The sequence below is a fragment of the Prionailurus viverrinus genome, chromosome B2, assembly GCF_022837055.1.
Source record: "Prionailurus viverrinus isolate Anna chromosome B2, UM_Priviv_1.0, whole genome shotgun sequence".
Lineage (NCBI taxonomy): Eukaryota > Metazoa > Chordata > Mammalia > Carnivora > Felidae > Prionailurus > Prionailurus viverrinus.
Window position 1 is genome coordinate 144,372,195 of NC_062565.1, and position 139,751 is coordinate 144,511,945.

Here is a 139,751-nt window from a genome sequence, read left to right on the forward strand (position 1 = left end):
TTTGTAGACCCTGTACTTAGTACAACGTGGAGGGCATTTAATCAATGTTTCATGGATTCAAAATAATACAAAGAAACAAAGCCCAGAAAATTGTTCAGTATTATGTTCAAAGAGATAGATACAGTGAAATGGCATTTTAAAAATAGTACTGATAAAAAATTATGATACAAATATAATTATTTATTTTTTAAAACTTTTTTAAAGAGTGCCAAGTGGAGGGGCACCTGGCTGGCTCAGTCAGTACAGACTCTTGATCTTGAGGTCGTGAGTTGGAGCCCCATGTTGGGTGTGGAGCCTACTTTTAAAAAAATAAATATTTTTTTTAAAAAGAGTGCCAATAGAGTTCTTTGTGGTCTGCAAAGAAACTGAACACTAAACATCATTAGCTTTATGATTAAAAAATGTAAATGTTAACTGAACCTGAAAGATCAGATATATTGGGTTGGTATATTGCATCACTACTCAAAGAAAAATTTTGTAAGAAAGTCACTGTAAAATCCACTAGCTTAAAAAGAGAAAACTGGTGTAGACAGCTTTGTTTCACTCCCATATCTGTGAAACCACAAATCTCTATGATTGACAAAGAATAGCCTAAATAAATAATGTTGCTAAAGCTAATCGCTAATGAGTAATAGGAGATAACTGGGTAAGGAAGAGTGTGAAGAGGAAGGCACACAGAATGGACCAAGCAAAAGTACTGACACATGGAAGGATTTGACATGCTCAGGGTCAGGGTCAGACCATTTCTGAGCTCAGAAGAGCATCCATGAATCACTGCCAACTTCTTTAACCACTGATTCTGCCCACCACCAAGCTCCCTGGATTTCTTCTGTGCCTATGATAAAGGCCAGACTTACTGCAAATGCTTTTTTCTTTTTTCCATTTCCTCTTTTTTCTCCTATTATTATTTTATTAGGTCGTTCCTAAATCAAAGCAGTAGGAATATAGGTTATGGGCTACCCAGTGAGCTGATGGGAAAGAAATGGCCAATTTACTTCATACCAGTCTAACTTAACAGTGTGTGGTATTTAAAACAGTAAAATGTAAGTAACTTTCATCACACTCTGCTAATTATTTTGAAATTGTAGCCGAAGGGGTGCCTGGGTGGCTCAGTTGGTTGAGCGTCTGACTTCAGCTCAGGTCATGATCTCACGGTTCATGAGTTCAAGCCCCGCGACAGGCTCTGTGCTGACAGTTCAGAACCTGGAGCCTGCTTCAGATTGTGTGTCTCCTTCCTTGCCCCTCTCCCACTCGCACTCTCTCTCAAAAATAAACATTAAAAAAACTAAAACAAAAAGAAATTGTAGCTTAAAGTTGAGTGGATATAGATACTGAGGACTGTGCTAGACCTCACTCAGGGGCTCAATAAATATTTACTGCTTATAGTTTCATAAAGTTTTGGAGGGAATAATTTTGCTAGTGCCATTAGATTTGCTACCACTAGTCTTTTTCCTGTATTTTCTGTAAATTGGAAGTTGTCCCACTATTACAGATTCTAAATTTGTTCATTTGGTTCAGATGGTGACCACCAGATGACTCCACTATACAAGTGTATTCTCTTTATCATTAGGTGAATAATCTGAGGAAAAATATTTTGGTGCCAAATGTATGCTCCCAGTTCCCAGCAATGTGTCATCAAATGGTTTTAGAGCCCATTGACTATTCTTGCCTGAATTAATTATTTCTTTAGGATTTTCATAATAGTCATTTGCTAGTGATATTATTTATTCTACACTTATTTACTAGCACCCTATTATAAAGAATTTTTCCTCATTAATCAGGAGTGAACCATAATTCTTTTAAAAGAAAAGAGATGGGGCGCCTGGGTGGCTCAGTCGGTTGAGCGTCCGACTTCGGCTCAGGTCACGATCTCGCGGTCCGTGAGTTCGAGCCCCGTGTCAGGCTCTGGGCTGATGGCTCAGAGCCTGGAGCCTGCTTCCGATTCTGTGTCTCCCTCTCTCTCTCTGCCCCTCCCCCATTCATGCTCTGTCTCTCTCTGTCTCAAAAATAAATAAATGTTAAAAAAATTTTTTTTATTCTTTTTTTTTAATTTTTTTTAAAGAAAAGAGAGAGAGAAATACTATTTTCCCTTTAATAAGTAATTTTCAGAGTAACTTGACATAATAATCATTTCCAATGATGAAAAATAGTCCTCCACCCCCTCTCTCATCAAGTATAGCTGCAGTCATAGATTTTTACCTATTGAGTATTTACAATTAATTGTTGCCATTTTCTTTTTGATGGTAAAGTTACCCCAAATGTGGCCTGTGGGAGATCCTTCAAGCTGGCTCCTGTGTCTTTTTAAAATTTATTTTTGAAACCTGGATATACAAACGGACATGGCCAGACCATATATAAAAATAGAATTGTGACCCACAGCTGGCAGCAACCTGCCCAGGAAATCAACCTCCTTATCTGCAACAATGAGCAAGGAAGCCAGCTTCCTGTAAGGCGAACTTGGAGGAAGCCAGATTACTATCCCAAGTAGTAATTCAAGCAGCTAAACAACACCTTCTATAACAATCAGCTCAAAATGGCCAGGGCTTGATTAAAAACTCACAGCTTCCCTAATTTTTGTCCCACTTCCAACTTAGAATTAACCAGAGAAGGGGTGTCTGGGTGGCTCAGTTGGTTAAGTGTCCGACTTCGGCTCAGGTCACAATCTCACCATTTGTGAGTTTGAGCCCCACGTCAGGCTCTGTGCTGACAGCTCAGAGCCTGGAGCCCGCCTTGGATTCTGTCTCTGTCTCTCTGCCCCTCCCCTACTCTCTCTCTGCCTCTCCCTCAAACATAAAACATAAGAAAAAAACTTTTTAAGAATCAATCAGAGAAAGTCAACTATGCACCCCAGCCAATCACATAGGATGCCCTGCTTCTGCTTCAGCTTCTCCATGCCAACAGCCCCCAACAGGGCCACCTGAAGCCATTCCATTTTTTCCACTGTGAAGCCTTCCCGCTCCTCTGCCTGCCTTTCAGTGTCTGCCAAGTGCAGTGCAAGTGATGGGGCGGGGCAGGGCGGGGCAGGGGGAGGGCGCCTGGGTGGCTCAGACCGTTGAGCATCTGGCTTTGGCTCAGGTCAGGATCTCACAGTTAGTGAGCCTGCATCGTACTCTGTGCTGACAGCTCGGAGTCTGGAGCCCGCTTTGGATTCTGTGTGTGTGTGTGTGTGTGTGTGTGTGTGTGTGTGTGCGCGCGCGCGCCCCCTCCCCTGCTCATACTCTGTCTCTCCCAAAAATAAATAAACATTAAGAAAAATTACTAGGAAAAATGCAAGTAACAGTGCCTCTCTTATAGCAAGCTCTGAATAAATAGCCTCTGCTTTTCTCACTTGGCTGGTCTTCATTTATTTCCATGCTTTAATGAGGTATAACAGACATACATATGAGGGTTAACTTACATGAAGTGTATGTATGTAACAAATATGTATACTTTATATGAGGTAAAAGTGACATTAAGTGTACCCATTTTAGTGCTGCAGTTGATGAATGTTGACACACATATGCAGGCACACACACATATACACATGCACCTGGGTAAGCACTTTGTGATGTACAATATTTTCATAACCCCCCAAAGTCCCCATTCTCCTTTCCAGTCAATTTATGCTCCTTCCCTCTCCTAGCCAAGCATGGATTTGACCTCTATCACTGTAGATTAGTTTTGCCTATTCTCCTAAGTTCTGGTGACAGATCTTCATTAGCCTAAGCACTTCCTTTGCATTCAGGCACCAAGTGTCTAATTCATCCTGTACTTTCTTTGCTCCAGAACTGGAATGGGCCAGTTCTCCAAAGAGCTTTGTATCTATTTAGAGAGAAATGGAATTTAGAAACTACCATGCAGGGGGCAAGAGTGCTCATTGTTACAGAAGGTGACTAACCATCCCTTTGCCTCTGATGGTGCCAGTTTTGACACTGAAAATCCACATTCTGGGAAATCCCTGGGGACAGTTTGTCCCCCTACTGCTTCTAGGCCATTTTGGTGCACAGAACTAGGAAATTTATTTTTAAAACAATGTGCTCAAAGTGATATTTCCAATTTAAATTATAGGGTTTTTTTTCTGAATTTTCTTGATCTTATAGTTGTACCTCATTTTCTCTTGAAGTTCTATACATTACTACTTGTCTCACCCTACAATATGTATAGTTTCAAAACCACAGCAACAGTATTACAATTATAAACCACTGAGAGAAGCTTAAGATTTCTTTGCCGTTCTTTTTCATTCTTAGACCATCTCCCACCACAGATATTGTCGGAGTACTATGTTCAAAAGCCCTGAGGGAATAATTCATTTCTCTGGGTAACAATAGTTATGTTACCAACTTGATTTAAAGTTAACTTTGTTTCAATTTGTTTTCAACTTTGGGTTTACCGTCTTTCCTTTTTTACTTACTTTTTGGCTATATAAAACTTTTTTAAGTGTGCAGTTTTTTTTTTTAAGTTTATTTATTTTGAGAGAGAGAGAAACGGCACATGCAAGCAGGGGAGGGGCAGAGAGAGGAGAAAGAATCCCAAGCAGGCTCCACACTGTCAGTGCAGAGCCCAACACGGGGCTCCATCTCAGGAACCAAGAGACCATGACCTCAGCTGAAATCAAGAGTTGGATTATACCTAACCCACTGAGCCACCCAGGCGCCTCATCTATATAAAACTTTAAAAATTCAAAACCAGGGGCGCCTGGGTGGCTCAGTCAGTTGATCATCCGACTTGGGATCGGGCCATAATCTCACACTTCATGGGTTCGAGCCCCGCATCAGGCTCTGTGCTGACAGCTCAGAGCCTGGAGCCTGTTTCGAATTCTGTGTCTCCTTCTCCCCCTGCCCCTCCCCTGCTCACTCTCTGTCTCAAAAATAAATAAACATTAAAAAGTTTTTTTTTTTTTTTAATTCAAAACCTCTGTAGGTAACCGTTTTTGTTTCTTGGATACCCTTCCAAATTTCCAAACAAGCTCATTCCAAAGCAACTCATTCTTTTTTTATGGCTGCATTGTATTCCACTGTATGGTTGTATCTTGTCCAAACAGTTCCCCATTAATGGACATCTGGGTTATTTCCAAACTCTTGTTATGACAAATGATGCTGCAACAAATCATCTTGCCTACATGTTGTTTCTATTTGTGGAGGTGTATTCTCAGAATAAGGTTAGGGTTAGAAGCAGAATTGCAAGATGTAAGAATTGATGCAATATAATTTTGGTACTCCATAGGGCTTCAATGATTTTCCCGTTGCCACCAAAAAATTTATGACCACTGTTTCTCCAGAGCCTTGTGATTTCAACGTGCGTTTCCATTGTGAGGACAAACAGCCTTGTATGTTTAAGGACCACTGATAGATATTCTTTGCTGTGAATTGTCTGTTCAAGTTCTTGCCCAAAAATTCTCTTCGGATTGTGGTCTTGTTCAGTCTTTAAGATTTCCTGTGAGTTGCAAATATTTTCTCTATACTGATCTGGGAATATGCCATGATCCCTTTGACCATCTGGAGTACACTTTAATCTTATCCTTATAAATCCCCTCATTTAAGGACACCTCCTTTGGGGATAAACAGTTCTGGTAAAGCCGGATAAGAGGCAGATCAATCAAAAGAATTTCTGACCCCTTGTAGGACGCGAAAGAGATTGTTTCACGTTTAGCAGGTAACACTGTCGTTCTTATGCAATGGTCCGGGTGACAAAGTCTTGCGTAAGGGAGTATGTTCAAATTACAAAACTTATCTGGTTCGTTAGAAACTCACAGGGTTCGCCTTCCCTTAGTTTCTGACTTTGCTAGGTGCCCCTAGAGCTGCTGACACCGGCACAACCCCCATCTCCTAGACAATAGCTCCTCGGTTTCGCCACGAGATGTCAAGGTGGAGACGGACCAAGAGGCCAGGAGGCTGCGCTTCACGACAGAAGACAGAACGCTGGTTTCCGAGGCCTCAAACATCACGGCTTAGTCAAGCCTAAACCGACCCACCCACGGCCTAGTTCCCGAGGTAGCACCTGGCCCGCCAGCGCGCGGAAGCATCACCGATGGACGCTACACCATACAGCAACCAATCACGCGCCGCCTGGCCCAGATTCCTCCGCCAGAGGCGGCGCTGCAGCCGCAGGTGGCCGGCCAGCGCGTTCGCCCCGCGCCGCCAATCGCGACCCCCGCCGCCCTTCCCGTGATGCCCCGCGGCTGACCTCCGACCTCGCCTCCCACCCCTCCCTGCGGCCCTCTTCTCCCCCGGCCCCTGCTGAATTTGCCGCGTTCCGGAGGCTGTGGGGCGTGCCACCGAGGCGCAGCACCCCCCCGTAGCGCCTGGGCGGGTGCCGTCCCTTCGTCCTTCCTCCCCGTGGCGGGGCCTGGTGACGGGCCGGGGGCTGCGGCCGCGTCCGGGAGGCGACTCGGTGAGTGAGCCGGCCGCTGACAGGACCGCGCGGCGATGAGGGCGGGCTACGGCTGCGGCGCTTTAGGGCCGGGCGGTGGGCGGCGCGGGGCGGGGCGGGGCGGGGCGGGGCGGCGGGAGGAGCGGGAAGGGGGTGGGGCGTCGGGGCCTCGCGTCCTCCCTCAGCGCCATTTTGTGGCAGCGAGACCCGCAAATAAAGGGGAGCGCCGGGGCTGCGGCGGGAGGAGGAGCGCGGGGGCCGGCGGTAGCGCGGTCTGACCGCCTGGGCGGTGAGCGGGCAGCGCGGCCTTGGCCTATGTGACTGGGCGGCGCCGGCGCGGCCTCCGTCTGGAGAGGTAGGTGCGGGCCGCCGGCGGGAGCGGCCGCGAGGACCTCCGGGTCCCGAGGGCTGAGGCGCGGCCGACCCGGGTAAGGGGTGGGCAGAGCCCGGAGGGCGACTCGGGGCTCCCGGGCCCGCCGGCCTCCCGTTAGCTGCGCTTTCTTCTCGCCTGCGGGGACACTTCCGCCGCCCCGAGGCCATTTTGCCTTCGGCCTCCGTCCCGGGGGCGAGGCAGGCGCTCCCGCGGGCCGGCGATACCGGGAGGCCGCCCCCTCGGTGTGCGTCGTGTCCCCGCCTCGGTGTCGCCCCCTCCCACCTCTCCGCGGGATCCCGAGGGTTGGCGGCACTAACGAGTCCATTAAGGGAAGGAAAGCCGTGGACCAAATTTCACGTCGCGCAGTAGGTTATTGCTGCAAGCTGCGTCCTCCTGTAGACTTCCATTTTTGAATGATTGCATGCATTCTGAGTAAAGAAAAAATTCTTTATTGAATTCGAGGTTTTCGTGAAATTTCGGGGTCTCACCTTGGGTCTTTCCAAGGCTGCTGTTTACTCCTGTCGTTCAGTAGCATCTGATGAGGCTAGTCGGCGAAAGAAATTGCAGTCCACCAGGTGGCATGTGATAAAGGATGAAGTTAAATTTGAAGGGTTTGGGTGCGTGCCTTTCGGGAGTTCTTTTAGAGCTTACCTTGTCTTAAACAGGTAGCTATAGCCAGGTAATCAGGATTCTCCTTTCTCACTGGCGGACCTTAAGCAACCTACCTAAATTTCTAAGCCCCAAAGGACGAAAGTAATAATAAAAATGTGTCCCCGGCACTGTTGATGTTTTACTTAGCTTATGTAATTTATAGAACTTAGTAGTATCTAGTTTTCCTGATTCAATTTTGAGTCCTACTTGCTCAAAATATTTTTTGTGTTAGAAATGAGTTGGTATATGCGATACAGAAAATCTGTGGCAGCTCTACGATGTGGAGACGAGAGCTGTAATAATTTGTACAGTACGTTACAGCTTTCAAAGTCCTTTGTGTTCTTGTATGTACGTATGTACTTGTATGTATATAGTATAGAATCCCCTAGAAAATAACCTTTACCTGATATGGTCTTAGCATTTTCATATAACTGTATGTTACCTCGCTCTTGAAAGAAGATTTTGCCGCTAATCAGCAAAACAATAACCAGATAATATTTAGTTTTATGCTTGTTTTTTAAATTATGGTTTTTTTTTTTTTACCTGTTTTCTGATACTCAGATTATCAGAAAAACTTTTCAGTATTCCCATAATAGTATATTCCATTGGGTATTAAGCTGGTCCATCAGATTAGAACTCCGAGCTATAAATATTCACCGGTCTTGACAATGTAGTTGTTGCATTTTGGTTTAATTGTTTTTAATGCATATTAAACTTTTAATGTTGATATTTTGTTTAAAAAATCATTTGTGTAGCATTTTTATGGCACTTGGATGTTGAGATTTCCAACACTATGTGAGGCAGGCAGAATTGGTATCCTTTTTTTGCTGATTTGGAGACTGCAGCCCAGAGTTAAGTGACTTGCTCAAGATCCATGACTGATAAGAATCAGGAAAAGGTGGTTTTCCAGTTCCTAATTAGTACCCTTTTTACCTACCACAGACCCAGTGTTGTATGCTGTCAGATTATTAGTTTCTTGAGTTTAGTTATGATTAGGTTCAGTGAGGTACATGCTTTCTTAAATTGTGTTGGCTGGTGTTCGCCTAAGAGAGAACAGAGTTGCATAACTTCGGGTCATAATGCTAAGAGCCAGGGAAGTACTGGGATCTGGGATGCTAGGCACCTAGCCAACCAAAACTGAACTCTCCATCATTAAATGTTTCTCATTGTTAAGGCATTAAGAGTACATGGTGGTTCTGAGATCTGAGTTTAAGAGGTTATCCCTGAATTAATCCATAGGAATAACTGAAACCTTTACATAATTAAAAAAAATTTTTTTAATGTTTTTATTTATTTTTGAAGGAGAGAGACAGAGCATGAGCGGGGGAGGAGCAGAGAGAGAGGGAGACACAGAACTCGAAGCAGGCCCCAGGCTCTAAGGTGTCGGCACTGAGCAGATGTGGGGCTTGAACTCACGAACTGTAAGATCATGACCTGATCTGACGCTCAACCGACTGAGGCGCCCCTATTTTGCTTTTTTTATATTCTTAGATTAGTTAAGCTTAATAATTATTGACGATGGGAGAGTGGGAGAATAATCCATCTTATTCTGAGATGGTGTGGCATTTGGGGTCCTAACCCCCAATTTATTAATAGCTGTTTTGACCAGAGCTAATCACCAGATGACTCAATCATTTTCATCATCTAGAAGATGGGGACTAACTTTGATTTTGGAAAGTTTTGATTATTAAGCATGTGACTCATAGCACTTAATATTATATTCATTTCCGCCCCCCCACCCCCCCCAAGATTCTGAATTTAAATCTAGATATTTATTCATTTATTCATTTTTATTCATTTTTATTTATTCATTTTTAATATTCATTTTTAATCTAGTTATTTTTATGATATTTATTCATTTTTAATCTAGTCATTCATTTTTCTGATACAAAAGTAGATGGTTCTAAGAACCTGGAATAAACATTGTCTTTATGAATCTAGAATTGATTTTAGATGGCTATTGTGCTTGTCAGTTGAAATTTAAAAGTTGCCTAAGGCAATAATTTTCTTAGTACATTCATGTAATATGAAAGACAAATTTGAGAACCAAGTTCTATTTTGACTAAATAGTTAAATATTGATGCTTTTAAATTTAAATATGTTCCAATTTGCCTTTTCCCTTTTTTTTTTTTTTTTTTTTTTGCTTTTGACTCTTGTGGCGTATTATGGATTCTCAAGGAAAGAGTGACATTTCAACAGCTACAAATCAGGGAGGGATTTCTTTCAAAATGCTTATACTTTGAATTCCCAAGCCACATACATATCCTATAACGTGTGGAATGACCTGTGACTCTGAGAATAGACATGAAATGCAAACCTTTATACAAAAACTACATTTATTTCTGATGTATGTCACAAATTTACATATTTGTTTTATAAAGAGAATACAGATACTCGTTAAGCTGTGTGTAATGAAAATTTGCCCACCATCAAACTTTTTAGAAAGAAAGAGAACATAAACCAATGTTAAAAATTTTAACAGCTTGCTGTTTAGAATTCTAAAGATTGGAGATCACCAAGCATTCTGCAGTGGGGCTTAGAAACAAAGACGGGAGTATGTCTTGATAGTTATCCTCAACCTGTGAATTTTCCTTTCAGTTTCTTCAAGAAGTAGCGACTGAAAGTTTTTATTTTTTTGATGGGGAGAAGGAAACTAATAATTGTTTATTTTGTGCCGGTCACCATGCTAAAGATTAGTGTTTATCTTTAGAAGTAGCTGAATAGTTTTGAGCCTTGGTGGTGGTAATCCTTTTTGGGTTGGGCAAAATGGGCTCAGAAGTTCTGTTTTTTTTTTTATTTTCAAAGTTTGTCACTCTCTTAGATAAAAGCAGGGTTATTAGAATTTCATGTGTTTCCCAGTCCTTTAAATGCCCTTTAAAAACAGTTTAGCTTATTCATTGCTAATTAAGTGTTTAATTTTATTTTAATGGAATAATCTGAATACGTATTAAAAGAATGAACCAATCTGGGGGAAAATGTCATGTTATAGAAGCACTTACTAGTTTATAAACTGGAATTTATGTTTAATAACAGCCATAATGCTTAAATTTTACAACTAAAATTCTGAGTAGCTGTGGTGCCCATTTAGCAATACTGTGGATTACCTATCCACAGTGATAAATCTAGCAGTTTTGAAACTGTCACTCATAGCAGTGTTATCACAGTATCTGTTTTTTAGGTTCCATATTTATTCTCAAGATTTTTACTGTAGGTCATCTTGGTTTTTTGGGGGGGGGGGGCGGAAATTAGATTGGCTTATTTAGTTCACTTTTATGATTTCATTGGTAATTGAAGCAAATTCATCTGTTCATACTTCCATTCAGCATGTTTGCGTGTCTCCAGTGTACTGTGCCATCAGCAGTGAATAAAACAATTCTAATGGATCTTATTTTATAATTGGGAGAAACAGATAAGTATGCAAAATATCAGCTTATGATAAGAACTATGAAGAAACATAAAGCCTGATGTGAGGGGATAGTAGGGATCAGTGCACTATTTTGAGTGAGTTGGGTGCCTTTAGAAGGAGTAGTGACTTGCAGAGGCACATGTATACTAGTTAAAAATGGCTAGAAGTTCAGAGGGCCGGAATTGTCTCGTAGGTTTTTTTAAATGTTTATTTATTTTGAGAGAGAGAATCCCAATTGGAATCTGCTCTGTCAGCTTGGAACCCAACAAGGGGCTTGAACTCAAGAACCTTGAGATCATACCTGAGCCGGAAGCAAGAGTCAGACACCTAAGCAACTGACCCACCCAGGTGCCCTTCATCAGTTTTTAAAAGTTATTTAGTTTATTGACATTTACCTGTTATATTTAGCTCAAATGGGAAATTCTAAGGAAATGCCACGCTTGCTTTCTGGGTTCCAGTAGGTTGCAGTCTAGTAGAGTGAGTACACTTTGAACATACAAGTAGACCTCTGAGGACAAACATGGTGAAGGTTTGTTTCCCAGATGATTGGAATCACTGGTATCACGTTAGGAGAATCACTAAGCAGCTGTCTGTTACTTCCAGCAGAGAGTATACACTGGGCAACAAGAGGCCTAAAGTAAACAGGGACCCATTTAAAGGAAAAAAAGAAAAATATACAGATTTTATATTGTAGAAATAATGGTCATGTCTTCATAGGTTTTGGTCAGCGACTTGGTCAGCTTCTTAGTTCAGAAACAGATAACCTCAGATTTTTGCCTTCTGCCCCCAACGATAAAATTATTAAAGAAGGAAGAATTAAGCCAGCAATATATAATATCAACTTACGGGATTTTTTTTCTAAAATGTACTGATTTCTTTAACACTGATTTCTCTATCTAGTCTGAAAATGAGGTTTTAATGGCAGCATATGATTAGAATGTCTGAATTACACAGTTGGGATTGTATGTAACATAAAAAGTGATATTGGAAGATTATCACCTTTTGAGGACTCTCAAATAGTAAGAAGTCAAGTAGCTTTTAAAAATTCGGTTTTAGGGGCACCTGGGTGGCTCAGTTAGTTAAACATCCTACTCTTGATTTTGGCTCAGGTCAACATCTCACTGAGCTTGAGTACCACGTGTGTGTGTGGGTGCCCATGCTCTCTCAAAATAAATAAATAATTCAGTTTTAAATTATAAATTCTTTGGTTAATTTTTTTATTGAGGTGTAATTGATGTATCTTTAGCTTCAGATGTACAATATAATGGTTCGATATTGGTATATATTGTGAAATGCTCACTATAGTAAGCCTAGTTACCATCTGTTACCACAGTTAGAAAGTTTTTTTTCCTTGTGAAGACTTTCAAGATTTATTCTATTAGCAACTTTCAAACATGCAGTACAGTATTGCTAATTATAGTTACCATGCTGTGTGTTAGTTACATCATTGCAGCTTATTTTCCTTTGGCTGAATGTTTAATAGTTGGGATTTGTAATAAGTGTGGGTAAGTAAAATAAATATAAAGGAAGTTTAAAATATAAGGGGAAGATTCATGACAGTGCTGTTGGAAATAAAACTTAGGAATGAATTTAAATTTGCTTGTGTCCTTATTTGAACAATAGGAGGTATCAGAAAGTGTTTTCAATAAGCATAATAAAGTTACTGAGAGTAGTTCTTCTATATAACCTGTCTTTTGCAACTGGGTTCAGTAAATTTTGTATACGTTTATAAAAAGCTAACGACATAAATTCTGTGGCATAAAATTAAGTAGTTTGGAAATATTTTTATTAAGGTGTAGTATATAATGTATATAAATATTCATTGTACAGTGGTGAATTGTCACAATGATGACAGATTCTACTTTACTATAGCAACCTAATGCTGTAAAAGGAAAGACTTAGCAACTGGTACTACCCTTCCTATTCTTGCGGAAGATGTCTGGGATACTGCCTGAGGTCAGTATCTGAGTTCAGTACAAAGCTATTGCTTCCGTAAGGTTTCTCTTTCTCATAGGACAGTTGTCAGAATGCATTGAGAGTTACATTTCTGGTCAATCCTTTATGGGAACATCAAAAGGAATGATCAGTTTTTTTTACAAAGGAATTCTTAAAAAACCTAAAGACAGCAGTAACAAAAGATGTTAACAAAGGAGAAGATGGGTGTGGAGTAAACTGGAGCCCTGTGATATCTTTGTAACTTTTTTGTAAATCTAAAACTTAAAAAATAAAAGGTTTTTAGGGGCACCGGTTAACTCATGGTTTGTGAGTTCAAGTCCAGTGTCAGGCTCTGTGCTGGCAGCTCAGAGCCTGGAGCCTGCTTCAGATTCTGTGTCTCCCTCTCTCTCCACCCCTCCCCCGCTCAAGCACACGCTGTCTCTCTTTCTGTCTCTCAAAAATAAAGAAGCGTTAAAAAAAATATATATGAAATAAAAGGTTTTTAAATAAATAACCTAGTGATTAACTAAGTTCCCTAATTGGTTTAGAAGAGCCAGTATATTATGTTCCTACCTTAACTGGGAGAAAATCAATCGAACCTCTGCTCTCTGCCTCTTTTTCCTAGGATTCAAGATGACCAACGAGGAACCTCTTCCCAAAAAGGTGTGTTTTTTTCAGCAGTTTTTTAAGCACTTTGTGTTTGGGGGTGGGGGGTGGTTAATAGAATTAAAGGGACTGTCCTTATTTGCTTATTGTTCATTCTTTTGCCTTATAACACTAGTAGCATTGTGGGTGTATAATGTGTTAGACATAATCTTATAGGGAGTGTATTTTTAGAATATTTTGAGTTTTTAAAAGATTTTTATCTCCATGGTCTACTCTTAATCTTTGTTTTACAAGTAATTCCATCTACATGACTATAAGTGTCAAAAAAGATTCCTTCACAAGTTCTTATAAGTTGCTTATTTTTTTTTCCTACTTTTTAAATCCCTTTGGTTGTGTGGTAAAACCACTTCTGTGTTTTTCAAGAAAAGGTTACAGCTAGTTCTTAGATCCTTCGTTTTCTCTGAAGTTTGTTTTCTAGTCTTATTTTCTCCTTGTCCTATATCCCTAACTTAATTCAATTTAGTCAGTCACAGAATTACAAAATAACATTTTCCTAAAAGTAATTTATAATTCAAGTGGGAAAGCAGGGTATGTACATATTAAGCAGTGAGTATTTAAGTGAACACTTAAGGTGGTATTATGGGAATTCGTCTTTAGTTTTGAAGTTAAATTATTCATGAAATAAAGAATTGTAATGTGTTTTAATAATCAGAATTGTGTGCTTTTTGTTAGACTTTTAATGTATTTTGGTACAGTGATTTTCCCTTTTCCTTTTGATGATAGTACTATTATACTGGTTAGTGTTGCAATTTGAAGCAAGTTTCTTAAAAAGGAAATTAATGAAGCATTAATTTCATACTAAAGTAGGAGAGGTGTCTCACCTGTATAGTCTTCATTTGGTATAGAGAAAACACAATGTTTCTCAATTTACAAAGCAGTTTCAGCTAGTTGGAATATTGTGCTCATTTTTTTTTTTAACTTTTTATTTTGAAACAATTACTGATTCATAGGAAGTTGTAAAGAAATGTACAGGAAGGTTCTGTGTGCTCTTCACCCAGCCTCCTTCAGGATCTGAAGTTAATTTTAACTTACCTGAAGTTAATTTTGCATAACTATCAGAATCTTGTATAACAATATGAAAACCAGGAACTTGGCATTGGCACAATCCACAGAGCTTGTGTGTGGGTGTGGGTGTGGGTGTGGGTGTGTGTGTAGCTCTGTGCAGTTTCTTCGTGGGTAATTAAGTGTAACCATCACCACAACGAAAATAGTCAACCGAACCATTGCTAATAAGCCTCCATTTTGCCACTCCTCCATAGCCCCATCCATCCTTTCCCTCTCCATCCCAAAGCCCTGGCAACCACTAATCGGTTCTCTATTTTAGTAATTCTGCTGTTTCACAAATGTTACACCAAAGAAATTATGCAGTATGTGTGTCTTTTGGGACTTTTTTTTCCCACTCAGTAAAATTTTCTGGAGGTTTGTCCCAAGTTGATCCATAGAGTGTTTCTTTCTTAACGGTAAATACAGTATTCCAAGGGTTTGGATATATTGTAATTTGACCTGTTGAAGGAAGTTTGGGGGCTATTACAAATAAAGTTGTGAACATTCATATACAAATTTCCGTATGAAAATAAATTTATTTCTCACCAGCAATGTATGACACCCAGTATTTGTTGTTACTACTGTTCTTTAAAGCCATTCTAATCAATGTGTAGTGATAGCTCATTGGAGTTGTAATTTTCATTTCCTTAAGAATGATGCTTATATTAAAGATAAGTAGTTCACTTTTGAAAAACTTCTTTTCAATAAAATAAGATTTAAAAAAACATAATATATATTGAGCCATTTAAGTCTCAGGCTCTGGAAATGCTTCATCTCAGTACAGAGCTCCTTTTAGGAGGGGTGCTGTGTGATTTTAGTAATAAGGGTAATGCTAATAACAGAAATGAGGGATTAAAATGTTACGATCCTGTTTAAATAAAAAAAATGTGAAGAATATAAGAACTAGTCGTATTCAGTATTTAAAAGTTTTAGGAATTGGGTTTCTGGGTGGCTAAGTTGGTTAAGCGTCCAACTCTTGATGTCGACTCAGGTCCTGATCTCATGGTTCCTGAAATGGAGCCCCGTGTTGGGCTCTGCGCTCACAGCATGGAGCCTGCTTGGGATTCCTTCTCTTCCTCTTTCTACCCTTCCCCTTCTAAGGCATGTGTGCGTGCGCGTTTTCTCTCTCTCTCTCTCTCTCTCTCTCTCTCTCTCTCTCTCAAATAAAAATAAACTTTGGAAAAAAAAGTTTTAGGAAGAGCAGTCAGTTCATGTTTTAAATCTCTTTATATAGGTTCGACTGAGTGAAACAGACTTCAAAGTTATGGCACGAGATGAGTTAATTCTAAGGTAAAAAAAATTTTTTTAACCAAAAATATAAAGCACTTTCTATAGAACATACTGTGATTCTATCCTGTAATTATCTTCAAGTTAGACTTCTTTTTAACGTTAATGCATCCTCAAATCACTTAATGTACTGTTGAACATAATATGGTCTGTTCATTGTGTAAACATTGAAGGAAGTATAACACTTCATAGAACTAAAGTACTAGCTTGGGTAGCTTCTAGACTAATAGGTAACTTGAGGTTTTCTTGAGGGAAGATACTCAGAATTTTAACTGAAAGCATTTGTACTCCATGTGTATAACTTGGCTATGGGGAATAACCCTGCTTTCAGAAGGCTTTTAGTTTAACAGGTATATGGACTTGTTTTGATGTTATTTTTTTCCTTTTCTGTTCAACATGTGAAAAAGTTGTAGTCCTGAAGGATGACAAGTCTAGTTATGGAAGACATATATCATTTGCTGATAGGCAAAGTTACTCTTTCTCAGAACTGACTTTGGTCAGCTCATTTAACTATATCCATTTTCTCATCCGCAGGTTAAAGGAGTTGAATTAAATTATTTTTAAAGTTTACTTTAAGCTCTGAATTTCCATGGTTATTCTGTAAATGTCTTTGGAAAGCAGATTGTCAAGAACAGCATTAAGGGTGTTTTTTTTAATGTAAAATATGATCAACACTGGTTTTGTGTTGTGTAACTTAAATGTGTTCTTTTCGCATTTTATTACTTTGGTAAGTTTTTTACATGATAGTTTTTAGAACACAGATTTTTCAGGGCACCTTTGCCAAGGTCATTGAACTTTTTTCTCTAGAACTTTCCAAGTGATTTTTACTTGAATAAGTAAATTTAATTGGCTGGAAGTAGGGGAGAGAAAAAAGGTGTTTTATAAGATGGGCAGGCACAGATGACATGTTCCATTGTTAACTAGAATCTGATAATTTCCCACCTCCTTCAGCTACTCTATTGTAGACAAGCTTTTTATCTTCTTCGTGCAGAGGACAGTTTTTCCATTGCATACATTTATTTTCCTGCACATGAAATTTAAATCCATAGTATTCTAAAACACTCTTATCCTCCTGCTGAGGTAGTCCCTTGTTTATGATAATACTGCCATTCACATGTTGATACTCTCTCTGTATATTTGGTTGGTGTGTGCAGTCTTGATTCATCTGTAGGGGGAGAAATCAGTACTATGATCTTAATAAAACTCACGGTAGCAATTTTTTATATTAAGTTACCTTTAAGGTTTTAAGTCATGTGCAGTTTATATTCTTGAGGTCAGTTTAACTTCTCTTTCTTCAGGGAATTCTCACATATGACTTTTAAGTGAGTTTTTGTCCTCATTAATTCTCCTGGTGATTTTAAATCAAGTTCTGCTTATTTAACTGTTCTGTGTTTTTTCTGTCATCTTGATAAGGATGTTTTTGGCTGAGCTTTTATATTTTTCTGTTCCTCTAAAATAGTTGTTAATGTGGCTTCCACAAAAGATGTTTATTCATCTCCAAACATTGAGTGAAACTGCTGTTTGTGTCCTAGGTTGTAGAGCCCGTAAAAATAAGCATGCCTTTGACTGAACAGTAGTATGAACAGTAAAAGGTGAATTTGCTTGGTATCCTGGAATTTTTTTTGTTCATTGTGTTGTAATGTTAATATCTCGTAGCAAAGTTTTCAGAAGTTTTTGAGGTTTTGTAGAAAGATTTTCTAAAATCAAGGGTACAGTTGACCCTTGAACAACACAGGTTTGAACGGTGTGGGTCCATTTACGTGTAGATTTTATACAGTACAATACTTGAAATGTATTTTGTTTTCTTAATATTACCTTTTTCTAGGAAAATTTTCTGGCTTTATTATAAGAATATAGTATATAATACATACACAAAATACGTGTTATTCAAGTGTGTATGTTACTGGTGTAAGGTTTCTTGTCAACAGTAGGCTATTAGTAGTTAAGCTTTTTGGAAAGTCCAGAGTTATACATGGATTTTTGAGCATGCAGGATTTCTCCTCCCTAAACTCCACCCCACATGGGTCAGAGGTCAACTAAATTTTGAATAGCTGTAACTGAAGAGCAGCTTGAAAACATAGCTCTTCAGAAGAGCAGAATAGTAGACATTTGGGGCAGGTTACTTTTTGTTGCGTAAGCATAAGTCTGGGGACCTTGTTTATCAGCAATAATAGCCAAGCTAACATAGCTTGTATTTTGAAGGTAGAGGAATATAGCAAGGAAGAAAGGTTTCCTCATACTCTCATAGCGTATGGCATTTATGCAGATTGTTTCTGCCAATTAGATACGCTTTAAAGAATAGTTCTGAGAGAGAGTATATTCTCTCCCCCCTTTTTTACGGGCAAAAATAAACGGAGTCACGTGATATTTTCAGAAAAGAGCTAAGATAACCTTGAGTCCCTTATAAGTGGGCACATTTCTTAGGTGCCATTTGTTTGAGGTGGACAGCATATCTGAAAGCGAGTTGTTTACTCCGCTTCCTTAATCCAGGCATGTGCTGAGCATCAGTGACAGCGTCCTGTAAGGCCCATGAACTGACCTGGAGGAGCACACTTAGTATATTCTCAGAGAACACTTTGTTCTGTGTTTCCTTTTGCCTAGTTCCTATAAGTTGAGAAGGAATAATGAAGTGACTAACTTTATTATTGGTTAAAAATCATGTAGTGAAATTCTTGGCATTACTTAAATTTATAAGTTTATAAATTTATAAATTTGGTAAAAGCAATATCAATGTAACAACTAATACGTGAATTTATTTTTGTGCTAGATGGAAACAGTATGAAGCATACGTCCAAGCTTTGGAGGGCAAATACACAGATCTTAATTGTAAGTTTTTAAGTTTCCTGAAGATTACATGAATATCTCCTTTTAGATTTTTGTTAAGGAGAATTTTTGTTGCAGGATAATTGGTTTTACTAAGCAACTGTAATTTTTGTTTAATGTTTATTTTTGTGAGAGAGACAGCACGAGTCGGGGAGGAGCAGAGAGAGAGGGAGACACAGAATCTGAAGCAGGCTCTGGGCTCTGAGCTGTCAGAGCTCTCAACCTAGAGCCCGATGTGGGGCTTGAACTCAGGAGCATTGAGATCATGACCTGAGCCAAAGTTGGACACTTAACTGACTGAGCCACCCAGGCGCCCCAGCAATTGTAATTTTTATTCAAGCATTTCGTTCCAGAAGTCTGTCCAAGCATTCACTGTATTGCTGCTGCAAAATAGGTGAATGAGCCGTGATCTCTTTTCTTTAATTCCCTTCGTGTGCAGTTCTTGGGAAAGACCGACATCTAATAATCATATGATAGCGAGACTGTTTTAGTAGAATTACATAAAAGCGTCTGAGAGCATAGATGGGGAAACTCAACAACTACTTGAACTTTCCTTGATGTGTCCCTCATTGCTTCCACAGAAGAATTGGAAGTGAAACATGAGTTATTAGTCTTAGAAAGGAAGTACATAGAAGCATACACAATAAACTTGTAAGAGCTTCAAGTGTAACAATAGATATATTTACAGATTTTTCAAAACCTGCTGAAAAATAATACCAACAGAGTTTATTAGTTTCAAGCCATTTTAGTTTTTGTCACTTGCAACTGAGTTAAGAATAACATACTATTTGTGAACATAAAAAACGATACAGGGGCACCTGGGGGCCTCTATCGGTTAAGCGTCCAAGTTTTGATTTCGGCTCAGGTTGTGATCTCCTGGTTTGTGAGATCTGTGCTGTGAGCATGGAGCCCACTTGGGATTCTCCCTCTCTCTGCTCCTTCTCTGTTCCTACATGTACTCTCAGTCTCCCCCCCCCCCCCCCTTCTTTCTCACACAACACACACACACACGGTAAATAAACTTTTTTTAAAAGGGTCAATATAATATAGGGACACCTGGGTGGCTCATTCGGTTGAGTGTCCCAACACAGCCTGCTTGGGATTCTGTTTCCCTCTCTGTCCCTGCCCTGCTTGTGTGTGTGTGTGTGTGTGTGTGTGTGTGTGTGTGTGTGTGTGCGCGCGCGCGCGCTTGCGCTTTTGCTCGCTCATTCGCTCGCTCAAAAATTGAAAAGGGCGGAGGGGGACAATATAGTTTTTCAAGTCCAGAAAGCTTAATAACCTGAAGTTTCAGTTACTATATGACTACATTATAATCCACACACATTAGCATTATGAGAGCTTAAAGTAATAATCGTGCAGTTTTTGGCATATTTACATTGAATAGGTTAAAAACAATAGAGTCAGGACTTTGTCAGTGTGTTACAGTATAGACGGATGCAAATAATGAAGCTTCCCATGTTCTGGGAGATGGATTGGACAAGAATAATGTAATCCCATGTAGGATGAGGTGGCTGTGGGCCACTCTAACACCACTGCCTCCTGAAAGAGCACTCGTGATCAAGAGCACATTAGGATAGAAACTAAAGACTAGATGAATTTATTTGCCTTTGTTTTTTTTATTCTTGACAGAGGCAGTCGGAACTTTATTTGGGTAGGTCAGGTTGATCTTGAAATTATACGTCCTAATGTTTGGGGTTTTTTTTTTCTTCTAATCATCAGCTAATGACGTAACTGGGTTAAGAGAGTCTGAAGAAAAACTAAAGCAACAACAGCAAGAGTCTGCCCGCAGGGAAAACATCCTAGTAATGCGACTGGCTACCAAGGAGCAAGAGATGCAAGAGTGTACTGTGAGTATTTCAAGTGGTTGAAGTCTTTTGGCGAAATTGGGTTTTAGTCTGCGTTATGACATGTATCCGTAGTTAGCGAATTTTATATACTTGCTCGTAAGTATAAACGCACATTTTGTTGAGATAGATCAGCTTCATGCTATAAATATGCAAATTGTAAAATCTTGGGCGATCACCCTGTTGTTGAGTTTGAAGTTTTTTTCAGTGGCCAGGAAGTTCAAAGTTTTCAGTTATTTTCCATGATACAATAATCAGCATATTGATTCAGATGTTTTTTAGTAGGTTGGTATCTGAGAGTATAAGGAGCATTTGCTCCTTTCTAAGCAAGCTGTTTCTCCTCTGCTCTCTTTACCTCTCTGTGCATAAAAAAAACTTCTTCCTGGTATCAGCAACCTCTGCCATGTCTGCTTTTTATTGTTAATAGCTTTCATTTGTACACAGATCTGAAATCCATTGACATGTTTGATCATTTAGGTCTGGTTGGATTTAGGTTCGATTTTACGCTGTCTTCAGTAGTCTCAGTTATTCCTTTTTATTTAGTGTTTGTATATATGTTATGTAAAATAGAGGTAGCTCTATCCATGTTGTTACTAATTTTAAAAATCTGAAATTTCTTAAAATTTTATGTATTTAAAGTAATCTATCTTTACACCTGATGTGGGGCGCAAACTCATGACCCTGAGATCAAGTTGCATGTTCTTCCAACTGCCAGACAGGCAGCCTGAAAATCTGAAATTTTCTTGAATTCTTTTGTGTAATCTCCATTGGTCTGATACATTGTTTATTAAATCTAATGCAAAAGATAATATTCTGGTCACTGGAGACTCTGATCATAAATGGGACACAGTCCTATTCCTAGTTGTTTTCTCACTAATAAAATGTTTTTCAGGGTTCAGTCACAGTCCTTTTACTTCCTGTAAAGTTTGTTTTCTCAGTAATCACACACCTTCACTTTCTATATTCTCATCTCTTGACCACCCCCCACCTTTGGCTGTATTTTTTACCTGGACACTTGGTTTCAAGAAGTCTCACCAATAGCTTGAATATAATTTTCTTTTCTTTTTTTTTTTTTAAATTTTTTTTTTTTAACGTTTACTTATTTTTGAGACAGAGAGAGACAGAGCATGAATGGGGGAGGGCCAGAGAGAGGGAGACACAGAATCTGAAACAGGCTCCAGGCTCTGAGCTGTCAGCACAGAGCCCGACGCAGGGCTCGAACTCATGGACCGCGAGATCATGACCTGAGCTGAAGTCGGCCGCTTAACTGACTGAGCTACCCAGGCGCCCCAATGCTTGTTTATTTTTGAGAGAGACAGAGCAGAGCGCAAGTCAGCGGGGAGGAGCAGAGAGAGTGGGAGAGGGAGGCATAGAATCCAAAGCAGGCTGCAGGCTCTGAGCTGTCAGCACAGAGCCCAACGCGGGGCTCGAACCCACGAACCGTGAGATCATGACCTGAGCCAAAGTCAGGCGCTCAACTGACTGAGCCAGCCACCCAGGCGCCCCTAATTTTCTTTCTTTATAGGTAATACCCCAATCTCAAAACTCTTAAGTTCTTTTCTCCTTTTTTTGATACTAAGGATTCTAGATTCTACCTAGTTTTGGGTCAGTTTGCATGGCACTGTGCCAGATGCTTATACATGCAATGGAAGAATCTTACCTGCAAGATACAAACTGCTGGTAGAGTGTGATTGGAGGGTGCCAGTGCTAATATCCCCTAGCACCAGTGTGTCTTGAATTCTTTCTTGAGCCCTACTCTTGACATCCTAGTTCGTGTGCCTTTTTTTAACGACGGTTAGATGACACGAAATAGGTGGCAGTGCCTTAACCATATGTGTTGTCACGCCCGAGGGCCTCTTCCATCCTTGTCAAGTGAGTGCTCCTTTCGTACAACACCTAGGTCACATACTTCTTACTGCTTCCCTAGACAGTATGTACTGTTGACTCACTTCTATTGTTCTCCAGCTATGCTATGGCACAGACAGTTTTGGTAACATCATGCCTGATCAGAGCCTTTTGTGATGCTCATTTACCCTTTTGTCTTCTCATCCTAGGTTTTTAAGGTTATTTCAACTAGAATCTAACCATTTCCAGTCATACTTTTTTTTAATAGTTTTCCCCTTCACATGTCAGCTGAACCAGCTCGTTTTCAGTTAGTTACAGAGTAAGATTTTGCAGAAAGGGTGGTAGGAACAAAAACATAAGGAAAGGACAAGATTATCTATGGCAGATGAGGGCAGTTCACGTTGTAAACCTAAATAGTAACTATGTCCATCTCGGAGAGGCATGTTTTCTTAGGGATCACAGTGGGTGATATGTGCTGTATGACATGCTTTGTTCCTGTTCAATTATCTTAACAACTGGTCTTATGTTAAATAAGCAGCTGCACTTTTTTGTTTAAAATGAGTGACTTTAAGGAGCACCTGGGTGGCTCAGTTGGTTGAGCATACAACTTTGGCTCAGGTCATGATCTTGCAGTTCGGGAGATCGAGCCCAGCATAGGGCTCGAGCTGCTGCAGCGCAGAGCCCACTTTGGATCCTCTGTTTCCCCCCCACCCCTGTCCCTCTCCCACTCATGCTCGCTCTCTCTCAAAAATAAAATGTTTTTTAAAAAATGAGTAGCTTTTGGGGCGCCTGGGTGGCTCAGTCGGTTGGGCATCCAACTTCGGCTCAGGTCGTGATCTTATGGCTCGTGAGTTTGAGCCCCGTGTTGGGCTCTGTGCTGACAGCCTGGAGCCTGCTTCAGATTCTGTGTCTCCTTCTCTGCCCCTCCCCTGCTCGTGCTGTGTCTCTCTCTCTCCCTCTCTCTCACTCTCTCTCAAAAATAAACAAACATTGAAAAAAAATTTTTTTTAATGAGTAACTTTAAGAAATCTCCTTACGCTAAATAAAAAAATTACCTCTGTTTGCTCAGTGAAATAGTAAATATATTTCCAATCCACATAGCATATTTGTACTTTCTGCTAAATTTTGGTAGAAATTAGCAGCTTATAAATTGTTTACTTTAATCCTATTTTAAGTGTTAGTGTGCAGCAGGATCTTGAACCAAAACTACTTTGGGTGTGAAGAAAGTGATACATTTAATGCTAATAAACTGTATTTCATATTTTAGAAATGTAATGTTAGTGTGCTAGTAATAGTACAACTGGAGTCGAAATTGAAGGTTTCATATGTAAGTAGAAGGGTTCTGGTGTGGTGGAAAAAGCCCCAGACTGGGAGTCAGGAGGCTTGAGAACTAGATTCTAGTCTCCATTCTGGCACTGAACTGTGTATCCGTGGACATTTGCCTTATTTAATTTCAAAAATGAGCAGTTTGGATTTGGTCAGTCACCTTCCACCTATATAATTCTGTGATTCATATCTACTCAGAAGGAAAAAAATGAATATATACTTTATTTTCACTTGAGCTATTTATAAAGCTGTAATACCACCTCATATAAGCACGGTATATTTTTAAATTTGGAAATACAAATGTGTATTTTAAGTTATAATCTTGTACTTGGTATATTTTTAGGAGACCTATACATAGAATAATTTCCATAGATACAAATAAACTACTGTACTCTTAGATAATATTTTAAACTTGGCAGTTTTCTAGGGGTGTCAATATTTTTAGTAAATATAACTGATTTTTTGTATCCTTTGGTTGCGAAGTAAGATACAGCCTCTTTAAAGATTCCAAATATGGAAATGCAATTGTAGCCTTAATTCCTACATGGATAACCTTAAAAAGTTGTTTACAATTTATACTTTTTCTAGAGGATGTTAAGATTAAAGGAGGAAGGATTTAATAAATTGGTAAATTCTGTGAACAAAAGGGATTTTACGCCACCTTCTTGTGTATATTTTCTTTGATTTGGTAGTAATTGTTTCTTTTACTTTGTACAGACTCAAATCCAGTACCTCAAGCAAGTCCAGCAGCCTAGCGTTGCCCAACTGAGATCAACAATGGTAGACCCAGCGATCAACTTGTTTTTCCTAAAAATGAAAGGTGAACTGGAACAGACTAAAGACAAACTGGAACAAGCCCAAAATGAACTGAGTGCCTGGAAGTTTACGCCTGATAGGTAAACAAATCATACTCCCCAGTCAAGACTTCCCTGACAGTCCCACTGCGAGAAAGCTGTGGTGGGACAGCCAAGTACTCGTTTCCACACCAAGACTCAGACTTTTTGAGCCAAAAAAAGCCACATTCTTACACTATCCAGCTTGTAATGGTTAATGTAAAACTTACCAGATGAACCTTGTGTTTCAGCTTTTTTCTCTTCCCCCTCCCCTTGCTTCAGAGGCCTGATGGCGTCGGACTATTCCGAAGAAGTGGCCACCTCCGAAAAATTCCCCTTCTAGAACATGTAGACACTTGAGAAATGTTTCTGTTTGAAGAAAATAGAGGGAGAAACAGAAGTCTTAAGTCTGTGGCACACTGTGTCTTCAGACAGTTTGGAGGAATGAAAACCTAGAGATTTAAAATCATGAATTGAACATGTAAAATTCCAGTAAAATGTAAAAATGGAATATGCATCGCTCTTAACCTTGAGCATAGTGACTTAGAGACACTGTATATCAGTTTTGCCAATAAGACTGTGGACTTCGTGATTGTTGTTGAACTTCTGGGTCAAAACTCAAATGAGGTGAATTTTGCCTTTAAAGAGCTTCATTTGCTAAGGAACCAACTTAATAGTCATGAGAGAATCAAATAATAGATGTCAGTACAAGTAGTTCATAACCGTTTAGTTTGGGGCTCTATATTACTTGATTGAGCCTTAAATCAATGTGGGTTTAATCAATGGTTTGTTCTTTGAATTCTTGCTAATGCTGTAGATAATCTTATTGAGGACTGTACAAACATAAAGGTGTGGTATCAAACTTCAGGTTGAAACTGTTTGAAGCATTATGAACATTCATCTCACTACTAGATTGTATAAGGATATTGGCTGTGATGAGACTCACCGCGTTATTTTTTTCAGTAGTGAAATTAAATCCCCATTCCATTCAACAGGCACATGTTGAAAGAGTATTGTCGCTGGTGTTAATGGGGGAATGTGTTTCCTTCATTGTATTTGGGGCCTTTTGTATTGCACTCTTGATATTAAATTAAATGTGCCTTGAAGTAGTTGGGTTTTTTTTTCTTTTTTCTTTCTTTTTTTTTTTTTTAAGTTCAAGGAATACTATGATGATTTTGTTGTACTTTTAACATTTTGATTTTGGGGGGCTGTGGAGAGCAGATTGATTTTGGAAAAATTGTTGCCATGCTCTTCAAAGTGAAGGAAAAGGCTCTGTGTCACGTTTTTAAAGACCTACCTTTTTCCAGCTGGTATCATAAAAGACAAGGAGACTTGACACTTGGTACTTTTTGACACCTTGTCCCAGGGTATCGCAGTAGAAATTCATGTGGGACAGCTTCACAGGGTGCCTGCCAGAAGATTGGGGAAATACTGTATTGGAACTGTGGGCTGGCCTGAGTGAGACATTTTGTGAATTGAAAAAAAGGTATAGTGATCATTTCTAGCAAATTCATCTGATCATTTAGATAAATGAGGCATTATTTCTTCATGCTTCCATCCAATCCTGGAGGTGAATTTTTTTCGTCAGATCATTCTCTAAGTCACCAATGAGAATTTTCACTTGGTGATAATGGAGTCTAAGATGAGTGGAAGATAAATGTTCCAGATTGTCCCAACGCTTAAGTGCAGTTTTAACAAGGGTGACTTAAGTTCTCTTAACCATTCAAATCAATTGTAAGTATCTTATATGTTTGTGCTTTAGGGAACTGATTGTGGGGCAGAGGGTGGGTTGAAGAAGTGGTTTGTGTGATTTTACGGCAAGAAAATCCGCTTCTAAAATTCTCACTATTTGTGGGGTTGGAGGGTAAGTAAACAAAAATGTGCCGCATTAAGGCATTTGTATATATTTTATGCCATTTAAGATCACAGTAGAAATGGCCTACGTACTTTTAGTAGGTCAAGAAATAATTCATAAAATGTATTATTAACATGTACTCAAATTTTATTAGCTAGCATCCTTCTTTACTGCTTAGGTAAGAGTCATTGTGAGGTCTGTGGGGGTTTTTCTCTGTGGGGTTAAAAATATTTTTTTAATAAGATAATACATGCTCATGTATAAAATTGGAACAGCTTGAAGAAAGGTGGAGACAAAAAATGAGAGTCCCTTCTGGATGTGACCTTGCCATTCCCCATTGTGTTCTCCAGGAATAGTAACCACTGTTAAATTTCTTGGGTTATCATCAAGATCGTTTCTGTGCACATACAGTCATTTTATATACATTGATTTTAAACAAATGTGAACGTACATACACGATTGCAGCTTGGTGTCCCCCTCCCCCTAACACACACACACAGTTTATCCCTTGCACGTTTTTTTCATTCTTTTATTAGATTACTTCATTTTTAATGGGTACATAATATTTCCATTGTATTAATAAATCATAATTTATTTTAATCACCTGTAAGTGAATTTTTGTTCTGTAAAGAATAGGGTATAAATGGTACTATAAACATCATTAACTTGAAACAGTGCTTATTAATCAGTGCTGTGTCTGGAGTAATTCAAATAGAATGGGTTATGGCCCCCCCCCCCCCCATTTTCCTATTCTGTTTTAATTTTGAAAGAGAAAGATTCTCTAAATTATCTTCTTTGCTTTAGTTGAAATACTTCATACATGTAACAGTGCATATATTTTAGAGTATTTAAGAGAGGTATATTTCAGTTATTTTGACAGTTCTGTTTTGCATTTAATCATTTAGGCAATTGTGTGTACATGTCTCAGATACCCTGGCCCCCTTCCTTGTGATCATAAAGCAATGTATAGTGTCTGTTCTTTTTTATAAATCTTTCTCTCAAGACTGTTTCCTTTCATATTTTCTTTGGGATTATTTGATTTTTAGGAATGGGTTATGGGGCAGGGCGGGGGGTGTAATTAAAGAAAATTATTCCAAAGACAGTTATTGGTAATTGAACTCTTACCATTTTGGAGGATGTAATGAACACAATATAAATCTCACATGACATGGTAAAACGGTAAAGTGTTTGAAGACTTGTTTCAGTAATCACTAATTTTAGAAGTGATAGGATTATCTTAGAACAGGCATTTATTAAAAGGTATGACCATAAAGGAAGCATTTTTTCTATTAGAATTTGTGGTACTTTATACGAGGTTAATTCAGGTCACAAGTTAATGTATTGGTTTTACCAGTATTTTTTTTCTAATCTTTATTAAATTCACATAGGATTTTCAGGTTAGTTGGAAAACACTGAAGCTATAGACTTTGTAAGAAAACAAACTTGGGAGCGCGGGCAGGGCGTGGGAGGAGCGCGCTGCCTGACAGTGGTTGCCCGTCTTTTAACTCCTCACTGGATTTCTAAACTCTTGTTCAGTGGAAGCCAAAGTCGGAGGATACTGATGGGAAATGAGGGGGAGTCTGGAGCTACAGTAGCAACGAGCAAGAACACCAGCTAATAGAGTTACCATAGAGAGAATAAAACCCTTAGCAAGTGCTTTCACCTGAGGCTGCTCTGAGCAGCAGTAACCCAGGTTTCACTGTACCACAGAGAAAGTTAATTTACGAACTTTTGCTTAAATTACCCCTGAATTAGGGTAGAGTATATACAATGGATAGAAAACACTAGAACGCTGAGTCAAAGAATGAGAATCACTTACAAAATGCTCTCATAACTTTTTAAATATTTTGGGGACAGAACGAGGAGGGGTGCAGAGAGGGGAGGGGACAGAGGATCTGAAGTGGGCTCCTGTGCTAACAGCACAGAGCCCGATGAGGGGCTCAAAGTTCCGAACCATGAGGGCATGACCTGAGCTGAAACCGCAAGTCGGCCGCCTAACCAATTGAGCCACCCAGGCACTCCACAAAATGCTCTCATTTAGAAAGTCTGAAGGCTTATATAATAGGATATGATGCATTGTGAAGTAATGTATCAGGCAAGTGAAAGCCCCACTAAAGGAAGGAAAGGACAGGAAATGTCAGCAAAACTTTTTTTAACCCATTAAGTCTTTCTGAACTTAACGCCATCACAAGAATACCAGACCATCCCTGTGGAGCATGCGACTCTTGATCATGGGGTCATGAGTTCAAGCCTGCTTGGGTGTAGGTGTAGAGCCTACTTAGTTTAAAAAAAAAAAAAAAAAAGTTAAAAATATCAGACTGTCCTTATTCAAGTGTCAGGTAATATCACAATTATGTATTTAAATCAGATCCCTTTAGAGGTGATCATTTCTATTATTGAGGCTAAAGAAAAGCTGTAAAGTTTTATTGAAGACTGTTATTAAGGCGTTTGATTGCATTTTTGCAGTTGCTGTGTATGTGTGTGTAGTCTTTATGGAGTGTTGCACTGGGCCTTGGCAACTAATTTGTGGAAAGTTTGGTACCCCTAATTTGGCAGATATTTACATCAATGTTATTTGTGATAAGTAATCCCAATCTTAGTTTTCTGTTCTAAAGATAACCTATTAAACATGAATAAAATCTTAACCACATATCAATATTAAATTTTTTTAAATTTATGTTTACAGTCGAAGATAGCTCAGAAGTATATAATAAAGAAGTTAAATGAAGATTAGTGAATGGAAATAGTCTTAACGGGTTTTTTTTAAACGGCTCCTTAAAAACAGTTACTGAATATGCCTCACTTACTGCAGTAAACCGTCTTGTGAGAACAGCTTATTAAGAGGCATCCTCATCAAATGCTGTTTTAGCAAGAATAAATATACTCTGCTTATGATACTGCCTTTTACCTTTTCAAGAACTTTACTGTTCCAAGCTAAGTACCTTAGTGTTTTCTTAATACTGATACATCTGAGATGTGTGTTAATTAACTGGTTTGTTTCTATTACAAATGATAAATTGGGATGAAAATAGATACCAGAATTAATTATTAGTGTAATAGAAGATGTGGCCATTTGGGTACTTTTTGTTTAGGGTTTATTTTTGCTGCTGTATTGGCAAAATACTGAAATGCAGAAGATGGACGTGTTCCAGAAGAGAAGATGGTAATTATAGGGAGGCATCTGCTGTGACAGTTACATTCTGTACGTGTTACATCTATTGCTGTAATAATTGCAAGTAAACAAGGTTGTAGAAACTTGTCTTCATTTTGTGATGGATGGCTCTTTCCTTTGCAGCCAAACAGGCAAAAAGTTAATGGCGAAGTGTCGAATGCTTATCCAGGAGAATCAAGAACTTGGAAGGCAGCTGTCCCAGGGACGTATTGCACAACTTGAAGCAGAGTTGGCTTTACAGAAGAAATATAGTGAGGAGCTTAAAAGCAGTCAGGATGGTAAGGGGATTTTTGAAAAGTTTGGTTAAATTTGCACTGGCTTTAAAAAACTTGCCAGGCATGAATATTATAGATTAGATTCTGTATGTGCTAATCTCTGCCAGTAGTTCTATAAAATTACAAATGAAACATTTCTAGCTGGGGCACCTGGTTGGCTCTGTTGGTGAAGCATCCGACTCTTGGTTTCAGCTCAGGTCATGATCTCCAGGTTTGTGAGTTCAGGCCCCACATTGGGCTCCTTGCTGACAGGAAGGAGACTGCTTAGAGTTCTCTCTGCTCCTCCCCCGCTCACTTGTTCTCTCTCTAAATTTAAAAAAAAAAAAATTCTAGTTGAGTAGCAAAGCCATTTTAATTTTAGCGGTCCCCCTCCTCCTAATTGTTTATTGTGCAAATTTCGAGAAGTTTTTGGTTTTGGAGGGGTGGAATTTGGTGAAACATAAGGCTGTACGTAGACAAATTTAAAGTCAGTGTTTTTAAAAGGGGGTTATCTCCATTTAACCAATTTCTCTGTAAGTGTAAATCTTGGAGGTATTTGGCTATTTCCAGTGGTCTAAATATAAAGAATTGATTGTACCTGTTAACGTCCTGTTTAGTGAATAAGATGTAACTTTTTTTGGAAAAAGAAAGAATGAGCATGAGCTCTGGAGGGGCAGAGAGGAGAGAGAATGAATAAGAATCTTAAGTAGTCTCCACGCCCAACTTGAGCCTGATGTGGGACTCAGTCTGCTGACGATGAGATCATGACCTGAGCCGAAATCAAGAGCCAGACACTTAAGCGAGTCACCCGGGTGCTGCTAAACATGTAATGTAATACTTAAATTTGCTAAAGGTAAACTTAATTGAGTCTCTGTCTCCACCCGCCTCCCCCACACCTTTTTTTTTTTTTTTTTTTTTTTGGCAAGTGTAGCTGCATCTGTTCTGTTTCTCTTCTCTTTGAGGAAGGATGAATAGTACCTAAAATATCTCACCAATGAAAACTAAATTGAGAATTAGTATATTTGACAGTTAATCGTGAAGATCAGTAGTCAGTGTAGTATCTTTTAAAGTATCTTTTCATAGTGATAGTTGTTAGCTCTTACTGTTCGTAAACATAGAAAATAGATTTCAGTATAGTAGTGAAGGACTTTTTCCTCTCCCAAGGCTTTTTGGGATTTAATGGACATGTGTATTTTATCAGTTTTCAAGAGTTATTTTCTCTGATTTTTTTTGGATGTGGGATAGTCCTTTGTTATAGCATAGGCCTCTTTGGAGTGTTAGAGTAGAGGACCCACTGTTTCCTAGGGCTGAACCTGCTGTGGAGCTGAGACAGACACTGATTAGGAGGAATAAGGAGTAAGGGGACTGGCCATGTGGGCCCAGAGGTAAACCCATGTGGAGTGGATTTTGTGGGCTATAATGAGTTGTATATGGCTAGATGGCTTGGGTCAGTTGGAACTTGGTTGCTTTATAGATACTTTAAGCAAGTCTCCCCCACCCCTACTTCCACCCCAAACAAACTCATTCTTGAATGACTATTTTTAAATTCTAAGCAAAAGCTTGAAATAGTTTGTGAGTTTTAGACTTGTATTTGTTCACTTAAACATTTATTGACTGCCTAGCTTTGTGGCAGGCGCTAAGCAATATTTTAAAATCTGTTTTCAGAGATATTAAAGTAGGTTTGACTCTCCTTTGCACAGAACTGAATGACTTCATCATTCAACTTGACGAAGAAGTCGAGGGTATGCAGAGCACCATTCTAGTTCTTCAGCAACAGCTGAAAGAGACGCGTCAGCAGTTGGCTCAGTACCAACAACAGCAGTCTCAGGCTCCAGCCCCAAGTACCAGCAGGACTACACCTTCCGAGCCTGGAGGACAGGCGGAGGCCACAGGTAAAGACTGCAGCCGGCTGGCCAACGGACCAAGTAATGGCAGTTCCTCCCGGCAGAGGACGTCTGGGTCTGGATTTCACAGGGAGGGGGACACAGCCGAAGATGACTTTCCTTCTTCTCCAGGGAATGGGAATAAGGCCTCCAACAGCTCAGAGGAGAGAACTGGCAGAGGAGGTGGTAGTTACGTAAATCAACTCAGTGCGGGGTATGAAAGTGTAGACTCTCCCACGGGCAGTGAAAACTCTCTCACACACCACTCAAATGACACAGACTCCAATCCTGACCCTCAAGAGGAGAAAACAGTGAGTGGGAAAGGTAACCGAACTACGGGTTCCCGCCACGTTCAGAATGGCTTGGACTCAAGTGTAAATGTACAGGGTTCAGTTTTGTAATATTTTTTCCAACAAATTTTTATACAGTGTCATTTAATTTGGGAGAGGATACTGTCCGGAAAATTAACGCATACTTTTGTCACAATTTGCCTTTTTTTTGTGGGTGTGGTGTTTTTTTTCTTTTCCTCCCCGCCCCTCCCCCCCCCCCCTTTGCTTCAATACCTCTGCCACTTTGGAAATTGTAACAGTTAATTACCTTGAATGTTGCTAAAAGGACATTTTGTGTAGGGTCAAGTTATTTTTATATGAGTTAATGTGAAGTTGTAAATGGAAATCTTTCCCTAAAGTATAACACAATGATGTCTGTATAAATCTGTGTCTATCCTAGAACCTGTGCTGTGTACGGGCATTCTTCCTCATGCTGTTATTATACTTCTGCACCATTCAGACTTGTTAGAGTAGATGTGGGTTTATGACTGCCAAGTTTGCCCAGTACAGTAGTTTTTCACTAAAAGCTGGACTTGCTGATGGAGTCCTAGAGTAGTTTCAGTGTTAGATACAGTTTTTTCCACCTTACATCTGTGCATTTTCTCTTTAGGTGACTGAATGTTTAAGAAATTTGTGTGCATAGTTACTCAGTTTTTATGAACTGTTGTATCCTGTTAATGCATATTGCTCTGTGACTCCAGTATATCTTACCTGTACTGACCAAACCTAAATAAAGATTTTTATTGTAACCGCTTGCATTAGTTTTTTTTTTATTTGGGTGTGTGTTTTTAGCATTTATTTTTATTGAATTGCTGAAGTTCTACTCCTAATTCTTCAACATACCACAAAAGTGAAACTTCAGTTCATGCATTGATTTTGATTGTGCACTTAATTTTTAAAAAATGTATTCTTTGGGGTGCTTGGCTGACAGTTGCTGGAGCATGTGACTCCTAGATCTCAGGGTTGTGTGTTTGAGCCCCACACTGGGTATAGATTTTACTTAAATAAAATCTTTAAAAAAATAATATGCATTGTTTTGCAAGATAAACGTGGAATTTAGGACTGTAAATGTTTTTTTCTGACTTGTAAAAATAATTATTATAAAATATTCACATATACAGAAAAATTTTATAAAGAAGAAAATCAGTTCCTTAAGTGTGTGTTAGGTTTTAGTTGAGAAGTAGACTTTGTTGTTGTGAGATGATTTCAGGTCACTAGGGTATCTGTGTAGTAGTCAGTGATGTTTGTTTGAAAACACTGGTCACTGCTACTGATACTAATGATATGTCTACTGATATGCCAAAGTCTGTGTTATAGAATGGTTTTAGAAGCTATAGTTTTTTACATATATGTGGTTGAGAGGAAATGTGATTTCCGATGAAAGCAAGATACTGTTTTAGATATTTCTTGTAATACAATCAAGGAACCTCAGAAGTGGAATTAGGACACCCGAAACTGAGGTACAGCTTATTTGAATATAAGCCCTGGGTTTTTGCTCGCTCAACTGGCATACAGGTGTATCTTGTCTTCACTGGTGTATTTAAGATACTACACTTTGTGACTTTTGGTTAGCCTTTTGTGCGGTCTCAAATCCTACACAATTTTAAATACATTTACTTAGGATAATTTGACATTTTGGTGTATATTAAAATACTAGGGGCGCCTGGGTGGTTCACTCGGTTAAGCGTCCGACTTCAGGTCATGCTCTCACAGCTTGTGGGCTCGAGCCCCGCATTGGGCTCTCTGCTGACAGCTCAGAGTCTGGAGCTGCTTCGGATTCTGTGCCTGGCTGTCTCTCTCTCTGCCCCTCCCCAGTTCACGCTCTTTCTCTCAAAAATAAATGTAAAAAAAAAAAATTTTTTTTTTAATACTAAATATTCCCTGGATTCATGAAGTACTTTTGACTTCGGTTTTTCTTAGGTACTTTTTTAACCTTGCCATTTTAAAGAAAAATGGAATTTCCTTTGAGGTTCTGTAATCCTTGGTGTATAATAGGAAATAAACTTTTCAACTAGTGATAGAATTTTATAACTAAATTTAATATAGAACGGTTATATGTCATTACCAATTTTCAAATTTCTGATGCATCTGTGTTAGGCAGAGAGAACTTGGGATTTGCAAAGTCAGTATTTTTCATTTTGGGGATTGGATGCTGTATTTGCTGGTATGACTATGATAAGAGAGGTGATAAGTCTTAATCCAGTTCAGAGCATGGCCTGGCCTCTGGAGCTAATGGGTTTGAATCCTGGCTTTACCACTTACTACCTGCTTCAAGACTTGGGAAAACTGCATTCTCTTTCGGTGGCTCAATTTTTGCCTGTAAGTTAAATGAGCTAGGGGCACCTGGGTGGCTCAGTCAGTTAAGCGTCCCAACTTCGGCTCAGGTCATGATCTCACGGTTCGTGAGTTCGAGCCCTGCGTCGGGCTCTGGGCTGACAGCTCCGAGCCTGGAGCCCGCTTCAGATTCTGTGTCTCCCTCTGCCTCTCCACTGCTTGCACTCTGTCTCTCACAATGTCTCAAAAATAAATAAACATTAAAAAAAAATTTTTTTTTAAACGAGCTAATACACGTAAAGTGCTTACAGTGGTGCCAAGTACATGGTGCCTTCTCAGTAAATGTTAGTCCTAAGTTCTCGAAGTTCCAGTTCTGATGACAGACCGTTTCCCTTGATGAGGTTATTTCAAATATAAATTTGTATTTGGATAGTTCCCACTGAAAGAGAAAAGATCGTAGCTTACACTACATGTGTAAGGTCTTGGGTGTAAAGGTGAAAAGCTGCCTGTGTTTACTTCCTGTTAAAAGTGTATTCCTTCTCTTTAAGTGGGATAAGTGGGAGTACTGAAGTGTTTTTTAGACAACCTCCAGTAATGGAGAATCCGCCATTTGGCAAAAACTCGAGTACTGCCAAAGAAGGTTAATTGTAAGTGCAGTCAACTTGGATAAAGCTGAAGGTTAGTAAAGTTGTGATGTCTCTACTTTAGCATCACTGAAGAGAATTGTACTATGAAGATAGCAAAAAGTGCCTGAACGTTTTTTTGATACCTGTTGAGTACTTACATGCCAGAAACTGACAAGTAATTTTTTTAATCTGCATTTTTATCATCACCCCTATGAGAAGAGGCAACTGGTCATTTTACAGAACAAGAAATGGGGTTTGAAAGGGTTAAGTGGTCACCCAAGGATTGGTAGGTATCAGATCTGCCCCGTAGGGCGCTGTCATCAAAGCTTCCTGGGCAATACCCACCTCCAAAGCTAGGAGCAAAAGTTTGTCTGATTCCTAAAGCCTGGGCTTGGGGCTGTGTCATCCTGCTAGTCCTCTTGGGTGGGAGAAGGAGCTGTGCTTGAGCGGAGGGTGATGGTTCCCAAGCGGTCAGAGAGGCTGCTGTGTCAGGTATGTAGGAGCAGGCAACAACCACAGGACCCAGCAATGCACTGATGGTGAAAATACAAATTACAAAGATTTGTAGTATGTAGTTGAAGACACTGGCTGAAGTAAGAGGGTTTCATTAAGAATAGTCTTTTAGAAGTGGCTAATATGTCTTTTGAAGGTGATACCAGTTTGTGGACAAGAGGAACGAAAACATTTCGCAAAGGTCTGGCATTGTTGGAAGTGTACCAGTTGCCACCTGCTCACAGAAGTTTCCGTGGACACTGCTGCTGGGAGAACAGAAATGTCACAGCGCTTGGTACAGAGGGCTCACTTCCTTCTCTTGGCCTTGGCTGCAGTTGACAAAACTGACCACTCCAGTTTCTGGGACATTTCTGCAAACATCATGCGAAGGCATTCTTTCTCTCAGATACTCCTTATTTCTCATTCGTAGCAGTTTGTCCTCTAGACCAGTCTTTACCCCCCTGCTCTTCTCTGACGACACTTTCTTAGGAGTTCATTTATCCCTGTGGTCATAATGAACCCTTCTCACAATCCTGGATAACGTCATCACCTTTGGTCTGGAGCCACCATGGAGGAGTTGTGCCAAGAAAGAATTGAGTCACCCCTGTTGCAGAGTGCACGGCAAATGAGCTGTGGCCAATCTGCAGTGGTGGTTCACTGCCCCCCTCAGACCAACTGGGGAGCTTGCTACAGGGGAGGTTTGGGGGTTCTGCCCTCTAGCTTAAATCTGGCCTGCACTCCTGCACTCACTCCAAAGAGGGCTTTGTGAAACTTCACCAAGAATGGCTTCAAGGCCCCTTCAGGAGAAACTGGCTGAGGAGCGCTGCTGTAGCCGTGGCCCCTCGCTCACACGTGGAGATTATGGTGGCTACCCACCCATTCCTCACCAGCCCAGGTAGCGTATGATCCTTGATCTAGATGCAATTTTTAAAATGATTCTCTTGCTCTCCTTTTGCCTATTCATTATTCTTAGTTCCTATCCTGGTCCATGCAAAGCTCTGAGTAGAGCTTGATGCGCAACTATAATGAGGACTCCCCTGAAAACAGGTGCTGTGTGGCGCCTCAACAGAAGCAAGCAATTACCCTCTCAATTTTTGCTCTTAACTTGGTTCTTGATAGAGCCTTCAGGTGGGAAACAGCTGGATACATTCCTTGCATCCAGAAGAATATATTCATATTCATTCACATGTGTTAGGCACGGGACATAAAGAATCTATTCACTCATATAGAATGCCTGTAATGTGTTAGGACCTGTGCATAAAGCAATATAACAAGATGATCTGTAAAGCTTATGTAGTCTAGTACAGGCGACAGATGAAACTAGGAGTTTTAACATCTGGTAAGAAGATAAGTTGGGTAGATGATGTCAAGGGGCACCAAATGCTAGGAAAGACAGGAAAGGGTCCTGAAAGAAGTAATGTCTCCATGGAGTGCTCCTCCCCAGTAGGTGGGTTAACAAAAGATAGGTGCACTGCTAATTGAGATTTTCAATAGAGAAGAAACAATAAAGGCTGGAAGAGGTAGATATTATCATGAGTTTTGTTTAGATGTGTTAAATTTGATGGGCTTATATGAGATTTTAATGGAGAGGGCATCTGCTCAGGAGACAACTAGGTTAGAGAGAGAGATTTCACTATGGTCCGCTTATGGTAGTAACTGAAGCCACGGGAGTGACCGGCATGACCCAGAGTGCTAGTGCCAAGTCATAGCCTCAGGGGAATACATTAAGGGGCGGTCAAAGTAAGTCCACAAAGGAGACTGGGTAGCCAGAGATGTAAGAAGACACTGGGATAGAACAGAGTATGAAGCCAAGGGACAGGCTCCATGCATTTCTTGGACTCACATGTTTGAGGACAGGGAACACATTTCAGACGGGAGGATCTTAGATTTGCTGCTGAGTTCTTAGGGAGGACTGCTGATTCCATCATGATTCCAGACTAAGGATTTCTCCCGAAGGAAACGGTGTTATCCAAGCTTTTCCTACCCTACCTGTGGGGTCTGTGCTCCAGCTATTTTCTTCTCTGGTTCACTTGGCCCACTTACATACCTTTGCAAGGCCTTAAAGTAGATTCCCAGGATCTAATAAGTATTTCATCTACTTGAAAACTCTTCAGGATTCTCCAGGCTTGGCAGCAGTTTCCCTTCCACAACATTGTGACAAAGTCCTCTTGCCCCCTTGTTCTCAACAAGCTGCACTACTTCCCTAGAAACCCCTTTCCTTCCTGCCATATTTAGGTTGTTTCTCTTTGATTCCTCAAACTTCTAAAAAAAAAAAAAAAACCAACAAAACCTTCCTACTAGAAATTCAGCTTGGGTAAACTCAGCTTGGTTCAAAGAAACAATTAAGAAGTCATGTCCCTATAAATGTTCCACTTGAGGTGTTGACAGCTAGATGACCTTTCATGAAAATAGCGAAGCAAACGCTTTATAAACCATAAACGTAGCTACATAATGAAAGTAGTATGAAGAAATTAATAAGCAAAAGGCAGGAGGGAACGTTACAAAGAAATAACCATGAGGTTCCTTAATGGGTGATTACACAAAGGAACATTTTTAGAATTAGGTAAAGCCGAGAAACATAGATGACGCACGCTACGAGGAAATTGCTAACACATATAATGCCACGCTTGCCACAATAAAGCGGCCAGTCGAACACACTGTTGTCTGTGTCCATTTGTTATTTTCGCAGACGCCATCCTTCGGGAACCCCTACTGGGGCTGGACCCCCGGCACTCACACCCCGGCGATGGAGTTACAGGCTCCACCCACTGAGCCAACCAGGTGCTCCAGTTATTATTCAAATATTTGCTTGAGTCTCCATATTTGTGGCTGACTCTAATCTCTATGGGGTCTTACGGAACCTTTGAGGGTTTGCTAAAGCTTTTGGACAATATCATGCAAATTCATGAATACTTATTAGGTAGGTATTAAGTAGCTAGGGTGGATCCGGCGCTGCTCTGAGCGCTAGAGAGAAGACAAAGCAAGACCCCTCTCTGGGAGACTAGACTGCGGGGTGTGTCCAGGAGAAAACCGCCAGACTAGAGGCTGAAAAGTGACCAGAGGGGCCAGGTATTAAGGTTCCTAGATAGCTTTGAAAAATTCTGAGCTTTGCCCAGTCGGAGCTGGGAAGTGGCAAAGGGTTTGTGTTTCACAAGAGTGACCCAGCTTGCTACATGCACCCATTTTCGGATTCTGCCTGTCAACTGAAACGAAATCCTTTGGACGTGTGGGACATTAAGACACCCCTCACACAGACTTCCTCACGCATTCAGCGCCGGGGCTGATCTCCACCCCGCACGAGAGCACGGAGAAGGGTTTGCACGGAGAACCAAGTTAAACCCCCAGTGATAATTATTGGCGCCTAGTTCGGAGAGGAACGGTCGAAGCCACGAGAGCAAAAGCACACAACAGAATCGCCCGCAGGTCGGCAGCTGGCAGGATTCGCGCCCACATTCTCGCCACCGGGATTCGAGTCCTGAGCGAACGTGGGGTACTATTCTGTCACCCCCACTTTTCACTGACTCGCCAAACACGCCTCCCGCCCCCAAATCAAAGACGTCAAGACAAACTACAACACTGGGGTGTTCAGGTAAGGGTCCGAGGCGGTGGTGATGCGTGTCTGGCTCCAGGGCCCGCGCGGTCCCGCCCGCTGTCCGGGTCCCCAGCGGCCTAGCCCTCCCGCGCGCCAGCCGTCGCGCCTGCGCATTGGCGCCCGCGGACCGGTGGGCGGGTCTGCCTGCGGCTCCGCCCCCTGGAGCGGCCTGTCAGCGGCCGAGCAAGGCTTTGCCTCATTCGCCTGCAGCTCCGGGCCCTCAGCAGCACGAGAGGTTGTGGTGCGGCAGGATGAGTGCAGGTACCGACCCCGTGGTGATCGTCTCGGCGGCGCGGACCGTTATAGGTAAGTGGCCGGCGGCGGCTAAGCCGCGGGGACTCCGGGACCCCTGGGACACCCTGGACTTTGCACCTCGCCCTTCCCGGCCGACCACCCGGCAGCCCCGCCCCGTCCTCGCCAGGTGATGCCCACTCCTCTTCGCGTGCTCTGATTGGGTCCCCGGGTAGAACCACCGTGCCGCCTGACTCTCCCATTGGATGGCGAGGGTGGGCGCTCTCTCTCGAGCCCCCTGATTGGCCAGCTCCAGGAGGAGCCATGTCGGCCCTGTGGCCACAGGGGCGGGGTTGACGGGTGGTCAGAGCAGGGTCGCGGCGGTGAATGGAGGTTTAGTGAGAATTGCCGTCCCGCGCTTAGCGCTGTGGACATTTCAAAGCCCTGGGGCGCGTGGGACCGTCGACCCCCTTTTGTTAGGGAAGCGTGGGCCGCGCCCATCTGCCAGCGCTTGGGGAATGGATGCGCAGGCTTCCCGCGCGTCCGCGGCTTCCCGATGCTCTGGCAGCGTTCCGCGCGAGTCTCGCCTGGGTGAGAGTCACACACGCTCCGCTCTGTACCCTCACGAGCCGCGCTGGACGCCCTCCTCATCGCCCCCGCCTGCCCTTCTGCCCTAGGCTCCTTCAATGGTGCCTTGTCCACCGTCCCTGTCCACGACCTGGGCTCAACGGTCATCAAAGAAGTCCTGAAGAGGGCCGCTGTGGCTCCCGAAGAGGTGTCAGAGGTCATATTTGGACACGTTTTGACAGCAGGTAACTCCTCAGAGACCCCGGCTGAGGTCAGGTTTATTGGAAGCAACCCATCAACAACACATCCTCCCGTCCCCGCTCCCGAAGCTGAAGTTCTTCACTCCAGAGGTGTGCCCACGGCGTTCCCGCTGTGGGAATTCTTCCTGTCGGCCCTCTGGCAAGCCCCTTCCAGTTTAGCACTCCTAGACTTCCATCTGCGCGTCCGGATGAGCCTAGACTAGACCACCGTCCCCCACTGCCTTTTCATGCTGTAGACCCAGGGCCAGCCTCACGCATCCGAGAGTATGCACGGCCCTCCATAGTCCCCAGAAATGTACACATTCAGTACAAAAGCGTGAATTCCTCCTTTGTGTCTCGCACTGTGCTACCTGCTGGGGATAGGGCAGAGGTAAGGGCCTTGCGCCCCGCGCGCGGTAGGCTCCCTTCCAAGCTGGCCAGGTAGGCTGCACTTCCTGCTCCTCACGGGGGTGTCTCACTCCCTGGGAATAGGTGAGTCACCAGAGTGCTCCTGTCTCCCTTCTGGTTCCCACTGTCTACGGACTGGTGATCACTGGCCATTCCTACTTATTAATAACCAGATTCATGTTCACTCGGTAGCATAAATTCCAATTATCGCTAGCGGTAACTGGTAATGCTCCCTTACTTTTGTAAGCCAACTTTTGTCCTTTGTCCTTACCCTGTCTGAGACCTGGCCCTTTTTTTTTTTTTTTTTTTTTTTTTTTTTTTTGGTGTTTCTTACTTTATAGTTTTGTAGTTCCTCTTCCTAATTCTCCTTTCTCAAATTGTCCCTGCGGGCCTACCACTTTCCCTTGACTCTCCAAGGGCTTTAAAATAGGTGAGTAACACTCTCAGACTGGCAGCCTTCAGCCCACATCCTCCTTCCTTCCCGGACCCACGATTCAGACTTAATTCAGTTGCCATACGGTACTCCATGTTGGTTTCTCTGTTCTCTCTTCCACGCTTCTTTTCTATAGTATCTTTGCAAATTAAAATACAAAGAATAGCGATGTTTATCAAGGGCCTGCTGAGTGTTGGGCCTTTAAAGCACTGTGCTTACTGCTTTCATTGCTTTATTTAATCCCGTCAGTAAGTCTGTTGCATCGTATTGTCTCCATTTTCGAAATGAGTGAATGAGATTTTGAAAGGTCAAGTCACTTATCCACAGGCACAGTTGCAGATGGAGCTAGCATTAGAACCTTCATCTGTCCTACTTCTTAAGCCTAGACACCCTCCATAACCCTATAAAAATGTTTAGCTGATCACCTGCTGTGCACTGGGCACTATTTTTTTTCAGCTAGGGATAAGTAGTGTTCATATCAGATAGAAATCCTCATTCTCATGGAGCTCACGTTCTGCTAACTGCTAGACTATTAATTATGTTTAGCACTCATATCTTACCTTTTTTTTTTTTTTTTACATTTTTTAACGTTTTTATTCATTTTTGAGAGACAGAACGTGAGCGGGGAGGGGCAGAGAGAGGGAGACACAAGATCCAAAGCAGGCTGCAGGTTCTGAGCTGTCAGCACAGAGCATGACACAGGGCTCAAACTTACTGCGAGATCATGACCGGAGCCAAAGTTGGACACTTAACCGACTGAGCCACCCAGGCGCCCTGCACTCATTTCTTACCTTGAAGATGGAGGTTATGGATAAACACATAACATCTTTATGAAGGAATCATGTACTTAAATGCATTTGTAACTCACTGTAGCTTAAAAAGCAGGAGCTTCAAATAATATTTTCTTCTTTATTAACTAGTATGCTGAGTTCAATTTAGAGGTATTTTGATTCTGTCATTTGACCAATTTTTCCTATATATGTTTTTAGTTTCAAGGCTACCAGTCTAATCCCAGAGAAAGAGCATTGTGATGAATATAATCTCTAAATTTTTGTCCATGAGCTATTGGCGAGTTTTTTCCAATAAACTCACTGAGGAAAGGTGCTAGGTATGGGTCTATCTGAAATTTGCAATAGAGTGACCACTGTACAAACATTGATCCTTTGGTAATAGGCACTGGGTACTGAGAATATTTGAAACTTTCAACTCCATTCCCTTCCTTTTTTTTTTTTTTTTTAATGTTTATTTATTTTTGAGACAGAGAGAGATAGAACATGATCGGGGGAGGGTCAGAGAGAGAGGGAGACACAGAATCTGAAACAGGCCCCAGGTTCTGAGCTGTCAGCACAGAGCCCGACGCGGGGCTCGAACCCACGAACTGCGAGATCGTGACCTGAGCTGAAGTCGGACGCTTAGCCGACTGAGCCACCCAGGCGCCCCTCAACTCCATTCCCTTCTGTGCTACTTTATGTATGTGATGTATTTCTTTCGGTTCCCTGAAGGAACAGTTCCCACAGTTGAATTATGCAAGGGTATTTGTCAGTTCTGATTTTGCACATGTCTTGTTACATAACCAGTTAACCATGTGTGATGAATATCAAGCAAAGAAAGAAATACTTCTTATCAGAGGTTTTCCTCTTTAAGTAACCCTCTTACTGTGCCAGGTGTCTTGAAGCCATGATCATGGAAGCACATGGCCCTAGTTAGAAACATGGATGATGCCCAAGTTCTGCCCTGTGTTTATGAGGGAGTGTGTGCTGGGGCACCTGGGTGGCTCCCCAGTCGGTTAAGCATCCGACTCTTGATTTCGGCTCAGGTCATGATCTCATGGTTTGTGAGATCGAGCCCTGACTCCAGCTTTGTGCCGACAGTGCAGAGCCTGCTTGGGATTCATTCTCTCTCTCTCTCTCTCTCTCTCTCTCTCTCTCCCCCCTCCCTCCCCCTGCCCATCCCCCACTCACACTGTCTCTGTCTCTCTCAAATAAATGAACTTTTTTTTAAAAAATAAGGGAATGTGTGCTTATTCAGACCTGTTGAAAGAGCAAGAAGAATGTTTCCTTCTTAAGATATTAATCGTTTCCTTGTGGAAGAGGAAACTTATATCCCTAAAATATAGAACAGCACAAGATAATTCATATTCAAGAGCTAGGTTGTGGCAAGGATAGAATGTATACAGGCCTTTTTCTGTCTGGCTGGGAGCGTGGCTTGTTTCAGCTTGGCTGGGAAGTGACAGGAGCCCAGTGAAACATTTTGTTTCTCTTTGATTGCTGAGAAGTCTCTGTGTTCCCTCTTCCAGGTTGTGGGCAGAATCCCGTTCGACAAGCCAGTATGGGTGCAGGAATCCCTTACTCTGTTCCAGCATGGAGCTGCCAGATGGTCTGTGGGTCAGGCCTCAAAGCCGTATGCCTTGCAGCCCAGTCAATAGGGACAGGAGACTCTAATATTGTGGTTGCAGGAGGCATGGAAAGCATGAGCAAGGTGAGGCCTCTGAAGAAACAACTCTTGCTGACCTCTCACTAATAAACTCATTTTGCCATAGCAGAGTAACCTGATGCATAGCAGAGCTGAGACCAAACAGTAAACAAAGTAAAGCTGGATTCAACCTGGATCCCTAAGTGGATGTTAATTATTCTTCCAAGCTGGGGGAGAAATGCAGGTTGTAGAAAAATCCTGTCAACCAGTGTGATTGGAACAGAATTCATTTTCTTTTTTTTTTTCTAAAATGTTACCAAAGCATAAAGTGTGTCCCAAATTTAACCTGTCACGTTAGTTGGCTGATATCCTTGGTCTTAAATTTCTTTCTCATTGTATGGAAACGTAATAAACAGATGTTTGCACTTATTGTCCTGTGCTTGACAAGAAGGACCCCAGGGACCAAGGGACTAAATTTTGTTGACCATTTGGAGACATCGAATGTGGAAAAGAGGACCACTGAGTGGTACCCTTCTCAAATAGGTTTGCTCGGCAGAATTTCTTTCCCCAAGGCCCATCCCTCAAATTGGCATGGGAGTGAAAAGAAAAAAGTATATCACCAGCTTCCTACAGGCAGTTCAGGGTCTGACCTGGGGATCCCCTAGACAGGGCCAAATCAGCCCAGGAGGAGGTAAGTTGAAGGTAGTGAACATGATCAGAGTGATTCCGAGGGGACCATGCTAATATCTGTGTAGTACTTTACGAGGTTTGTAGCTTTTATACATATAGTCACAACAGCCCTTATAGGGTAGATGGTATCATTCCCAATCCACAGGTCAGGAAACTGAGGCCCAGAGCCAGGATTCAAATATCAATTTTCTGACTCCAAGTTTTTCCATTCTATTTTAGCTGCTATTGAGTTGGTAGGAGTTAAGAGGACCCACACCCAGAAAGCTCTCCCCATTAATTAGGCCTTCTGATTGTTCTGACCGTAGGCATTATGTCTTGTATCAAAATGAGTAACACACAGTGTGATCACTTATGCCGTTAGATTAGCTCCTCATTTAACAGATAACTAGTTGTCTGCTTTGGATTCTGTGTCTCCCTCTCTCTCTGCCCCTTCCCCACTCATGCTCTGTCTCTCTCTGTCTCAGAAATAAATAAACATTAAAAAAAAAAAATTAAAAAAAAACCCCAGATAACTAGTTGCCTCTTCGGAAAGACTAAATGGAGTTTTTAAGGACACAGGACACAGAATGGATAGATTTGGTGGTGAATGGAAATAGGTAGGTAGGAGAGTAACAGCTTCTCAAGAGTGGGTAGGATAGAATTGTGTGCTGATTTCAGGGGTCTTCAAGCCCTGGGTGGGAGGAGGATGGGCCCACTGGGGAGAAGGATCACCGGGGGGACTAGGCGAAGACCGGGGAGCCACTGGATAGTTTTGAGTGGGATCCTAAGGAGAGGACTAGTTACAGCCAATCCTAAGTCCACTTGTATTTCTTGTTTCCAGGCTCCTCACTTGGTTCATTTGAGGGCAGGAGTCAAGATGGGGGAAATGCCACTGATGGACAGCATACTCTGTGACGGGCTTACCGATGCATTTCACAACTACCATATGGGCATTACGGGTAAGGCAGACACAGCTGAAGACAGACTAACTGTAAAAAGGTGTCCAAAAGGTCATGTCATAGTCAGCTCTGCAGGTGCTTTCCTCTTTAAGGTCAGGGACCATGTCTTCATCATTTTGTATCACTGATGGCAGGGCTAGTTCCACTCGGGTGAGCCCAACTGAGGAAATAGCCTGTCTCTCCTCTGTGACTCCTTGATTATGGCGGGATGTTACAGGTGGGTGGGACTTCAGAGCTCTGATCAACCTCCCATTTCACCGTATGAACAGACCAGGGCCCCAAACGGTGGTTTTGTGGCAGAGGTGGTATCAGAGGTGAGCAGGTACTCCTGGCACCTCACACCGCACTCTTTGCACCATATGACCTGGTTTTCATTAGGCGTCTGCGGTTCAGGTTTCCTGGCCAGGCAACTGGAAGGTCAACAGAACTGCTGTCTTGAGTCATGAGAAAGTGGGGGAAAGAGCAAGATTCTAAGCAGAGGGCACAGTGTGTATAAAGGCAAGGAGGGAGGGGCGTGGAGACGTGGGGAGCAGAGAGAAGCTGAGGCATCTTGTCACTGCAAGCGAGGGCGGCCGCGGGGAAGGCTGGAGAGTGTGGCCAGACTGCTGGAGGCTGTGTTCCCTAACAGGGTGTTATCATAGTGTCCAGACCGGAATTTCTCCAAGTGTGATATTCCAGCTGTGTCAACATCACCAGAGGCTGTCAAGCCTTGTCTGAGGTGTTCTGGGCTGAATTGTGACCTTCCAAAACTCATATGTTGAAGCCCTAACCCCCAGGACCTCAGAATGTGACTGTGTTTGGGAGTTGGGGCCTTTTAAGGAGTAATCAAGTTAAAATAAGGCCTTTAGCGTGGCCCCTAATCCAATCAAACTGGCATCCTTATAAGAAGAGGAAGAAATACTAGAGATGGGAGCATAGAAGAAAGACCATGTGAGGATACAGTGAGAAAGTGGCCAAGGAGAGAGGCCTCAGGAGAAAACAAACCTGTCAACATCTTCATCTTGGCCTTCTATTCTCCAGAATTATGTAAAATAAATTTCTTTTGCTTAAAAAAAAAAAAAAAAGAAAAAGTCTCAGGCCATGATGTAGGCATTAGTAAAGACTAGACCTCCTAATATAGACAAACAGAAAACTGGTCAAAACATATCAAGCAACTGTTTTCAAATATTAGCCAACAATCATGTAAGACTGAGATTCTTTTTTTTTCCTCCTAATTTGGGCCTTTTTTCATGAGGACCTTCCAGAACCTTCTGTATTACCACTTGGGGCTCAGCCCCCATTGCTCCACACCTTAGCCTCTTGCAAGCTCCTGGCAGGGATGGTGTTGGGAACAATCCAAATTGTTTGGAAACAAATCCTCCCCCTTCTCTCCAGCTTTAGATAAATGCTGTCACTCTGGGAAAGGTCCTGCATCTTGTCCACAGTGGCTCAGGCATTTCCAGTGCGGTCGGCCCCAGCAGTGGGTGGGAGCTAGGGGCAGTTGCCAGGAACTGCCATTTCCTACTGGCTGTTGTCCCTTCCTTGCTGGTACCACTCCCTGATGGCTTGTTCTAACAGGGGTAGATGTATTCCTTCCACACAGGGCAGCACCAGGGGCCTTCCCCATGGAGCCTTCATCTGATGCCTGTCAGCTCTTTCCTCCCTCAGCCTGGGGAAACCCTCCCTTCTAGATTTATGTAGAGGAACATGTTGTTCCTCTCCCTCTGGTGCTTGAGTTCCCCAAAGACAAGGTACAGGAAGGAAGTTCACCTGGGCTTGGAATGGCTCTACCAACTTGGTATGGACCAGGATCCGGAGCTCTCAGATCCACACTGAGCCTTCACAGTAGATCAAGATTGAGGCATGTCTTAGAGGCATGGCCTGCCGAATGCTCTCAGTGTGCCCCCGTCGGGAACTTGGCTAGCACTGACCAGGGAAGGTGATAGATCCCGAGTTTGGGCATCATCCCAAATAGTTCAGATGGATTTTTGAAGATTCCTGTCAGGGCATCGTGGCACCTTCTTTCTGCCCTGCGTGATCCTGTGACGAGGGAGGGGTGGGTTACCAGGAGCACCTTGCTTTCTCCCCAAGGCAGTTTCTTGCCCTGCCTCTGGGGTCCTCTCCCTGAAGGGCTGCTCTAGGGCTCCCCTAGACGAGAGCAGGGGACTCACCCACCCTGCAGCCAGCCGTGGTGCCAATGCCCACACCAGTGCCACCTCTACTTTGGCTGCAGTCTGTCACAAGACTGAGATTCTTGAAAGAAGGGAAAACCCCACTATCCCTGACTTTCTGCCTGGAGGAATAGTGGCCACTGGACTAGGGAGGCAGAGGTCAGAGTTTGGTGCTGCTGAGATGGCTAGATTTTGTGGGGCAGAGTACTAGAGAGAAGGGAGCTAGAAAAGGAGCCCCGGAAGTCTCCATAAGGGTCTCCTCAACACTTTGGTCAAATACTCAGATGTATGTGTGCAGGGCAACACCTGCTGGAAACAGCTGCTAGAGAGTTGTGAACTGGGAGACTCAGGAGTTCGGACCAGCCAGAGCAGAAACTTTACTGAATCCCCTGGACACTCCCTTGACATGTCAGAAAGGTCAAAGTTTAGGGTAGGGCTCTAGCCCCAGAGTAAGGACTACTCTAGACCCAAACTAATAAGCTTAAAAATCAAGCTTCAAAAGGATCCGTATGATCTGCCAGCATGTTAATGGGAATGATACTTATTACCCTTGCTTAAAGATCATAAAATGCACATGTTCAACAGTATAGCGACTGTAATGTCCAGCGTGCAATAAGAAATTTCTGGGCATTCACAGAAATAGGAAAATGTTAGCCCATAACAGTAGAAAAAACGGTCAATAGAATCTGATCCCTACAATGACAGATACTGGAATCAGCAGACAAGGATTTTAAAGGTGCTGTTTTACCCGGGTTTACGGGCATAAAGGAAAACACGACTGAGGAACATGTAAGGGAAACCTTAGCAGTAGAAGGGAAAATACGCACAAAGAAGTAGATGAAAATTAGAACTGTGAAGCCCACACTCTGAAACGAGAAACCCACCGGATAGCCTAATGAAAAACTGGAGACGGAAGAGAGGGTCGGCGAATTTAAGGATAGAGTAATACATACAACCTGAAGAACACAGAGAGAAAGATTGAGAAAAGAATGAATAGAGCCTCAGGGATCTGTGGAACAAAGTAAACTGGACTCACATGCATGGAATAGGAATCTTGGAAGAAAGAGAATGGAGGCAGAAACATTACTGGAGAAACAATAGGTGAAAATTTCCCAAATTTTGTGAGAAACAAAATCCGAACACCAAGAAAGACAAAGAGTTGCATTTCGGCAAGCTAGTAAAACTACCAAAAAAGAAAGGATAACAATACAGAAATTGGGGCCCTTGAGTGGCTCAGTTAGTTAAGCATCTGACTCTTGATTTTGGCTCGGGTCACAATCCCAGGGTCGTGGGATTGTGCCCCATGTCGGGTTCCACACTGAGCATGGAACCTGCTTAAGATTCTGTCTCTGACCCAGACTCGTGGTACATTTCAACAAAGGTTCCAGTGTGATGAAGTGGGGAAAGGAAAACCTTTACAGTGAGTGGTGCGGGAATAAGAGGGTCCACAAGCAACTGGGAAAAGATGAGCCTCAGCTCCTACCTCACACTGTATACAGATACTCATTTGAGATGAATCACGGATCTAAAGATAAAAACCAAAGAAGTCAACACAGAATAGCTTGTAAACCTGGGGGTAAGACAAGACTCAGGAGGCAATAAACTTAGAAGATAAAGTAGATAAATTAGATTTCAAAAATTAAAACTTACCATCACTGAAGGCACTATTAAGAAAGTAAGTCACCAATTAGGAGAAAATATTTATGATACATATAAGAATTCCTATAATAATAATAAAAAGACAACCAATTGAAAAATGAGCTAAAGGGGCGCCTGGGTGGCTCAGTCGGTTAAGCTTCCAACTCTTGATTTCAGCTTGGGTCATGATCTCATGGTTTGTGGGTTCAAGCCCCACATGGCGCTCTGTGCTGACAGTGCGGAACCTGCTTGGGATTCTCTCTCTCTCTCTGCTCCTCCCCTGCTCTCTCTCTCTCTCTCTCTCTCTCTCTCTCTCTCAAAATAAATAAATAACATTTAAAGAAAGAAAAATGAGCTAAAGATTAGGCACAAATTTCACAAAGGAAGATAGATGAATGGCCAGTCAGTGCAAAAAAAGTATTCATCATTGCTTCAGGGAATGCAAATTAAAACCACAGTAAGATGCTGTTCTACACCCCCAGAATGATGAAGATTAAAATGATTGGATATTGGCAAGGATGTGAAGCAACTAGAACTCTGATACATTGCAGCCATAAAGTGGTACAACTACTTTGGAAAAAATTTGGCAGTTTCTTTACTAAAGACACACGAAAACATCGATCACTAAAAGCTTTGCACAAAGAAGTTCATAGCAGCTTTATTCATAAGAGCCAAGACCTAGAAATGGTTCAGGTATCCATCAACAGGAGAATGCATAACAACCACTCAGCAGTAAGAAGGAACAAACAGCAATAACCTCAACAATATGACAATGCTGAGAACAGACACTGAGTTGCATTTATGGTGACAGAAATCAGAATATTACTTGCTTCAAGGAGGGGGAGATGGGTAAGAGGCATGTGAGAGCTCTCTGGGGTGATGGAAATATTACATAGTCAGGAGATATGGTTGCCTGCATTTGTCAAAACTCGTTGAACTGTACACTTAAGATTTGTGTATTTCACTCTGTGTAAGTTTTACCTAATCAAAGAAAAAAGAACTGTAAACAAATACCGAGTTCTAGTTATTGGGTTTGCTTTCTCCCCAGTAGTGTGGGATAGCAAGTTCTGAAACCACCTTGTGTATATTCTAGATTTGAGCAAATGAGTGATTATATTGAGGATAATGGGAGCCAGGCTTCTCACTATTGTAGGAGGGAGTCCACGAAGGGAAAGGGCGAAGCGTGCGCTGGTGGTGTTAGGTTACACTCAGAGAATGCAAGGTATCACCATGAGTGTGTATACATTTGCAAATCGTATGTGTATGTAAGTTCCTAATGAACCGGCACAGGAACAATGACATGCCAGTAATAGTGAGCAGTCCTAACACCCGGATCTTTATTTCTAAATGCCTTCTCCACTAAGGAGAACTAAGGAACTAAGGTTCCTTTGAGAAGTGTCCACGGTAGGACAAAAGTGCTAAAAAAAAAATAAAGTTTTTCTCCGGCGCTGTCTGCGGAGGTGGCAGCGCCCTACTTGGCATCATGGCTGCCTTCAGATCTCTGGTGAAACCCAGGAATGTGACCAAGGAGTTCATCTGGTACCAGTTAAACTAGTATGTTAAAATTAAGTGCGACTGGTAGAAACCCAGAGGCAATGACAATGGGGTGCTCAGAAGATTCAAGGGCCGAATGTTCATGCCCAGAATTGGTTACGGCAGCAACAAGAAAACAAAGCACATGCTGCCCATTGGCTTCTGGATGTTCCTAGGCCACAAGATCAAGGAGCTTGAGGTGCTGCTTGATGTGCAACAAATCTTACTGTGCAGAGACTGCTCACAGTGTCTCCTCCAAGAACCGCAGAGCCACTGTGGAAAGAGCAGTCCTACTGGCCACCAGAGTCCCCAGTTCCAATGCCGGGCTGCACAGCAAAGAAAATGAATACACAGCTTATGTGCACATTGTATTTGTGTTAGTAAAACCATAAAACTACCAAAACACAAAAAATGAAGAAGTGTTTAGAGCACACGGGGACATGTCAGAAGGGCTCAGGAACCAGCTTAGAGGACGCCCCACTGCCCGAATCTTGAACAATTTGAACATCAGAATAAATAATGGTAGTTACGGGTTATGTAACTTATTAAATGAAGGAAAAATATTTGAGTTCATACTGATGTCAGCATGATACATGGAGGGAAGGAAAACACCAGTTAACATGTACACAAGGAAGGTTGGAGTTGGAAAATCATGAATGCGAAAAGTAGCAGGTGAAATTTGATGAGGAAGAAGTATTTTTTCGCAACCTCAAAATAACTTCCCATAAATTACTGATAAGTTATAAACGGAAAAGTAGTAACTTGACCGTGTAGAGAGGCTTGAACCAAGTGATGAAAGCTAACGGCACCTGAGGTGAACTAATACCACAGGCATCCTGATAAGATTCACTGAGATCATGTCCGTGGTATGCCTGCTTTTCTGCAAAATCTTAATCTAATCTTGAGGAAACATCAAACCTAAATTGGAAGACGTTCGATAAAAGAACTGGCCTCTGCTCTTCAAAAAATCCAGGTTAAGAAACACGAAGATAGTATGAGGAACTATTTCAAATAAAAAGAAACTGAGGAGCTGTTTCACTATTAAGTGTAACACAGTGTGTGATCCCTGAACTGAGCATCTAAATTTAGCTACAGAGGACATCATTGGGACAATAGGTGAAACTTGAATCTGGACCACGAATTAGATCATAGTATTGTATCAATGTTAAATTTCCTGATCTTGATAACTGTGTTTATGTAAGAAAATGGCCATTTGGGGGAAATATACAGGGAAATTAAAATTGAGGGATAAAGAGGCAGGATTATAAATTTTTCTCAAATGGTTCAGAGAGAATGATAAAGTAAGTGGGGCAAAAAAAAATATAAAACAGTTGGTGAATCGGCATAAAGGAAATTTCTGAAAGTTTAAAATTATATAGAAGGGAAAAGAGAGAAGGACGGGAACAAAGAAAATGGCTTCTAAGATTTACTGCAACATTTCCAAATTCATTGCCACTGTGAGGCAAGATGGCCACACAACACTGTCGCAGCCCATCGGTGAGTCTGCTTGTACTAGGCGCTCCGTGCTTGTTTACATGTGAAAAACTTGAGCTACCGAGAGCCAGTTCCTGAAAATGCTTCTTTTGCTTTATTATTATTTTTTTCTTTCACAGCTGAAAATGTAGCCAAAAAATGGCAAGTGAGTAGAGAAGATCAGGACAAGTTTGCAGTTTTGTCCCAGAACAGGACAGAGAGTGCACAGAAAGCTGGCTATTTTGACAAAGAGATTATACCAGTTTTTGTGTCTTCTAGAAAAGGTGAGTATCTGGATCATAATGGTTTAAACAGCAGCATGCCTATTTATAGGTAAGAGTAATACTCCACAAAATAATATATAGGCGTGTTTATAAATTGTGTCTTTCAGGTTGCAAAGAAAAGATTGATCTTGGATACGGCTTAGATGGCGGGGCTGGGCGGCGGGGGGAGGCATGTTTATGGGGTGTGGAAGGGTTAAGAACATAGGCAGCTGTGTCAGCACTGGACCCTCTCGGTCCCAGAGTGTCCACACTGTTCTGTAGATACGGCTGGTTTCATGTGAGAAACTGGAGCGTTGGCTCATGGTTATTAGAAGGCAACAGCTGACCTTTTGTCCCTACAGGCTAATTCTCCTCGGAAGTGAACATTCGTTATTTCCTGTATGTTTTTGTTTACATATCATACATCTTGAGGGTGGATCTTTTTGGGTCACTTTGCTATTATCTACTATGGCGTGCTCTAGTCAAGGGGCTATTACTGGTAACTGTTCCGTTCCCCATAACTGACGTCACTTATGTCCAAGCCTCATAGCTTTGATGCTCCCGGGTCCAGGCGGTTGTAACCAGACAAGTCCTACGCCCACACCTTAACTTTTCGCACAAGGAACTGCCCTCCTCAGAAAGGGCCGTGCATATGGAAAACACTCAAAATGTCTCACGAGGACAGTGCTTACAAAATGTTCGAACACACACTTTTTTATTAGTGTGTACTTTCCTCTTGGAATAAAAGTATTTTTGATGAGCCTTCCTTCCAAGTATGAATCTTCATGCATCATGTCTCGGGACTCCACCATTCCTAGCACGCCAACTGCCATCTCTGTGGTAATCTTGGGGAATTGATTTTCCTTGTTCAGGTCTTACCGAAGTGAAAACAGATGAGTTTCCTCGCCATGGGACCAACATAGAAGCCATATCTAACTTGAAGCCTTACTTTCTCAAAGATGGGACAGGAACAGTCACCCCAGCTAATGCTTCAGGTCAGATTTGCCAAAGGGCAGTTGGGGGAAAACCATCTTCTGCTAGGCCCCACCAACTTAATGCCTTCTTCGTTTCAATTATTTTTTTGTATACAAATGATCCTAAAACCTTTAGTTGCTCTAAGGGAAAATGTAGTTTCTCTGTATTTGATCATTACTAAGTGTTTACATTTTTGACTTAATGTATATGTGAAAGAATGGATTTGACTCCCTGACATCCTCACTAGACACAGGCGAAAAAGCAAATTAGGGAACCCCAGAATTTGTCTACTACCTCTGTGCTTTTCCAAAACCAGCAACTCCCAGTACCTCCCGTGAAATGAAGACTATTTCTTCCATTTCTTTTCTTACCCTCCCCTCCCCCAGCTTTCCTCAGTTAGAACATTCTGTGGTCAATTATGTCATATTCATATTACCAAACTTACCATTTCCAATTACATTGTAAATAGGAATTACAGCCAATGAATTTGCCAAGATGTATTAAGAATAATTTAACACATGTCTTCACGTGTCAGAAAGTAGACACAGGCATGTAACTCAATGAGCATCTCAAAACTCCAGACTTTCATATTTTACAGGAATAAATGATGGTGCTGCCGCTGTGGTTCTTATGAAGAAGTCAGAGGCCGACAGTCGAGGGCTTACACCTTTAGCACAGATAGTTTCCTGGTCACAAGTAGGTGTGGAGCCTTCCATTATGGGGACAGGACCAATTCCGGCGATAAAGCAAGCTGTGAGTCTAGTTCTGAATGTTAGCACCTGTCCTTTGCTTTGTTGGTTGAACGAACCTCTTTGGGACCAGACCAACACCCTGTAATTCTGTTACTCTGTCCTCTGTAAACCTTGGCTCAGATCCTCTCCACTCCAAAATGTCAAGATCGAGCCTGGTTTTGTTTTCCTTTTTATTCTTATCAGATCTCATCTTCCCTTTAATGGAATTCCTCCCTAGCCTTATGCGAGCATATCCCTGCAGCTCTACCTTTAGTCCACTTTCCCACCACAAAGAGCAGCCGAGAACATTTGGGTCATATGCCTTTTAGGCGTAACTGATAATCCCTTAGATCATGTCACCTACGTGTAACCCATTACTGCTTCAAAACTTTAACTTTAGAATCTCCAAGGGATGTTTGATCCTTCAAGTTTTGGAACTGGTGTCACCGAGGCAAAATGTGGTACCACTAGGCCCCTGCTGGAACATCCCAGAAGAGATCCTTCAGTATCAGTCTATTCTTTTGAGTATCTACAATGAAGGAAGGCGCCACCTGAGTGTTCAGACCTCTATTCCATTCATCTTTCCTTCAGGTTGCAAAAGCAGGTTGGTCACTGGAGGATGTGGACATATTTGAAATCAATGAAGCCTTTGCAGCCCTGTCTGTTGCAGTAGCTAAAGAACTTGGATTAAACCCAGAGAAGGTAAACCCGAGCAAGCAGTCGTGGGGATAGCTCACAAGTGAACTCTCACAATGCAATTTGAAGATTGCAAACAGCAAAACCCACGCATAGTTGTTCCACAGTATCCCTGGTATTGGCCAACTGGCCAATAACTAACTTGTGGGTGGATCCTGGGTAAGTGCCTGCTAGGGCTGGGGAGTTCTTTTATTGCCTCCCGAGGCAAAAACCCTGGACTGTGTGTTAGTTTACTTCTAACACCAACAGAGCATTGACTCTTCTAAACTAGTGAGGTAGGGTGGATGTCACAGGGGTATAAACAGTATACCTAAACAGTAAAAATGAAAGTGGAATTTGAAAGGATAGTTTACTGGTGTAATGTTAAAAGGGTAAAGATAATTTACGATTTTTAGCCCTGGGGCACCTGGGTGGTTTCAGTAGGTTAAGTCTCAGACTTGATTTGGGCTCAGGTCATGAAATCACGGTTGTGGGATCAAGCCCGGAGTCAGGCTCCACACCCAGCCTGCTTGGGTTTCTCTCTCCCTCTGGGCCCCTCCCCACCTCACACATGTTCTAAATAACTATTAAAAAAACCCCACAAAACTTTTTACCCTATGTCCACAGAATAACGGTATATATTTTTCCCCCCTTAGGTCAACATTCAAGGAGGGGCGATAGCCTTGGGCCACCCTCTTGGAGCATCTGGCTGTCGGATTCTTGTTACCCTGTTACACACAATGGAGCGAAAGGGTGGACATCGTGGTGTGGCTGCCCTATGCATTGGGGGTGGGATGGGAATAGCAATGTGTGTTCAGAGAGGATGAAATTGCTTAATGAATCATGCCGAAACTAAACTGAAACCTCATCTCTTAAGCTAACAAGGTACTAAATTGTAATATGTGACATCAGAGGACCAAAGTGAGGATGGAAACCATCTTTCGTAAGAACCCAAGGCTTGACAGCTTGTTATTTTTATTAATGTGTAATATTCAAGATACAAGATAACTGCGTCTAACATTGTTATAAATAAAAGAGAAATGAGATCAGTCATCAAGGGCTCCCGAGTGAACGGCATCTTCATAACCTCCATGCTTATCATCTTTGCTTTCCGGGTGTAATTTGATAAGATCATCAATTCGAAGAATGGTAATTGCAGCTTCTGTTGCAAATTTCAAACTCTTAACTTTCACTATGGTTGGTTCAAATACTCCCGCTTGTTTGTTGTCTCGGGGTTTACCATTGACCAAATCAAGACCAATCCTGCAAAAAAAAAAACAAAACAAAACAAAAACCCAACCAAAAAACCATTAAGTGATTTCTTACATAATGCACACCTATCCCATCTCATCTCTTTAAGAGATGAATGGCTTTGCCATTCAAATGTTAATCTTGGGAAATGTAGGGACTTCAGGATAGATCCCTTAAGACTACAGTAGTAGACTGTAAGTAACAAAATAAGTACCGAGTCATAGAAAAGCTTAGATAGATACTGGGCTCCCAACATCATTCAGTATCTTAAACAGGGGCTCCTCAAGAAGATACGGATGACCCAAAAATAATCCCCTGGCCTCTGTGGGACCTTTGTGCAGGTGTAGTGACTGTCCAGAGAAGCAGGGAGAGGCTGGGACTCTGAGCTGCTAACTAAAATACACCAATGCTAATCACCAGTCATCATCTTTTATCAGTTTAAAACAAAGCTAAAGTGCCATACACGATACACAGATGACCGTGAAAAAGGGAAATTGTATGCTTACCATTTTAGATTTTTGCGTTCTGGGTTGACTTGAGCCTCATTATGGAAAGCTCTTAACTTTGCAACCAGATCTGTGGAGTCTTGGGCAGCATTCACGGCCAGTGTGTTAGGAATAACAAGAAGAGACCTTGCAAACTCCGCAATAGCAAGCTGCTCCCGAGACCCCTGAGAAGAAAGACAGCGAAGGGTCTTAAAACCCACGGCGGCAGCAGAGGACGGAGAAGAGTATGTGTACTTTTGAACGTTTATCTTATTTTAAAAGAGAAAGCGTGCGCTACCTGGGGAGGGGCAGAGCGAGTGAGAGAACCCCAAGCCGGCTTCGGGAGTCAACACAGAGCCCGAGGCAGCGCTCATTTCCACAAGTCGGGAGATCGTGACCTGAGCTAAAATCTACATGCCGACGCTCCACGGACCAAGCCACCCAGGGGCCCCATCAGGGAAGGTACATCCACAAAAAGCCAAAGATGGTGCCCCCCCCCGCCCTTCTTGAAAAGAAAGCACAATTCTACGTGTTCTCACCATGCTGGTTGCGTAGTTTTCGAGGTATATGGAAAGCGCCGCTTCTACAGCACCTCCGCCAGGAACCACAGATTTGGACTCCAAGACTCTCTTCACCACACAAAGAGCATCGTGTAAAGAGCGCTCCATCTCATCGCACATGAAATCATTCGCCCCACGTAAGATAACTGATGCAGACGTACGAGCCTTAGTGCTATTTAAAAAAGTAAAGTGAAATTCTTAATATATTTTCATAGACGTCTACAAAGAAACCCACCGTAAGCACCTCGACTGGAAATCCTGCTCACGTGGTTCACCCAGACACAGAGGCAGTGTCTGGACCGCGCAGAAGAGATGAAATGGTTACTCCATCTCGTGGTAGCGCACGGCCTACTATTGTTCTCTCCCACGCGTATAACTGCTCTGCTCACTGAAAGACTAGAGCAGCAAATCAATGGGAAGGCGATCTGTTCCCTTACTAATAAAACCCGTGCAGCTCGACTGAGAAAACAGCTCTTACTTTTTGATCAAGATCAGTTCGTCATCACAAATTCTCTCCTGTACCACCTCTTCTGCTTGTCCCAACATTGAAGCTTCGAAAGTTTCTTCTCCTTCCAAATTGGCCAGGGTTGACAAGATAGTCGCTATGAAGATGATGACAAAGATCTGTAAACACTTTTCCCATGAACACTTTCATATGCTGTCCCAAATTCAGAAACATTTATGATAAGAGCAACGTACAGACAGGCATCAGATAAACCACTGTCCTTTCAGCCTAACACGGAACCATGACCTTCTGAGGTCAACACATTCAGTAAGTTAAAGAGCTTTTCCAGTAATGTGGAAAATGGCTCTATGAGACGTATTTGTAGCATAAGGCATTAAAGGAGTAAGATGTAAAAAAACCACTGCTTCTGAAACTGCTTAGTGATAACATTCCAATGTAAAGAGACACGGTCTCATATACGGTAACGTGACGCACCGCAGCTGGGAGCGAGCAGAGGACTTACCTCCAGAAGCTTTAGCGATGCGTTTCAGGTCCCTTTTTAAAACTCTTCGAACTGCCATGGCACCTGTCTCCACAAAATACTTCAGACACATGTCGTCAATTCCACCAGTGGTTAGAATAACGTTGGCACCAGTTGCCAGGATCTTCTGGATCCGCTCCTTGGTGATATCAGATTCTCTACAGAGATGAAGTATTTGGGTAATAACCCAAAGTTATCTTCTGTGTAGTTAATCTAGTTCCAATTTCCATTAAATACTTCACATAAAATAACTGCAGATTAAATTACATCAAACACTCTTTCCCTTCTGTGACCAAAATTTAAATCAACTTACAGAAAAGTCCAAGAAATTAAAATTACCACTTAGTTCTCCCCCACCCCAATGTGAGTTCCTGAGAACCAAGGAATGGCATCCCTGCCTTTAAGGATCTGGCAGGGAAACACTGTCAACCATACCCTGGAAAAGCATTAGCTACCACGGAATGCAGAGATGATTGGGAAGCAACATACAGCCTGCCAGGTGAGGCAAGGAAAGCATGAAGGTCTGGAGTCAAGAGGAGTCCAGAGTAGAAATGACTAGCAGGAACAGGGGCGCCTGGGTGGCTCAGTTGGTTGAGCGTCCAACTCTGGCTCAGGTCGTGACCTCGTGGTCCGTGAGTTCGAGTCCTGCGTCGGGCTCTGTGCCAACAGCTCGGAGGCTGGAGCCTGTTTCGGATTCTGTGTCTCCCTCTCTCTCTGACCCTCCCCCGTTCATACTGTCTCTCTCGGTCTCAAAAAAAATAAACAAACATTAAGAAAAAAATTAAAAAAAAAAAAAAAAAAAATGAACAAACTTAAAAAAAAGTTTTTTTTTTTTTTTAAATTAGAAACAAAATGACTAGTAGGAACAGAAAATGAACGTTTTGTAGTTAGATGTTAAAGTGTCTCGGGCCCGTTAAGAAATTTAATATTTTTATTTATTTTTAATAATGAATTTAGAGAGTATGCACGAGTGGGGGAGAGGGGCAGAGGGAGGGAGAGAATCTTAAGCAGGTTCCACGCTCTGTGTGGTGCCCAACACAGCTCCATCCCACAGCCCTGGGATCGTGACCTGAACTGAAATCAAGTGTTGGACGCTCAACTGACTGTGCTACCCAAGCACCCCAATTTATTTATTTTTATTTAAGTAGACTCCACACACAAAGTGGGGTTTAAACTCACAGCCCCGAGATCAAGAGTCACATGCTCTACTGACCGAGCCGGCCAGGCACCCCAAGAAGTTTAACGTTTTTAAGTAAGAGTATTATCCGTGTTTTCAAAAGGATGCCCCGATGTCAACGTGGGCACCGCACTGGAAAGATAGAGGAATGAGGCGAGGAAGCAGTAACTGGAGGCACAGGAGCATATCTGATGCGAACAGATGTTCTGAACAGAGAAGTCCCAGTTTATGGCTTGGTGACAGGGAGGTTCAGCCAGTGACTCCCGGCATAAAACAAAAACTAACAGGTTATGGGGCAGGACGAGAAAATAGAGTCTGGTTTTCAAAAGATGCGTCCAAAGCCCCCGTGTTAATCAGGCGAAGCTGCCAGGAGGAGGGCACAGGACAGAAATCACAAGCAAGCTATGGGGAAGGGACACAGATTTGAAAAAGTCAACATGTTACAGATTATTAAAACTATTTCACTTGTCATTCAAAGGGCTTTTTTAAAAATAAGACCAAGACGAACCCCAAGGTAAAGCGGTCTATAAACCGTGACAAATGCTCTGGGCCACACGCCACAGGATGGGCAGCGGCTGCGAAGCCAAGCATATCCTTCAGGCTCTGCCTTCAGAGCTTCTGGCCCAAGTCCCACAAACACAGAAACTGTGCTGACAGGCGGGAAGAGCAAGTACAGGAACTCATGGCAGAGCACACTTCGGAGGGAAAGAGAACAAGCTGTTCTCTGAGCTAAAAAAAATAAGCAGGCAGAGAGTATAAGCGGACGGAAGAACGTTACTAGGGGCCGGCAGGGGAGTCTGACGGACTCTTCCAGTTGTGGCTGGACCACAGCGGAAAAAAATACTAAGACAGGAAAAAACCTATCCCAGAGCGATGGGAAGCCTACAAAAGGCTCTGCCTTGGAAATGACGAGATGACCGTGGCTGCTGTATGGAAAATTGCCTGGGAGGGGCCAAGAGTGAAACCCAGAGGAGCAGCTTAGCTGCCCCTCGACAGGGGCAAGAAGATAGGAAGTAGATGAATCTGAGATTTAATTTGACGACAGAAATCAAGGGGTCTTGGTGATACATTAGAAGGGAGAAAGGCATTAGGTAAAAAGAGCCAAGGTATTTCCTAGTTTTCTGCCTGAGGGGTCCCCATCGCTAAAATGCAGATTTATGGGTATCACCCAAAGTTCGGTTTTAAACATACTGAGATGTGTAAGAAGCATTCACAGGTGTCTGGAGCTCAGAGCAGCACATTCTGGAAGTCTCCAACACGGGAAGAATACCCGCAGTCACAGGAATGACGAGGGCTTATTCTGGGGAGAGCAGAGCAGACCCCGGGGCTGCCCACGCATACAAACACAAGATGGGGCAGCACCACCGAGCTGCCTCCCACCTCCCAGTGTTTCAAGAAGGAAGTAGTCACCAGCTCGAGAAAGGTCAAGTGAGTTGAAAGCGTCTACTGAATTTTACACTAGAGACGACTAGCGACCTTAGCAAATGGTCCTCCACTGGAGGGCACAGCTGCCAAGGAGATGAGACACAGGGGCGCCTGGGTGGCTCAGTCGGTTCAGCATCCAACTCTTGATTTCAGCTCAGGTCATGATCTCACGGTTCCTGAGATCGAGCCCCAAGTGGGGCTCTGTGCTGTCAGCAGATTCTCTCTCTGCCCTTCCCCCGCTAGCATACTCTGCCTCCAAATAAACTTTAAAAAGAACCAGAATTAGTAACTGAATATGCAGCTTGAGAACAGTCACCCTAGAGGGACTGATCGGCCTCCGGTAGAAGAAAGGACACTTTGTTTACAGGAAGAAAAAAAATACATAGGCAGATCTGAAAGGCAAAAAGCATGACTGACTTTTGGCAAAGACTTCTTGTAGCTTGGTTCAGTTACTGTTTTTTTCCTTTTTAATCAACCAACCAACCAACCAACCAACCAACCATTAAAAACAAACAACAAAAAAAAGAGTGAGTGATACAGTCCAGTGGAAGCAGGCAGTCAAAATCCAGGGTAGCGGTCCGAGTCTAGCTCTGGAGCGCGTTAACCAATCGGGAACAGCGTTAGCGTCCCCTGGGGCCTGGCGTACAGGGGGCACACAGTGCACACTCTACTACTCGAGGAAGTACATTCCTTGGCAGGTCTGTAACATTAGTCACTCCTAAAACCGACGTTCTACAAGGTTTCGTTGAAGTTCTATCACCCCGGGTCTATCTTAAAACACCAGATCACCGGGGCGCCTGGGTGGCGCAGTCGGTTAAGCTTCCGGCTTCAGCCAGGTCACGATCTCGCGGTCTGGGAGTTCGAGCCCTGCGTCGGGCTCTGGGCTGATGATGGCTCAGAGCCTGGAGCCTGTTTCTGATTCTGTGTCTCCCTCTCTCTCTGCCCCTCCCCTGTTCATGCTCTGTCTCTGTCCCAAAAATAAATAAACGTTGAAAACACCAGATCACATTTTCTAGCCTTCCAGCAAGTTTGACTCTGGTCAAAAATCCTAAATCTTGGGGGCGTCTGGGTGGCTCATTCGGTTGAGCGTCCATCTTTGGCTCAGGCCATGATTTCATAGATTGTTGAGTTCGGCTCAGGTTTGTGAGTTCAAGCTCCACATCAGGGTCTGTGCGGACAGCTCAGAGCTTAAAGCCTGCTTCGGAGTCTGTGTCTCCCTCTTTCTCTGCCCCTCTCCTCCGCTCAAAAATAACACATTAAAAACAACCTTTTTAAATCCTAACTTTTCTAGTCCTCTGAGACACCACATTTTTTTTTTTTTTTTAAATTTTTTTTTTCAACGTTTATTTATTTTTTGGGGGACAGAGAGAGACAGAGCATGAATGGGGGAGGGGCAGAGAGAGAGGGAGACACAGAATCGGAAACAGGCTCCAGGCTCTGAGCCATCAGCCCAGAGCCCACGCGGGGCTCGAACTCACGGACCGCGAGATCGTGACCTGGCTGAAGTCGGACGCTTAACCGACTGCGCCACCCAGGCGCCCCATTTTTTTTTTTTTTTTTAAATTTTTTTTTTTATTTATTTATTTTTTTTTTTTGAGACACCACATTTTAAAAACTCCAGCTGCATAATCACCATCCTCTGCTACCTGGCAACTGATTGATTACTTGCTGTTATCTAGGAGATGTCACCACTCCTTAGGATCCTTTTTTACTTGTCACCGGCTCTAACGAAAGTATCATTTCCAGACACCGCTTTCAAAGGTCAAAAATAATCTGAACATACCTCTGTCTAATCTGGTCCAGTTTTTCAGGGTCTGTAATAACCACCTGTACACCAAGCTTCATTTTTGTCTTCTGTAGGCTGAAGTCAAGGCAAGCAATCTTTGCGTTCACTATTCTCTTGGGCATGCCTGCAATTGAACGTAACATTAAATAACTGTGAACTGTAACGACGTCACGTTTTATAAAATATGGGTATTCTTAAAGCCTGATTAAAAAATAGCAAGAAATATTAGATTATGTTATCTACGAAGACAAAAATTTAGATTTTATAACATCTAACCATAGAAACAAACTTTTACGGCCTTTACGTGGTCTTTAACTTGCGTTTTTCCCAAGCTTTATGAGCTTAAGTTACACAAGCGAAACTGAAAAAGTGATCTCCAATTTCCTCTGCCCTTGGGCTTTACTGAAGAACTGTTAAGTGCAAGTCGTGGAGCGCTCCCCTAAGGAGGTATGGCATGTATTCCACGGACGGCAAATTTTGACCCTTAGTACCAAATCCTGAGGCTTACCCTGCGATCCCACCACGCAGTTGAGTGCGTAGCCACTGATGAGCAGACTCTCCGTCTGACTCCTCCCGTGCGCTTTCAGGATATTAACAGAATTGACAGGATAGCGAGGCTGGCCCCTCACGTCTGTGTATTTAACTGCAAGCACAGCATCTACTACCATATTCGCGAAGAAATCACCATTTCTCAGCCAACAGTTAAGGAGAACAAGAGACACAGAATGGATAATGGGTGCTCACAAAAACCAGGGTAATTCTTTTAAAAAAACCTTTTTTTTTTAACGTTTATTTATTTTTGAGACAGAGAGAGACAGAGCACGAACGGGGGAGGGTCAGAGAGAGGGAGACACAGAATCCGAAACAGGCTCCAGGCTCTGAGCAGTCAGCACAGAGCCCAATGCCGGGCTCGAACTCATATACCACGAGATCGTGACCTGAGCTGAAGTCGGACGCTTAACCAACTGAGCCACCCAAGCGCCCCAAAACCAGGGTAATTCAAATGCACTTCCTTTTAACCATTTCCTCAGAAAAACAAAACATTAATTATGCTGTCAAAATGTTAAAATACCATTTATTGCTACCTGCAATTCCTATTACTATTATACACTATTGACTTTCCCCCTAGGAAAGCAAGGAAGGAAGCAGACAATTTCAATACAGTATCACCCGGCACAAAAACAAGATCTTACTCTTTAAAAAGCCTCAACTTTATCGAACCATCACAAGGATACATTCCGATGATTTTGGAAGACATCGATGTCTTAGCAGCATTGATCAGGCAATCTCTTCCGAGTTCATCTGTGTTAATAATTAGGTTTTCACTGATGTATCGCACAGCTTCCCTGTTTGAAGTGTGTAGGAAAAGACATTTATAAATTCACTACTCAAACTTTGTTTTCTCACAATGGCAAAACGTCACGGGGACCAATTTTTTGTTCAGCCATTTCATACAGGAGGAGGACATAAGTAAGTCCTCCCTCGTCAGATCACGGCAATTTTTATCTATCCCATAAGCATAGCCACCAAAATCTATTATTGGGAGAAAATGTGGTAGTCAAATGGGAAAAAAAAAATACTAGCTCTGTTTCTTACTCAAGTATCACTACTAAAATATGACTTTTTCAAAATAAATTTAGTCATTAATAACATTTACAGAACACAGACTTTTTACAAATAACATCAGATAATGTAAAATCTTCCCTGACCGCAATCTTACTTGCAAGCAAGTCGATAGCCACTAATAACTGACGTTGGATGAATCTTCTGTTTGACTAGTTCATCGGCATTTTTAAGAAGTTCTGCTGCAATAATAACCTGTTGAGAAAAGATTCATTGCTCTGACGGAGCCTGACAACACGCGCCTATGTAAAAACAACACTGCAACAACGATCAGCTAGTGTTAAATGGTGACGATGATGAATAACTGGTTATTGGAAACCTGGAGAAAAGAGAGCTATACACAGTGTTTTATTTACATGCAGATGGCCAAAGCAAATAGGAGCCAGGCCACACAATGGTAGAGAACTGCACATCTGTTACCTTTAAAGAGGAAGTGCTTAACAGAAGCCAAGTGAAGAGTGTGACTATTCAAATGATGCCTATTATTTTAGACTATTACTTGGTCGATCTTAAAAATCATTCTTCTAGGGGTAACTCAATCAGTCGGTTGAGCGTCCAACTTCGGGTCAGGTCGTGATCTCAGTTTGTGAGTTCGAGTCCTGCACCGGGCTCTGTGTTGACAGCTGGGAACCTGGAGATTGCTTCAGATTCTTTGTCTCTCTCTCTCTACCCCTCCCTTGCTCACACTGTGTCTCTGTACCTCTCTCAAAAACAAACATTAAAAAAAAATTTTTTTAAATCATTCTTCTAAAGATATTACAAAACCAAAAATTCTGTCTGCTTCTTCTAGGAAAATTATCACTTTGTTTTTAAAATCATAGTAAAGTTATTTAGACAAAAACTATTCTCATTATTTCAGAAGAGATAGATCCCATTCTTTCATGAGTTAACGTTTAATCTAGAAATACAAAGATTTTCCCCACAAACCACTGGCCTGCCTCTTTACAGTGAATTATTATTTGTTCCTCACTAAATCCTGTTTCTACACTACACAACACACCACATCAGCGTGCTGGATGATCTTCCAGAAATTTGTATTGTTACTGATCACATTTACTTTTTCACGCTCCCATTTTGAGCCCATGAAATTCAAAATGCAAACTTTTTTTCTTAAACCCAGTAACATTTCTTCCTTAGATAATTATAAAGAGAAAGTTTTAGGAACTTCTAAGTTTCAGGTGGCGAAAACATAAGACCTTTTAATGAAACTATTAAAAAAAAAAACCCTTGTGTATATGTATAAATACTGTTGTGGCTGAAAAACTCAGGAAACTTGTGAAAACCCACATTTGCTTTTACATTATTTATTTTGAGAGAGAGAGAAAGTGCAAGTGGGGTGGGCAGAGAGAGGGACAGAGAATCCCAAGCAGGCTCCATACTGTCAGCACAGAGCGGGATGTGGGCTGGGATCTCAAGAACCGTGAGATCAAGAGTCTGACGCTTAACTGACTGAGCTACCCGGACGCCCCTGAAAATCTACATTTAAACTGAATGGACTGTATTATCTCTTAAGTTTCTCTCCTTTGTACAAACTACACGCACTGGTTTTTGAATTCTGTCTATCCCAGAAGCAAAGTAAATTTTCTCCCCCTTGACTTACTCATAGCTTCAGTTTGTGAAAGTTCATTCTAGGAGAACAACTAGTCTCTAGCCACCTACCAGGTAACCAACTACCTACCACGGAGGTGGTTCCATCTCCCACTTCTTTGTCTTGCAGATCAGCCAGCTCACAAAGAACTTTAGCTGCTGGATGTTCGACCTCCAGTAACTTCAGGATGGTTGCACCATCATTAGTAATGGTTACATCCTAAGAAATTTGCAGGAAAGAAAAGAGACAACACAATCACTTGCAGACACAGGACAGCCTCTAAATGAACACAAACCCCTATTATCACCTTTGCTGCACCTTCCAATACCAGGATTATGATAAAAGCAGAGAATTCACATTAATAGTGAAGAACCATCATTTCTCTTTAGAGTAACACACAACACGTAAGTGTACTTACACCAATATCATCCACCAACATTTTATCCAAGCCAACTGGACCAAGAGAACTTTTTACAATATTGGCAATAGAAGCTGCTGCCATAACTGTAGAAATAAAAAAAATTTTTTTTAAACCCACTGCTCCAAATGACAACCATTTCAGCCTAAAGAAGGTGACACCCAACAGCCTCTGGATTTTCCAAATCTACCAATCTATCCAAATTACTTAAATGGTTAAGATCGGCAAACATCCCTGATTTCAAAAGTGTCCACGCTCTCAACTAAACAGCAACCAATGTCTTAATCCCTCGTTTGCTACAATAACCTCACTTTCAGTATCACTTATGCTAACGTTCAACTGAGATTTCGTCAACCAATTTTACTGTAAAAACATGCCGGCGATAGGTGGATAAGGTTAGGATCTGGACATCCGGGCACCTGACATGTACTGCAGAAAATAACCAGTGGGGTACAGTGGCCCATTTGCTGGACTGTGGCCATTTGCTCATCAGTACAACCAGCAGTTAAAGCTAGCGTTTTCGGCTTAATAGCCCAAAAACGAGGTCCAAAGATTGAGAGCCACGCTCCTCCTGGTTAGAATCGAACATACGAGGCGCAGGGCACCCGGACCAAAGGGGACGTGGGGCGTGACCAGCACGTGTCAATGCGGGCGGCTGGTTTTCCAGGCTGGGGAGCGCTTCTCAACTCCCGGGCCTGGGCATCCACTGCCAACCACACGCAGCGGGGACAGTTCTCCAAAACGTGCTGGGTGTTTCGGAAATCCTCCCCTACGGGAATAGAGGGCGCCGCCGCCCCGCCCCGCCCCGCCGAGACCGGACCGGGCCCTTTACTGGTACAGAAGAGGAAAGCGCAAGACCCGCAGCCCTGGCTCTAATAGGGAGGGCCGGGATGGGGCCGGGCCCACGGCGGGCCTTGTTCTCCCTTACCGTTCTGGGAGCGGATCGCCTCCCCGGTGCTGCGGTCTCCGAACACGGATAAAGGCCCCTCCATCTTCGCGGCGGCGTGCACGTCGAGTTTCACCCTCACCGCAGGGAACCAGCGTACGGGTCCCTACGCCCGGTGGCGTCCACAAGAGCGGTGGCGGCTACAGCGTGGAACGGGCCAGAGCGAGGCCGCGGAGACTGCTGGGAACACCGCTCCCCCGGCCCGGCCGCGGGGCAGGGCGGGAAGGGATGGAGGGGAGCGAAAAGTGCGACAGACCCGGAAGTGAGGAGCCGGAGAGGGCGGGCTCAGCATTTTCACCCAATTAGAGGGCGAATGAGAAGGGCGCGAACGCAGGAGAACGGAAGTCGGGCTCTGGGACTTGGGGAGGAAGGAGGTGCTCGGCTGAAGATTCTCCCCCACCTCCCCCAGACACCGGTTGCGCGTGCGCATTTGCACATTCTAGTGCCTTCTAGAAAAAGTGGATGGAGGGCGGAGCTTGTAGATAGGGTGTAACTAGAAAGGGCGGGCCCTTCAAGGTAAAACTGCGCTACGGAGAGAGTGTGGTGTGTTCGTTTAACCGTCTCGTTAAACGTATGAGCTTGCTCGGAGAGCATGCGGCGAATCACAGCATAAGCTCACGAGCTTAAGCTCGGGGCCTGAACCTGGGTGGGACGGGGCAAGAGTGTTACACGGGCCATCCGGGGAAATGACAACCACGGCTTCTGAAGAGAAACTGCACCTTGCGCTGCCCAGTTTCTCCTATTGCTCAGCGGGGCTGTGTGTGGGTTCGACAACGATCGGCCGAGGCTTTGCGACTACGGGAGCCGAATACGGCAACGCGAAGTTACGGGTGCCTCGGACCCGCGACTCAACGCTAAAAGCTCTCCTAACCTAGTGCGTTGCGTTCCGCCCCCAGTCGCGTTGCAGCGAGGTGGTTGGCGGGCTCCAGGGTCGCGTGCATTTCAGCGTAGGCGGTGATTGGAGGAACAGAGGTGACGGACCGCCCTCTCAGCCGCTCGGCGGAGGGGCTTGTTAGTTCCGGGCCGAGACGTCTGTGACCTCCGGGATCCGAGTTCTTTTCCCTGAGTTAATATGGCTGCGGCCGGCGAGCGGTTGGGACCTCGATGAGGAAAGGACGCGAGGCTTTTCCGAGGCTGTGCTCGCGATCCCTCAGCGATGGCGCTCCGGTCGCGGTTCTGGGAGTGGCTGTCGGTCTGCAGGAACCGCGGTAATTCCCACTTCTCTCAGATAACTTCCCAGGGCCTGCCCAATAAGTGTGCACACGCAAGTAGTGATTTATATTCAGCACATCCCAGGCTAACAGCATGGTGATGACAGTAGTAGGAAGTCAAGAACCAGGATCTGTGATGACTGGACTCTGTGACCAGACTTACCTTTTTCTCCCCCTTCCGGGGAGAGAAGGTTAGATCACATTCCAGTTTTGTCCGTGGTTGTCTTTTTAAAGATACATGTGGTGGTTTCCATTCTTAGGGTGTGGGGTCGCAGCGCTCTCAACCAGTTCCAAGCCAGCGGTGAAGCCTGGAGTGGATCCTCTGGAAAATGAAGCCGTCGCGCCAGAGTTCACCAACCGGAACCCGCGCAATCTGGAGCTCTTAGCTGTGGCCAGGAAAGAGCGGGGTTGGGGGACAGCGTGGCCCTCCCGTGAGTTCTGGCACAGGTAATAACATCGGCCAGGTAATTGACTGACAGCAGTGCAGGGTGCGCTACAAGTTGGTTTCATCAATTCAGTTAACCTGCCAGATACTTCTGGGGATTCTCTTCGCAGGAATCTGCTGTAGCAGAGGAGGAGACAAACAGTAAATAAATGTCAGGAAGAAAATTTAAAGAGGATGATGTTAGAACGGGGCGGGAGGGGGGGGCTGGGTGCTTGCTAAGGCTCCTTCTAAAAGATAGGGAGAAGACAGTCTGCCAGGAAGAGCATTCCCAGCAGAGGAAACGGCCAGGGTGGTAATGGGCTTGTGTGTTGGAAGGACTAAAAGGCCTGTGTACCTGGAGCTTAGTGAGCTTCGTGTGCGAAGGAGTGGATAGTGTAAGGTGAAAATAGAGGAGTAGGTAGGAGACCGATCATTAACTTTGTAAATTGAAGTAAGCAATTTATGATTTCTTTGCACTACAGTAGGAAACTGTGAGAGGGTTTAAAGTTTGAGTTTGAATTAAAGGTCATTCTCGTTGCTTTGGGGTGAGCAGATTTTTAAGGGGGTAGGGTAGAAGCAGAAAGACAAGTGAGGAGTCTATTCTTTTTTTAAATTTTTTTGTTTTAACGTTTATTTATTTTTGAGAGACAGAGCATGAGCATGGGAGGGGCAGAGAGAGGGGGAGACACAGAACCTGAAGCAGGCGTCAGGCTTTGAGCTGTCAGCACAGATCCTGACGCGAGGCTCGAACCCATGAACCATGAGATCAAGACCTGAGCTGAAGTTGGACGCCCAACGGACCGGGCTACCCAGGAGCCCTGATTAGGAGTCTCTTCTTTGTTATAAAGATGGTTGTTTATTGACCGCTTTGTATTTTCCAGGAACTACATTAGTTGCTTTATGTACGTTTTCTCATTTAATCCTTAAAATTGCTTTATGAAGCAGGTGCAATAACGTCCTCCATTTTATAGGAGCAAGAGAATTGAGGCATAAGGGGACAAGGTTAATAATGAGCACCAGAGCTAGGATTCAGATATGTTTGGTCTCCCCTAAGAGCCAGGCCACTAGAAATTATTATCACTGTGCTGCTTTATTTTATCTGCTGATTTACTTAGTAAGCATGTGTTATAGGGGAATGTTTCTTTAAGGACTCCATAAAATTGTAACGGAAAGTTAGAAATCGTATGTGTGTGATATATTCATTCAACAATCATTAGGCCTGTGGCGTTTCGTAGGCATTTTGCTAGAGGCAAGAGATGCAAACATAGAGTAGACGTCATCCCTGTCGGCAGATGTTTTCATGGGTTCGTAGTGAAAGATGGAATAGGGATAATGAAGTGTTACAGTTGTTATGATGCATTTTTACTTAGTGTACAGAGGGAGGAGTCAAAGGGAGAAGGCAGATAACTTGAATTAATCTGGATCTTAAGTCAAAAAAGCTTTTGAAACACCAAACCTATTTACTTGATATTTGGATCATTTAAATAATTAGAGATCTATTTTCCCACCTGTTTTTTGTTCTATCAGTCATATTCACAGTATTATCAGTATAGAATTTTGGTATTTTATCGTAGGAAGTGACCTTAGAGATGAGTCCTCTGTCTTTGTTGAACACATGGTTTAGGATAAGGATCAGCAGACTGTGGCCCACTCTTGATTTCAGCTCAGGTCATGATCTCATGGTCGTGAGATCAAGCCCTGTGTCAGGCTCTGCACTGAGTGCAGAACCCACTTGGGATTCTCTCTCTGTCCCCCGCTTGCTCTCTTTCTCTGAGATAAAAAAAATAAATAAATTACAAATCTTTTAGCACACCACATACACTGTTTTTTGCCTGAATCCTCCCTGCGTCCTTCAAAGTACATCTTGGAATTCCTTTGTGTTGGTGAAGAACATTGGCTCTGGAACCAGACCCCTGGACCGAAATCCCAGCTCCATTACTTACCATTAGTTGTAATCTTGCTAAAGTGACATAACCTTTTTGGGTCAGTTTCTGACTGAAACAAAAAACAAAATCAAAATTAAAAAAAAAATCAAAAGAAATGGTTATGAGATTATTTTGCTACATGAACTATGCCTGAAACAGGACCATGCCTGGCACAGTAGATGCTCAATAAATGTCAGCAGCATCGTCATAAAGTGCTACTTCGTTCTGGTGACTGCATAGAATACCACCACATGGATGCTTTTGTTGGCTGGCTCCATATCGTTGATTACTGCAGTGATTTCCAAACAGGGTTGCAATGAATTGTTTTTTCCATGCATTTGATCAGTGAGGTTGGACATGTTTTCATGGGCCTAAGGGCCATTAATATTTTCTATTTCCGTGAACAGGCTGTTCAGATCTTTTGCCTGTTAAGTTATTGGTCATTTTCTTATTGATTATAGGAGGCTTTTTACATGGAAATTACCTCTTTGCATAATATGTGTTTAAAGTGTTTTTTGTTTCTAGCTTGCCTTTTGGTTTGTTTGCTGTTGTTTTTTTTTTAACTGCAGAAAAATTTGTCAGTCTTTATAAAAACTGGATGACATAGTTTGATATCATATTTAAATAGGCTTACTTCGAGATTGTAAAAAAAAGTGTACCTTCTAGTATTATGATTTCAGTTTTTTACATTTAAATCTTTGATCAATCTTTATTTTGGTGTTAGCTGATAAATAAAGGCTTAGAGTAAATGTATCCTTACTCATCGCAGGGTCACAGCTTAGCTCTGCCTCCTTAAATCCTTTTTTTTTTTTTTTTAAATTTTTTTTTTCAACGTTTATTTATTTTTGGGACAGAGAGAGACAGAGCATGAACGGGGGAGGGGCAGAGAGAGAGGGAGACACAGAATCGGAAACAGGCTCCAGGCTCTGAGCCATCAGCCCAGAGCCCGACGCGGGGCTCGAACTCACAGACCGCGAGATCGTGACCTGGCTGAAGTCGGACGCTTAACCGACTGCGCCACCGAGGTGCCCCTCCTTAAATCCTTTTTTGAGGTAGCTGCTGTGTCAATAATTCTCACTTTTCAGAAATACCAAGTTTCTCTAGGATATTTGAGGTGTTAAGTGGAAATGTTTGGTTTAGTTATTGAGATTATCCTCACAAAGGCAGAGGACAAACACCTTCCCCAAGTAAAATCCAGGTTAAGTGCGTTGAAGTAAATGAAACACCGTGTTCTTGAGAAATAGTTGGCGTTTATTCACCTGAGGCTTTTTAATCTTTAGGATTCTTTTATGATTTCATTCTGTTCTCATCTCGTTTAGGTTGCGAGTTATAAGGACTCAGCATCACGTGGAAGCGCTTGTTGAGCATCGCAGTGGCCAGGTTGTGGTTTCAGCGTCCACTCGGGAGTGGGCCATTAAAAAGCATCTTTACAGCACCACAAACGTGGTGGCCTGTGAGAGCGTGGGACGGGTGCTGGCAGAGCGATGCTTGGAGGCAGGAATCAACTTCATGGTCTACCAGCCCACTCCGTGGGAGGCAGCCTCAGACTCGGTATTTTGGTTTTGTATTTATTTAGAAGGTACTAATTCCCGATGTCAGGTGCTTACATAGTAGCGGTAATTGCATTTCTCAGGTTCTTTCAACGTGGCAGGTGCTGAGGTGGGTATCCTGACCTGCAGAGTGGCCCAGAGGGTCAGGATTAGTATCCCCTGTCCTGTGTACAAGTAACCTGAGGCTGGCTTGTCCAGAGTCCATCCAGGGGAACTGGTGTACAGCCGCAACGTAGACCACTCTGCTTCCCGTTCACATGTTAACATCTCGTGTGTCTAACGAGACACTATTAGTCTTTGACGTCTCTAAGGTCTCTTCTTATCCGTGTCATTAAGATCGCTTTCTGAAAAACCAGGGGAGGCTTGGAAGTTAGCAAGGAGCAAGTCAGCTGTTTCATCTCTCTTTGTTTTGAGGAGTGAGAAGCACGGTGTATTGTCCGCTTACTGTGCTGACTTAATCTTTTCCTTTTTTCTGATCTTCAAAACCAGATGAAGCGACTACAGAGTGCCGTGACAGAAGGCGGTGTGGTGCTGCAGGAGCCCCGGAGAATCTATGAATGAACTAGAAGCATCGTTCCGAACGTATGGATATAAAGCTGTGAGCTGTTACATCCTTCAGAAGAGAGCATCTGGAAGAACAGCCAGCTTGGAAGTTTTATACAATCACCTAACAGTGGAATGTTATTACCAGTTAAGAAGGTCGTCCCTTTCACCCCTTGTATGTGTGTGTGTGTGTGTGTGTGTGTGTGTGTGTGTGTGTGTGTGTGTATTTTGTTGTTGCTCATCAAGGGCTAAATTCTTACCTTCTCTTGGACAGAAGTACCTGAGAAAAGCTGTTGCCAATGATAATTAACTTTCGAAGGACAAATTGTTTATAAGCTAAAGAATAAATGCATATTATGAACACTTTCTGGTTAAATGAATTGTTTTTTTTGCCTTTGAGCTCACTGTGGCAAGAGCACACACACGAGGTTTATGCAAACTGCATGTCACCACGTCCAGCGCAGAGGGTGATCTCAATAAACGATGGCCGTTGCTGCTCAGTGTGGACTTTTTTTTAATAGGAAATGCCTGTATCAGTCAATTTATTATAAATAGCCTTAGTGCTGTGAAGAAAAGGGGCAAATCCTAACCTCAGTTGGGCTCCTGAACCCTAACATGCAGAAGCAGATTTGAAAGAAGAAAGCACAGTGGGCAACTGAAGCAGCGGTGGAAAGGAGCAGGGGTGGTGTGTATCATATGCCATTAAGTGAGTTTGTTGGATGGGTGGTGAAGCTGTGCCGGGTGGGAGTCACGGCAGCTCTCTCACAAGAGTGGGTTAAATCAAAAGAGGTTAACTACTTCTGGCTATTTAAGAACAGATGTGAAGAGGAAGAACATGTAAGCAGTTAGGGTAGCTTCTGGAGCATTTCCTCCCAGTTTTTAAATGTGTATCCCAATTATACATACATAAGTGAAATAACACTACTATTTCCAATCTGAATATTTGATAGATTCCTGAAAAAAGCTAAGTATGCACCAACATTTTTTAAAAGTATGATTGGTTCTGAGAGGCCTTCAAGGGAAGACGTAAAGACCGATGGACTAGTGGCTTCGGAAATTGACAGAGACAAAAATAGAGTTCACCTGGAAGTGACACTGTACCTGGGTTCCCCCCCAGCAAGGAATAGGTGGATGTTTTTTTTTCCCCCCGCAAGGATTGTCCCAGATCACCTCTGCAGTTCGATGGGCAATTATTGAGGCTTTTTGCGGAGAGTTTGATAGATGGTATTATAAAGGATGATGCAGACAAAGTGAAGAAAAAGAAGGGGTGTTGGGGGAGGGGACCGGGCAGCTCAATACGGGCGAAGTGCGAACAAGTGCTGATCTCAAAGCGGACGAGAGGTGGTCCCTCCACCCTGCCACAGCTGCCGTCCTGACCTACCTACCGCGGTTCCTCCAGGTGCTGTCTACTGGCCCCTTTTCACCCTTCTTCAGGCACCATTTTCTCCCACCACCCGTCCTAATACCCTAGGTCTCGGTAAACCGCACCTTAAAGTCACTGCAGAGATTGCGGCGCGGAGCAAGGGAAACGGGCTTTGGCTGGAAGGCGGGGTCTAAGCGAGCCCCGCCCGCGGCCGAGGTGTAAGGGCGGACACCTGTGGGCGGGCAGGTGGCGGCATGGCCAATCGCAGGCTCCCGGGCCGCCCGCTTCCCGTGCGAGCCCTTTAAGGCGGCCGGCGCGGCGGAAGCGCGTGGCTGCACGTGGCCGCACCGGGCGCCCTCGGCGGAGCTGCGTGGCCATGGACGTGGGCGCCGACGAGTTCGAGCAGAGCCTCCCTCTGCTGCAGGAGCTCGTCCTGGGCGCGGACTTCGTGGGTAAGGGCGGGGATTCCGGGCCCTGTCGCCGCATCCCTCTGGCCCGCGGGAGCCTGCACAGGGTGTGGCGCGGGTGGGACAGGGGCAGAGAGGTGAGGCCCAGCCGGGACGCTCGGCAGGCCGCGGGAGGCGCAAAGAGGGCCCTTCCGACGGACGGGGACATTCCTTCTGGGGCCTGGGCGGTGGGACGTTAGGCAGCGATTACGCCTTGGCCCCACTGTGGTCCAGGTAGAGCCGAGCGGATGGGATGAGTGGCCTGGCTTGTCCTTGCTTTGGCTTTCTGTCTTCTTGACCCCACCTGGCCTCCTGAGCCGAGTACGCTCGTTCACCTGCAACACTTACAACATGAAGAGCCGTGGCAATGGTCTGCGTCTGCGGACTCTCGTCTTTTTTTTGTTTTTTGCCTCCCCCGCAGGTCTGGACATAGAGTTCACGGGCCTTCGTTCTAACCAGTCCCGGCCCCAGCAGATCAGGTAAAGCCAAAGCTGCCTTACAGCTGAGCTAGGGAGGGGCTCACCTGTGCCCTTCCGACTGGTGTTCTGGCCACTTATTCTTTCTCTGCAGACACCTTGTTGGCATGGGGGGGGGGGGGGCAGGACAGCACTTTGTGTGTGTGGGGGGGTGGTCTTTGTCCACTGAGCACTGGGAGTACGTAATAGTTGTAACAAGGGAAAATGCTGCTTGTGGTTGAGAGATGCTGATCCAAAGTGGAGTCTAGGGTGCCTTCACACCATTTCCTTCCCTGTGGGATGAGATGTCTGTTTTTCCGCAGCCTGTTCGACCTGCCCTCGGAGTGGTATCTCAAGACCCGTCAGAGTGTTCAGCAATTCACAATCTGTCAGATTGGTGAGTTTCTTCTTCAGCTGTTTGCTAGAGTTACTGAAGGAGGGGTTTGTTATCGCCTTTGGGTTTCCTGCTGGTAAAACAGCTTTGACTCCCTTCAGAGATGCTGGCTTCAGTTTTGGCCGTGTTGTGCCTGTGGGGCCCGACATTTGGGAACAAGCAGAAACTGAATTAGCTGCACTGTTCCCATGCCTAAGTAAATTAAAGAATCTGTATCCTCTCTCAAGAAAAAATGCGCGTGGTTTTTGCTTAAAACCTGCAAGAACAAGATCCTGTTATAAAGTGTCTCGCTCTGCAGACTTTTTCACTAATGGGGCTTAGACATCTTTCTATATCGGCATAAACAGATTCCCATTCATTTTTTAACAGTCACGTAGTGTTCTAGCTGTGAATGTAGGGATTGACTCAGTCTCCTTATGATGCCTTTTTACCTTTTGTGTGTAATTAAACAAGTTGTGTTAACTGTCCTGGTGTTTATGGATGTGTTTGGTATACTACCAGCAGTGGAGTTGTGGAATTAGTATGTGCGTGAAAGTATGAACTTGGGGGGGCCAAACGATCCCTCTCCTACCAGCCATCCACAGAATTTACACTGACTTCTACTAAAGCACTGAACGTGCCTGGTTTCCTCACTCATGCTGGGTAAGATCAGTCTTTACTTTTTTGCCCACCTGGTAGAGGAAAAATCTAATTGTTCTGATCTACATTAAAAAAAAAATTTTTTTAACGTTTATTCATTTTTGAGAGACACAGAGCATGAACGGGGAAGGGGCAGAGAGAGAGGGAGACACAGAATCCGAAACAGGTTCCAGGCTCCGAGCTGTCAGCACAGAGCCCAATGCGGGGCTCGAACTCACGAACTGCGAGATCATGACCTGAGCTGAAGTCGGGTGCTCAACCGACTGAGCCACCCAGGCACCCCTGATCTACATTTTAAATGGGTTAACCTTTTTTGTAAAGGGGTAGGCGATACATTTTTAGGTTTTGCAGATCGTTCATATGTTCTCTGTTACAGCTACCTTTCTGTTGCTGGAAGGTAGCCAAAGATAATATGTAAATGAGCATGGTATGTTTCAATGAAGTTTTATTTACAAAAAAAGGTCTTGAAACAGATTTACCTTTGCTTTTTCTATGCTGAGCATGTGTGTGTGTTCTCTCTCCTTGTCCTTTGCTATTTTTCTGTTGCAGTTTTTTTCTTAATGGTAAGACCTCTTTGAAAAGTATATGAAACAGCATGTAGGTATTTCTGTTGTCTTCCCCTACTTTGAAGTCTTCATTTCACCATAGGGTCTTCTTAGCCATGCAGACATTTTAAAGTCCTTCACTGTATAAATCTCTGTTCTTTAGCATTTCCTCCGGTTAGTTTTAAAACTAGAAAAATGTCAGTTTTCTGTATTTGAAGAACCATTCACAATTATAGTTTAGTAATTTCGGTGTGAATTACAGTTTGAGAGCTCTCCTGTTTCTAATCTTTTTTTTTTTTTTTTTTTTTTTAAGAGATTGTCTTAGGGGCGCCTGGGTGGCGCAGTCGGTTAAGCGTCCGACTTCAGCCAGGTCACGATCTCACGGTCCGGGAGTTCGAGCCCCGCGTCGGGCTCTGGACTGATGGCTCAGAGCCTGGAGCCTGTTTCCGATTCTGTGTCTCCCTCTCTCTCTGCCCCTCCCCCGTTCATGCTCTGTCTCTCTCTGTCCCAAAAATAAATAAACGTTGAAAAAAAAAAAATTTAAAAAAAGAGATTGTCTTATTCTAAGGCATACAAAGTATCTTTAGGTGCAAAGTACGTTTGCAGTGTTTCCTTTCTGCAGCTAACTTTTGATAGCTTTGCTTGGGTATTCACTTCCTCTGTTCTTCTTGTAGGATTGTCTGTGTTTTCCAGTATTGAAGGAGAGTCAAACAAGTATGTATGAAGACCTTTTGCAAAACATCTGGCTCTTGCCCACTAATCTTCTCCACCTGCTCCCCTCCGTCTTCTGCCCCAGGCTCTGAACCACTTTGGCCCTGGATGTTCCATGTTCTCCCCTTCTGTGCCCTTCCGGCCTCCTGTCCCCTGCAGGTTCTGGCTGCTTCAAGTCTCTCTTGGGGCAGCATCTTTTCCGGGGGTCTTTCCTGGCACGTCGGTGCCCCTCTCCCTGTTTCTGTGAGCCTTCAGGGTACGTCTAATGAGGGTGATGTGACTCCTGGACACCAGCAGGCAGAAAGCGTGCTGAACGGTGGACTCAGGATGGGGGTGGACCCTTCCCCGAGGGCAGGATCTTTGCCTTTTTCCTTTGGCCCCAGCGCAGTCAGCAGTACTAGAAGTGGCCAACGTTTAGGTACTTCTCAAGTGAAAGAAGTAATTCGCTTAGAACCCTGCTCTGTGGGCTAGAACTGAAAAAAATGTCTTTGGCTTTTTTTTTTTTTTAATGTTTATTTTTTTATAGGTATGTAGCCCATTCGTGTAACTTCTTTCTCTTCCCCACGACGTTTGGGGTTTTGGATTCGGAGTTCTCTTTCCAGGCTTCCAGTGTCCAGTTTCTGAATCAGTATGGCTTTGACTACAACAAGGTATGGCAGCAGAGTGGGGAAGGGGAAGGTTTTTTTTTTTGTTGTTTTTTTTTTTTTTAAAGCTTTATTTATTTATAATAAGAGCACAAGTGGGAGAGGGACAGAGAGAGAGGGAGAGAGAAAATCCCAAGCAGAGTCCACACTGTTAGCACAGAGCCTGACACAGGGCTCGACCCTATGAACCATGAGATCATGACCTGAACCGAAGTCAAGAGTCAGATGCTTAACCGACTGAGCCACCCAGGCACCCCAGAGATAGGAAGGTTTTAAAGGTTCTTTGGTCCAGCCGGGCTGCGTCTCATTTCCTGTGCACGTGAGACTGGACAAGGAGGGCTTCTTTTTCATCTGCTCCTGCTGCACAGAGGATGCCTCCACTAGTCTGCTTGTTCTCATCCTGTCTAGTTTCTCAAAAACGGGATCCCATATATGAATGAAGAACAGGAGAAGAAAATCAAACACAACATCCTGACTGGGAACTGGAAAGTTCGCAGGTAAAGCCTGTTTCTCCAGGTGCTTCGTGGGTTTCTGTTTCTGGTGTTTTTTCACGTATCCTGTGGGTAGGTGTGCTGGCTCGAGAGCACAGTGCCCTCGCGGCGTCACCTTTAACCGGGGTGGCTTCGGCAGTATGCAATCAGCCAAGCAGGACAGCTCAGAGTGACGGTGGTTCCGTTCCTTCCGCTGCGATGAGAGCCCTCTTGCTGCATCAAGTATGATTTTTATGTTCAAAAGTGAAGGGAAGTGGGGAAGAACCGACTCTTGACTCAGTACTCCAGTGGAGAAGCAGGAACTCCATTCCAGTGCCACAGCGGGGAGGGGCTCTGCGGGACTCCCTGTGACGCGTTGTGCTGGCTTTCCGTGTGATCCTGGGGAGGTTTCAGGGGTAAATCCCGGGTAACCTTGACCATGCTGGTCATAGGCCTCCGCCTGGACCTACTGCCTCATGTTCTTGAATCTGAGTGCTCCCGAGGGTGGCGTCTCTGCCTCTCTTCTTTGGCCCCAGGGCCAGTTGTCCTACTGGAAACCCCGTAATGCCGTAGAGCTGGGCCAGGAGTGATGCAGTGACAGCATCGCGTGGTCACCTGGGCCCCAGACAGGCCCTGCAGTCAGTTGTATGGAGCTCAACCAGTCACTTCAGCAATTTGAGCTTTAGAGTCTTGCCTTTATTGGGAGGGGGCTTAAATTAGACCAGTTTTAGCTCTGGAATATTCTGGCTGATTATTAGGTCCAGATAACTACGTACTATTGGAGGTGGGGGGTTTTGTTTGTTTGTTTTTGTTAAGCCCTACACCCAAGCTGGACCTCGAAACCACAGCCTCAATATCAAGAGTTGCATGTTCCACTGACTGAGGCAGCCAGGCGCCCCCAGAAGTTTTGGGCTTTTTTCTTCCCCCCTGAAATCCTCATTCATGGATTTTCAATAAAAATGTGTCTTTTTGTGAGAGGAAAACTATTTGAATTTTTAACCTTCTGTTATTTTCAAATGTTGGAGAAGAGTCTTTCCTCATCTCAAAATAACATCATGTTCTTGTGTCCCTAACATGGGAGAAGATGTGCTTACCAAAGTTCCTGTCTTTTCCTTATGTCACCAGATGGTGCTTTATTACCCCAAAGGCTGAATTAAGCAGACAGGCCTGATGGTAGTGCTCAGCGTTGGCTTGCTCCCAAGGCCTCTTCCTGCATGCGTCCCAGTGAGGCAGAAAGGATGGGGCGTGCCCCTGCGAATGTATGGGAGAGCATAGGCCAAGCGTCTGGCTTTCTGTTGCAGAGCAAGGCTCAGAAAATAGTCCCTTTGGGGTCCATTCTGTTGCCCAGATCACCGTGTTAAAGCTGGCACCCTCCAACCCCCTGGTCACGTTCACACTGTCTTGAGGTTCTGTGGTTCCCGTGGTTTTCTCCAACCTCCCATTTCTGTGTGCCCGCTTTCAGTTCTCTGGATAAAGACCAGATCAAGGTGGTGATTGATGAGGTGACACGGTGGCTGGACCTGGCGGAGGAGGGCGACTGGATGACTCTCCCTGGTATTGCCGGTAGGCAGGAGGCTCTCCCCGAGCCTGGGAGTGTTGGGGCCAGTCACTGGCAGGTGTGGGGGTCGGGGGAAACGTACCCCCTCTGTCTTGTGGATCCTGGGCATCAGCTCAGCAGGCACGTTGTCCTTGGGGTGAGATCAAGCTCCGACCTCAACTCAGAAGCTGGAGGCATTCTGATCTGTTTTGTTCGGTTTGGTTTTGTTTTTACATTTGCTTATTTATTTTTGAGAGACAGCACAAGCAGGGGAGGGGCAGAGAGAGAAGGAGACACAGAATCTGAAGCAGCATCCAGGCTCTGAGCCATCAGCACAGAGCCCCACGCGGGGCTCGAACTCACAAACCACAAGATCATGACCTGAGCCGAAGTTGGACTCTCAACCGACTGAGCCACCCAGGCACCCCATACCTGTTCGGTTTTTTTAATTAAAAAAAAAAAGACAACAACTTATTTTTGAGAGAGCGAGAGCAGGGGAGGGGCAGTTAGAGGGAGACAGAATCCAAAGCAGACTCTGTGCCGTCAGCACAGAGCCCGACGCGAACCACGAGATCGTGACCTGAGCCGAAGTCAGACAGTCAACAGACTAAGCCACCCAAGGGCCTCTGTGTTTATCGTTTTGAAAGAGAACTTTATGACCTTCAGCGTAGTGTGCTAACGTGGTGGCCGTCAATAGCTGTAACCCCCACACAGAGACCCTTTGGGGTCCTCAGTTTCAGAGTGGCCGGGACATCAGCTTCAGGATGTGGATGCCGTGTCGTCCCGTCCTGTGGGCTTCTGGCCGCGGCACGCCGAAGCGCTCCGCTTGCTCCATGTAGCTCTCCACTTCCCTTCCTCCTCTCGAGGGGTAGGTGAACCGCCGTCTGTGGCGGTTCCACGCGAGCCTTGTGTCTCCTTGCCGCAGGCTTCCAGGCCTTTGAGATCCAGCTGGTGCTGAGGCAGGCCCTCCCCAACATCTGGACGGTCCTGAGAGACCAGGGGGTGAGTTCCCGCCTGGGGGTGGGCAGCCTCAGCGGCTCTGTTTCTCCCTCGGCCTCTGAGAAAGGCTCTCTCTCGTCTTCCCCCTGCTCTCCTTTTGTGAGATTATGGCTACGTTCCCAGGAACCCGGGATTCAGAGGACTCGTCTCTACTTTTGTCTCAGATAATAGTGAAAAAAGTGAGCAAACAGCATCGCTGGTACCTTGAGAACACCTCCTGCGATCGAGAGAGCTGTTGGAAGGAGAAGATTCTTCTCTCTGCGAGGGGTTTCTCTGTGTTTTTCCAGATGCTGGTGAAAGCCCAGAAGGTAGGGAAAAATCTCTCTTCTTGGCCTCCAGCCGTGTCTCGTATTTCTGACCATGGTAATGCGCTGCGGCTGCCAACAAAAATGAGATGCCTTGAGATAGAAGCGGTCCGTTCTTGTTGATAACCCGCTTTCTGGATCTAGCCTTCTTTCCCCAAATCGCGACGGGTTAAGTGGGGACAGAGGGTCTGCATAAAACACTAAGGTTCCCGTCCCCCACGTCATGACTAGCTGACCCGGAACTGCTTGGGGGGAATTGCTTCAGTTTAGCCCCCGGCGTGGACCCTGCCCCACATCCCTCCAAGCCCTGCTCTTCCTCTTTCTGGCATCTGCACATAGGGGCCACTTCTCATGGGAGGGGGTGGTGAGGGGGGATATTGTGTGGTGGGATCTCAGGGTTCTGAAGCCGCCCCCCCTGTGGGAGAGTGTGGACCCGGGATGTCTGGTTTTAACCCTCCTTTCTGCCGCCTGTCCATCCCTCCAAGCAGCCCTTGGTGGGCCACAACATGATGACAGACCTACTGCATCTGCACGAGAAGTTCTTCCGGCCGCTCCCAGGTACGGGCGTGCCCGCCACCCCCTCCCGGTCTTCCCTTCACGTCCAGACGGGGTTTGGGCCCCAGTCCTGCCCCAGGGTAGCCCCTCCACGTACCCCTCCCCGGGACCCGCGGGCTTCCGGGGGTCTGGCGGATCTGTGCCTGTTCCCATTTTCCCCCAGTGCAAGCCAGGTGACTTTCCGGCAGAAAGACTTCCATCCGGCTTGATCCCGTCCCTGCCTTGATGGCAGCTGTCGTGTACCATTGCGTGAGACCTTGTGGGATCAGAAATGTGAGGAGAGAGGAAGCTGCCTTCCGTCTCTGCTATAATCCTAATACTTTGATTCCCCCGCCCCCCCCCCCCCCCGGGACTTATCACAAATTTGATCGCGCTTCGTGATTTTGCATTTGGCTTTCCCCCCCACTTACCCAAAGCATTTATGCCGTTAACCTAACGTCATTTCAGTGGCTGTGTGGCCTTGTCTTATGGCTGTGCCACACTTTGCCTGACTGGTGCCCTCATTGGATGTACGATAGTGTCCTGCAGCCGTTAAAGGCTTGGACTCGAGAGCCCTGCTTCTGTCCTCCTCCAACCCTCCTCACATGTGTTAGCTCCGGCAAGGTGCTTTTTCGGTTTCCTTGCCTGTAAGAAGGGGGTGGTAATAATGGCGATATCCTAGTATTGGGGGATTAAATGAAATAGTGTACATTGTCCAGATTAAAAGGGTGGGAGGGTTTTAAGACTTCCCCAGAAATGATAAAACCCCTCAGTTTGAGCATATGGAGAGAATCGGGGGAGAAGTAGGGGTAAAATTAATGTGCACTGGCCAGAAAAACTAACACAACAAAACTGCTGGGAGAACAAAAGCTGGGTAAGAAAGGAGAGGTTGGGGACCACGGCCTGGCCCCTGTGAGAGCAGGAAGGGTGGGGAGGGGTGTTAGGGACATGAGGGGGGGTTGGGGGTAGAGAGGGGAGCAGGGGGCAGAGCCAGGGATGAGACAGGCTGTCCTCTCACCCAGCGGGCAGTCGACAGGTGGATGCGTAAAACTGGGGAAACCCGCAGCACAGCGCCTTCGCAGATCTGGGAACAAACGCCCGGAGAAAGAACATGGAAAGCGCTTGCCTGGGGAGCGGGCAGAGGAGAGTGGGGTTTGCTTTGGTTTGTTTTGCCATAAATCTCTTTAAACTCCATACAGGTAGTCCTTTGATAAACATACCAATTAATAGCTTAATAGCTTTTTTTTTTTTTTTTTTAAAATCAGGGCACTTAGAATTTTTAGTTGATTTTTTTTTTTTTCTTGGATTTCCTCTAAACAGTCTCTTACAGACCATTTCATACCCGCTTTTCAATAGCACTTCTTTCTCCCTGTGTGCGTTGGCTCACACCACAACTACGTTAACTAGTGTTGACAATAGCCAATATCCTGAGTTTATTGGAAAACCGTCTGGCTTTCACCACCACAAAAGGTGATGGCAGGTTGGTTTGAGATTTAAAATCCTTAATGACTAGGAGAAAGGATGTTTTTAATTCCCATTTTGTTCTGTTTTGCTTGCCTTGTTTGTGAATTAGCGTTGGTGACAAGCTAGGTTGGAGAATCTTCCTTCCCATTTTTATCTACAAACTCCCTTCTATCTGGTGTTTTGCTTCAGAAAGCTATGATCAATTTAAGCTGAATATCCACAACCTATTTCCTGTTCTCATTGACACCAAGAACGTGACAAAGGACATCTGGAAGGTAAGGAACGGGATTGCTTTGTCCCAGTTTGTTAAAGTTTGTTTACCGAGAGCCTGAGCTCCTGAGAGTGCAAGCAGGGGAGGAACAGAGAGGGAGGGAGGGAGGGAGGGGGAGAGAGAATCCCAAGTAGGCTCAGCACTGTCAGCAGAGAGCCCGACATGGGGCTTGAATCATGACCCGAGCTGAAGTCGGACACTTAACTGGCTGAGCCACCCATGTGCCCTCACTCCGTCTCTTTTTTAAAAATTGTTCCTCAAAACCAGTAACAACTTCCTTTGTATTTTCACGTTGGGTTATCGTCTTAGCTTGTAAGTTTTTTCCTTCCCTCATCCAAGTTCCCATGTTTTGACTGAGTTGTATGTAGCTTGTCCGATCTAAAGCACCACACGGAGCAGTTTGTTCTAGAGCTTGATACGTGCATGATAAGTATCTGCGGCCTGCTCAACAGGGTGGGGCTCTTAACGATCTCTGCTGAGCCTTAAGGTCATGGGTTTCAACCCTGGGCACGATACCATCCCCTGGGAAGCTAAATCCTGCCATCTGGACCCCACCACCAGCTTCCTATGGTTTAGGGGGCTGGGGGTGCAGTGGTGTTTCTAAAGCTCCCAGGTGACTTCTGTTGCACAGTTAGGGTATGAATTGCACATGGAGAAGGGAGGCACCCAACTGGCTTGAATGCTTCTTAGAACTTAAACTGAGGAACAGAGAGAGGGGAATCAGATCAGCATTTACAAGCCCGAAGCTGGCCACCTAACTATTCAGTAAGGGAGCTACAAAAAAGGCATTGGGTTACTTGGTACCCCTTTGCTTAGAGCCGTGTTTATCATTTGTCCCTCCCCAGTTTCCAGCTCTTCCGCGGGTCTGTGATGCTGTGCATCTCCATGTGAGAGTCCAAGGGTGAAGCAGGAAGGGTGTGGGCTGATCAGAGGGAACCCACGTGTTCTTGCCACACAAGCGGAGAGGAGCTCGGGGTGACCTGGCATTGCCCAAGGCTCTCTGGTTCTTAGAGCACCTGGTGTCCACATGTGTGTCCTTGGCCATGGTCTGGTGCCTTGGAGGCATATGTTTACAGAACCCCTTAGACACATGGCCTTTGTAGGAAGGTGGTAGGAGTTATTGCAGTTTTTCTAGCCTAGGTTATTGGGTACCTTCTAGAAAACCCAAGGATGCTGCTAGGGCCCTAATCAAGGGATAAAGACCCTGATCTTTGAATAGAAAGAGGAGTTTATAGGAATTATTTTCCAGGATCCTTCAGTGGCCATTGGTAATCCCCAAGCGGATAAGAAAAGCACAAGTTTTATTCTGATTTGTTCCATAATTCTAGGAACTGAATTTCCCAAGGGTTTCAAATCTCTCAGAAGTTTATGAAGTCCTAAACAGGTAAGGAGGCTGTTTTTTTGCGGGGGGAGGGAGCTGCTCGTAGAGCAGGGGGTTCTTGATGGGGCGTGGGGGGATTTTATTCCCCAGGACACACTCTTTTGGTTGTTGGGGGGTGGGGAGGGCTGTCGTGTCTGGCGAGTAGACAGGATGCACAGGACAGCCCCCAATGGCAAAGAATTCTCCAGCCCCTGACATTCCTGTGCTGAGGTTGATAAACCCTGCCTAGAGGGGCAGGAAGCAGGTAAAATGTCTACAGCTACTGAAGTATATGGTGGTCCCTGTGGCCAGGGTTTAACTTCTTTTGATGTCTTTCTGATTGGAGTGAAAAGCTCTAGCACAACAGGCTTCTTTCCTTCAGTGCCCTGATGTTTGTCCCCGGCCTGCCGTGGTGCGGGTGGGCACGCCCCGAACACTTGAGTGAATGGCCCCTGACCTTCCTGCAGGAGCGGCGTCTCCCACTTCCCCTCACAGCCCTGATCCGCTGTGGTCTGGGGGCCTGCTGGTGGGGACGCGGTGCCTGGAAGGCGCCAGGGTGGGGGTGCTGTGCCTTTCCGTCCTGGGGGGAGGTGGGGGGGGGAAGCAGCAGACCTGGGCAATGGCAGCTGGAGGTGGGACCGTTCTGGAAGGACGCCTTGTCGGTGATTGTCCTGTGACAGCCCGCAGGGGTGCCCTGCGGCTCAGCACGTGATGGTCTCCTCTGGGTCCTCATGCCTCATGTCTCCTTCCTCCGATGGCCTTCCTCGGCCCCATTTCCCGGAAGAAATGGGGCCCAAATGCAGGAAGGGTCCCCTCCCCTCCAGACCTCTGCAGTGTTGTCCTCTTTGTGGCAGTATCTCCTGCTAGTCAGCACATGTGAGCGCCTACTGTGTGCAGGGTCCAGGCAGGGAAGGGCTGCCCTCCGCCCACCTGCCCAGCCTCTAGTCCCGTTGTCCCTCCGCTGGTTGGATGGCCTCCCTCTCGGGGCCCTCCTCCTGGCCCTCTCCTTTCCCTCGTCATCAGCCCGACCCAGAAACGACAGCTCCCCACTTGACTCTCTTCTCGCAACATGGTCTTTGTTCTTATCTTTGCGACTTATCTTCAGGGGCCTCTACTTCGCCTCGGCCCACCGAGGCCGGGTTTTCTTCCTTCACAGAACTTGCTCTTGTGAGCTTGCCCAGTGCAAACTCCTCCGTGGTCTCGGCCGATGGGCTGACTCATGGGTGCGTTCCTGGCACCCCGGGCCCCTCTCTTCCTGCACCGTTGACGGTAGCCTCTCGTGGAGTTGTGGAGGGTTTTCGTTCTTAACTCACTCCCGTGGGCTCTTGTTCTTCCGCCCCTCCCCTCGCTCCCAGGGTCGCTCCTCGGCCTCCTTCTTGCTCACTGCTGTGTCCCTGGGTGACCGAATCCACCCCACTAGCTTCAGCTACCACCGCCGTGACTGCCGTTCAGACATCCAGGACCCCCCGGCGAGCCGCCTGTCTGCCTGATGTTCCTACCCCACGTGGCCGCAAGCACGTCTAACCTGGCGTTGTTCTCTGTCCCCCAGACCCACTTCTGTGCTGGAGCAGCTTCCTCTACGTCCTTCTGGCACCTGGTGCCGTGCTCAGGGCTGGTGTGCGCGCCAGAGTTTTGCCCGTCACTAACGGGCTCTGAATCTAGACCTCGGGTTTGAACCCCAGCTTTGCCACCCAGTGGCTTGCGAGCAACCTTGAGAAAACTACTTAATCTCTCTGGGCCTGAGTTTCACGGCCTGTGACCCGAGAAAATGACTCCAGGTGACGCACAGGCCGCCATGGGACTTACTGTGCTCATTGGTGAGAAAGGACCGAGACCTGTGCCTTGCGCTGGGCCCGCGGCTGTGACATGTTCGCCACTGGCCATGCTGCTGACGGTCCTAAACCGAGCAGCCACTCTCCTTCAACAGATGAGGAGACCAGTTCCGAGACACTGGGCACAGACCCAGTTCTCAGAAGCTGTGGCGGAAAGCGGAGGGAGGGTCTTCTCGTTGAGTGGGGGCACCCGTGCCACAGCCGAGACCTGCACGGGCCGAGCCAGCCACGTCTGCTGGTCAGGCGAGTTCTGTCTGTCTTCCGCCCTGAATGTCTGTAGTCAAGTCTGCCCTTCTCTGCATCCCCAGGATCACTGCCCCAATCTTTATTTTCCTTTTTTTTTTTTTTTAATTTTTTTAACGTTTATTTTTGAGAGACCGAGACAGAGCACAAGCAGAAGAGGGGCAGAGAGAGAGGGAGACACAGAATCTGAAGCAGGCTCCAGGCTCTGAGCTGTCAGCACAGAGCCCAATGCAGGGTTGAACTCACAAACTGAGATCATGACCTGAGCTGAAGTCAGCTGCTTAACTGACTGAGCCATCCAGGTGCCCCGAGTATTTTTCATTCCAGGATGGTGGTAGCCCCATGGGTGCCTCATGGCCTGTCCTACCTTGTTTCCCACTGCTGCTCAAGTGCTCTTTTAAAAAAAATTTTTTTTTAATGTTTATTTTTGACAGACACAGCATGGGGGGGCGGTGCAGAGAGAGAGAGGGAGACACAGAATCGGAAGGAGGCTCAGGGCTCTGAGCTGTCAGCACAGAGCCCGACGCGGGGCTCGAACTCACAGACCGTGAGATCACGACCTGAGCCGAAGTTGGACGCTCAACCAACTGAGCCACCCAGGTGCCCCCCAAGTGATCTTTTAAAACGTGAACTTGACTGGCCTGTGTTTCTCCTCTGCCTTTCTGATGCTCCTCAAGCACCTCCCCCTGCCCCCGCTGCCAACAGCTGAGCTCTTTCCCTGGCCCCTGCCTTTCCCTCTGGGGCTCCAGCCACACACACACACACACACACACACACACACACACACACACACACAGGTCAGGCCTTGCTCCCTTTCCCTCACTGCCTTTGCGCCTTCATTGTGCGCGAGACGCCAGACGCCTCCCCATCGCTTCAGCCAAGCGAGTTCCTGTGGTTCAGGACTGCTGGAGTGCTTCCTCCTTCAGGAAGCCTTCCGTCCCTCCTGCCCGCGGCCTCTGTACCCTCCAGTGCACTGTTAGTGCCTCAGGCGCTGCAGGGCCAGCTCTGTATGTGTCCTTTGGGTCACCAGGTGCGTGCTCCCTGGGCAGAGCCAGTGTCAACTTTATCCAGGTTCCTCACTCAGGCTAAGCGTGTGGCCAGTACTCTAGTGACCTAGTAGCAGCCTCTCTCGCCGTCTTCACCTGTGCTGCTGCCTGCTTACTGAGACCTCATCCGCCTGTTCCTGGACCTGTGCCTTTTTGTTTCTTTCAAAAAGGCACCCCAGTCCTGGGGACGCTTTTAGTTATATTAGCATAAGACGGTGAGGAGATACCAAGAAGGGCTTATTTTCAGTGACTGCTTTTTCTTTTTTTAATTTATTTTTTAACGTGTATTTTTGAGAGTGAGAGAGACACAATCTGAAGCAGGCTCTAAGCTGTCTGCACAGAGCCCGACGCAGGGCTCAAACCCACGAGCTGTGAGATCATGACCTCAGTCGAAGTTGGACGCTTAACCGACTGAGCCACCCAGGGGCCCCTCTGTGACTATGCTTTACGCTGTTTTTCTTCTGTACTAGTGACTTGAATCCTACCAAAAATTCCGGGCCAGTGATTATTCACGCAAGCAAGTGCGAAAAATACGGTATGTTCCCGTGAGCTGGGGCCACCCCATAGGTGGCTGACTATTGGGGTGGCGGCACTATGGCCTGGTCTCCCCACGGGCAGGTGTGTGGGAGGGTTACGTGGGTGCTCCATCATTTTCCTGTCTGTGCTCCACGTGACCCCCCTACCCTGAAAAGGAGTCCTTCTGGAAGGCTTCACGACCTCCTGGGGGGTGTCTGCTCCCCTTTGACACGTGATTAGCCTGCTGGGTGGCTTTCTGCCTCGGCTTCCTGCTGCCGTGGGGGACCCAGGGTGAAGATGGGTGCGGGTGGGAAGAAGGGCACACCCCTCTCTCGAGGAGCGATGGTTGGTGGTGGTGCGTGTGCGGCCAGCACGGGTGTGGAGCTGGGCGGAGAGGAGGTTCCTTGTCCAGGCTGCGTTCTGACGGCTGCCCGATTCTCTCCCGCTTCTGGAACACGGCTTCAGCTGAGACCAAGTACCCCCACGAGGCTGCGTATGATGCTTTCCTCTGTGGCTCAGGTGAGAGTTGCTGTCGTTACACTTGGTGGGGGGAGGCTCACGCTTTATTCGGGATGATCCCCCCTCCCCAATCCCGAGGCTCTCCGTTCATTTCTAGGTGGGTTGCACATCACAGAAATAAAGCGTGGCTTTGCATGTTTTGATAAGGGGAGCTGGTCGAGGCTGGACGTCTGTTATATCTCTAGTGTTTTGTCCCCAGTTCTTCTGAAAGTGGCACATTTGCTCCTGTGGAGAGTACATGGGTGAGTGTTCCTTCCATCCTGTTACGGGAACGGGGCTCGCTGGGTGTGAGCTAAGGCGCCCGGTTCCTGCGGCTGTCCCAAAGGGAGCGTGTGGGGCGCTATGTACACGCAGTCCCTGCCCGGGGAAGCAGACTTCCTCCTCAGGGTGGCCTTCCCTGCTGGTCCTGGCCCCTGTGTTCCCACTGGGAAAACTCACATGACGGGAGGCCGAGGCAGTAAGGCCAGCTGTGGCTCCTGACCCCCGCCTCCGTGCCTCCCGGGGTGTAAGCTTGCTTTGTTACCTGCCTGTTCTTCATCACGGTGTCACAGTGAGGTAGGAGGGCTAAGTGTCCAGGCCGATAAGGGACCCCTCCTGGGGGTCCCTGCAGTCAGGCCGGGGAGAAGGGGAGGGACTGGGAATCGAGCATATAGGGAAGTGTTTCTAAAACCCCAAATTGGAATGCGTGGCGACGTCATCCTCGATGCTTCCAGCATCCGCTCATAGGCGGTGACACCACACATGAAATACACATTCTGTAGCACCAGCTGGGTGTCCGTGTTTGTTGTGTAGGATTTGGGCCAGGTGAGGAGCTCATCAGAATTGAAACACAGGGTCCTTGAGGCCGACTTGGAAACCTTTGCGGACCAGTGAAAGTTAATAACTTTGGACTAATCTGTTAACCTTGGTACTGCCTTTTTGTCTGTTTTGGTAATAGACGTTATGCATAGCAATCCTCTGTGAGCTACTGATGTGAGGCTTATAACTTAAATAGTCCGCCCCCTCTTGCTCCTCCCTGAGCTCTGACCGCATCTCCGTGCTCCCCAGGAGGTACCCACGTGCCAGACGGTGAAGGCAGCTAACAGCCCGAATGGCAGAAAATCTCCTCTGTTCTTCTCCCTGTCTTCTAGAACTTTTCTGGTCCAGATGACCCCAGTGTCCGACCTCCCATCCTCCTCCTTAGCGTCCAGAAGTGGCACCTGGGTGCCTTACATCCTTTTATTTGATTGAATCCTCGTGACCTAAAAGCCCTCCTAGATTTAGAGAAGTTCTATGGCTGCTGGGCCTGCCTGGCTCCAAGGCCTGTGTCTTCTCACAGACCTGTGCTCAGGGGTCTGCTGGTGTCTGGACAGAGGCAGGGCGTGTTGGGTCGAGGGGTGAGGGACGGCCTTTTGGAATCAAGGGTGATGGTCCCATCAAGGGATGATAAAGTGGACCTGGGGACAGCGGCCTCTCACGAATTCTCTGAGCCCATTGCTAATGTTTGTCAAGGGATCTTTACCAAAGTGGAAGTTCTGCTTTGGCCTGGGCCTGGAGAGAGCTCTGAGATTGGCCTGTTAGGGGAAGCACGTGGACTTGGAGGGAGGAAGGGCCTTCCCCTGTTGTCCCTGGACCCTCAGCTGTGGCCGAGGACCTGTGTGTAACCGTTGGTATGCCTGAGTGCTCCGGGCTTTTCTCTGTCCCCGTAGAGCTGGCTCCCTGCCTGAGCTGTCCTTCCCTCTGTACCTCGATGTGCTGGCTCCCTATGTGAACCAGGTGAATCTTATCCGAGCCGGGGTCCCTAAGATCGTGAGTAGCTTTTGTTTTGCTCCTTCCCCTACTCAGCCGCGTGCGGGGAGCAGTCTGGTTTGGGGGTCTCTCAGAAGGGGGCGCTCCCGCCCCGCTAGGCTTGTTCTGTGTCTTCCTGCGCAAACCCGCGTGGACGCGCTCGTTCCTTCCTTCCCCTCCCAGCCCAGACAGAGCCCTTCCTAGCCTCTCTCAGGGTCTTCAAACCCTGGGGTAGGTTGCCAGTAGGAATGGCAGAGAATCTCCTCCTTTCTTCTCCCTGTCTTCTAGAACTTTTCTGGTCCAGATTACCCCAGTATCCGACCTCCCATCCTCCTCCTCAGCGTCCGGAGGTGGCCTGGGGTCAGCGAGCAGCAAGTGTATCGTGAGTTTCAGAATCTCTGCAAGTTCGATGTCCGGCGACTGTCGCGGAGCCAGTTCCTGCTCTTGACCAATAAGTTCAAGGAGTAGGTGCCTGGGTTCTCAGCCCGCCCTCCCGCCCCGCAGCCCGCCCTGTCTCCTTGCGGCCTCCTGCGGCCTGCTCAGAGACGCAGGGCTGGTCCTTGCACGCCTGACCTGAGACCCTCTTTTGGCAGCGCTCGGAGCATCCTGAGGGAGTACCGGGGCCACCCCACCCTGCAGATCTCCCTCTATCGGTACTGGAGACACTCCCCTGACATCAACTGCTTGTTACAGTAAGTGACCAGGGCCGAGGCTGCCCTCTGGACTGGCCCGTGGCGCCAGCTGGGGCTGAGTGGGGCACGGTTCCCTGGCTAGCGTGTGGTCAGGGGGTCCTTGGCGAGTATGGTGGCCTGAACGTTAGTCAGTGAGACTGGACAGGGCTCTAGTAAACGTCCGTTGTGTTGGGTGCTGGCCTAGGTTCTAGGCCTTCGTCAGTGAACAAAGCGCAATCTTGCCCTCGTGGAACTCACACTCCAGTGGGAGGTGACAGATCAGGTGACAAGTGTCTGTTAAAAAGAAGAGCCCGTCAGGAGGTGGGAGTGGAGGGCCAGAGAGGGGCGGACGGTTAAAGGAGAAGATGGGACCCCATTAAAGTCTCCAGGGAGGTGAGGGAATGAGCCAGGCAGAGCGCGGGGGAGGACCGTGTCCAGGCAGCGGGCGGAGGCCCTCGAGAGGGGCCACGAGGAGAGAAGGGACAGGTATGTGGGCTGGACGGGCTGGAGGGCTGCGGTGAGGGCCGTGGGCAAAGCCGCGGGTGGTCGGAGGTTTTCAGCAGAGGTGGGACGCAGACTGCAGAGGACATGGAGGGCCAGGGAGGAAGTCGGGGAGCCAGGCGGGTGTGCTGTCGGCTTTTGGGGCTTGGACTGCATGGCAGCAGAGGGGGGCGCCCAAGGGGGTCTTGGGCAGACTGGAGCGGGGTCGAGTTTGAATCGGGGTTTTTTGGCCCGCGTAACTGAAAGGTGGAGTTGCTTCGTAAGGGTTTCGGCTTGCCGGTTGGGAGTCGTATGTATAGAAAACGGCATGCTTGAAGACGTTCGGCCCCTTGGCGATGTTTTCCTGCCTGCCAACCTCTGATGTAAACTGCTAGGAGGACGACCGGTCCGGGTGGGTCTCGGAGCCCTTCTGTGCTCACGGCGGAAGCTCGAGCTGGGGAAGTGACGGGAAGACAGGACGGTCTGGGTCAACGGAGCGGGGGGCCTGCGTGTCTGGGCTTTCACACCTGCCAGCGCACACGAGGCCGTCCATCCGGCACCACTGACCCGCGCTCTGTCTTGCAGGGTCTGTGGCGTGGTGGCCACCTGGGCCCTCCTCGCTCTCGTCCTCGGAAGACCTGACCCCTGAGAGTGGCCTGCAGCCTCTGTCCCATCTCCGTGCCTCTCCGGGACAGCCGTCCGCATGTCCGCATGGGGCTCCTGTGGCTTTTGTGTAAATCGTACCTTTCTCTGCAGACCGATCTGTGCGGTCCTCATGAGGAACTTTGTTTTCAAATGTGAAATTGTGTAACTATTATCAACGATAAAGAAATCCTTAGAAGTGGAACTTTCGTGGCCCAGACTTTTCTTTTTGTAAATGGGAGAAGTTCCCACCTCTGGGAACTTAAGCTAATGTTCCAGAGGGTCTCATGTCCAGACAACTAGCCCTGGAAGCCAGGTGAACAAAGGGCCACGTTATTTCTGGGAGAGAAATTCTTGGCCAATAGGCTGCTTGGGATTTAAATCTGGGAAATGGCCTAAGTGTCCATGTGCATCTGTGATGTTTTGATAACATTTTATGATTTATAATGTTGAACATTCACTTCAGAAGCAAGAATTACCCAGGGGCACCTGGGTGGCCCAGTCGGTTAAGCGTCCAGCTCTTGGTTTTGGCTCAGGTCGTGAGCTCACAGTTTGTGAGTTTGAGCCCGAGTCGGGCTCCACATTGCTGGTGTGGAACCTACTTGGGATTCTCTCTCCCTCCCAGTCTCTCTGACCCTCTCTGGCTTGCTCGCTCGCTCGCTTGTTCTCAAGAAAAATTAAACAAAAAACAAAACTTCTCCATCCCACAGCTGTGTCCCCTGAGGGGCCAGGGAGACTCGGGTTATTTTGTTTCCTCTGTGGTGCTCCACACCCGCCATGCCCACACTGTACTCAGCTTTATGAGTAGTTGTTCTCCATCGGGAGCAGAACTTGGCTGTTTGTGCAATCTTGAAACTTCACTTATGATTCAGCAGAACCTTCCTAAATGGGGGCGGGGAGGGGGGTGCCGCTGTTTCCTCCATAAAACGGGAGTTAGTGGTGGCAGCCGCCCAGTCGGGAGCTGCCTGTCCTGAGGGACGTGAGCGCCAGATGGGGCGCTGTCCCTCGAGATTCGGGGCAGCTCATGGTCAGGCCAAGGACACCGAACTCTCAGGTGGCAGGAGGGAAGTTTTACCCCTTTGTCCACACAGCATCCTAGTGGGACGCCCCCCGTTCCCCAATCGGATGTCACTTTGTATACACTGAGGAGAGCTCCCTTTTCTCACGTGGGCTTTCAGGGCCCAGTCTAATTTAGATGGGCTCCGCATTCAGTGCTCAACGTGAGAGTGAGAACAAGCTTAGGTCGGTGAGCGGAGTGCGGTCCGAGCACTGTGAGCTGTTTTCTGTGGTTCGGGAGTGAAAGCGGCCTGTCAGGACTTTACCTCTTAGCTGTTCACGGGTCTTTACCCCTCCCCTGCTTCTCACACCTTCGGTGGGGCATCTGCTGGTGCTGAGGGCACTGTCTGCTGTCCCTGCTGGGGCGGCGGGTGGGGGAGAGGGGTGGGGGCGGCGTGGAGGCGGCCGAGTTGCTCCAAGTCCGTGACTCTGCTTGGGTTCTAGCTCCTGATTCTCCTGGGGTTCGTTTGTTTTCTCTCTTTCAAGTTTATTCGTTTATTTTGAGAGGAAGAGAGTGAGTGGGGGAGGGGCAGAGAGAGGGAGAGAATCCATGCCGCCAGCAAGAGCCCTACGTGGGGCTTGAATCTCAAACCGTGAGATCATGACCTGAGCCGAAGTGGGAGGCTTAACTGACTGAGCCCCCACCCCCCAGGCGCCCCCCTCGTGGGGTTCTTGATCTGCGTGCTGCTCAGAAGTGCTGAGAGCAGGGAGAGCCCTGGGATGCCGGGGTGGGGGGGGGTTTGCTGCCTCACCCTGCTTTCTCCTCTTCTTTGTGTAGGTCTTGGTAGCCAAGCTTCTCCTGTAGTTCTCTCTCCCATCATTAAATGAAAAATCCAAAGCAAAATGTAAACCGGATGCCTTACTCTTCCCCCTGCCCCCACCTGCCCCCACCTGCCTCTCCCTGGGGCTCTGGCCTTCCTTCCCCTTTCAGGCTCCTTTCCCTTCAGCAGAGACTGGCGCCCCCCCTCCCCGCCCTGCAGAAAGTCTCCCTCTCCGCCACCTCCCCTGCAGAGTCTTCCCTGGATTCCGCACGAGCATCCCTGAGCCTCTGGCCTTCCCGCTTTTGCTCCTGTCCTTTAGGTCGGGTCCAGCACCCTCCTCTTCCCTCTGCCTGGCTCCTCCCCTTCACCCTTGAGACTCCGTTCAGCTGGCATCCCCTCTGGCTTCTGGATCTCTGCTGACGGGCTGGTGCCGTCGGGGCTCGGGCTCATCCTGCCTGTTAGAACCCCGAGCGCCATGTGGCCGTGCTCCTGGCCTGTGCCCCTCACGGGTGGCTGCTCCGGTCCGAGGACCGTGTGTGGCTCTCCCGTGCTGCCTGTGCCTGGAGCCTCCGTGCTACTTGCAGTGGAGTTTGAGTTCTTTGGTGCTGCTCCTGGAGGCACCTTAAAAACGGAGTCTGCGGGCACCTGGGTGCTCAGTCCATTAAGCGTCTGACTCCTGACTTCGGCTCAGGTCACCATCTGGTTCATGGGTTCAAGCCCCCAGTCAGGCTCTGTGCTGACACTGCGGAGCCTGCTTGGGATTCTCGCTCCCTCTCTCTCTGCCCCTCCCCCACTCACTCTTTTCTCTCTCAAAATAAGTAAACTTAAAAAAAAATAGGGAGTCTCATCATTCCACACAATTGACACGTTCTGCCCCTGCAAGAGGAAACGGACACCCGCGAACCCCACATCTCCCCGGCCGAGGGGTGTCCTAACGACCCTCGGGGTCCTGATCAGATAGAAGTGACTTGATTCCAGTCCTTGCTCTTAGAATGTTTGAATCTTCTTTGTAGTTTAATCAGTGACATTTTTAACACGAGAAAGATCATGACTGGAAATCCTCTTGAAATGATCGGCTTAAAATTAGCCTTTCTCTTTATATCTTTCAAGTAGCTTTTCCCTGAGAGGTGAAAGTTTGTGTCATTTGTGATCCCCTTTGGAATACTTTTTGAGGAAGAAGCAAAGCCTGTTACTTGGAAGCATCTGGTGTAATTTTTCCGTAAACTTGTCTGAAAATCCAGGGCAATCTAATTAAAATGCTAAGTCCCTTTGGCCGCACAAGGGGCTGTATTCACAGGCTCTGAGATGAGGACGCGGGTGTCTTTGGGGCCCTCACCCTGCCCACCACCTTCTCCAGCAGCAGTTACTAAGGACCCGCAGCCCTACCAGGTAAGTGCTAGTGTCCCCACCTTGCGACAACGAAGCAGAGGCCGAAGCAGGCTTTGGTGGGTGCAGAACTTGTGGGCAGTGACCCACAGCCTCTGCTGGTGGCCCTGCACCGTCACTGGGTCTCTGGAACACCACGGTGCCTACACAGTGTCAGCTGGGGGTCCGCCCTGGGCAGCTCGCACACACAGGCTTTCATGCACCCCAACCCCGCCACCTGAGCTCTTATCATTTGCCTTCACCCCTTTTCCTAGAGAGAAATACATGGTCCTAACATTTGGGAAAGAGCACAGGGGGAGCTGGGCTCAGCCTGCTTTTTTGATTTTTAGGTTAATTAAAAAACAAATTTATTTTTTACATTTATTTTTGAGAGACAGAGCACGAGCAGGGGAGGGGCAGAGAGAGAGGGAGGCACAGAATCTGAAGCAGGCTCCAGTCTCCGAGCTGTCAGCACAGAGCCCAATGCGGGGCTCAAACTCATGGTGCCCCCGTACATTAAAAAAAAAAAGGGGGGGGGGGCGGAGGCGCCTGGGTGGCTCAGTCGGTTGAGCATCCGGCTTCAGCTCAGGTCATGATCTCGCAGTCTGTGAGTTTGAGCCCCGCGTCGGGCTCTATGCTGACAGCTCGGAGCCTAGAGCCTGCTTTGGATTCTGTGTCTCCCTCTCTCTCTGCCCCTCTCCCACTCGTGCTCTGTCTCTCTCTCTCAAAAATAAATATTAAAAAAAATTTTTTTTTAAATACATATCAAGAGCATTAAGAATGAAACATGCATGGGGCGCCTGGGTGGCTCAGTCGGCTAAGCGTCCGACTTCAGCTCAGGTCACGATCTCGCAGCCAGTGAGTTCGAGCCCCGCGTCGGGCTCTATGCTGACAGCTCGGAGCCTGGAGCCTGCTTCGGATTCTGTGTCTCTCTCTCTCTCTCTCTCTGCCCCTCCCCTGCTCGTGCTCAGTCTCTCACCATCAAAAAATGAATAAACGTTAAAAAAAAATTTAAATACGTTGCAGAGAACAGAAGAGAAAGCAGGCACTCATTCTGTCCCTGCCTTAATGTCATTTTGGACTTGCTCTTTAAGACATGTGTGCACACCGTACGAGTCTTAGAGTGCATATTCTTTCATCCACGAAGACTCGCTAAGCACCACAGAGACTTGCTGGGCATGGGGCACTGTCCCAGGGCGGGGTGGGGGGTGGTTACGAGAGCACAGAAAGGTGGTGCTGAAAGGGCACGTCAAGGGTAACTCAGAGCCAGCAATGGAGAAAACGAAAGAACGGGGTAGTTTGTGACGTTAGAGTGTCCAGGGGGCTCACGGAGGTACTGTGTGAGCAGAGACCTGGCGGGAGAATAAGCCTAGGATGCCTGCGGAGAGGTCTCCAGGCAGGGCTGCAAAGGCCCTGGGGCAGGGGAGTGCTGGCTGCCCAGGTGGGTGTGGTGGGAGCAGAGGGCTGGGCGGCAGGGAAGTGAGCATCTGGCCAGGCCCCGTTGATGCTTTTATCAGAGGACTGAAACCAGGGGAGGGTTCGGAGTGGGGGTGGGACATGACTGGCTTGGGTTTTATTTTTTTCTTTTTTAAGTTTTGGTTTTAAGTTTAGAGAGTGCGCACAGGTGGGTGAGGGGCAGAGAGAAGGAGAGGCAGAATCCCAAGCGGGTTCCACACCATCAGCACAGAACCCAATGCAGGGGCTCGGACCCATGAACTGCAAGATCATAACCTGAGCCGAAGTCAAGAGCCGGACACTTAACCGATGGAGCCACCCAGGCACCGCTAGGTTTGTATTTTCATTCCAGTTTAGGTTTTATCTATTTTTTTATTTTTTTAACGTTTATTTGTTTTTGAGAGACAGTGCGAGCGGGGGAGGGGCAGAGAGGGGGGAGACACAGAATCTGAAGCAGCTCCAGGCTCTGAGCCATCAGCACAGAGCCCGATGCAGGGCTCAAACCCACAAACCAACAGTGAGGTCATGACCTGAGCTGAAGTTGGATGCTTAACCGAGGGAGCTACCCAGGTGGCCCTAGGCTTGTATTTTAATTCCAGTTTAGGTTTTAAAGGGGTGGGCTCAGGCCTTGTGCGGCTGAGGGCAACCGGTTAGGAGGCTGTTGGGATCACGCGGGGCTCGGAGCCGGCATCGCAGCAGTGGGCAGCCAGGTGCCTTTTGACAGCAGAGCCCCTGTGACTCCCTGAGTGCGGGGTCTGAGAGCAAGGGGTTGCGTGTCTGTGGCCTGAGCAGGTGGAGGTGCAGGGTCACCCTATGAATGTGGGGTCTTCGGTGCCTGTGAGCAGAGGACACTGTTTTCATTGCGATAGTGTCTGTCATTTATGGGTGACGAGGGAAGAGGTGCTCAGGGGAGGCAGAAGAAGGTGCGTCTCTCCCAAGGCCCCTGGGGCAGGCAGAGGGCCAGGCTGGTCGGGTTCTGCCACCAGATCTCCGCCCCCCCCCCCCGCCCACAGCTGGGCCCCTTCACTAGTTGTCATGCGTCCCCACCCCGGAGCCTCCGGCCGGTTCTGATGTGGTTAGTGTATTGTCCAAGGAATGCTTTGGTTTTAAGAGAGGGTTCTAGGGGGAGAAAACCCAGGGGCTGTTGCTACATGGGTGAGGGAAGTTCCTCCAGGAGAGGCTGCTGTCTGGGTTGCTCAGATGCCAGTGCCCCGAGGGACCAGACCGAACAGCAGACGCCCCTGCTCTGGGCACATCCGACCTCGGCATCATCTTGGCTTCTCCGCTGGCACCCAGGGGAACGGCTGCCAGTCACTTTGTCCCACCCCCTGGGGACTGCGGTGCCAGCAGGAAAGGGTGGGGGGCCTGGAGTCCAGGCAGTGCTCTCCTCCCCCCGCCGTGCCCGCTGCATCCCTTGGAGGAAGGGGACCGTGTCTGAATCCCCACAGAGTGGCCGAGGCCCTAAGGAGGACTTTCTTGCCGCAGAGCTCAGCCCTGGGGCCTGGGGCCAAAGCTCAGCTCGGAAAGTGCTCCTTTCCGGGCTCCCTGAGGATCCCCCGGCGAACCCAGGGAAGATCACCGGACAAGGAAGTTCTAGTGTTTCCGCACTCCTTGGCTAAATGCCATCATGGAGTCACCCTGCAGTCACATCCGAAGGTATTTCTAAAGGAATCTGAGACACTTGGCTGTTAAGTTACAGGCCAGGTGGGGCTCTTTCAGTATCCCTTAAAATCTTCCCGGATTGGTGATCGTTTACTTCCCCGTAGGTCAAGCTTGTGCTAAAACCCGAGACCTATGCTGGCGTTTGGAAAGAAGGTATGAGAGACTTGTTTGTTTTCCTTACTCCTAAAAATTTCATTTTGGAGCACCTGGGTGGCTCAGTTGGTTAAGTGTTCGACTTTGGCTCGGGTCACGATCTCACAGTTCATGGGTTCGAGCCTGCATCGGGCTCTGTGCTGACAGCTCAGAGCCTGGAGCCTGTTTCGGATTCTGTGTCTCCCTCTCACACTCTGTCTCTCTGTCTGTCTCTCTCTCAAAAAGAAATAAACATTAAAACAAAACATTGAAACAAAAGTTTCATTTTATAATGTGCATATTAGTACATGAAGCACACTAACTTATCGGGAGATCACACCTGGGTTAATGCTCAGCCCTTTAGTGATAAGAGTAAACCTCACTTGGAGACAGATCACTTCCTTGATTTCAACGTCAGTGTTGAGTTTGGCAAGGATAGGAAAAGCCTTGGGAGGCTGGCTGGAAGCGAGCCCTGCCCGGACCTACAGGCAGGATGCTCGAGGATGCTCATGATGGATGCTTCTGGAAGGGGGTCCCTGTTCTTGGGACGTTCTGGGTGGAGCGCAAGAGGCTTTACCATCTGGCAGGTGGAAGCTCACACACTCCGTGGGGGAGTCCTCCTCTCCCTCCAGACAGGGGTTCAGGACCTTCTATGGCACAAAGCTCAGTGGGCAAAATAATCGTGTCTGATCAAGGTGGTCGGGTGGGAAAGCGCTGTAGCTGGCAGCAGACAGATTTCAAGTACCATGAAATGTCATTCAAAGTGCTTTTTATGTGAGTCTTAGTCACTTCTGTCTGAGGACCGAATCCAAGAGGGTCCCGGGACCTGCGAAGCTCGGGTCCACAGAACCGAAGATGCACGCTTCCAGCCGTGGTGGGAGCCCCCGCCTCCACAGTCCCACGCACCAACTCCACGCGCTGTGGTCTGGCAGCCGGTCCGAGGGCCTCCACGGGGCTTTCCCTGGGTGCCTCACCGGTTGTCAATCCAGGCACACGCAGGCTCGGGTGTGCGTCTCCTGTATGTCTACGACTCCACCGAATCCCTTGCTGCGAACTCCCGTTCCGCCCAGTGCGGAAGGGGGACTCACCACAGTAGCAGGGAAAGTCCGGCACACGCGGGGCTTTCTCCCTGTTGTCTCCCCTTCCTCACCCCTCGGCCCCCGGCTCTGGGTGCTGGATGCAAATAGCACCCTGGCCTGTGCTCCTGCCTGTCATCCGCAGCCCCAGCCGATCACCACCAGCTTGACTGTGGTTTCTGCAGAGCCGGGACCTCTCCGTGGGCGCCCCTTCGTAGCACCATCCGGGGCTGGGCGCCGTGGCTTCCTGGGCTTTGCTGGCCAGCCCACCTGTGCCCCTGCCCCCAGCCACTGTGCCGGGTGGCTTTCTCTGATCCTCTGACATCCGTCCTCCAGTCTTGGTTCCTCCCTTATTCCCATTGTGCTTCTAGGAGCTAGGTTTTTCACGCTGAACCCTAAGGGACCAGACAAGCTTCATTCCCCCACCTTGTCACCGTCACAATCCGTGCCTGTATTGCCCCAACTTAGACCAGCGGGAGCCCTTTCCAGTCCTTCTGACTCTAGTGCTGCTGCTAGGCATAATTTGTAAGTAACGTTCTTAGAAAGTTTCTTCCTCACCTCCCTGGCTTCCATTCAGGGTCACGTCTACAGGGAGCCCCCCACCCCACGATGTCTAGTTCAACTCTTCCCCCCATCTTATCCCTCTATTGTGCTTCGGTTTTATTTGTAGCACTAATCAGCACCTTACATGCAGATCATTTCTTAGCTTGTCTCTCCACTAGAACGTCAGCTCCGTGAGGACAAGGTCTTTGTCTCACTTACTGTGGTGTCCCCGGTGTTTCATGATGAATCAGACTCCAGGCCCGGAGCATCTGATGGACGGCCCCTCAGTCCTGTGCCACATGTGGTTGTCAAGAGGAGAGATGGTGGGTGTGGGGGACGGGGTGCCTTCTTTTCTTTTTACACCATGAAAAGGCAAGAGGGCTTTTGGCTGCTAGGTCAGAAGAAAAGGGTCACAGACTAAAAAGAGAAATATCCTCCCATATTATTTTATCATAAACCAGGACTGCAATTAGTAGGTAATTGAATGCCGTCAGGAAGAGTGACTTTAAATTCACTTGAAACCAACATGATTTTTTTTTTTTTTTTTTTTTTTTTTTTTTTTTTTGAGAGAGAGAGAGTACACGGGGAAGGGACAGAGAGAAAGGAAGAAAGAGAGTCCCAAGCGGGCTCTGTGCTGTCAGGACAGAGCCTGACGTGGGCCTCAATCCCACAACCCACAAGATCATGATCTGAGCCAAAACCAAGAGTCAGGTGCTTAACGGACTGAGTCACCCGGGCGCCCCAAGATGATTTTTACTTTGGCAGAAAATTTGTGCAAATTTAATTGGCCTGTGTTCAGTCAGTACAGTCAGCAAGTAAACGAGTGTATTTACTTAGAACTTCACTTCCCAAGCTGTCCGTGTGAGTAGGTTGTTTCTCATGGATCCACTAAGAATTTTTCTGGAAAAGTGTTGGGCACTTGCTTACTTCGCTCTCAAATTCTTCCAGGTCAAAACCTTCTGAGATGGGCAGTCAGCTGCACAGCTTTGCTGCTCGATCATTTTTTTGTTCACGTGTTGGGGGAGGATCTGGAACGGTTTTCTAAGTAAAACTCTATCTCAGCCCACAAGCACGTACCTCCCTCCACAGCTGGAATAGTCATCTGTTGAGTTTCGAGTCTGAATCGCAGTTAGGGTCCTGAATTCCCACAGAAGGTCCCGCATCCTGTCATCTGGCCAGTCCGTTTCGAAGCCCGCGCGTCCGTCTGTCACCAACCCCGGGATCTGCCCATCCACCCCCACCTTTTCGGGTGGTTCCCCTCCGGCTGCTCCCTGATCGGTCTCGATCAAGTGCCCGCCTCGACCCAAGCTACAGACACAATTCGAAGGACTCGCGGTGCACTTCATTTCTTAGATGTTCTGTTAACTCCACGGACCCAGCTGGATTACCAGTAAGCCTCTGACTCGGTGTCTACCCCCTGCCACCGCGCTGGAATTCCGCTCTCTGCCTAACTTTAGAAGAGACGTGAGATGTGTCACACAATAGAATATTATCTGGCAATAAAAAGGAACGAAGGGCTGATCCGTGCTACCACACGGATGGAAGGCCTCATGCTAAGTGAAAGAGGTCAGTCACAAGAGACCGTATGTTGTATTTACCTGAAATGTTCAGAGTGGGCAAATCATGGAGACCTCAGAGAGAGTGGGTTCATGTTGCCGGGGAAGGGGGAGTGTGAGCTGAGGGGACGGGCTTTCTTTTGGGGATGATAAAAGCGCTCTAAAACCAGACGGTGGTGATGGTCACACCATTCTGTGAATGTACCCAAACCCACTGGATTGTATGCTTTAAATGTATGAATATTATGGTACATGAATTATATCCCAGCAACAACGTTTTTTTTTTTTTTAATTTTTTTTTTCAACGTTTATTTATTTTTGGGACAGAGAGAGACAGAGCATGAACGGGGGAGGGGCAGAGAGAGAGGGAGACACAGAATCGGAAACAGGCTCCAGGCTCCGAGCCGTCAGCCCAGAGCCTGACGCGGGGCTCGAACTCCCGGACCGCGAGATCGTGACCTGGCTGAAGTCGGACGCTTAACCGACTGCACCACCCAGGCGCCCCCCAGCAACAACGTTTGAAACGACAGGAGTCATAAAAAACACCACCTGATGACTGATTTCAAAGTCTTTGCTCACTGTATCGCTGGGAACATCCATGTAGAAATTCTATTTAGAGGGGGTGAGGGGTTGGGCATGTGTCTTCCCTAACTGCATTGTGGCCCCCAGCGAGGAGCTAGGCAGCTTATAGAGAACACACGTCAGGGGCCCTTGACCTTCCTCGCCCATCCTACCGGTGCCTTTTCTGATTTAGGCTTGTATCTATTTCCACATTTTTGCATAATTTATGTGTCTTAGCTACATCACATCCTTTGTGGAATATAGGCAAGTAGAATGAACACACACACACAGGCATTCCTGAAGGCTGCACACAGGTAATAACTTCATCGAATCTTCCATTTCCCCTGTGAAGCACCTCCCAGGTAGCCATGGTTACTCCTCTTCCATGGTTTGGGAGAGGCAACTACCTCTGAGTTCTGGAGTGAATTGGCCACTAGGTGACCTAGGCCCCCCCAGAGACAAAGGAAAGGAGACTTGGGTACGGGTGACTCTCCACACTGAATTACCAGCGGTCTGGCTTGGAACGGGGCACTCTAATGTTTGTGCTTTTTGCCTGAGAATCAAGTTTCAGAATGCCATTAGAAAAATCTAGTAGGTTGACACATTTATATCACGTAGATCTAATATTTTTGGTGAAGCCTTGTAGTGACTCTACCCTCAAGATAATTAGCCACCTCTTAGACAAATTCTGTACTTTTAGGAAGGTTATCAAAATTCAGGAAGGCGTGATTTCAGTTACCTCCAAGGGAAAGATGACAGAAGAGGGTAATGAGTATAATCATTAGAACCATTTATTAAAAGCAGAAAAGCCACGTAATGGCACCAAAATCCAGAAACCAAAAAGGGTTTTCCACTGGTCAACTGTTTTCTCTGGTGGCCTCTCTAGGCCCGTTCTACAGGAATATCCTTTTAAAAATACTCAACGGGCAAAAAGATTAATGTCCCAAACTCCCCTTCTTCTCCCCTTGATTCTATCCGGATACTTTCATAAAGAAGGTTAACAGGCTTGTTTTCTGTCTTTCTCCTTGAACTTTTCTTTTTGGCTTTTCTTCGCATTTGACTATCATTCTTGAGACGGGCCTTCCTTCCCTCCTTACCAACCCTTGCCAGATGTGTCCCCCTAATCCTGACTCTCGTTTGCTCTCTCTGAGCGGGAACCGGAGGCCCTGGCGGCAGGGGCATGTTGCCGACAGACGATGCTTTGGCATCACAGACAGGTGGCAATTGTCGGGAGACTCAAGTTACTGGAAAGTGTTTGAGGAAATCATCCCGATATCATCCCTGTGTCTGTCAAAGCAAAACCAGAATTACGTTGAGTAAAATGTCTCTCAAAAGTCCACACTTGGTGGGGGCGCCTGGGTGGCTCAGTCAGTTGAGTGTCTGACTTCAGCTCAAGTCATGATCTCACGGTTCCGGAGTTCAACCCCTGAGTCAGGCTCTGTGCTGACAGCTCAGAGCCTAGAGCCCGCCTCGGATTCTGTGTCTCCTTCTCTCTCTCTCTGCCCCTCCCCCACTCACTCTAGCAACAAAACAGAGCCAGAACATAAGCTTTTCTTTGGTATTTAGAGCTTTCTTTATGTTATGATAACTTTTATGTGCTTCCCTTTTTGTCGTGTCTCTGTTAGCAATGCAGAAGGAGCCCACCTCTCAGTGCCCCTGGAAGGAGAAAGAGACGGTTGTAATTGGCTGTCTTCGTTGTCAATCATGTTGGGGCATAAAAGAGGGAGACAGGTCGCCTCATGGGAGGGGAGCTATTGGTTGGGCCGGGTCGCCTTTGTCCACCCTCGTAAGGCCATCGGTCCCCCAATCTCTGCTTGTACCTCTGGAACACTTCAAGGGGAAACACTGGTGGAGGGGTGTGAGCAACTGGGGTGATAGCTGAACAGGGTGATGTTATCTTGTGTGGAAAACAAAGGGACTTCATTAAAACCCCTTTTGAGTGCTGCCCCTTAGAAATTCAGAATCTCTCGGGGCGCCTGGGTGGCGCAGTCGGTTAAGCGTCCGACTTCAGCCAGGTCAGGATCTCGCAGTCCGGGAGTTGGAGCCCCGCGTCGGGCTCTGGGCTGATGGCTCAGAGCCTGGAGCCTGTTTCCGATTCTGTGTCTCCCTCTCTCTCTGCCCCTCCCCCGTTCATGCTCTGTCTCTCTCTGTCCCAAAAATAAATACACGTTGAAAAAAAAAATTAAAAAAAAAAAAAAAGAAATTCAGAATCTCTCATTTGCTGACTTTTTAAAACAGCCTATTTAATTTGGTTAGTAATTAAGGTAAGGGGATCTTCCCTGGTCTTTTTTTTTTTTTTTTTTAAATATTTTTAATCTTTATTTTTGAGAGAGAGAGAGAGAGGGAGAAAGAGTGTGTGTGTGTGAGCAGGGGAGGGGCAGAGAGAGAGGGAGACACAGAATCGGAAGCAGGCTCCAGGCTCTGAGCTGCCAGCAGAGAGCCCAACGCGGGGCTGGAACTCACAAACCGCGAGATCATGACCTGAATCGAAGTCGGATGCCTAACCGCCTGAGCCGCCCAGGCACCCTTCTTCCCTGGTCTTTTGGGTAAAATTCCCCTAAAAAGAGATAAAAATGCAACTTCTTACAGAAGCAGGGAAACAAAAGAAGACAAATCATTAGAATGATTTCCACGTTTGGAAAACCGAAGTCGCCACTTGAGGGCACCAAAAAATAAGAAATCTAAAGGGGCTTTTCTCATTGCCTAAAGGTGGAGTCATTTAAAACTCCATTTTTTTCCCAAATGGAGGGAGAGATGCTACTTTTTGAAATAGGTTTTGATGTATTTTTGTTCTCCGGAGAGTCTGTGACCCTTGTCTCTCTTCCTCGGCCTGCGACAGACATCATTGCTCACACTAGGGCTTAAACCAGTTTAAGAAAGCTTTCGGAGATAGTTGAAAGAACGGCTTCCTGGGGGCTGTTTGGTGGGACTGTAAATATCCATAGCTCTGGCCTGGAGGACCAGGCGTCGAGTGTCTCTTTTAAGATAGACTGGACGTTCAGGGACTGATGCTGGCCAGGACGTCCACGCTGGGGCTGGCCTGGGGCCTGGGGAGGAAGGCTCAAATGGGAGTTGCTTGACATGGTGCTCAGACCCAGGCAGTGGAGAGCCCAGAGGGTCTGAGGATGTGCAGGAGAGGGGGTCTGCTCTGCTTCCTGGCTGGGACCCCGGGTGGAGGGGCCCTGGGACGGCCTGCTTTGTTGGCAGGGCTGAGAACATCCTGCCAGGGTAGCGGTGGGACGGGGCAAGGAGACGAGCCTGAGCCAGGCCAGGTGGGCATGCGGAGGCCCAGAGGCCGGAGGCTCGGGGGACAGCCTGGAGGAGGGGGTAAGGGAGGGGACAGCCTGGGGGAGGGCGGTGGCAGTGGTGGTGCCCTGGGGCCTTGCTGCCAGTGGCAAAGGGCGAGCCCCACGCAGGCTGCCGGGAAAGGGGACTCCACTGACAGCCCGCCAGGGCTCAGGGATGCCCCAGCGACCTCGCTGAAACTTCCTCGTCCACCGGCAGGCCACCAGTCATTCTTCCCGCCCCTTCACATGGGGGTCTGACGCGCCGCGGCCTCGCAGCTCTGCAGCTCGTCACCCTCTTGCCGTTTGCTCTTGCCCGGCAGTCCCCAGCTGCCACCCACCTTGGTGTTTGCCTCCCCGACAACCTGACTCAACACGGCCCCTAAGGCCCCAAGGTCCCTTAGCTGCCTTGCACGTAGCATCTGCCCCTGCCCCTTCAGGGGCGGGAGGGAGAGGGCTCTTCGGTATGGAGCTGAGATTTGAAAGGACCGAACTGAAAGTCATCTTCTTGCCCTCTTACCCGAAGGAAACTAGTTAAACCGGAAGAGACGGGTACGGTTGGGGCGCCGAGATTAAGGCTGTTTCCAGGGCAAAGTAGGTAAAGGGAATTTGAGAGCAAATCAGCTCACTTCTAGGAAATTAAAGGCGGATGTGTGTCTGCGTATCTGGAATCAGAGCCAATCCGTTTCCGTCCGATTCGCTTCCCATTGAACTTGTCTGGGCCGCTTTTGACTTGTGAGTCTTGTGTGACCCGAGCGACCCCCACCTCTGCGGCACCACCCAGAGAGCTGGCCCCACGTTGCTAGTGGGATGGAGGCTCGGGAGGAGAGTCACCTCTTTGTGGGTTGGACAGTGCCCCCTTCAACTGCACCTCCACCCGGAACCCCATGATGTGAAATTACTTGCAAACAAGGTCTTGGCAGAAGTAATTAAGGGTCGAGCTGAGGTCATACTGGAGTCAAGTGGGCCCTAAGTCCAATGAGAGGGTCCCTGTAAGAGGCAGAAAAGGACACACACAGGGACCGGGGGAAGGAGGCTGTGGAGACGGAGGCAGGGGTTGGGGGACATCCAGGGACACCAGGAGCCAGCAGAAGCTGGAAGAGGCAGGGGAGGACCCTGTCCCAGACACTCCGGAGGGAGCGTGGCCCTGCTGGCACCTTCTGTCCTCTGGAGCTCTGGGAGAAGACATTTCTGTTGTTTTAAGCCACCCAGTTTGTGGTCCTTTGCCACGGCAACTCTAGGAAACGCACACACTCTCCAGTATAATTGTGGTGAGAACGAGCCCAGCCTTAGCAATTCCAGGCTCAGCTAAGAGCACACAGACCCTACATCCCGATATCCAGACGTCCCCAAACAAGCTCCCCTCTATCAAAAAAAAAAAAAAAAACCGCACAAAAACACAGCAAATGTCAGCGGGGATGGGGAGAAATTGGAACTCTCCCATGTTGTTGGTGGGCATGTAAAATGGCTCAGCCCCCGTGGAAAGGAGTTTGGTGGTTCCTCAAAGAGTTACTCGTGGGACTCGGGTCGGATCGGGCAATCCCACTCCTTGGTATACACACCCCAAGCGGGACTCCCAGCGTGTTCCCAGCTGTATTGCTCGCCGTCGCCGAAAGGGGAGGAACAAACCAAGTGTCTGTCGACTGAAGAAAGGATAAACCAAACGCGATGTTACCTACGCCGAATATGATTCAGGTTTAGGAAATTCAAAAAATTTGTCAATGTTTATTTTTGACACACACACACACACACACACACACACACACACACAGAGTGTGAGTGAGGGAGGGGCAGAGAGAGAGGGAGACACGGAATCCGAAGCGGGCTCCAGGCTCCGAGCCATCAGCACAGAGCCCGACACGGGGCTCAAGCCCACGAACTGTGAGATCATGACCTGAAGTCGGATACTCAGCCCACTGAACCACGCAGGCGCCCCTACCCTTAGGAAATTCAGACACGTACTACAACGTGCATGACCCTGGACAACAAACATTCTGCTGAGTGAAATAAGCCAGACCAAGAACAAATACCGTGTGCTTCTCCTTACGGGAGGCACCCAGAGTGGGGAAACTCCCAGAGACCGAAAGCAGGGTCGAGGTCACGGGCGCTGGGGCAGGAGTGGGGGCGTTAGTGTTCCTCGGGGACACAGTTTCTGTTTGGGAAGTTGAAAAAGTTCTGGAGGTGGATGGTGGTGGTGGCAGGAAGGGCAGTGGGACTGTCCTGAATGCTGCTGAACCGGGCACTGAAAAAAGGTTAAAACGGTAAATTTTAGGTTATGTCCACACGCGCTCTGCTGCTGAACTCTTAACTGTGCTCTGTCCTTCTCCCTTGACAGATACACCTTTGTAACAACTGGAGGGCCAGGGCCAGGGGTGGGTTTAGAATTCTGGGACACTCTGGAGCCGTGTGCCGGGATGTGGCTGTGCAGGGGGAGCTGGCCCCTGGCCTTCGTCCTGCCCTCCTCTCTTCCTGAACTTGGCTCCATCCCTCTCCATGGGCATTGAGGGGCCTCGCTGACGTGTGTGACACGTGCTTACCCCAGGAGGCACACTCATTGCAAACGGCACACTTTGGGGGTGCCTACCGGCAGTGTAGCTCGTCCTCAGGGGGTGGACCCAGGGTTAAGGGCTGTGCAGGCCCCGGGAGCAGTCCCCACTCCGCACGCGCACTAGACTTTTCAGTAACGCTGAGTGCTGTCTGGCTGATGACGCCCAGAGCGTGAGCTGTCGGAGGAGCGCCACAGGCCAGGCGCACGACTTGGGGCCCACAGACTATGGCAGATGGCACGTGATGGAAGAGAGCCACTAGGGGCCTTCAGAGTGTGGGGCTCAGGACAGGGCCCCACGTAAGCAGGCCTAGTTATCCGGTATTGGATAATTTGGGACACCTGCTGCCGTGGTGAGGCTTGACGTGGCCTTGGAGAGGCTACCGGAACTTGATGTGGATCCTCATCTGGCCTCTCGGCCACACAGAACCCAGGCTCCTTCCACACGGGGGGATAGTACACGTCATGAGGCCTCACTCTGCTGGCCCACCTTTCTCCGGGCTGTGGGCGTCTGCCCTGGGTGCAGCCAGCCGCTCTGCCGGGTCCTGACTTGGCCTCAGTTGCTGGTGGCAAGAGGGAGCAGGGACCCTGAGAATCTGTGCTCTGGTTGGGGTGGCGGTTGGGGAGGCCGAGAGCCCCCAGGGTGGCAGGACCGCACCCCGGTCCTGGGCGAGATGCGAGTGAAGGAGCGGCTTGGTAGAGGCGGGAGCTCTGACGGAGCTAATTCTGCTGCACGATTTTAGCATCAGGCAGTTGTTTTTGGCATCCTAACTTAGCCTGGATTTTTCTGTCCTGGAGATTCTGTGAGCTAGCTAATATCCTTGTACTAAATCCCCTTTCTACTCAGATCAGCTGGAGTCTATTTCTGTTTGCAGTTAAGAACCCTCACTGTCCTTGGCTCGTGTGAAGTTTAGGGCCAGCCGTGCCTGCTAAGTACCTTTTAGGTGTACCGACTACTGCTTCTGAGAACGTTCCTAAAACCTCGATGGGGAGAAGGGTACCCCCCCCAATGCAGCTCTTCTTTTTAAAATTTATTTATTTTGAGAGAGAGGGAGAGAGCATGAATGTGTGAGCAGGGGAGGGGCAGAGAGAAAGCGAGAGAGGGAGAAAGAGAATCCCGAGCAGGCTCCGCACTGTCAGCTCAGAGCCCCGCGTGGGACTCGATCCCACCAATGCTGAGATCATGCCCTGAGCCAAAATCAAGAGTCAGACGCCTAACCGAATGAGCCATCCAGGCGCCCCCCCACCCCCCCTTCAATGCAACTCTTAAAAGGAAAGTCCTCCAACAACCCAAGACTTCACCGACAGATAAGTGGATAAGCAAAACGTGCTGCATACACATCCCATTCCATGTGATGGAATATCATTGGGTTCGAAGAGGAAGGCAGTTCTGACACCTGCCACAATGTAGAGGAACCTTGAAGACGTGCTAAGTGAATCCAGCCAGACACAGAAGGGCAAATACTGTCTGCCCCCACTTTCGTGAGGTCCTTAGACTAGTCAGGCTCATAGGACAAGGATCAGAGCTTGCCAGGGGCGGAGGAGAGAGAGGGAGGGAGAGTTAATGTCTAATGGGGACAGAGCGTCAGTGTGGGAAGATGCAAAATAAAATGCTGAGGACGGTCCACTCATGTACCCGCTCACTGGGACCGAAACGTTGCTGCTGGTCGGGGCGGGCAGCCTGACTAGCCAACTGTTACTTCAGGACTCATTGTGGATGGGGCTGCGGCAGTGAGGTTGTGGGTGCTCGTTCATGTGGGTGCCATGTGTCCATCACCCCAAAGCTTGAGGAAACTTGAGAGTCGAGAGGTTGGCAGAGGTCTGCGGTGGGGAGAAGGTGTGCCTGGGGGCTCTCACCCTGGCTTCCAGAATCGGAAACCAGAATGCATGCAGGAAAGGGGCAGGGCTACAGGGGTGGACCTGTGTGTGTGTGTGCGGGAGAGAGAGAGAGACAGACAGACAGACAGACTAGGGAGACTAGTGATGAGGTCACATAACCTCTTGTTGGTTTGTGATGGCTCACAGGAAAACATCTTTCTGGAGAAACAGACTGGGGACAGAGTCCCAGATCCTCTCTTGTGGAGGGAAGCTAGGCACAGGACACAAAGATTTTCTAGTATTCCCAATATTCCGTCTTCTCTCCACTGTACCTTGAAGGCTCCTCTCCAGACCCCTGCCTGCACTGCTCAGTAACCTAATGAAGTTACAGGGGGAAAAAAAGAGAGGCTGCAATTTGCCAAGATGGGAAGAATCAGGCACGTATTTGCGGAGCGATGTCGCCACTGACAGTGACTGGGTACGTGACGGCAGGCTGGGAAGAGGGAGAAGAGCCACGTGGACCAGCGAGGCGCGGGGTGGCGGGCGTGTGCTGCAGGGTGCGGGGGCGGCCTGGGCAAGACTCAGCCCCGAGCCACCCTGCTTGCTGCTGACTGTCCCCGGGGTTGGTCGGTGTCCATAGCGCGGCGAGGCACTCGTCCCCCCATCTGGACAGAACTCTGCCCAGCTCTACCCCCCACCCCCTGTCGAGGGGAGGGCCCCCTGCCCCACAATCCTCCAGAACGGAGTGGGGAAACCTGGATGTCTTTGGAGTGATAAAGGCGTGTGGGGGAAACCCCTGATCCCGGCTTGAGGGAGGGCAAAACGGAGCCTCTCTGTAACTGCTCAGTTTATATATCGACATGTTATATATGGCGTGTTACACAGCCATCCGCTAAACAGGCCCCGTGGGTAATGATGTCTTGCCTGAGTTTTCTACCTTCTTACTCTTTCTGGCCGCAGGACATTTTGTTTTCGTGTTAGTTAAAAAAAAATTTTTTTATGGATATATAATTTGCATACAAAGAATTAGCACACTTTAAGTCTACAGGTCGATGACTGTCCATGAATTTGTAAACCTGTATAAGGACCCCCCTCCCCCATTCAAGATGTAGAAGCAGACATTGTACTCTTTGATATGTATTTTTTTTCTTTTCTAGTTCCTTCATGTGAGTTCCTTGAACACAGTTTAGAACTACATTTTATTTTATATGTAGTGTTTTGTATAGCTGTTTCAGTAGTTGCTTTCATATATATATGTATAAATCCACTGCTACTCACATCATCTTTTTTGAATTCAAGTATAATTAACGTACAGGGTTATATTAGTTTCAGGTGCACAATACAGTGATTCAACAACTCTATACGTTACTCAGTGCTCATCACGACAAGTGTCCGGTGCATCCCTTCACCTGGTTCCCCATCCCCCCACCCCCCCGCCAGGTATCTTTTGATTGAGATATAATTGACATGCAACTGCATTCGTTTTAGCTGTACAGCATACGATTTGACATACATACCTATTGCAACATGATCACCACAATAGGGCTGGTTAACATCCGTCACCACATGTAGGTACAATTTTTTTTCTTGTGGGGAGAGCTTTTAAGGTCCACTCTCCTAGCAACTTTCTGATATACAACGCATTGTTAACTCTGGTTACCTTGCTGTGCCTTACACCCCCAGGACTTAAATATCTAAGAATTGGAAGTTTATACCCTTTGGCCCCCTTCCCCCACTTTGTCCACCCTTCAGCACCAGCGCTCTGTTTCTAGGAGTTTGGCTTTTTCCCCCACACATAAATGAGATCATATAGTATTAGATTTTCTCTGTTTGACTTGTTGCACTCGACATAATGTCCTCAAGGTCCATCCGTGTTGTTGCAGATGGCAGGATTTCCTTCTTTTTTATGGATGAATATTCGAGTGTGTGTGTGTGTGTGTGTGTGTGTGTGTATGTGTGTGTATAAATATAAACGTGCTGTATATGTAAATGTAGCATATATATATATATCACATTGTCCTTACCCATTCGTCAATCAGTGATAATTTAGGTTATTTCCATAGAAGCAGACAGTTTAAAAAGATGGCAGCAGGGGCGCCTGGGTGGCTTAGTCAGTTGAGCATCCGACTTCAGCTCAGGTCATGATCTCATGGTCTGTGGGTTCAAGCCCCACGTCAGGCTCTGTGCTGACAGCTCAGAGCCTGGTGCCTGCTTCGGATTCTCTGTCTCCCTCTCTCTCTCTGCCCCTCCCCTGTTTGCGGGCTCTCTCTCTCTCATTCTCTCTCAAAAATAAATAATATAAAAAAATGTTAAAAAAAGAATGGCGTCAAAGGAGGACTATTTTTTCTTTCTTTCTTTCTTTCTTTCTTCTTTCCTTCTTTTTCTTTCTTCCTTCACAAATCACTTTTCTCCCTAGTCACCACCCCTCCATGTGCACACAAGATTTTTCACTAACACTGAAATGCTTTTGTTTTCTCTGAGCACTCAGCAACAGAGGGCCAGGCGGGGGTCCAGAGGGTCCAGAGGGTCGAGGGCGGCTGCTCCCGGCACACAGGACACCCTGTACTCCCAAACACTGATGTGGATTCCTCAGAGCTACCTAAGCAGCGGCCGAAGGACACTTTCTAATATTGTCCTAAGAATGTGGCAGGGAGTAAAATTCAACTCTGTTTGGGGCTGAGCTGTGTGCCCCAAAGATATGTTAGAGTTGTTTGGGGCTGAGCTGTGTGCCCCAAAGATATGTTGAAGTGCTAATGCCCCAGTACCTCAGAATGTGACCTTATTTGGAAATGAGGTCGATGTAGATGTAATCAGTTAAGATGATGGAATCCAGTATGACTGGCGTTTTTAAAAATTTTTTTAATGTTTATTTATTTTTGAGAGAGAGAGACAGAGCGTCAGTGGGGGAGGGGCAGAGAGAGAGGGAGACACAGAATCTGAAGCAGGCTCCGGGCTCTGAGCTGTCAGCACGGAGCTCCATGCGGGGCTAGAACTCAGAAATGGCAAGATCATGACCTAGGTCGAAGTTGGATGCTTAACCAACAGCCACCCAGGTGCCCCACGACTGGTGTCTTTATAGGAAGACAGCCGCAGGAGGACAATGCCATGTGGTGATGGAGACAGAAGTTGGAGTGACTCTGCTAACAAGCCACGGATTGCCAGCAATGACCAAGGCTCACTAGGGATCGCCGGGGATCACCACGGATTGCGACAGGTCACCAGGGATCGCCAGCCACCACCAGAAGGCGAGAGGAAACAGGGAAGGACATTCTATCTCCAGAGACTCAGAGCACGGTCCTAGCCACACCCTGATCTTTGACTTCCAGCTCCAGAACTGTGAGAGAATCCATCCTGTCATTTGAAGCCCCCCAGTTCGTGGTCCTTACAGCAGCCCCAGGAGTCCAACACCATGCCACCTACCACGCTTTCACATTCTATCGTCCCTGCATCCTATGGGTCAAGGAGACTTTGCTAAGCCCTGGTTTTTGCCGTTTGTATTCTAGAAACGACTGGCTGACATACTGAAAATTCAGATGAATTTCAAATACACATTCTCTGAGCCACATGGACACATCCTGCCATAGCAGCAGAAGCAACGAGAACGAAACAGCTAAGACTCATGAACACTTACCAGGAGACCTTCTTGCGGCCCCCGGTCTCATACCCACATGGCCTCAAGGGGGAGGATGACGCTGTCCCCGTTGCACAGGCGAAGATGCTGAGGCTTTGGGAGGTTAAGAAACTTGCTCAAGGACTCCAGAGGTGAAGTGGGATTGAAACCCTGGACAGCGTGAACACACCAGTGGTATTACATGGGCCTCCTTGTCCCCACTGCTCCTCCCCTTTGCCCTGCTCTGTCAGGTGTCTCCTGAGCCCCTCCCTTATCTGCGGGAACTCACGTGTTAACGTCTGGCTAGCGGTGGATATGGGGAACAAGGCTTCCCTGCATGTGTCACCGGATTATTCCTTGAGGTAGGTTGTGGTACAAACAGCATGAGCGAGTCAGCTTCCACAGTGCGGCACTTAAGGACCCGCCTTCTGGTGACGGCAGGCAGTCAGGTGTCACCTGCCCGAGGCTTCTTGAGGTGCTAAGGGAGAACACCCCTCAAATTTAGCCTCTAACAAGGCCGTTGCTAGGGAGGGCCCACCCTCACTGGGGAAGCAATGAGTCAAACGACGTGGCCTCTCGTCAAGACTGCACACCCAGGTGCGGGGAAACGCAGGATCAGAGGATCTGTGTCTGTAGAGTTGGTGAGGAAAGACCTCTGATCCTAGAACTTTCTAGAACTTTCACTTCAGGTTATTCCTTTTACAATTCCGGGGTATCGGCACTATTTAAGGGATTTGAATGTAACACAGATTAGTGACGACATTAACCTGGGCTGGGCTGAGTTTGACCCAGATCAGTAGGTCTTTGCCCAGTACCCCTGACCTCTCCTTGAAGATGGAAGCGCACTTCTCAGGGGTCACTCATCTTTGCCTTGTGTTTGGAGACCTTCCTCTTCCTTCACTGTCCACACCTTTCCTCTCAGCACTTAGGAGCCACTTCCGTACCCCTCCCTTCGCTCCTGAATCTTCGGACTCAGGGATAGTGACCAGAGGTGATCCAACATGTCCTCGTCGTCAGGGCGCAGGGAGAGAATATTCAATGGAACGTATTAAAAATCCCTCAATCTCTTTTTGGCCCATAGTACAACCTCCCTTTCCAGCACGTTCTCATAAGAGTGTGGTGGGCTTACCCCTCTCTTGTTTCTCTGGCTCACCTTTATATGGTGAAGGGTCTGCAGGATGAGGAAAGAACGACGCCGAAAGCACAGGTCCAGGACGTGGAGGCCACGTACCCGGGGTCAAGTCTGAACCACTGGATGTTGACTGCACTTTCCTCTTTACCCTGAGTAATGACTAAAGTTGGGGCAAAATTAAGAAGGGTGATTTTATTTACTTTGTCTATTTACACTGTCCGTGGGCTGGACATTTTTGTTTTTGTCTGATACAGTTTTTATAACGTGGGACAGCCGGGCAACTCTAGAGTAGCTACAGATGCCAGAAATATTTAACTATTATTTTCTTGGCTGCAGATGCTGAGTGTCCCTCTTTGGGGCCACGTATGGACATTGAAACACCACTAACGAGCCCCGTGGAGGGTGTGGAATTCGGGTGTTGTCCAGATTGTTCTCAGACGACTGAAGCGGGTCTGCCTTTTCACCTCTGTAATCTGCCACTGACACTGTCTGGTAAGTGCACGTTAGGCCACGGGAAGACACCCTGGTTTTTACAAAAGAGAGCTCACAAATCCTCATCCTCTACAACGTGACAGGTAGATGGCCCACCCCACACATACCCCAAACCAACGTGAGCCATCAGTGCGGTGTTGCCTTAGACTCCGGCGAAGGGTTTGCTAGGTGCCGTGATAATCAACGAGACAGACGGTTCCGGCCCAATATCGACCTGGGCTCCACCCGCTTCACTGCACGTCGCACGGAGCCCGATACCCGTCAACGGTCCCGTCGAGGGCTCTCAGCCCCATACGGGCCGCCCGAGGAAGTACAGACCTGGTTCCTTCCCCAAGGGCTTGCAGCCTCAATGGGGAAATTAGACGAATGCTCGAGACATTCTAAGACACTTTTACAACAATTATAACAGAATCATAAAACAACCAATATTTAAAACTGTGATAGCGATTCTAAATATAGTTGACTTATTCCATTTGTCCTTCTGCTCAGCTAATACTAAATGAGGAAGGCATTGCCTCTGCCTCATGGAGCTACGTTTCGTGGGGCAGACGGACACATAAACAAGTAACTCTAAAAATACAATTTAATAGGTGCTACCATAGAATTTAGAGAACTCTTTTCTGCACGGATCCAGTCACTGGGATTTATTTTTTATTTTATTTTTTTAAATGTTTATTCAGTTTTGAGAGAGAGAGAGAGAGAGAGACACAGAGAGAGAGACGGAGAGGGAGCGGAGGAGGGGCAGAGAGCGAGGGAGACACAGAATCCAAAACAGGCTCCAGGCTCTGGGCTGTCAGCACGTGGGGCTCAAACTCACGAACCGTGAGATCATGACCTGAGCTGAAGTCGGATGACCACTGACTGAGCCACCCAGGCGCCCCTCTGGTCATTGCTATTTAAGCTAGCTGCTTGTGGGAGTCCCAATACCCAAGTAACTGTCACTTGGAAGTGACCGACTGGTTTAATTCTCCTTCAGGATGGAGTCGGTTTGAAAAAACATTGTCAAAATCCACAGTCAGAGGCAGAAAAAGGATCATGAACATAAGTTTAATGGTGCCCAGATGGACCTTTGACTAAATGAGTGATTTCAAACCTTTTTCTTTTAAGTAGCCCTGTAGTCCACTTGCAAAGGCAGGTCAGATATGTGTCTTCAGGCTTTCTGGCAGGAAAAGAAGAAAAAAAAACCCAATTCCACGCTTGATGGTATTTTATTGACCTAAACAAGCCGGCTACTGCTTAGGAGAAACTCAGCCACCCCTGTAGCAGAAATCTCCAGAAGGAGACTCTGGGTCTGATGGGAAGGGCACTACCCAATTCCTACATGAACACAGTTTTGATCTTTTTATGTCTCTCTCTCTCTTTTTTTTCTTTGGTAGAGATTCTAAATGCTAGCTGATGAGTATCTCCAAAGGATAATTTAGAAATTACAGTTTTACGAAGGGCCAAAACAATGCTGGCCAAGTATGCAGGGCTAAACCCAGGGTAATATTTAGAACATCTAGAGGAGTGGATAGACTCCATGTCCCAAGGCAATGCTCCAAAAATGTTCTTTCTCACAACTGGATTTTTTTTTATGATGTTTGGACAAGGGAGAGCACATGATTGCAATCTAGGTAAGGAATCTAGAGGGCAAAGCGTCTACGCAGCCAATTAGGTGCTGATTCGGAGGACGAGGAGATATTCCATGTGTGCCAATTAGGGAACCTGCCTGATGCTTGTGTCTACGCGGACGAGCGTCACACATGAGTGTCCCCGCGGCCCCTCAGCAGCCTCATCCTGTGTCCTTCACATCTCCTCGTCATTCTGCAAAGGAGCTCGTGCAGAGGGTGGGTGGGGGGGAGTCTCCTTTCCGGCACGTTCCAAATACAGTGGGAGGTCTGAGAGGACTCGGGCCTGGGGACCTAGCTTCCCACAGCTGGGCCTAATCCTCCCAGGGTTCACCCGGGAGGGCGGCTTCTGTCACTTCCTCGTGGGTTTGCTTCCCCCTGTTGTCACACCTGCTGTGGTTTCTGTCCCACCGCGTGGGCCTGTCTACCTGAAGGAACACAAATGACATGGGGGGAGAAACATGCCGGTTCTCTTTAAGATTCGATGTTTAGGATATGTGTGCTGAAAGTAAAGATCATTACTTGGGAGAGACCCAACCAGTCCCAGACAGGGCGGGCTAGGGGAAGCCTGGAGAAGATTCCCCAAGGCTGATGGGACTCAGATCAGCCTGGGAGAGTTCTGTTCTCAGGGTTTTATCTTGGGTTTTTATCTGGCCAGTGAGATCTGAAGTCTCCTTTGCAGGACTGGAGGGCAGAGGGCGGGACCAGCCCTGTTCTGAGACCCTGTCCATCAGATGGCGCAAAGAATCACTCCAGTCAAGTTTGCAAGTCCCAATCTCTAGCATCTCTGAAGTTGCTCTTCTCCCAAATGGTGAACCCAGACACTTTGTACAAAATTAGTTGTCTGCCACTCTGAGATCTGCTGTTTCCAGCCCAGACTCTGAGGTCTGTCGTCTCCCTATGAAAATGAGTCCTCTGACCAGCCCCACCCCCCAGCTACTCTCAGTGTGAGAGAACCTGCTCTCTTGTTTTCTACCTCTGGTTCTTTCTTTCTTTCTTTCTTTCTTTCTTTCTTTCTTTTGAGAAGGCACAAGTGAGCCAGGGGCAGGGAAATAGAGAGAGAGAGAGAAGCGGGGCTCATCCAGGGCCCTAGCTCACCTGACACGGGACTCGAACTCACTAACTGTAAGATCTGACCTGGAGTCACATGCTTACTGACTGAGCTACCCGGGCTCCCTCTTGCATCTTGCTAACACCAAGGGGAGCGCTGGGCTTTGGGGAAGCACTTGGTGGCTATCTCCCCATCATCATGAGCTCAACATCCAGGGCGAGGCAGAGTCCCTTCCAGAAGAGGAACACATTCTTGGATGTGAGTGGAATTCACCGGGTATCCCTGGGTTTGGCACTGGGTAGGGTCTTCACGGCATTGAGAGGGTTTGGAGCTCGAGCAAATGCGCTTTGGGTCTATTTGTGGGTGCTACCGCTCATGGGTTGTACCACTTATGGGCTTTCCCTCTTATGGGCCCACTCTATGGCCTTCTGGGTTGCTAAATTCCACCATCCTTGCTCCTATAATTCTCATCCCCAGGCCTCCTCCAGCACGTTGCCCTGTTGTTTGTTGGGAGAAAGAGGGACGTGGTTTCACCTCGTGGAGGCGAAAGCTAGAACTTCCTTCCACGCTGGACATTGGGGACCGCAGACTTCGTTTCCCCAGGCTCCTCTGGCTCTGTTTCCCGTTCTCTCTACACCTCCCTCCTCCAAACTCTCCCTACCTCTCAAGAGGAGGATGATTACTCACAAAGACAAGCCAGGCACAGAAATAGCCAACCTATTTGTGGCTTAAATGCAAGCAGTTTTATTTTTACAGAGAGTTGCCGTATTTTCTCTAAGTAGAAATCATTATCTACCCCAAATGAAACCCAGCCTCCACCTGTGGTAGTTTCTGCTTTTGTTAGTGGTGCCGATTAGTCACAAAACAATCCGCGCCTCCTCCCGCCCACTCGGTCTGGGGGGGTGGGGGGAAGAGAGCCCCATCTCCGCCGGGCTCCCCCTGCCTCGCCGGCTGCTTCTCTGGATCCTGTGCCCTCACCTGGGCACCACCTGGCCTCTCCACCGTCCCGGTGGCTTGTTCCTCATTCGCCTGGTGACTCTCACCAGTTTACAAATTGGGCGACTTGTTCTCTGTCAGGATGGGAAGACTCCTGTGTCCTGCTAGGAGCTGGGAAAAGCAAACCGGTGAGGCCCTCTGTTCTGTTGACTTAAATAATAATGACGTTGGAGTCTCCTTCCAGTTGGTCACTCAGCTCAGGGTTTTCACAGCCCCCAAAGGGACAGGGTGAAACGTGCATAAAATCTGGACAGTCCCCGAGCTGCTGAGAAGCAGCGAATGCGGGACAGAGGAGCAGAGTGGATCACTCTGCCCCCCCCACCCCTGCCCCGCTCTCCTTCATCCCTCCTGTCCTTCGGCTGTCTCTTTCCTCCCCGACCGTGACTTTGCAGCCCTCGCAGCGGCCCGGTATTGCTCTCCTGTCTTTGCTGGCGTGTGCCCGGCCCCTTCCCACCGACTGCTCCTTCCTCTCTGCCTCGCAGTTCGCTTTAGGAAACCCCGGTTTCTGATTAGCCTCTGGGAAATGTAAAGTCCTCCAGGACCCCGACCCTCTCCTCCTCTGGGACATCGGAACCAGGTAATGCGAGTGCACTTCCGACTCCCCTGGCACCCAGCTCACCTGAGGTCTTGCTCTGCCGCCCGATGGGTGCCCCGAACCTCACCTTCTTTTGCCTGTGGCTTGAGGTCCAGAGGGAAAGCTCCCGGTCTCCTCCTTTCTTCTTCCCGCCGGGAGGCCAGACCACAGATCGAGCCGTCCCCCGCCAGCCCCAGGCGTGCGGCTCACTCGGGTCCTGCTGCTTATGAAAGCAGTTGGAGGAAAGCTTCGTATCTGGGCTCCTGAGTCTGCTTCCCCGCAGGATCTGAAATCGCCTTCTCGCCCTGTTTTGATCTCATGGGTCCCGCGGGCCCATTACTACTCTGACACAGTAACCACGGAGGGATGCTTTTGACAAGGAAGAGACACTGCCACGAGTGGAGGGGGGGTCTTCGCGGGAGGGCTTGGCGAGTCAAACTATCCGGAATTTTCCCGCTTGGCCTCTGGGCCTTTACACCGGGGCCGTTGGAAAGGGAACAGGGGTCGGGGGGAACGGAACTTGATCGCAGGGGTGAGAACGCACATAACGGGTTAGTCTCCGAACCGGGCGGAGAAGCCGTCTGGGCTCCCATGTCCCTCCAGGGACTCCACGGCTGGGCTCCTGGGCTCCCTGTCTCCACTGCGTCGTGCTCACACCCTGGCACGGGCTTATGACTCTGGAAATGCGCTGCAGGCAGGGAGCGGATGTTTACTTATTGAACGGGGTGTCTCCCACCGTGCAGGTCTATGTCCACATCTTACTTACTCATTGCAACTCTTTGTGGTAATACAATTGGCTCCATTTCCCAGGCGAGCAAATGGAGTCTCAAAGAGCTTTGCAGAGACCGGCCGTCAGGGACTTAAGTGGTCCTGTGTTCCGGCGACATGCGTGATTGTGCCCTTCCACGGGACGTTTCTCCGGGTCCCCTTTCCCCTCGGCCCTGGCTGGCCCTCACGGTCCCAGGGGGTCAGCCACCCCACATCACCACCAGCTCGTTCCCACTCTGGAGCAGCGTGAAGATTTTCACTCGAGTGCTTCACTGAACGATGCCATTTGAAGTGCGGCTTCTGCTGATAAGCGTGGGACCATCTGCTTGGCACATCTCAAATATTTTCAGCAGTGGGAGAACGGCTCTGATTTCTCCAGAGAAGGGAGGCTGAAGCCATCCTTGGAGCTGCGGGGACCGGAGACCCCGCAGGCTGGGCCCCAGGGCCCCAGGATGCGAACGGAGACAGCGTCCCCGCTGCCACCTCTGACCCTCCCTGAGCAAATGGAACTAGTGAGTCTGCACCCCGGGTTTTAACTGCTCAGCTGCCCTCGGCGACCAGAGTTAAGATGTTCCCTCTTTGAAAAGCGACCTCCCCGGGGACTCTTTGCGTGCCGGTCGTTTTTACAGGGGGTTGGCTATTCGGTGGGTGGTGACAGACACCTCTGTATCCCCCTTCCTGCCTTTGTTTCGGAAAACTTGCTTCTTCGCTGGGCGAACTGTCCACAGACATTGGTTTGCAACTCCGGGGTTGAAACTTCCGTGTTGGCGTTTTCTTTCGGACTCGTGGTGGGGGCGAGGCTCTCGGGGTCGATTCGCGAATCCGGCGCGGGCTTGGAAGGGTTCGAGGTCGTTTCGTGTGTTGCTCTGAATGCTAGAAGGGTCGGGGTCTGAAAGGGTTGTTACTATATTTGATTCCTCTGGGGAAGTCACCGGGCTGTTAGCAGTTGGACATGGCCAGAGGCAGAGCTGGATTGATTTTTTTTTTTTTTTTTTTTTGCCTTTCCTTAGTGGTCACCAGAATTAGTACCTGCTTCTGCTCCTTGTGAAACTCACACGTGCCATCCAGGGGTGGCAAGGCGGCCCTGAAAGCCATCTCCTGTTCCGTCTCATCTTCGATGTAACTTGGCACTATTTCCCAGGCAGGGGTGGGGGGCATTTGGGAAAACTATGTATAGGATGTTGTTCAGTTGCTCCGTAAGCAGCAGCGAGAAGGTGGTTAACGAGCCTGCCTCCAGAGCTGTCTCAACCTGGCACCACGACATCTGGACCAGATCATTCTTTGTTGCGGGAGCCGTTCTGGGCGTTGTGGGGTGTTGAGAGGCATCCCTGGTCTCAACCACTGGAGACCAATAGTGCAGACCTGCCAAAAGTCTTCTAGGGGACGAGACCCCCCAACCCCCCCCCCCCCCCGCCCCGCACCCCCTCCCCTGAGACCGGTGTTGTAAGGGGCTCCTGCTGTACATACAATGGGAAGGGAGCAAAAAGTTTTTGCTTCTCTGTGCAGATGGCTCAGGTGGTAGGAAGCTGGAAACGAGGCGTTTAATACCAGGACAGATGTCCCTGCCCTGCACATTCCCATCAGATCCCGTACCTGCCATGGAAATTCCGTCTCACAAATAGGTTTCTGTTTGTCCAGTTCACTGCACACACACAGAAGGAAGAATTTGCCCTTTCCTCGGGAGCTGCGTACCCGGGAGGGCCAGCCTAGGGTCAGGCCTCTCTTTTTGGTTGCGGAGGAACAAAAAAGGTTTCAGATGACCTCCTGTGGAGCCCTGGTTTTGTTGGTTTTTCTCTTTTTCCTTTTCCTTCCTCCCTCCCTTCCTCCCTTAGTCCCTCCCTCCCTTTCCTCCCTCCCTCCCTCCCTTCCTTCCTCCGTCCTTTTTTTCCTTCCTTCCTTCCTTCCTCCCTCCCTCCCTTCTTTCCTCCCTCCCTCCCTCCTTTCCTTCCTTCCTTCCTTCCCTCCCTCCTTCCCCCCTCCCTCCCTCCCTCCCTCCCTTTCTTCCTTCCTCGAAGAGCCATGGGGCAGGCTGGGAATGCAGGACCACAGGAGGACTGTGGCCACTGAATGGGAATGTGGAAGGGCATGTTTGCTTCTTAGGACTCTAGAGAAAACTTTGGCGAGCAAATTGTATAGCATTTAAAACTCTTTGCCTTATGCCCCAATGAAGCTGAAGAAAGTCCACAACTCTCCGCCTTCTTTGATTCTCCTTGCTCGTCTATCACCCCATGCCCATCTCTTCCTCTCACTTTCGTTGGGAGGGAAACACCGGTAGCAATTTCCAGGAGACCCACCGGGACACGGGCTCTGCAAAGCCCACATCCTTAAACGGCTATGGAAACCACCATGCTTGTTTTCGCCGCTTGTGGATTCTCTATCTCAATTTGGCATTTCCACGAGACTCATTATCGGCAAAGTGCTTTTCAATATCTAGGTTTCCTTACACCCTAGCCTTCCAGAGATACATGAAAATGCCAATTATGCGAAGCAACCGAAGCTCAGAGGGGCCAGACTGCTTTCTGTAGGACCTGAATCTAGCGGTCACTTGGAAAATGGGGCTCTGAGGCAGTGCAGCCTCAGCAGAGGGGGAATAGACAGTCGTCTCTGCAGGGTAACCTGAACACCGTCAAACTTCTCTTTTCAAACATCTCTTTTGCACTCAGACGCCAAATTGCCTGTAGTTCTTTTGATTTTTGCAAGGGGGAGGTGGTGCCCTCTACTGCGATCAGCCTGGCTCGCTGTGGCTTGTGCGAGGCGTTGGGGCCTGAGAGGGTGAGCTATGAGCATAGCGGGACAGCCCAGCCAGGGTGAGGGGGGTGGCGACATGGGGGCGGGCAAGGAGGTGCACCCCTCTGCACGGGGGTGGCGGGGATTGGCACCAGGGTCAGGGCTTCTGCTGGGGGAGGAGTGTGTCCAGGGCAGAGGGCAGAGGGCAGCGGTGGCCTGACGGGAGATGAAAGAGCCGACAAAGTGGGGGGAGCGGCCGTGTGGGGATGGGGGCTGGGCAGTGGCAGACACAGAGGTGATTTACCTACAGGTGGGTGGATCAAATAAATAAATACATGGGGGATAATGGGGGCCAAGTTTCTCACCATCAGAGAAGGGAGTTAGAAATATGGCGAGGAAGAAGATGAAACTAACTAACTCAGTGGCATCGGATTGAAATCGGAGATGCTGATGTGAATCCTTTGAATATGTATATATGCGGACCTTTGAACAACATGGGTTTGAACTGCAGGAGTTCACTTACATGCAGATTTTGTCGATAAACACCGTACAGTACTGTAACTGTGTTTTCTCTTCCTTTTTTTAATAGTTTATTTATTTTGAGAGAGAGCATGAACACGAGTGGGGGAGGGGCAGAAAGAGAGGGAGAGAGAGAATCCCAAGCGGGCTCCACACTGCCAGCGCAGAGCCCGACTCAGTTCTCCATCTCACAAACCGCGAGACCCCAACCTGAGCCGAGATCAAGAGTGGGACACTTAACCGACCAAGCCACCCAAGCGCCCCTCTTCCTTATGATTTTCTTAATACCATTTTCTTTTCCCCAGATTACTTAATTATAAGAACACAGAGTATAGTACGTATAACATGTAAAAGGGACCAGTGCAGGGAACATACAAGATGAGCAGCGCGGGGTAAACCATCCAGTGTTTTGGCTTAAAGGACTAGGAATACCAGAGCAGGGTCTGATTGCTGCTTCAGGGCGGCTGGGGTGGGTGTGCCTCCATGAGAGGCCTGGCTAGAGACATACAGAGCTGTGGGCGACAGGGTCCGATGTCCTAGGGAGCTGTCTGAACTGTGGGCAACAGAGTCTGATATCCGGGGAGCCATCTGAGCTGTGGGTGACAGGGTCCGATGTCTTGGGGAGCCATCCGAGCTGTGGGCGACGGGGTCCAATGTCCTGGGGCGCCATCCGAGCTGTGGGCGACAAGATGATGTCCCGGGGAGCCGTCTGAGCTGTGGGTGACAGGGTCTATGTCCTGGGGAGCTGTCTGAGCTGTGGGCAACAGAGTCCGATATCCGGGGAGCCATCCAAGTTGTGGGCGGCAGGGTCCGATGTCCTGGGGAGCTGTCCGAGCTGTGGGCGGCAGGGTCTGATGTTCCGGGGAGCCGTCCGAGTCAGAGCCAGAGGTTTGGTGCCACTACCATGTGGTCATACTGAATGAGGAGGTTGGACAAGCCCACCCAGGGAGAGTCTATAGGGTATGACGGGAGAGGCTCAGCAAGTGAGCCTAGCAGCCCAAAGGGCCAGGTAAGGAGGGATCCAGGAAAGGACACAGAGAAGAGGCTGCAGGCAGGCAGGGGGGGAGCCGGAGGGAAGAAAGTATGTCTGTTTAGGCAATGGTGTCATCTTGGGAACCACAGCGAGAGACATGGGGTAAGAGCCCTCAGCACACTGTGTGTGTGCCGCGGGCAGGGTGAGCGCGATCACATCTGACTCCCTTGGGGAGGACTTGTCTCAAAGCACAACGTGGCGAGCGGCTGCAGCTGATTTCTTATTATTTGTCCTCATGAAAGGACATGACCTGAACGTTCCCTTCTGACTTCAAGCATCAATACCTACGAGGGTGAAGGGTGGCGCCCCTCATCAACAGAAGTGTTCGCTGATAGTGGTGACGACTCGGGGTCACTCCATTTCACAGAAAAATCTGGAATCAGAAGAAACTGAAAACAGTGCATCCCTGTTGCGTTGTTATGGCTGTGAGTTTGGCCCTGGGTAGATGGCACAAATAAGCACTTATGATTTTGGGTAAATAAAAAAAAATCTGTCCTCTAATTAATAATATTCATCTTTTGATAACAATTATTAGCCTTCAATAACAAGAAAGAATCCGTTCTTTTATTAAATAACCTTTTAAAAACTGTTTTCTTGTTTGTTTTGAGAGACAGGGACACATGGAGGCAGGGCAGAGAGAGAGAGGGACAGAGAGAGAGAGGAGCTGAGGGCTGATGCTTCACCGACTGAGCCACCCAGGTGCCCCTAAATAACCTTTTTTGTTTTTAATTTTTTTAATGTTTATTTATTTTTGAGACAGAGGGGGACAGAGAGTGAGTGGGGGGGGGGCAGAGGGTGAGGGAGACATAGAATCTGAAGCAGGCTTCAGGCTCTGAGCTGTCAGCACAGAGCCCGACATGGGGCTCGAACCCACGAACCGTGAGATCATGACCTGAGCCGAAGTCGGACACTTAACCGACTGAGCCACCCAGGCATCCCCCCCCCCCCAAATAACCTTTAATAAAAGTTAATCCTCTGAGTCTGTTAATAAAAACCATTACTGACAATCAAGTTGATGGTGGTGATGGCTTCTGGTGTCATTGAGGCTGTTATTAAATGTCCCAAAGGTGCCTAGGTGGCTCAGTGGGTTAAGCATCTTGATTTGGGCTCAGGTCATGATCTTATAGCTCATGAGTTCGAGCCCCGCATCGGGCTCTGTGCCCACAGTACAGACCCTGCTTGGGATTCTCTCTCTCCCTCTCTTTTTCTGCCCCTCCCCTGCTCTCTCTTATGCTGTCTCTCTCTCTCCCTCAAAAGTAAATAAATATTTCTTAACAAGGTCCCCAAAGTTTCACTGGGTGCATGTACGGGTGAGTGAACTTCACACATACGTGAACTGTTAACAAAGAACAGGTGTGGGGACTAGAAACCGTGCCTGGTGGGCCTGGGCAATCTAGGCTCTGGTTCTGGTTCTCAGGATGCTTGCGAGGGAGGTTGGTCACCTGTAAAATAAAGGGCGGTGGGCAGGATCTCCCCGGTGCCTTCAAGCTCCAACCCCCCGCCGCCAACAGAGTATGAGCAGACTTGTAATGGCAAGGAAGTGGTGTTATAAGGCTCCAAGCTGCGTCCCTTCCATCTTTCATAAAATACCCCAGTTTCTGGGGGAAAAGAACCTGTCACAACAAATATGATGAAGTGTTATCTTTATGAAGAATTCTCACAACTCAATAAGAGACGTGTAACCACGAAAAAATACTGCGCCAAAGAAGACATAGGGAATGTTAACCATGAGAGAATATCCAAACTCATTAGCAATCAAATAAATGCAAATGAAAACGAGCTACTTTTTTATCACCTACCAAATTTACAAATAAAAAAAAAAAATGGAGATGTTGTTGGATGGGGGGGAGCAAGTTTGTGTATATAGATACGCAGTGAAAAAAAGAAAGCGTTTTATACTTTTCACGTCTGCGTAATTGGTTCAGGTGTTTTTGGAAAGACAGTTTGTTAATACGCTTTTAAAGTCTTCGGAAATATTTATACCCTTTCATCCAGCAATTCCGCTTTTAGAAATATGTCCTAGGGAAATAATTAAAGATGTGTGCAAAATTTGCATCTGAGGGAGTTCATTAGAGAGCTTTGTTTTTAGAAATAATGATGAAAAGTAAGAAGCAACTGGTATATCCAGGATTAGAGGATTCTTACAAATAAATGATGGTTCATCCGAATAGTGACTAGTCAGGTCATTTTTTTAGGGTTCATGGTGACAATATGGTATTGAGTGAAAAAAAAAAAGGCAGGATACCAAAACAGATAAAAAATGCCATTTCATTTTTATTTTTATGTTTTAAAGTTTCTTCATTTTTGAGAGAGAGAGAAAGAGCACAAGCAGGGGACGGACCGAGAGAGAGGAGACAGTGAATCCAAAGCAGGCTCCGGGCTCTGAGCTGTCAGCACAAAGCCCCACGCAGGGCTCGAACCCACAAACCGTGAGATCATGCACTGAGCTGAAGTCAGACACCTCATCATTTCAATTTTAAAAAGGACCGTGTGTGAGGCACAGAAGCAAGACTAAAAGAAAATATCCCAACATGTTAAATCAGATTAATTTTGATGAGTAGTTTTATATGTGGTTTTTCCCCCCACTGAATTTTCCAAATGTTCTTCAATGAGCACATACATTTAATGAACAAATTGTTTTATAATTAGAGAAAAAGGCAATCACATTTTTAAAAATACCCCCATTTTGCGGGGAGGGGTGTCTGGGTGGCTCAATCAGTTAAGTGTCTGACTTGGGCTCAGGTCATGAGCTCAGGGCTTATGGGTTCAAGCCCTGAATTGGGCCCTCTGCTCTCAGCGCAGAACCCGCTTCAGATCCTCTGTCCCTCTTTCTCTGCCCCTGCCCCCTGGTTCTCTCTCTCTCTCTCTTTCTGTCTCAAATAAGTAAACTTAAAAAAGAATACCCCCATTTTGTGTTGAGATGAAACCGAATGTACCATGAATTAGCGGCCAAGCCCTTGTGTACAGCAGGGCAGTTCAACCAGAGTGTGGGGCTACTTTGCTCCCAGGTGAATTTGAACTCGGAGAGCACACAGCCACCAGGTCTTACCCTGGCCGAGTCACAATCGGAAAGTAATCAAGTCATGGGGAAAAACAATCCCCTATCACATTGGAGAATCTGATGCTTTCAATTCCTTGAGTAGGAAGAGTGGAGGCAGACAAGATCGGGCTATAAAAGGTAAAGTCTTAAAAATAGGGTCCAGCCCCAGGGCAGAGGGGGAGGTGGTAGGGAGTCAGAATCAGGAGCTCCCAGCTACAGGCTTCCCTCCAACTGGGTGTTAGATGGCCTCTCACAGTCTCCATGGTGGGCTTCCATTTCCGGGTCTGTAAAACAAGGGGTTTTGGTCAGACCAGGGGTTTCGTAGGACCTTGTCCCCCACTCTCCCTCAGCCGTTCCTTCTCACCGTCATGCTCTACACTTGTCAATAGCGAAAGCCCCCACACTGCACTGCCTTGGTCTCAAGCCTCCCTTTCTCCCACCCCCATAGGCTATTTTCCAGTTGCCTACCTTTAGTACTTGGGCTTCAAAATCCTCTGATAGCACTGGGATCTATCAGATGGCTCCTATGTCCTGGTCACTGTCCTCTCTCTCATGGCATCACCTTTCTCCCAACCCCGTTAAGGTTCCATAGTCCGTCATTGTAGCCATTCCCTTCCATGTGGTGTAATCCCATTGATGCCTCTCCTTCCCACACTGCACCAGCCTAGTAAAACCCTAGCCCTGGCTAAATCCGACTTCCGTCCTTCACCCCGCGCCCACTTGGACAGCTGAACTGTAGCTGGAGAAAGGCACACGTCATGCTGAAGTTTTTTTTTTTTTTTTCAACGTTTATTTATTTTTGGGACAGAGAGAGACAGAGCATGAACGGGGGAGGGGCAGAGAGAGAGGGAGACACAGAATCGGAAACAGGCTCCAGGCTCTGAGCCATCAGCCCAGAGCCCGACGCGGGGCTCGAACTCACGGACCGCGAGATCGTGACCTGGCTGAAGTCGGACGCTTAACCGACTGCGCCACCCAGGCGCCCCTGAAGTTTTAAACTCATGAGCACCAGCCTAGGTGGGCTCTAAGTTTTACCTGAAATCTCACTCTTTGTGCATTTCCTTATTCCTTTCCCCTTTTCCCTGAATTATTTTGTGTGCTGCCCTCTCTCCTTAAACTGTCCGCCTCTCCTCACTCTTAGCTGATGATCCGGCTTCTATCTTTGCTGAAAAAAAGAGACACTGTACATTCAGTAGAGAACTTCTTCCACTTCTAACACTCCCGCCGTCAGCCTGCCCGCCTAGCTGCAAACCCTGCCTTTTCTTCTGTTCTGATGAATCAATCATGCTACCAGTGAAAGCCCGCAGCTCCACCAAGCTCTAGACCCCAAAGCCATGAATCATCAATGGTTTCTTTCCTCCTGGAAAATTCTTATTAGCTTATCAACTCTCCCAGAACTCCCGCAGCCCTCTCCAGTTACCGCTCCATTTCTGCTTGAATTTACATTCAGGTTCCTCAAGAGGGTTGTCTATACTCACCGTCTGCACTCTCTCCCCTCCCATCCTCTCTGGAAGCCATGTTGGTTAACCAGGCTTTCGTTTTCTCTACTCTGCTGAAACTGCTCTCCTCAAGGTCAACAATGACTCTGCTCTAGCGGTCCATTCCCAATTCTCATGTAATCTGAACTTGGACCAGAAGTTAGCACAGTTGAAACACCTTGAGCCACCTTTGCTCCCTGGACACCACTCTCCCTCGGCTGTCCCTTCCCTCTCTGCCAGATCCTTCTTATTTCTTTTGCTTCGTTCTCGTCTCCCCAGCCTGTAAACTTTGAAATGCTCCAAGGACTGGTCTTTGGACCTATTCTCCCTTTTAATTACCTATATTTCCTAGATAATCTCGCTTAGCCTCATGATTTTAAATCTCACCTGGTTGCATACAATACCCGCATTTTTATCCCCAGCCTCTGCCTGTCTCCCCAACTCCTGATGCTACTAGACATCCTATTTGGCTATTCCATAGGCATTTCACACTTAATATGCCTTTCCTAACCTATTCCACCTGCACCCTGTCCATTCATCAAATGGCTTAAAACTCCTTCTCTCTCTACTAACACATCTCAGTCATCAACAAACTAAATTGCATCCAGAATCCAACCATGTCATGCTGCCTCACAACCACATTCCGGTTCGTGCGTGGTCCATGCTTTACTTTTCTGTGTGGCACTTATTAGGACCTGGCATCTTCATATTTGTTGTTGCTGTTTGGCTATTGACCACCTTCCTCGTGGAAAATAAACTCCAAGAGGGTAGTGCTTCGTTTCATTCACTGCTGTGTCCCAGCGTGTAGAACAGTGCCCAGCAGGAAGCTGGCACTGAGTAAATATTTGGTGAATGAATTTGGGGAACGCGACTGTCTTATTTACAAACTCCTAGCAAAGGCTGGTCTCTACAGCAGATCTCCGGCCAACCATGCCATGGTATTCTGAATTCTGGTCCTTGTGTTGGGCTCCTGGGGGTATTGGGTCTATATCTTCTGTTTAATTAGGCAATGAAAGGAGAGCTTGCCCTAGTAAAAATAATTTCCCATCCCTTATCAGAGCAGCTAAGGGCAGTGTTAGGAGATGGGGGATGGGGACAGTGGAGGCAGAGGGCCCCTGGGTTCCTGGATCACAGCTCTGGGGAGGTAACTGTCCTTCTCAGCAGGCTGCCTGCTCATCTGGGTTTCAGGCACAGCTGCACTGAGCTCAAAACACGAGGCCGTGCTGATGCTAGACTTGTGCTGACTCAGTCCCAAAATATCATGTCATTGAGATGTGCAAACTTCATAAAATATCGCATCCTGTACTGTTCTGCCTCAGGGAAGCTAGTGAGAAAAGGGCAGATGTCTATTAATTTAAAATATTGGTTTGATCAACTTCCTTAAGGTTAATTATTTTGCACTTGTAGGGACCCTGGCCTACAAGGTCAAAGTTCAAAAAGCAAAGAAGGAACAGTGTTTCACGACTACCGTCAAAATGACAACGATTTGATGACCACAACAGAAGGTCAAGGACAAGTTAAAGTTGGCACCAGGGCGAGGGTATCTGTGGCTGCCTACCTTGTCCTTTGTCGAGGGGGAGGATGTGGCATCTGTGTGTTTGTTACGTAACAGGATGAGGGCGGGGCCTGTGCATACATTTAGTTCATAATTCATAAAAGTGTGATAGAAAGTTTCTGAGAATCTTTGCTTTGCAGTCTCAAATATTTAGCATTTTTATTGGTTTCAAGTGAGTGCTTTGTTGAACATCAGTAGTGTTTTCCTGCATGGTCTGGCCTGTGCCTTGTGGGGAGACGACCACACCTCGCAAGGGCTCACCATCTGTCCCTCAGGGCACGTTGGCTTGCACCACACACCTAGGCTGGATAGGTGTCTGGTTTTGCCACAGGTATTGAAACCACATAAGACAAAAATGCCTTCTAATTGTTCACACTTTCAAAAATATTGGAACACTGTTGAACATAATTTGGGTACCTCTTCTTGATCATTTACGCATTGCTTGTGGCACTTTTTGCATCAAAAAAATAATAACAATGACAACATGGACCACACATATATTTTGTCTTTGCATGTGAATGCGATTAATCTGGTTCCTCAGGATGGGAGACAGAGTGATGGGAGATGATTGATTTTCAAAATGCCATTCAGAAAGTTGGGCCAGACAGGAAATGGACCCCAAGAGTTCTGCCCCTCTCTGCTTTGCTGGATCCCTGTTGGCCCTGAGCCACAAGCAAACAATAATACAGGATTAAGGGCTATTGGAGGATCAACAAGTCATTAAGTCAGTTCTCTTTTCTGCAGAAATGTCTAGTTTTATCATTGTCAGAGAGACAGTTGTACAGTCTAAACATATTTGTTAGCAACATGAAGTTTATGACCCATAGCTGAGATTCTCCCTGCTACCCCAATGCATCACTTTTCATGGTGTGTTTTTGTTTTCCTTGTTTACAGAAAATTATCTGAAGAGCCCCTGCCCCCCGGCCTCCTCATGGAGGTGTCGAACATGACATCGTCCGTCGATGAGAAGTCCACGAACACCTCGACTGCCAGGAACACCTCGGTCGGGGACCTGCATCGGGAAATCCCGGTCGTGCACTGGGTGATTATGAGCATTTCCCCTCTGGGCTTTGTTGAAAATGGGCTCCTCCTCTGGTTCCTCTGCTTCCGGATGAAAAGAAACCCCTTCACCGTTTACATCACCCACTTGTCTATAGCAGACATCTCACTGCTCTTTTGTATTTTTATTCTGTCGGTCGACTATGCTTTAGATTATGAGCTCTCTTCTGGCTATTACTACACGATTGTCACATTATCGGTGACGTTTCTGTTTGGCTACAACACGGGCCTCTATCTGTTGACGGCCATTAGCGTGGAGAGGTGCCTGTCTGTCCTGTACCCCATCTGGTACCGATGCCATCGCCCCAAGCACCAGTCGGCGTTTGTCTGTGCCCTCCTGTGGGCACTGTCATGCTTAGTGACCACCATGGAATATGTCATGTGCATTGACAGTGAAAGACAGGGTCACTCTCGAAGTGACTGCAGGGCAGTGATCATCTTTATAGCCACCTTGAGCTTCCTGGTCTTTACTCCTCTCATGGTGGTGTCCAGCACCATCCTGGTGATTAAGATCCGCAAGAACACGTGGACGGCCCATTCCTCAAAGCTGTACATAGTCATCATGGTCACCATCATCATATTCCTCATTTTCGCCATGCCCATGAGGCTCCTCTACCTGCTGTATTATGAGTATTGGTCAGCCTTCGGGAACTTGCACGACATTTCTCTTCTCTTCTCCACCATCAACAGCAGCGCCAACCCTTTTATTTACTTCTTTGTGGGCAGTAGTAGGAAGAAGCGGTTCAAGGAGTCCTTAAAAGTGGTTCTGACCAGGGCTTTCAAAGATGAAATGCAACCCAGGCGCCAGGAAGACAATGGCAACACCACCACGATTGAGACTGTGGTCTGAGCACCGTGGCAGGGAACAGTGGACAAAATGGTGGGACACAGATCATTTGTACTTTGTGCTTGGAATACCACTTCCATATGTCCTAAATAAGACACAGAAGGACACCCCATCCCATATGCATGAGAGACTAATGAGGAGGCTAGACTGTATTCTTGCACTGTATCTTCTGAAAAAGCCTAAAAATGTGTCGGACCTCTATCATTTCTGTACCTATAAAAAAAACATTTTGTTCCTCCTCAGCTCTTCCAGCAACATTTCCCCATGAACTGTAGAAACTACTCTAGCAGGAAGGTTTATAGATGAGTACAGGAAAAGTTAATGAAAGCACTTGCTGGAACTTGAGAAGGTGGAGCGATATGGCAGGAAGAACATGGGCTTTGGAGTCAGATCGACTCTGTCATTTGCTGCCTGTGTGACCTCAGGCAAGTGGTTTGACCTCTCAGAACCCCATTTCCTCTCTTATAAAATGTTTAATAGTAATAGTCCCCAGGCTTGTAGTGAGGATAAAATGGGGAGATACAGTGTGGATAGCGCTTGGCACATCGTCAATGTTCAATAAATGTTAGTCTTTTCCTCACTCCTTGAAGTGGAAGAAGAAATACACTCTTCTGATTTGTAACACACACACATACATGCACACACGTGTGCACACACACACACAGCTCTATTATATACAAATACTGCTGTGTGTTTTCAAATGTTAAATGTAAATTTATGAAGGTCTTCTGTCTGCTTGAAGCGTGAAAGCCTTTCACAGCACGGCACCTCTACTGAAAACATCTGCAGATGTTATAACATCCAACTAGCCATGTGTTAGAGCATCATCTGAGGTTGTGAAGAAACACATTTGGCCACCAGTAGAGGAGTTTCACATGACTTTTCCTTCCCTCTGTGGGAATGCTTGATGTAATGAAAGTCTGTTGGGAAATCCTTTGTTTGATATAAGTTTTCATGAATGGAACTCAATTCATGACTTTGTGAGGGTGATTGTGCTTTTGGAGCCTCCCATCCCACCCCCATGAAATGAAATGATGAAGTGATGGGTTATTTATGGCCACAAGGTTCTCACCTGCAGCCAGATGCAGGTTTCTGTGCTTCGGACTTCCTTTCCTCCTGAGCACTTCTTTGCTCTAGTCTTGGGAGAAGGCACCACAGCAGGGGCTGATGAGAGTGGCCACATCTCGGAGGGGCCCTGGGCATTTTTCCCAAGAAAATCTTTGCAGGGCTTTGTTAGTACCTTAGTGCTCTGCTTGCTTGCCATGACTTGTGTCTGAGTCTTTAGACAGTGCGTCCTGGGTTTCACCCGTGAAACCCACTGTGGCCCATAGACTATGTTACTACGTTTCATCTCATTCTGCCCCTTCGAGGTGCCCCATGAAAGTGGCCATGCTTTGTGTGGGTCTAGGGGAGTAAACTATTCACTCCCATAAATGAGCCCATTAGGATTTGTCTTAACCATTTTTTTCCGAAGGGTCAGAGACGCTGTGATGAAAGGGTTCTCTGTTGCTGTCTGCTTCATCTCCATCTTCTGACTTTGAAAGAAATGACTGCGTGTGAGCTGATCATGGGGGCAACTTCATTGGGGGAGATGATTGAGTCCCTCCCGCCCAGCCGACTTTGGAGGCAAGTGGCTCTTCTGTGGGGGATGACATCTGATTCAGAAACCAGGCAGCTTGCTTTCAGGAGCCCAGATGGGTGTGGAGCACTGACATTTAGAATGATCTTGTTTTTGATGGAAAACAGAGCATCTTCCCTGGGACAGAACAAAATATGGAGGTCAGAGCTCTCTCCTCTGTTTGCCACCATCCCCTCCAGTGCTGTGCTGGCCTCTGGGGCAATAGAAAGGGATCTGTCTCATCTCATCTCAAAGGGATATTTGGTCTCAAAGAGGAACCTGAAGACCCGTGGGAAACAAGGAATTTTCACCCACGGAAAATACAATGAACTCATAAGAAGCCTTCATCAATTGCCTTCCTGCAGATAAGGTGGGGAAATTGAATGTGACCATAAATATAAAAATTCCTCTGACCTTTTAAAGAGCAAGGCCTGGCAAACAGGTAGGATTCAGTTTGTCAGTGTTGTAAGGACGAATTCCTCTCTCTTACCTAAACCCATTCCCTAAAGTGAACTATAAGATTAAAACTCAAGCAAGATTTAAGTCAATATGCATATATGGAGAGTTGACTAGCTAATTTGTACCCCTTGTGTGTTTAGACACTTGGCCTGAGTCATTGTAGGCCAGGGGGTGCCGTTTCTGAGAATTCCCTGAGCCTGGGAGGAGCATGTTCAGATATAATGACTGTCCTTGATGAAGGGAACAAATATGCTTGGACAGTCTGCTCTGCCAAACTCCATGATGTGAACAAGCCCCTGTGTTCTAGAATCAGAGAGGAAGACACACACGTGTATCTACAGCTCCAAGATGGGCACAGATCAATGTTAGGGGAGTGTTCTAAACAAAGTGGTGTTGCCATCAAGAGGAAGGTGAAATCCCACCTTGTGTAGTAAAAAAGGAGTGTTTCATGGAGGTGTCCTTTGGTTGCTTGAGGGCAGGTAGGATTTCAGTGGGTCGGGGAGGAGGGGATCCCCAAAAGAGTGTGGCACGAGCGAAGGCAGGCGGCGGCAAGGGAGAAGCAGGGCCAGTCACTGTCAGTTGTATGGGCTGGCTGGAGCAGCAGACCTTGGAGATCCACATGGTCCTGCTTTCCACCCCACTCCTCTCTCTTTGATGCCGTTGTCTTTGGTCTTCCGTCATTACATTCTTCAAGATTCTTGGAACAGAGTCCCTGGGCCTCCTCTCCACACCCATTCTCACTGACATCCAGCCTGGCCGTGGGTGGTGGTCCAATTTCGTATCGCCACAAGTCCCCCACTGGCCTCCATCAGGTGGCAAGGTGACCTGGTGACTTCAGCTGTTCTCCTTTCTGGGATACACTTGAGCCTTACAACAACTCACCAATCTACTCCCACAAAACAAAAATCCCACAGGTCTGCCTTCTGACCATGATCTTCTGTCCTTCACATGATTCACTTTCTGACCCTCACTGCCTTGAACTTCTACCTGCTGAGACCACCTGTCCCTGACCTCTGTGTCTGCCACATCTACGTGTCCCCTCTGTGTCATCTCTGTCTCTGTGCAATGAGACCTCTGGTGTCCCCGACACAGTCACTCTCACTGTCCCCCTTGATTTCCTTGCCCTTGCCCCCTTGCTCTCCTATTTGCCCTTCGTCTGGTTGTCCTTGACCCAAACCAGGCTGCCGAGCAGCACAGAGAACCCCGGCCATTTAAGGAAGGAGCAGGGAAGGGCAAGGGAAGAGGTGGGAAGCCTCTAAATCTGTAGGCTAGGATTAAAAATGAGAGCTGGAGGGAAGGTGGCCAACTAGAACCCAATAAAAGAGATATTTTCAAGAAAAGTGTGAGCAGTGTGTCCGGTGCCACAGAAGGTGTAGGTAGAAAAGAGCCCATCGGACACGGCAATGTGGAGGTCACTTATGGAAGAGGGCTTCTGCACAGTCAAGGTCTTAACAGCTTGGTCCCTCTTCATGAATCATGCCCTTGGCAGCTCTTCCAAACCCTCTCCTTCCTCATCTCTCCGTCTGACACCTTTCTCCCCACTGCCACTCTTTCCTCACCACCTTGCTTCATAGATTACTGAAAGCCAATCAAAGCCATTAGGCAACAACTCTCCAAGGCTCTCCTCTGTCCAGGGTGACCTCATCAACATTGTCCCTTCTTTCTCACTTGCCTGAAGATTTCTCTCCCCTTCCACATTTTCCTATCCATTGCTCTCTCAGATAGTAGTCTTACTCCTGTGTTAGCAACCAATGTTACCTTTTAAATTTTGTTTTGTTTTATTTTATTTTATTTTATTTTATTTTATTTTATTTTATTTTATTTTATTTTCTGTAAAAATCCAAGTCCTGATAGTGGTCTCTAGGCTTCTACATGACCCAACTCCCCTAACTCTCCCTGGGGTTAGTGGGGCTCCTCTTCCAGCCACACCTGCTTCCTAGAAATCCTGTGAAGATGCCAAATGCACTCCCACCTATGGGTTTTCACTTTGATGAGCTTTGATGTTCATTCTACTTGGATTGTCTTTCCCCCACGCCAGGTCCCTGCTCACCTCCCCTCTTCCCTCAGGCTTCTGGTCAGATGTCACCTCAGCAGGGAGGTGCCTCCCACTCCCCTCACCCCCCCATGGCCACCAGCCTCCCATCTTTCCCCACTTGGCTCTGTTTCTCCTCAGAGCTCATCGCATTGTCCTGTTGCTCGTCCCTCTGTGGGTTTGTTCATTCTGGAGGATACGTTGCTGGAGGGCAGGACTTCCTTTTGCTCATGGCTGTGGCCCCAGCCCCTGGAGGAGCAGGCATTCCTTACTTGCTGCAGTGGTGGGATCACTGTTCCCTCCCAAGCTCGGGTCACTCCCATCTTAACACAAACCAACTGTCAAAAAACAAAAGCCAATCCCTCTAGTCCTATTCAGCTTCTGTCTCATCTCCTTTTCTTCAAAGACAACCTTCTGGAAAGGCTCCTCCACACTTGCAGTATGGACTCAGCTATGGTTCATCCCTCCACATGGAATCCAGCCCAGCTTGGAATATGGGTGACCGCCATATTGCCATGTCCAACAGGCTCTTTTCTACCTACCCCTTCTGTGGCACCGGACACACTGCTCATACTTTTTTTGAAAATATCTCTTCTTGAGTTCTAGTTGGCCACTTTCCCTCTCGCTCTCATTTTTAATCCCAGCCTACCGATTTGGAGGCTTTCTACCTCTTCCCTTGCCCTTCCCTGCTCCTTCCTTAAATGGTTGTGTTTTCCATGATTCAGAGGCTGGACCTCTGCTCTCTCATTCTGCACACTCTCCCTTGCTTTCTTGATCCATAATGGCTCACCTATCCACGACGCTCCCATCCCTCTGATTGACCAGACTCTGCTGGGCTCCAGTCCTGTGTATCCAACCACCTAAAGGACATTTGGACTCAATGCCAGGTGCACCATTCTTTTTATATTCCTTTCTCAGTGAATGACACCAATAGTCACCCTGTCACCCCAGCGATGCTCTTCCCTTTGCATAGATTGCTCTTCCCTCTTTGTAATCCAGCAACCTTCATTTATCCATCTACATCCTGTTCATATGTCGACCCCTCAGGAGCGCTCTCCTGGGACCCAAATTCCTGGATGACCATTTCCCACCTTCTCTTTCTCAGTCTCTCACTGTCTCTTTCTTGCCCTTACTCTCAGCTGATGGTTTGCTTTCTTTTTCACAAGTATAGAAGCAACTAGAAGAAACCTTCCACATCTTACCCATATCACATCTACAGATCTAGCTGCATTTCTCTGCACGTAGGCTCCCTTTTTATTCTGAGGAAACTCAAGGTGCCCTTGGCTAAGGGGAGCCCCCACACCTGTGTGAGGTACAATTTTGGTAGGTACAATTTTCACAGAAAAATTATTCCAAAAATTATTAACTTTTTCCTGTGACTGAAAATGAAAATTTGTCACTTCTCAAGGATCTATGGGTTGACTGAGCTCAGCTGCGTGCTGTCCAATTGGGGTCTCTTGTAGCTGCGGCCAGATGTTGGTGGAGGCAGTAGGGGTCTGAAGGCTGTACAGGGTGGGGCATCCAAGATGGCACACTCTTAGCGTTGATAGATGGCTGTGGGCTCAGTTGGAGAGATTGTCCAGAGTTCCTACACTTGATCTCTTGGTGTGGCTAGAGTTTCTTACAACATGGCAACTGTCTTCTGATAGGAACCTTCCTGAGAATGAACTTTTCCAAGAGGCCAAAAATCAACTGCTGTTTTCCCACTTACTTAAACCAATTAGCATGTGGTTGAAACTACAAGTTTTTTCCCTCCTGTTTCATTGACGTATAATTGACAGATAACATTGCATTAGTTTTAGGTGCACAACATTACAATAAATTTTGATAAAGGCAAAATGAAAAACTTTTTCATAATTTGAATTTTACTTTTTGAGGTAATGTATTAAGCCTCCCGCCCCCCCCCCCCAGGATTTATTGTGAAATTTTGGTCCTCATTTTAATAAGATTCCCTTTTAAGAAACTTTTACTAAAACTAGTCATCCTTGGATAAGGAGATCTTCTTATGCTAATTATTATTTTAAAATGTGTACATATGAGTGTTAACACAAAGAGTTGAGATGTCAAAGAGACTCAGTGTGAAGTACAGATCTTACCCAACAGAAAGCTATTGATTCAAATGATACAGGGAAGTACAGACACAGATGAAACTCTTTTTTGGAGGAGCCCCAAACTGAGAATCAGATCCCAAAACATCCCCTTCTATACGAGAATGTAGTTTAGCTCTAGACTGGTGAGTTTTAAGCAACGTAGATAAACACATTGTTTTCGAAGGAAGGCAGTTAGGTTTGGCGTATTCTGTTTATCATACAGAAAATGTGTGTGTCACTATTCTGTCTTCTCCAGTCTTCTGTGCCCCGTAAATCTATAAATTCCAAATTTACTTAACGATAACCAGTCTTGACACATCAGCTCCATCCTGCTGAAGATAGGACCAGTTCCCCAAGTATAACACTTTTACAAAGCAGTCCGATCAAGATTAGTATCTTTATAAGGAGCTCTGGTTTAGGTCATTCAAGGAAGGAATTAACTGAGAGTTAACACTCCCTTTCTAAGGTCTCAGCCAACACCAGAACCGAATGCCTGAGGCAGAGACCGCTTTTGCTTTTACTGTAAGGCAGGCAGAGAGAAGGGCCCTGCCCTTGCAGTGAGAAAACTAGAACTTAACATCTGACTTTCTACCTACCAGTTGTGTGAGAGTCAGCAAGTTCCCTGCAAAGCAGATCCCGAGGCAAGGATTTGGTGCAAGCAATTTATTTAGGAGGTCACCCTGAGGAGCGAGGGAGGGATTGAGATACGCAGACAGGAAAGAGAGGAAGCCAATTCAAAGTGATTAGTGAGTACAGGGGCCCAGAACAGTGGACACCCCTGAGAGACATGTGTCACCCACCTCAGACCTGGAGGGCCGAAGGTGGTGCAGAGCCACTGCGTCCTGCCTCTTGTAAGCGAGGGTCACTCTTGGAGTGACAACTCTCAGCAACTCTGGGCATGCCCTGTGCCCAGGTAGAGCACAGCCTGTGTTGAGAACACCTTGAAGCAGAGAGGCCCAGGGAGCCATGGGGCAGGTGCAGGATCCGCCTGTGGGTGACCTCAGGGGGGGTTTCAAGGCTAACCAACAGTCTTTGCTCTAATGAGATCAAAATAACCTGCCTCACAAAATAGTTGTGCCAAATACAAGTGAGATAATGTTTGTGAAACTCTGCCTAAACCGGGAAACATCAATAAAAGTCATTCCTAGGGCACCTCGCTGGCTCTGCTGAAGTGTGTGACTCTTGATCTCAGGGTTGTGGGTTAGAAACCCACACTGGGTGTAGAGATTACTTAAAGATAAAAAAAAATTAAAAAAAAAAGTGAGATCTTCTTTGAAGATATTAT

At 46.9% G+C, this 139,751-nt stretch overlaps 6 protein-coding genes, 2 non-coding genes and 1 pseudogene across 13 annotated transcripts; 5 read left to right on the forward strand and 4 right to left on the reverse strand.

Moving 5' to 3' along the window:
* The first annotated feature begins 6,064 nt into the window (after positions 1-6,064).
* Positions 6,065-32,623, forward strand: WTAP (WT1 associated protein). Of its 3 annotated transcripts, none has more exons than XM_047857895.1 (8): positions 6,065-6,369; positions 13,339-13,376; positions 15,658-15,713; positions 18,478-18,536; positions 20,253-20,380; positions 24,266-24,444; positions 29,532-29,686; positions 31,363-32,623. In XM_047857895.1, the coding sequence occupies exons 2-8, from the start codon at positions 13,347-13,349 to the stop codon at positions 31,944-31,946; spliced, it is 1,191 nt and encodes a 396-aa protein (XP_047713851.1). In that variant the 5' UTR covers positions 6,065-6,369; positions 13,339-13,346; the 3' UTR covers positions 31,947-32,623. The 3 variants fall into 3 exon arrangements, with proteins under 3 accessions (XP_047713851.1, XP_047713850.1, XP_047713852.1); XM_047857894.1 differs by lacking the exon at positions 6,065-6,369 and adding an exon at positions 6,516-6,703; XM_047857896.1 differs by lacking the exons at positions 6,065-6,369; positions 29,532-29,686; positions 31,363-32,623 and adding exons at positions 6,516-6,703; positions 24,664-25,490.
* LOC125166942 (uncharacterized) lies at positions 22,161-22,273 on the reverse strand (annotated as a pseudogene).
* A 6,101-nt stretch (positions 32,624-38,724) lies between the features above and the next one.
* On the forward strand, positions 38,725-55,267 carry ACAT2 (acetyl-CoA acetyltransferase 2). Of its 2 annotated transcripts, XM_047857891.1 has the most exons (10): positions 38,725-38,855; positions 39,069-39,164; positions 39,767-39,901; positions 43,033-43,214; positions 44,659-44,776; positions 51,711-51,854; positions 52,706-52,828; positions 53,407-53,561; positions 54,131-54,241; positions 54,871-55,267. In XM_047857891.1, the coding sequence occupies exons 2-10, from the start codon at positions 39,110-39,112 to the stop codon at positions 55,039-55,041; spliced, it is 1,194 nt and encodes a 397-aa protein (XP_047713847.1). In that variant the 5' UTR covers positions 38,725-38,855; positions 39,069-39,109; the 3' UTR covers positions 55,042-55,267. The 2 variants fall into 2 exon arrangements, with proteins under 2 accessions (XP_047713847.1, XP_047713848.1); XM_047857892.1 differs by lacking the exons at positions 38,725-38,855; positions 39,069-39,164 and adding an exon at positions 39,436-39,680.
* On the reverse strand, positions 55,154-66,678 carry TCP1 (t-complex 1). Its single transcript, XM_047857890.1, has 12 exons — positions 66,442-66,678; positions 65,514-65,599; positions 65,186-65,314; positions 63,605-63,702; positions 63,120-63,230; positions 62,393-62,574; positions 61,882-62,008; positions 57,479-57,654; positions 56,989-57,112; positions 56,490-56,682; positions 55,972-56,135; positions 55,154-55,477 (listed from the first exon to the last, which is right to left on the reverse strand). The coding sequence occupies exons 1-12, from the start codon at positions 66,503-66,505 to the stop codon at positions 55,261-55,263; spliced, it is 1,671 nt and encodes a 556-aa protein (XP_047713846.1). The 5' UTR covers positions 66,506-66,678; the 3' UTR covers positions 55,154-55,260.
* Positions 56,799-56,930, reverse strand: LOC125166930 (small nucleolar RNA SNORA20). Its single transcript, XR_007152629.1, has one exon. It is a non-coding gene; the product is annotated as a small nucleolar RNA SNORA20 (small nucleolar RNA).
* Positions 63,315-63,454, reverse strand: LOC125166933 (small nucleolar RNA SNORA29). The gene has a single exon (XR_007152632.1). It is a non-coding gene; the product is annotated as a small nucleolar RNA SNORA29 (small nucleolar RNA).
* A 308-nt stretch (positions 66,679-66,986) lies between the features above and the next one.
* MRPL18 (mitochondrial ribosomal protein L18) lies at positions 66,987-72,475 on the forward strand. Its single transcript, XM_047857897.1, has 4 exons — positions 66,987-67,667; positions 67,931-68,117; positions 71,339-71,570; positions 72,059-72,475. The coding sequence occupies exons 1-4, from the start codon at positions 67,616-67,618 to the stop codon at positions 72,128-72,130; spliced, it is 543 nt and encodes a 180-aa protein (XP_047713853.1). The 5' UTR covers positions 66,987-67,615; the 3' UTR covers positions 72,131-72,475.
* Positions 72,476-73,851: 1,376 nt separating this feature from the next.
* On the forward strand, positions 73,852-92,162 carry PNLDC1 (PARN like ribonuclease domain containing exonuclease 1). 3 transcript variants are annotated; one of them, XM_047859496.1, is made up of 19 exons: positions 73,852-73,927; positions 74,343-74,400; positions 74,700-74,773; positions 76,629-76,668; positions 77,192-77,315; positions 77,718-77,806; positions 79,242-79,342; positions 80,242-80,318; positions 80,480-80,623; positions 81,106-81,178; positions 82,808-82,893; positions 84,218-84,273; positions 87,841-87,905; positions 88,352-88,405; positions 88,605-88,647; positions 90,094-90,193; positions 90,461-90,636; positions 90,766-90,864; positions 91,909-92,162. In XM_047859496.1, exons 1-19 carry the CDS (start codon positions 73,852-73,854, stop codon positions 91,970-91,972), a joined length of 1,599 nt encoding a protein of 532 aa, XP_047715452.1. In that variant the 3' UTR covers positions 91,973-92,162. The 3 variants fall into 3 exon arrangements, with proteins under 3 accessions (XP_047715452.1, XP_047715455.1, XP_047715453.1); XM_047859499.1 differs by having other exon boundaries at positions 90,094-90,160; XM_047859497.1 differs by having other exon boundaries at positions 81,109-81,178.
* Positions 92,163-131,292: 39,130 nt separating this feature from the next.
* MAS1 (MAS1 proto-oncogene, G protein-coupled receptor) lies at positions 131,293-132,270 on the forward strand. The gene has a single exon (XM_047860889.1). It carries the CDS (start codon positions 131,293-131,295, stop codon positions 132,268-132,270), a length of 978 nt encoding a protein of 325 aa, XP_047716845.1.
* The last annotated feature ends 7,481 nt before the right edge of the window (positions 132,271-139,751 follow it).

What these genes read in the sequence shown, in the direction of transcription:
- WTAP (XM_047857895.1), top strand. Translation starts at nt 13,347, where the DNA reads ATGACCAACGAGGAACCTCTTCCCAAAAAG. An exon ending in CGAGATGAGTTAATTCTAAG is followed by an intron (nt 15,714 to 18,477) that starts GTAAAAAAAATT and finishes TTTTTGTGCTAG; the next exon opens with ATGGAAACAGTATGAAGCAT. An exon ending in AAGAGATGCAAGAGTGTACT is followed by an intron (nt 20,381 to 24,265) that starts GTGAGTATTTCA and finishes TACTTTGTACAG; the next exon opens with ACTCAAATCCAGTACCTCAA.
- ACAT2 (XM_047857892.1), top strand. Translation starts at nt 39,608, where the DNA reads ATGGATGCGCAGGCTTCCCGCGCGTCCGCGGCTTCCCGATGCTCTGGC. An exon ending in TCCGCGCGAGTCTCGCCTGG is followed by an intron (nt 39,681 to 39,766) that starts GTGAGAGTCACA and finishes CTTCTGCCCTAG; the next exon opens with GCTCCTTCAATGGTGCCTTG. An exon ending in TTTTGTGTCTTCTAGAAAAG is followed by an intron (nt 51,855 to 52,705) that starts GTGAGTATCTGG and finishes TTCCTTGTTCAG; the next exon opens with GTCTTACCGAAGTGAAAACA.
- TCP1 (XM_047857890.1), bottom strand. Translation starts at nt 66,505, where the DNA reads ATGGAGGGGCCTTTATCCGTGTTCGGAGACCGCAGCACCGGGGAGGCG. An exon ending in TGTTGGTGGATGATATTGGT is followed by an intron (nt 65,315 to 65,513) that starts GTAAGTACACTT and finishes CAAATTTCTTAG; the next exon opens with GATGTAACCATTACTAATGA. An exon ending in CATCGCTAAAGCTTCTGGAG is followed by an intron (nt 57,113 to 57,478) that starts GTAAGTCCTCTG and finishes TCATCTTCATAG; the next exon opens with CGACTATCTTGTCAACCCTG.
- MRPL18 (XM_047857897.1), top strand. Translation starts at nt 67,616, where the DNA reads ATGGCGCTCCGGTCGCGGTTCTGGGAGTGGCTGTCGGTCTGCAGGAAC. An exon ending in GTCGGTCTGCAGGAACCGCG is followed by an intron (nt 67,668 to 67,930) that starts GTAATTCCCACT and finishes TTCCATTCTTAG; the next exon opens with GGTGTGGGGTCGCAGCGCTC. An exon ending in GGGAGGCAGCCTCAGACTCG is followed by an intron (nt 71,571 to 72,058) that starts GTATTTTGGTTT and finishes CTTCAAAACCAG; the next exon opens with ATGAAGCGACTACAGAGTGC.
- PNLDC1 (XM_047859496.1), top strand. Translation starts at nt 73,852, where the DNA reads ATGGACGTGGGCGCCGACGAGTTCGAGCAGAGCCTCCCTCTGCTGCAG. An exon ending in CCTGGGCGCGGACTTCGTGG is followed by an intron (nt 73,928 to 74,342) that starts GTAAGGGCGGGG and finishes CCTCCCCCGCAG; the next exon opens with GTCTGGACATAGAGTTCACG. An exon ending in GTTTATGAAGTCCTAAACAG is followed by an intron (nt 84,274 to 87,840) that starts GTAAGGAGGCTG and finishes CTTCTGTACTAG; the next exon opens with TGACTTGAATCCTACCAAAA.
- MAS1 (XM_047860889.1), top strand. Translation starts at nt 131,293, where the DNA reads ATGGAGGTGTCGAACATGACATCGTCCGTCGATGAGAAGTCCACGAAC.